The following is a 117,733-nucleotide window of genomic DNA, read 5'->3' on the forward strand; positions in this document are numbered from 1 at the left end:
AACGTATACTGCCAATTGTAATATGATGCTAATCACTACTCGTGGATGTCACGGTCCAGGGGTCAAAAGCCATGCGGAGTGATACAAAAGAATAGTCAGATCACGGTCCAAGGGTCTTAAAACCAGGAAGACAGCAGATCAAGCAAAAGGTCAAAGCAAAAGGATGGCCAGAATGAGGTCCAATGTCAGGCAGCAGTAGATCAGAGAACAGAACAACAAGGTAAATACCGTATACACCATTGAGAAAGAAGCTACAATTGGCACTAGTCTGGGGCAGAGAGCTGGCTAAATATCCAGGTAATTACCTGAACAGGAGACGCATGGATAAAACTCAACCAACACCCAAACTTCGATTGGATGGTTAAACTGTCAATCAAGACACTGACAGCTCAGCACGCATTGTTATTTTCTGTATGTTTTTCATCTGTGACTTTATTTTTTGATTATTTATTTTTGGTGTTATTTTATATTGTAATCACTGACTTGTTAATATATTTTGTTGTTACCATGGAGAGAAGAGGTCAGCCAACTATATCATAGTGAAAACCTTTGGATCTTTTGGACAAACTGGGCGAATGCCCATGACCCCCATCCCCAAGACGTGCACAGCTCTAATTTTGGTGGGATGGTTAGTCCTTGGGCATACTGCCTTAAAAAGAATGAAAATTCAGTGATAATGCAAGTCCTGCATTATCACTGCAGTTTCCAATGTTTGTCTAAATCCGTATTTGAATATAATATTTTTTTACATCCGTTTTTGTAGTGATCCAATAAAATTATGGAATCTTACTTTTTACTACATAGTAATATTGGGTAAGCATAAGAATGTGCACCCCACCAGGTACATTAGTGGTGCCCACCTTTTTGTTTGCTTCAAAAAACTATTACAATGTGTATGAAGGTTACTTTGAAAAGTGGTAAACCAATCTGAGCTGAGCCAAGAGTCTAATTTTCCCAGAACACCTTCAAATCTGTCTTCAGACCAGGATTGCGCATAGTTGTATTACGAAAGACGCAGCCAGTGAGTTGCATATCATCACTCTATTAGTGGTGGCTGAATATTAGATTTTATTTGGGTGCTAATTCCTGTGATTATTGATAGATCTTGCTAGATGTGTGCAGAGGAAACTCTAGGGATGGCATATTTGCCAAAATGCTGCCCTGTGCAATCAAGGAAGGATACTGTATTATTGATGATAGTCAATTAATTACTAGGATTTATAAATCTGATAAGAGAGACAATCTGTCATGAGCTCAGTAACTAGCGTATACAGTGGGGTGAAAAAGTGTTTGCCTTCTTCCTGATTTACTATTCTTTTACATGTTTGTCACACTTAAATGTTTCAGATATTAAAACTAATTTAAATATTAGACAAAGATAACACAAGTAATCACAAAATGCAATCTTTAAATGAAGATTTTTATTATTAAGGGAAAAAGAAATCCAAACCTACAGGGGCCTGAGTGAAAAAGTGATTGCCCCCCAAACCTAATAACTGGTTCACCACTCTTTGTGTTTACTTGGGTTATCTTTGTCTAATATTTAACCCCTTAGTGACAGAGCCAATTTGGTACTTAATGACCAGGCCAATTTTTGCAATTCTGACCACTGTCACTTTATGAGGTTATAACTCTGGAACGCTTCAACGGATCCCGCTGATTCTGAGACTGTTTTTTCGTGACATATTGTACTTCATGTTAGTGGTAACATTTCTTCGATATTACTTGCGATTATTTATGAAAAAAACGGAAATATGGCGAAAATTTTTAAAATTTTGCAATTTTCAAACTTTGTATTTTTATGCCCTTAAATCAGAGAGATATGTCATGAAAAATAGTTAATAAATAATATTTCCCACATGTCTACTTTACATCAGCACAATTTTGGAAACAAAATTTTTTTTTGTTAGGGAGTTATAAGGGTTAAAGGTTGACCAGCAATTTCTCATTTTTACAACACCATTTTTTTTTAGGGACCACATCACATTTGAAGTCATTTTGAGGGGTCTATATGATAGAAAATAATGAAGTGTGACACCATTCTAAAAACTACACCCCTCAAGGTTCTCAAAACCACATTCAAGAAGTTTATTAACCCTTTACGTGCTTCACAGGAACTGAAACAATGTGGAAGGAAAAAATGAACATTTAACTTTTTTTTGCAAACATCTTAATTCAGAACCATTTTTTTTATTTTCACAAGTGTAAAACAGAAATGTAACCATAAATTTTGTTATGCAATTTCTCCTGAATACGCCAATACCTCATATGTGGGGGTAAACCACTGTTAGGGCGCACCGCAGAACTTAGAAGTGAAGGAGCGCCGTTTGACTTTTTCAATGCAGAATTGGCTGGAATTGAGATCGGACACCATGTCACATTTAGAGAGCCCCTGATGTACCTAAACAGTGGAAACTCCCCACAAGTGACACCATTTTGGAAACTAGACCCCTTAAGGAACTTATATAGATGTGTGGTGAGCACTTTGAACCCCCAAGTGCTTCACAGAAGTTTATAACGTAGAGCCGTGAAAATAAAAAATCGCTTTTGTTTACACAAAAATGATATTTTCGCCCACAAATTCTTATTTTCACAAGGGTAACAGGAGAAATTAGACCACAAAAGTTGTTGAGCGATTTCTCCTGAATACGTCGATACCCCATATGTGAGGGTAAACCACTGTTTGGGCGCACCGCAGAGCTTGGAAGTGAAGGAGCGCCGTTTTACTTTTTCAATGTTGAATTGGCTGGAATTGAGATTGGACGCCATGTCACGTTTGGAGAGCCCCTGATGTGCCTAAACAGTGGAAACCCCCCACAAGTGACACCATTTTGGAAACTAGACCCCTTAAGGAACTTATCTAGATGTGTGGTGAGCACTTTGAACCCCCATGTGCTTCACAGAAGTTTATAACGTAGAGCCGTGAAAAAAAAAAATTGCATTTTTTCTACAAAAATGATCTTTTTGCCCACAAATTTTTATTTTCACAAGGGTAACAGGAGAAATTAGACCACTATAGTTGTTGTGCAATTTCTCCTGAGTACGTCGATACTCAATATGTGGGGGTAAACCACTGTTTGGGCGCACCGCAGAGCTTGGAAGAGAAAGAGTGCCGTTTTACTTTTTCAATGTAGAATTGGCTGGAATTGAGATCGGACGCCATGTTGCGTTTGGAGAGCCCCTGATGTGCCTAAACAGTAGAAATCCCCCACAAGTGACCCCATTTTGGAAACTAGACCCCCCATGGAACTTATCTAGATGTGTGGTGAGAACCTTGAATGCCCAAGTGCTTCACAGAAGTTTATAATGCAGAGCCGTGAAAATAAAAAATATTTTCTTTTTCCACAAAAAAGATTTTTTAGCCACCAAATTTTTATTTTTACAAGGGTAACAAGAGAAATTGGACCCCAAAAGTTGTTGTCCAATTTGTCCCGAGTATGCTGGTACCCCATATGTGGGGGTAAACCACTGTTTGGGCGCACGGCAGAGCTCGGAAGGAAGGAGCGCCGTTTTGGAATGCAGACTTTGATAGAATGGTCTGCGGGTATTATGTTGCGTTTGCAGAGCCCCTGATGTACCTAACCAGTAGAAACCCTCCACAAGTGACCCCATTTTGGAAACTAAACCCCCCAAGGAACTTATCTAGATGTGTGGTGAGAACTTTGAATGCCCAAGTGCTTCACAGAAGTTTAGAATGCAGAGTCGTGAAAATAAAAAATATTTTTTTTTCCACAAAAAAGATATTGTAGCCCCCAAGTTTTTATTTTCACAAGGGTAACAGGAGAAATTGGACTGCAATAGTTGTTGTCCAATTTATCCCGAGTACGCTGATGCGCCATATGTGGGGGTAAACCACTGTTTGGGCGCACGGCAGAGCTCGGAAGGGAAGGAGCGCCTTTTTGGAATGCAGACTTTGATAGAATGGTCTGTGGGCATTATGTTGCGATTGCAGAGCCCCTGATGTACCTAAACTGTAGTAACCCTCCACAAGTGACCCCATTTTGGAAACTAGACCCCCCAAGGGACTTATCTAGATGTGTGGTGAGAACTTTGAATGCCCAAGTGCTTCACAGAAGTTTAGAATGCAGAGTCGTGAAAATAAAAAATATTTTTTTTTTCACAAAAAAGATTTTGTAGCCCCCAAGTTTTTATTTTCACAAGGGTAACAAGAGAAATTGGACCCCAGAAGTTGTTGTCCAATTTATCCCGAGTATGCTGATGCCCCATATGTGGGGGTAACCCACTGTTTGGGCGCACGGCAGAGCTCAGAAGGGAGGGAGCACCATTTGACTTTTTGAGCGCAAAATTGGCTGTCGTGTTTGGAGACCCCCTGATGTACCTAAACAGTGGAAACCCCCCAATTCTAGCTCCAACCCTAACCCCAACACACCCCTAACCCTAATCCCAACCTCATCCATAATCCTAATCACTAACCCTAACCATAATCACAACCCTTACCCCAAAACAACCCTAATGTCAACCCTAACCATAACCCTAATCAAAACCCTAAATCCAACACACCCCTAATCCTAATCTCAACCCTAACCTCAAACCTAACCCTAATCCCAATACACCCCTAATCACAACCCTAACCTTAACCCTAATCCCAAACCTAGCCCTAATCCCAAGCGTAACCCTAATGCCAACCCTAACCCTAATACCAACCCTAATCCAAACCCTAACCCTAATCCCAGCTCTAACCCTAACTTTAGCCCCAACCCTAGCCCTAACTTTAGCCCCAACCCTAACCCTAGGGCAACTTTCACACTTGCGTCGTTTGGCATTCCGTCGCAATCCGTCGTTTTGGACAAGAAACGGATCCTGCAAATGTGCCCGCAGGATGCGTTTTTTGCCCATAGACTTGTATTGCCGACGGATCGTGACGGATGGCCACACGTCGCGTCCGTCGTGCACTGGATCAGTTGTGTTTTGGCGGAGCGTCGGCACAAAAAAAGTTCAATGAAACGTTTTTTTGTACGTCGCATCCGTCATTTCTGACCGCGCATGCGTGGCCGTAACTCCGCCCCCTCCTCCCCAGGACATAGATTGGGCAGCGGATGTGTTGAAAAACTACAGCTGCTGCCCACGTTGTGCACAATTTTTACAACGTGCGTCGGTATGTCGGGCCGAAGCATTGCGACGGCCCCGTACCGACGTAAGTGTGAAAGAAGCCTAACCCTAAGTTTAGCCCCAACCCTAACCCTAAATTTAGCCCCAACCCTAACCCTAAATTTAGCCCCAACCCTAGCCCTAACCCTAGCCCTAACCCTACCCCTAACCCTACCCCTACCCCTACCCCTAACCCTACCCCTAACCCTAACCCTACCCCTAACCCTACCCCTACCCCTAACCCTACCCCTAACCCTACCCCTAACCCTAACCCTACCCCTAACCCTACCCCTACCCCTAATTTTAGCCCCAACTGCTGTTCTCCTGCCGGCCGGCAGATGGAGACAGATGGCGGGCGCACTGGGCATGCGTCCGCCATGTTCTGCTGCCGGCGGCCAGGAGGAGCAGCAAGAGGATCCAGGGACCTAGGTGAGTATGCTAGGGTCCCCGAATCCCCCTATTTCTCTGTCCTCTGATGTGCGATCACATCAGAGGACAGAGAATTATACTTTACTTTTTTTTTTTTGCGGTAGCCGGTAAACAGTTAATTACCGGCGATCGCAAAACAGGGGTCGGTAACACCGACCCCAATCATGCTCTTTGGGGTCTCGGCTACCCCCGGCAGCCGAGACCCCAAAGATTCTTCCGGTGCCGGCCGGCGGGCGCACTGCGCATGCGCCCGCCATTTTGAAGATGGCGGCGCCCACCGGGAGACACGAGGAGCATCGGGGGAGCTAGGTGAGTATTGGGGGGCCACCTGGGACCCCTTTTCTCTGTCCTCCGATGTGCGATCACATCGGAGGACAGAGAAATTAAAAAGAGATCGCTTTTTTTTTTTTTTGCAATCGCCGGTAAACGGTTAATTACCGGCGATCGCAAATGCGGGGTGGGTTAAAAACCCCCCGAATCATGTTCTCTGGGGTCTCGGCTACCCTCGGCAGTCGAGACCCCGGAGAAAATTGGCCTCTGGGGGGCGCTATGGACTTTTTCCACAGCGCCGTCAAATTAACGGCGCTGTGGTTTAAGTACCCTTAGCGGCCGCTGTTAAAAGGCGTATCGGCGGTCGCTAAGGGGTTAAATTAGTTTGGTCTAAACATTTAAGTGTGACAAATATGAAAATGAATAGGAAATCAGAAAGGGGGCAAACACTTTTTTACATCACTGTATATGTTGCCATGCCAGTTTTTGTTGCTGACACAGGTGCCTATGTGGACATGATGGAGGAATTTACTAAATGACCTGTGTTGGTTTTCTGCAGACTTATTTTTTATATTTTTTTGCTCAGACAAGCAAAGACGCAAAAATGTATTATATATCTTATAATAAATCTGTCACATTTTACTCCAGGTTACTCTGGACTAAAGGTACCGTCACACTAAGCGACGCTGCAGCGATACCTACAACGATCTGGATCGCTGCAGCGTCGCTGTTTGGTCGCTGGAGAGCTGTCACACAGACAGCTCTCCAGCGACCAACGATGCCGGTAACCAGGGTAAACATCGGGTTACTAAGCGCAGGGCCGAGCTTAGTAACCCGATGTTTACCCTGGTTACCATTGTTAAAGTAAAAAAAACAACCACTTCATACTTACCTACCGCTGTCTGTCCCCGGCGCTGTGCTTCTCTGTACTGGCTGTGAGTGCCGGGCAGTCGGAAAGCAGAGCGGTGACGTCACCGCTCTGCTTTCCGGCCGCAGTGCTCACAGCCAGTGCAGGAAAGCACAGCGCCGGGGACAGGCAGCGGTAGGTAAGTATGTAGTGTTTGTTTTTTTTACTTTAACGATGGTAACCAGGGTAAACATCGGGTTACTAAGCGCGGCCCTGCGCTTAGTAACCCGATGTTTACCCTGGTTACCGGCATCGTTGGTCGCTGGAGAGCTGTGTGACAGCTCTCCAGCGACCAAACAGCGACGCTGCAGCGATCCGGATCGTTGTCGGTATCGCTGCAGCGTCGCTTAGTGTGACGGTACCTTTAGCTAAGCTCACCAGCATCAGGGGCTTATCTACAGCATTCTGTAATGTTGTAGATAAGCCCCCGATGTATCCTGAAAGATGAGAAAAAGAGGTTAGATTATACTCACCCAGTTGCGGTCCCGGTCCGGTTCTGGTCCGATGGGCGTCGCAGTCTGGTCCAGCGCCTCCCATCTTCTTACGATGATGTCCTCTTCTTGTATTCATGCTGCAGCTCCAGCGCAGGCATACTTTGTCTGCCCTGTTGAGGGCAGAGCAAAGTACTGCAGTGCGCAGGCGCTGGGCCTCTTTGACCTTTCCCGGCGCTTGCGCACTGCCGTACTTTGCTCTGCCCTCAACAGGGCAGACAAAGTACGCCTGCGCTGGAGCCGCAGCATGAATATAAGAAGAGGAGGTCATCGTAAGAAGATAGGAGGCCTCGGACCGCGATGCCCATCGGACAAGAACCGGACCGGGACTGCCCCTGGGTGAGTATTATCTAACTTCTTTTTCTCAGCTTTAGGATACATCAGGGGCTTATCTACGGCATTACAGAATGCTGTAGATAAGCCCCTGATACTGGTGGGCTTAGCTCACCTTCGATTTTGGGGGTGACAGGTTGTTAGGGCTAGCGGAACGCACCAAATAATAAGACTGATAGTGTACGGTGCGTTCGTAGCCTGGGGTCCACCGTGCAGAGATGGAACCTGCTGCTGAGTAATGACGGACTATATGGCGGTACTCATAAGTATACTCGCGTGGGTTAAACTTCACCCAACGTGAAGGAAGCGATCCTGTTGCGTCACAGGGTCGCGGTACCGCACATAGAAGGCGAGCAAGCAGTCAGCGAACTTAACCCCAACTAGGATTGAAGTCCGATTAGACCCTTGCTGGCACAACACCGCAACAGGGTGTGTTAGGCAACTCTTATAATTAGAGCACCGAAGTGCGAACTGTGCCGTGCTGGCAGGCACCACTAAGCACCCAGACGTGGGTCAGGAAGCGCACTACTGGCGCGTGGCGCCGCACTGGCGGTCACAGCAATAGACGCTGATACGTGTGTGACACGTTGAGTGATTTGTCGGGCGCTAGATAGCAGCCATACTCCATACGCGAACAGTCATACAATAGGGTAGGGGTATTTAATGAACGACTTGCACTCACAACAAACACACGTATTCAATTGTACACTAGCGCATGGCTGTGCGGTCATGCGCAGTTTATATAATTGCAGTACAGGAAGTGGCCACAGAAACTTTGCCCTTCCAAGACCTGCCAAGAGGACCAATGGAATGCGCTGCAGAGCCAGAGCACATGACCCTCGATCTCCAACGGGAGATCTTGCTCTGGGCATGCTCAGTGTGCACAAACAAGGACTTAGTCCCAGGAAAGTCCGCTCGCCGCTGACCAGCACTGACTTTAATGGCAGGAGCTGAAGAAGCAGCAGTAACTCTCTGTACAGAGTGAGAGCGAGCAAGACACTGGGAGCGACGTCCCTGCTGAGCAGACTCCACTGCGGCTGGAGGAGAATGGGAGACCGCAGCGGCGACGGATCGAGATTCCCCCTGTGCAGCAGAGGAAACTCGACTCCTAACATTACCCCCCCCCCCTCCTTGGGCGTCGCTACGCTCGAAGGCAGCAATGAGCTGTGGGGCCTGAATGTTTTCAGCAGGCTCCCAAGACCTGTCCTCTGGACCATAACCCTTCCAATCCACCAAATAAAACTTTTTGCCGCGTACCACCTTGCACCCCAAAATAGCGTTCACCTCATAATCGTCCGTAGACGAACCCGATGTCCCGGCAGATGACTCGGAAAACCGGGACATGTATACGGGTTTCAAGAGGGACACATGAAAGGTGTCGGTGATACCCAAGCGTGGAGGAAGAGCCAGGCGGTAGACCACAGGATTAACCTGTTTGAGAACCTTGAAGGGACCCAAGTAGCGAGGAGCAAACTTAGTGGACTCAACTCGCAGCCTGATGTTACGGGCGGAGAGCCACACCAAGTCGCCAGGGGCAAAAGTCGGAGCGGGGCGCCGATGAACATCGGCGGAGGACCTCATTCTCTCCTTGGAGGCCCGAATGACATCCTGCGTGCGATCCCAAATGTCCCGTGCCTCCACAGCCCAGTCTGCCACCCTGGGATCAGCGGAAGACACAGGCATGGGCACAGGAACACGCGGATGCTGGCCGTAATTTAAGAGGAATGGAGTCTGACCGGTAGAGTCGGCTACGGCATTGTTAAGTGCAAACTCTGCCCACGGTAGCAAGGATGCCCAGTCATCCTGTCTGGCAGAAACAAAATGTCGCAGATATGTGACCAAGGTCTGGTTGGCCCTTTCTACCAACCCATTCGTCTCGGGATGATATGCCGAAGAGAGATTTAACTCAATACTGAGTAGACGACATAGCTCCCTCCAGAATCGAGACGCAAACTGGGGACCCCGGTCACTAACAATTTTGTCTGGCATACCGTGTAAGCGAAAGATATGCTTGATAAACAAGACAGCCAACGCCCGTGCAGATGGTAGCCGTGGAAGAGGCACCAAATGCACCATTTTGGAAAAATGATCGGTGATCACCCAGATAATGGTGCAATTATGAGACTTGGGTAAGCCAACCACAAAGTCCATCCCGACCATCTCCCAGGGCCTGTCAGCCACGGGCAGAGGATAAAGCAACCCAGCTGGCCGTTGCCAAGGAGTCTTGTTCCTGGCGCAAGAGACACACGCCCGAACGTACTCCGCGACATCACGAGCCATATGCGGCCACCAGTATGTCCTCGCCAGTAACTCTGATGTCCTTTTAGTACCAAAATGTCCACCCACCCTGGACGAGTGCGCCCAAGAGAGAACCTCCGGTCGCAAACTAGATGGAACAAAAGTCTTGCCCGGGGGCACAGACTCCAGCGAAACCGGGGCCACGGTTCTCAAACTCTCGGTGGGGACAATAAGCCGAGGCTCCTCCTCCTCCTCCGCAGATGACACAACGGAGCGAGAGAGAGCGTCAGCCCGAATGTTCTTCTCCCCAGAAAGGAAATGGAGGGTGAAATGAAACCGGGAGAAGAACAAGGACCATCTGGCCTGGCGAGAATTCAACCGCTGAGCTGTCTGCATATACACCAAGTTTTTGTGATCTGTGAAGACTTGGAAGGGAAAACGTGCTCCCTCCAAGAGATGTCTCCACTCCGAGAAAGCCAACTTCATGGCTAGCAACTCCCTGTCCCCGATGGAATAATTCCTCTCTGCTGGTGCGAAGGTCTTGGAGAAAAAGAAGCAAGGATGCTTCCGACCTTGAGCATCCTTTTGGAAGAGGACTGCTCCAGCACCAACAGAAGAGGCATCCACCTCCATGATAAATGGCTTATCAACATCGGGGCGATGAAGAATGGGAGCGCTAGCGAAGTGTGACTTTATAGAGATAAAAGCCTTGGAGACCTCCTCAGACCACAATTTGGGATTCGCCCCCTTCTTGGTGAGGGCAACCAAGGGAGCTACCAAAGTTGAGAAATGCGGGATGAACTGGCGATAATAATTGATGAACCCCATAAAGCGCTGCACCGCTTTAAGAGAATGGGGTTCCTGCCAGTCCATCACAGCCTGTAGTTTGGCAGGATCCATAGCCAATCCCTGGGCTGAGATGATGTAGCCTAGGAAAGGTAAGGACTCCTGCTCAAACATACACTTCTCCAACTTGGCATAGAGGGAGTTTGCCCGTAGGAGGTCGAAGACTTTGCAAACATCTCTCCGGTGGGAGTCAATATCTGGAGAGTAGATGAGAATATCATCCAGATAGACTACGACCGAGGTGGAAAGCATATCCCGGAAGATATCGTTCACAAAGTCTTGGAAAACGGCTGGGGCATTACAGAGCCCAAAGGGCATCACCAGATATTCATAGTGCCCATCCCTGGTGTTAAAAGCCGTCTTCCATTCGTCCCCCTCACGGATGCGAATCAGGTTGTAAGCACCCCGCAGATCTAATTTAGTAAATACCCTTGCTCCCCGAAGCCTATCGAACAGTTCAGATATCAAAGGCAAAGGGTATTTATTCTTAACGGTGATGGCGTTAAGACCCCTGTAGTCTATGCATGGACGCAATTCCCCACTCTTCTTCTGCACGAAGAAGAACCCTGCCCCAGCAGGTGACACTGACTTCCAGATGAACCCTCTTGCCAGATTTTCCTGGATGTACTGTGACATTGCCTCCATCTCCGGGAGAGATAGCGGATAGACTCGACCCCGGGGAGGCTCAGCACCAGGCAAGAGGTCAATAGGACAGTCATAGGGGCGATGGGGCGGAAGGGTCTCCGCCGCCTTTTTGGAGAATACGTCTGCATACGACCAATACTGCTTGGGGAGAGAGGAAAGATCTGCGGGTACCTCAGTTGTAGCTACCTGAACGCACTCCCTCTGACACCTACCCCCACAAGATTCACCCCATCCCAGAATTCTGCCTGAGGACCACTCGATATGAGGAGAGTGGTACCGTAGCCAAGGTATTCCCAACAGGACTTCATCAATTCCCTCTGGAATGACGAGCAGGGAAATAATCTCCTGATGAGATGGCGACATGGACAGAGTAAAAGGGATGGTCTGGTGAGTTATCTGTGAGGGCAGAGTCGACCCATTCACCACTCGTACCGTTACAGGTTGAGCTAGCATAACCAGAGGTATTGCGTGGCGTTGGGCGAAGGCAGAAGACATAAAATTGCCCTCCGCCCCAGAATCCACGCAGAGCTCTACCGAGTGGGAAAATGAGCCTATAGTAATTGTCCCCTTAAAGGACAATTTAGAGGCAAACGTCGCCGTGTCTAGTGTACCTCCACCTACGACCACTAAATGCTGACGTTTCCTCGACCGCTGAGGACATCTGGAGGCTAAATGTCCAGACTGCTGGCAAACATGACAGACCCTGAGTGCACAAGCGGTCCGGGACTTAGGTCCCGCTTGTGACACTTCCCTGGCCTCATGTGACTCAGGAACCAGGACCGGAGATTCCAGAGGTTTGGCGAAAGTAGGAGCCAGCCGAAACCTCTGCCTACACTGGGCTTGCTCTAACCTCCGCTCGTTAAAACGGAGGTCAATTCGAGTGGAGACTGTTATTAACTCCTCCAGTGTGGCAGGAATCTCCCTAGTGGCCAGAGCGTCCTTTACATGGTCAGCCAAGCCCCTCCAAAATATGGGGATACGAGCTTTATCCGACCAATCCAGCTCAGATGCTAAAGTGCGGAATTGGACGGCAAAATGACTGACCAAGGACTCACCCTGAGTTAATGCCAGCAGTTGGAGCGCAGTGTCATGGGTGACTTGAGGTCCTAAAAAGACCTGTTTTAAAGTGCTCAAAAACAGAGGAGCACTCTGCACCACATGATCGCCACGCTCCCACAGCGGTGTAGCCCATTCCAACGCCCTGTCCGACAATAGAGACACAATAAATCCCACCTTAGCCCGCTCTGTGGGGAAACGTGCAGCCAGAAGCTCGAGATGAATAGAGCACTGACTCACGAATCCCCTACAAAATTTGCTATTACCAGAAAATTTTTCTGGCAGCGGGAGGCGAGAAAATGTCTGAACAGGGGTGGCAATGGACAAAGTTGCTGCAGCCACGCTGGCAGCCTGTACAGCAACTGCGGTAACATCCACAGCTGAGGTTGCGCTCTCGAGAGCCGCCAACCTACCCTCCAGCTGCTGTATATACCGCAGTGATTGCTGTTTGTCCATCATCACTAGCCAGACCCTGGCGCTAGTGTAATGTTAGGGCTAGCGGAACGCACCAAATAATAAGACCGATAGTGTACGGTGCGTTCGTAGCCCGGGATCCACCGTGCAGAGATGGAACCTGCTGCTGAGTAATGACGGACTATATGGCGGTACTCATAAGTATACTCGCGTGGGTTAAACTTCACCCAACGTGAAGGAAGCAATCCTGTTGCGTCACAGGGTCGCGGTACCGCACATAGAAGGCGAGCAGTCAGCGAACTTAACCCCAACTAGGATTGAAGTCCGATTAGACCCTTGCTGGCACAACACCGCAACAGGGTGTGTTAGGCAACTCTTATAATTAGAGCACCGAAGTGCGAACTGTGCCGTGCTGGCAGGCACCACTAAGCACCCAGACGTGGGTCAGGAAGCGCACTACTGGCGCGTGGCGCCGCACTGGCGGTCACAGCAATAGACGCTGATACGTGTGTGACACGTTGAGTGATTTGTCGGGCGCTAGATAGCAGCCATACTCCATACGCGAACAGTCATACAATAGGGTAGGGGTATTTAATGAACGACTTGCACTCACAACAAACACACGTATTCAATTGTACACTAGCGCATGGCCGTGCGGTCATGTGCAGTTTATATAATTGCAGGACAGGAAGTGGCCACAGAAACTTTGCCCTTCCAAGACCTGCCAAGAGGACCAATGGAATGCGCTGCAGAGCCAGAGCACATGACCCTCGATCTCCAACGGGAGATCTTGCTCTGGGCATGCTCAGTGTGCGCAAACAAGGACTTAGTCCCAGGGAAGTCCGCTCGCCGCTGACCAGCACTGACTTTAATGGCAGGAGCTGCAGAAGCAGCAGTAACTCTCTGTACAGAGTGAGAGCGAGCAAGACACTGGGAGCGACGTCCCTGCTGAGCAGACTCCACTGCGGCTGGAGGAGAATGGGAGACCGCAGCGGAGACGGATCGAGATTCCCCCTGTGCAGCAGAGGAATCTCGACTCCTAACACAGGTTCCCTTTAATAGGTGCAGTCAGAAATGCTGCAACTTCATTAACTCACCAAAAACTATTCATGATAGTTTTACACAACCCTATAAGGTGAGCTCATATACCTCTTTTTTGGCTTTTTAGATTTGGATAAGACATTATTGCGCTTTTTTGCATTTTATTCACTATGGTGTTTTGCAGGTTCTCTCAATTAGTAATGATCATTGGTTCACACATGCAGTTTGAAATAAAAACACAACATGTACTACCATAAAATGCAACTTTATTAATACATGTATTATATATTTATGTATATATTTCTGTTAAACTTTCTTATGATTAAAACAGCATTTCACAAATATCAGTTTTTTCAAATTTTCATCAAAACTTAATTCATTCTTTAAAAAAATTATGACACCTTGTTTCTTAAAGGGAGCCGGTCAATAGATACATTCTGCCCGATCTCCTTGCAGCGTGCATCAGACTCTGGCTCCAGGTACAGACTGGGGCTGAAATTCAGTCCTGGCATTTGAAATCATACAAGCCCATTTTGTCTCTGTCCCCAAGCACGAGATGGGTTATATCACTATTACCCTGGATGGAGTAAAGCAAGATTTACTACAAGACCAATATTTCTAATGATTCCCATCATCATCAACTTTATGCTCTGTCAAAACTTTTAACAGTATGACTGTTTTGAGAATGCCAATTCTGTTAATAATGTAGCAGATAAGAAAGCCCACGACCAGACAGGCCCTTCTGGCATTAGCCAGAATTGCCAGATGGCCAGTCCAGCTCTGTCACTTCAGCCAGTTGTTTTTCTCCAAAACGCTGAACCATGACATGGTACATCCTGATATTTCGGGCAGCATATATCAACTGTCAGGTTCCCTTTAAAGCAAAACAACATTATGAATTATATAAAAGAAACACAGCAGTAGTTCGGTAGATAGACATTTATGTCTCGGTTTCATCAGTAGTCCAAAAATACAGCAGATGTATGCACTGTAACAAGTGTGGCCAAGCTTATAACTCATAAATTACAAGTGTATCAATAGATAAAATTGTATTTTAAGTCAATTTCTTCTACACAATGTGATACATTTTAATGTTATATAATATCAATCTGCAATGGTATAGAATAGCTTTTATTGCGCAGTATTTTGGTGTACAACCCGGGCTACAATGCTAACTACTAAGCCATGATGGTCAGCACCGTGGCTCAATGATTAGCATTGTTTCCTTGCAGGGCTGGTTCCTAGTTTTGAATCCAATCAAGAACATGATCTACATGGAGTTTGTATGTGCTCCCCACGGTTGTATGGATTTTCATTGAGTAGTCCGGTTTCTTTGCACACTCTAAAAATATACTAGGAGTTTAATTGGTTTCCCATCGTGTGTGTTTGTAAAATAGAGAATGAAAAAATAAATATATTGTGATTTCCAATGTGGACATGGACTGATTGAATGGTGACAATCTCTGTAAAGCGCTGTGGAATATGGCTGTGCCATATTGAAAAAATGAAATGACAGGACTTTACAGTACTATAAGTGAGTTAGTTATTACCATTCTATTCCACTGAAATCAATGCAGAAAAAGAAGTTGTTTGGAATGTAACGCTCACATCGCAACACACGTGCTCTGTGCACATGATTTTGCTATGTGTGAGGCCTTGAGCTTATTTTCTTATTATGCTCTATTATAAATATTGTGAATTTAAGAAAAAGTATCCACATCTGCAAAGAATGTAACAGCGTGTTAATTATGACTTCTATTTAAAGTGGCATATCTTGACTTGTGTTTCGGCTGTGTCTACAGGCATAGAGATATTTCTGAATTATATACAGATTATAACAAGGACTGCTGTTCTTTAACTCAAATAATGCAATATAATGTTATAAAGATTAAGGATTTATATCACAAAAGCAAAAAGGCAACTGCTCAGGTTCACAATGAAGCTACATTTGACTGTCTCCATTTCTACAATTTACTGATCTCTCTCTCTATATGAATTTTAATTGCACTATATATATATGTATATATATATATATATATACATATATATATATATATATATATATATAAATATATACACACGTAAAGGGTGGGCCATTTATATGGATACACCTAAATAAAATGGGAATTGTTGGTGATATCAACTTCCTGTTTATGGCACATTAGTACCGTATATGGGAGGGGGAAAACTTTTCAAGATGGGCGGTGACCATGGGGGCCATTTTGAAGTCGGCCATTTTGGATCCAACTTTACTTTTTTCAGCATCTGAAACAACTGATACTGGAAGCCTGTGCTAGCATTTCTTCTGTGGTGTTGCTATCAGTGTGTCAAGAGTGGAAGAAGAGGGTTGCATTGACAATTCAACCCAATGGGCAGCACTTTGAACACATTTCAAGGACATCTGCAAGGAGTTTGTATGTTCTCTCCGTGTTTGCGTGGGTTTCCTCTGGGTATTTTGGTTTCCTCCCACATTCCGAAGACATACTGATAGGGAATCTAGATTGTTAGCCCCATCGGAGACAGCGATGATGATGTGTGCAAACTGTAAATAACTCATGAAAGAATAAAGTTATGTTAAAACCAAGCACACCATTGTTTTTCCTGTGAAATTCTCAATAATTTTATTGTGTTACATGACCCTCTTCCCATTGGAAAAAATAAAGTTGGATCCAAAATGGTTGACTTCAAAATGGCCACCATGGTCACCACCCATCTTGAAAATTTTTCCCCCTCCCATATACTAATGTGCCACAAACAGGAAGTTGATATCACCAACCATTCCCATTTTATTTAGGTGTATCCATATAAATGGCCCACCCTGTATATATAAAAACAGGAGCAGCATCAGGCAAGATAGGTGCAGAGCCTCCCTGGCAAAGACCAAGCCATTCAGATAAGAAGTAATAAATAGAGGCAACACATCAAGCAATGTGGCGAAAAAAATGGTGGTTTATTAAGCCCACAATGGTAGCATTTCGGTTCTGAGGTGTGAGAAAAGTTCATACTTCAGAGCCGACACGTTGCCACTGCGAGTTAATAAACCACCGTTGTTTTTTTTTACCTTATTGCTTTGTGTGTTGCCTCCATTCATTACTTCTTATATCTATGGAATCAGTTATATGTATGCTTTCAATTGCAAAGAGGAGACAGCATAGAAACAAAGCTACCCGAAGAATGAACATATTACTTCTCTAAATCATTTCACAATTTCTGAAGCCTTAAGTGGTTAAAAGAAGTAGCAAATGACAGAACATGCTAACAGCAATGCCATTTTTAAATTACTGTGCATTATGTTCTTATGTACAGTATGTGCATATGTAATGTGGTGTTTATGCAGGTGTATTCCAGGCAGAATCCTCTTAAAAAATGTTTTTTGCACATACCCTACGCTACGCTACGTTCTCACGAGCTTTTGGGGCTTTTTGATATTGCAGAATTTCTGCACCATTTCTGAGCCTGTTATTTAAATTTGGTTACTTTTTTATTGGGTTTTTGTCTGTGGTTTTTTCACATGTGTTTTTGATGCTGTAGTTTTTGTTTATGGTGTGTCATTCTTTAAAGAAAGTTGGCTTTTTTTTAACTTTCTGGTATTTTAATTTTACTGAACTTCATTGACATATGTAGGTGCAAATTACATGCAGTTTTGATGCTTTTCTGCAACAAAAGCGTAGCAAAAACACATGTGCGTTTCTTACTTTTGGATTTTCCGCATCTATCCGGACCTGACCTCATCTCCTTACCAAAATCCCACACTGTCTGTCTGCTATCTCGGCCTTCTTTTCTGCTCGCTTTCTCAAACTGAACATGGACAAAACAGAATTCATCATCTTTCCCCCATCTCACTCTACCCCTCCACCAGACCTATCCATCAATGTCAATGCTGCTCACTTTCCCCAGTCCCACACGCCCGGTGCCTCGGGGTGATCCTCGAGTCTGCCCTCTCTTTCAAGCCAGATATCCAAGCCTTTGCCTCCTCCTGTTGTCTCAAATTCAAAAATTTTTCCCGGTCCCGCGCATTCCTTGACCAAGACACCACAAAAACACTAGTGCACTCCCTTATCATCTCCCGTCTTGACTACTGCAACTTCCTACTCTCTGCCCTCCCCTCTAGTACTCTAACACCACTTCAATCCATCCTACACTCTGCTGCCTGACTAATCTACCTGTCTCCCCGCTATTCCCCAGCCTCTCCCCTATGCCAAGCCCTTCACTGACTTCCTATCGCTCAGCGACTCCAGTTCAAAACCCTTACTATGACATACAAAGCCACAACCTGTCTCCTCCACACATTTGTGACATGGTCTCCCGGTACTTACATACACACAAAATCCGATCCTCTCAAGATCTCCTTCTCTACTCCCCTCTAATTTCTTCTTCCCACAACTGCATCCAAGACGTCTCCCGTGCTTCCCCACTATCTGGAACTCTGTAGCACAACACATGAGACTCCCGCCTACCATGGAAACCTTCAAAAAGAACCTGAAGACTCACCTCTTCCGACAAGCCTACAGCCTGCAGTGATCCTCAACCTACTGAACCGCCGCACAACCAGCTCTACCCTCTCCTAGTGTATCCTCACCCATCCCCTGCAGACTGTGAGCTCTTGCGGGCAGAGACCTCCCTCCTTCTGTACCTGTTAGTGCTTTGTTTTTTGCTCATGTTTAATGTATTTGTCTATATTTGCCCCGTATTCACATGTAAAGCGCCATGGAATAAATGGCGTTATAAAAATGTATAATAATAATAATAATAATAAAGTCTATGGGGAAAATCTGCACAGAAAACTCAGCATAGTGGCAAGAGAAACTGACATGCTTTTTTTTTATATTACGGCCAAAAGACTGAAAGTATGAACAAGTCGTTTTTATAGTGAAATGCATATGGTCATTTTTTTGAGTGTTTCTGAGGGCTTTTTAAGTGTTTGTTTGCAGGAAAAGACATTGTGTGTACATACCATTACAGCGCTGGGGTTCTGGGTATAAATCCCGTCAGACACACCATCTGCGTGGAGCTTTCACCATGCTGGTGATGGTTTCTTCTAAGTACTCCGGTTTTCCCACCACACTTGGGAAGGTGAAAACATACTTCTAGGTTAATATTATAACTATGAAATTGGCTCTAATGCATTCTAGCTAAGAAAATTAGATTTTGTGAATGGGAAACAAAGGGGCCAAGTAAAAAAGGAGCCTTGAAGCCTTGTTGAAAAGAGGGTATGGATACAGAATGGGGGTGCTTTAATTTGAATATTTTAATGTGAAAAATTTACTCCATGCTGAATTTTACCCAGTTTTGCAAACTAAATGAAATTTGTATTATTTTGATCATTGGACAACAAAATACTGTAACAGCCTGCACAGTGTGTAAGGTGATTTATTACAAACTATGTCTGTCTGTAAAAGCACAAAATATATATCTAGAAAAACAACTAATGCAATGTAAATTGTAATACATATTACATTTTTAATTAAGTTCTCTTTAAACTTTTTACTAGACAACAGTAGATCGGTCACTCACACAGTGAGGGCTTAAAGCAGGTATTTGCTTCTCTGATGACTAGATCAATGCTCAACAATATTCAAAACAATTTACAAGCGATTTACTATCTACATATAAAAGAATTGTCATCATAGACATAAAACATTGTTATATATTTTCAGACCTGTGGCATTTCAAATTATAATGAAGTCTTTTCATCAGGTCCATAAATAAAGCGACTATATAGACTAGTCTACTGTAATTGATAAAGCTATATATTGGATCAATGGGTATAGTCTTTCACAATCTAAAATACTGCCATCACAATTGCACATTAAAATACAAAGGGAATCACATTCCTCATTTTTGATTCATCCTGTACATAGTTTCATATCTTTACTAAAAAAGTGCATTATCCAAAGATTAGAAAGAAAGTGTTGACACAGGACACTTTCTACATCAAAACAGAGCAATTTCCTTGGAGTGTGATTTTATTCCAATATTTCCATCTATTCCTATATTTTGCTTGACTTCTATATATGGGATGGACCCTCATTCATTAGCACATAACCCAAACTACACAAACTATTTGGTCCAATAAAATAAAATACACAGCGCGTTATCCCATGACTTTAGTAAGTAAGTAGTGGTGAATATAGACAACTAGATGGTGGCCCGATTCTAACGCATCGGGTATTCTAGAATATGTATGTAGTTTACAGCCACGTAGTATATAACACAGCCACGTAGTAGTAGTATATTGCCCAGCCACGTAGTATATAGCACAGACACGTAGTATATTGCCCAGCCACGTAGTATATTGCACAGCCACGTATATAGCAGCCACGTAGTATATAGAACAGAGACATAGTATATAACACTGCCCATGCAGTATATAACCCAGGCCACGTAGTAAAGAGCACAGCGATGTAGTATATTGCCCAGACACGTAATATATACCACAGCCATGTAGTATATAACACAGCCCACGCAGTATGTAACACAGCCCACGCAGTATCTAACAAAGCCCACGTAGTATATAGCAATGTGGGCACCATACCGTTAAAAAAAAGAATGAAAATAAAAAATTTATATACTCACCTTCCGTAGCCCCAGGATCCAGCCGAGGCGTTTACTGACGCTCCTCGCGACGCTCCGGTCCCAAGAGTGCATTACGGTCTCGCGAGATGATGATGTAGCGGTCTCGCGAGACCGCTACATCATCATCTCGCGAGACCGCAATGCCTGGACCGGTCACCGAAACGTTGCGAGGAGCGGGAAAGGCCTCGGCTGGATCCGGGGGCCCACGGAAGGTGAGTATATAATGATTTTTTTTTTTTAATTATTTTTAACATTAGATCTTTTTACTATTGATGCCGCATAGGCAGCATCAATAGTAAAAAGTTGTTCACACAGGGTTAATAACAGCGTTATCGGACTGCGTTACACTGCAGCATAATGCGGTCCATTAATGCTGCCATTAACCCTGTGTGAGCGCTGACTGGGGGGAGTATGGACTGCAGGCACTGACTGTGGGGAGTAAGGAGCGGCCATTTTGCCTTGGAACTGTGCCCGTCGCTGATTGGTTGTGGTCTTTTTGCCGCGACCAATCAGCGACTTGGGATTTCCGTGACAGAAAGACAAACAGACAGAAGGACAGACAAAGACGGAAGTGGACCTTAGACAATTATATAGTAGATGCACTGATCAAGCCAAATAATGAAAGCATATGCTGCCCAATTCATCATGGAATTTTTCCAGTTTTCCTTCATATTCGGGAAAATTATAGTGCAACTTATTTTTGAGACCTTTTGTGTTTTAATGTCAGTCCCGGTCAGCTCAACCAAAGTGTGCTAAGCTGGGGTGGGACAGGAAGTTACTAAGGCAGCCCATCAAATTTATCATAACTAGCATCACAAAAGTGCCGTAAAGTACTTCAGAAATGTACGTCAACCCAAGGCATACATTTATGGGGGAGTCACACGGCAGTGGAAAGATGCTCCAAATTGATTAAAGAGGGGCACTCTCCTTAATGATTTTGGCACATCATACTTGCCTCCAGTGCTGGTGCTGTTCCAGCGGTGTCCTCAATCATTCTCCCGAGGCTCACATGAGGTTGTTACATCATGCAAGACCTGTGCCCAATAAGTGCTGGCTTCACATCCCCGTATTTGGATGAATCAAACATCAACAGGAAGTCAGGGTTGTAGCTGCTCTGACTTCCTGTTGATGTTTTATTTGTTCGAGGGCGGGCCCAGTGACAACCTCCCATAAGACTTGGGGGAGCAAAGTACTGCAGTATGCAGGCGCTGGGCCTCTCTGACCTTTCCCGGCGCCTGTGCACTGCAGTACTTTGCTCTGCCCTCAACAGGGCAGACAAAGTACACCTGCGCCGGAGCCGCAGCATGAAGACAAGAAGAGGACGTCATCATAAGAAGATAGGAGGCCCTGGACCGGACCGCTTTGCCTATCGGACAAAAACCGGATCAGGACCGCCTGTGGGTGAGTATAATCTAACCTCTTTTTCTCATCTTTTAGGATACATCGGGGGCTTATCTACAGCATTCCAGAATGCTGTAGATAAGCCCCTGATGCTGGTGGGCTTAGCTCACCTTTGATTTTGGGTGTGACAGGTTCCCTTTAACTTCTCCCTATATTGCACCATCACCTTTTATCCAGAAGACGTTTAATTCAATATACCGCTGTCATTTCAAAAGCTTTTAAGTGCATTCCCTTTGTATCCTACACATAAATATAAATACTCGCACTAGTATAATACTGTGATATCCATCTATAGGCTTTTAACCACTTACAGACAAATCACTTTGGAACTTGTGCTATTTGGTTCAATAAAAATCTGAACCACTTATGTCGGACAGCATCCAGTGTGGAGCATCTTGTAAAAGAACGATATCACATAACTTGGTGTGACCTGCTTTGTTCGGCCATGTATGCTGATTAGCAGATGACCAAGCAGAAAAACGTGCGTTCTAACAATAGCCAAAAATAGCAGCAATCTTATATTAATTGTGCTCATAAAACACATACTCCATTAAGCCTACACAGCTAAGGAATTGCACTAAGTCTAAGCCCTAATATGCTTTACATAAAGAACTATACAGAAACTGTGCATGGCTAAGCTCGAAAGTGGTAAGCCTAACGACCCAATGTAATACTAATAAAATGAAAACTGACCAGTCAGATCTCAATCAGAATAATAATAATGCTAATCATACAAGTATGTATCATAAATCAATAAATATATTACATAAAAATAGAACAATAAATAGTGTACATATTGTAGATACTGTAGAGCAATAAATACATAAATATGCATTTAATTATTAGAAATACAAAAATCTTCCTCTCTACAGCTGACAATCAACTTTGCTTACAGTAGATGATCAAAGTTGGCCTGTAGCAACATCATCAATAAGATGTATTGATTTAATAAATATATATGTCTAATTAATAGAAACAGAAAAAAAATCTTTAATGGCATTCTCCATATAAAACAGATCTACAGTGCTCTGGCACAGGACCAGGAATTCAAAGAATATTGAAGGAAAGTAGTGGATCTGTATTGTCTGGAGTGTCCCTTTAATATAATTTTCCATCATTGCACAGTGGTTTTTTTTTTGCATTTAAAAAAAACACAATGTAAATAGAGAAAATAATTATCTAAATAATACTAATATGTGATCACAAAGGTCAATTTTTCTTTGACCTACCTTTGTGTGACATTATGTAAGCCTTTCAGCATAAATCCCTTACTTTTATAGGATCTTTTTAAAAGATTTACTTCCTTTGACAAAAGTAACTGCAAAGTCGATTACACCTCCGATTTGATAATACAGCCGTATCAAACAAAAACTTACATTTCGTAAGGCTTATAAATAATATTTTTTTTTTACTTAGTATCATAAACCTATACAGTATTTCTTAAAGTTTCTGAATAAAATGTTCATTCATATTTGACACTTTGTATATACATGACATTTATATCAGTTGATTAGTTTTTGTAAAACATTGCATTGCCCATTATATGGGCTTGAGTTCTTACAATGAAGAGCAGTAATTTTTCAATAAGTGTACAATGCTTAGTGCACATTTCTCAAAAAGCAGGCTCTGATCATACATTAAATCAGCAATGAATGCTAGAAGATTTCAGCTCCTGCATAATTATGATTGCAGCTCAGGAGGGCCATAATCCAAGCTGTAAACGAGGCTTAGCGAAAGATAAAATATACAATGTATTTACAAAGTGACCAAACCTTTTTTTTTTCATGTACGCTTGTAAAAAACGAGCATCAAATTATATAAATGTAAACATTCGCTGTGAGCCGTGACTTTTGACAATTAAATGATCTTTTCAACAATCTGATGCTGATATGTTAATGACATATTTGGTATTGACAATATTTGATAATTTTGACCCTTGCTACTCTCTTTGGTTTAACTAGACCGCTGCATGTGTAACGTGGTGACAGAGAAGTACCAATTGCGCATGCTGCTTATGAGGACTGGCCTTTTCTAACTTCACAGCGAAGTTTGTAGCATCACAAGCTGATGACAAACACAATTGTCAACCTATATATTATTGACCTTACTCAGATTACTAAACTATAAATTTGCCCTTGTGTTGCTAACAAAGGACAGTTTATTCTTTTGTATATTCCCATGCAAAAAAAAATATTTGCCTCCAAAAAAGCTGTATGTTCTTCCATCCAATACAAGGCATGGCTGTACCACGTTGGCGCCACAGTAATGTTAAACCTTTCCAAAATATGTTTTGTAACACTATAAGAACATAACACATCACGGTATTTAATACATTTCTAAGATATACCTTTTAATGAAACATATATGGGGCATTCTCCCCCATGTTTTCAAAGTAGTAAATGATCACCAACCTTTCGACAATGTTCTCGAGGCAGCTAATTGCCCCATCAATAAACACAAGACATCGTGTTAGGTCACTTAGTAAGTTCTGCATCTTCAATCATAGAATTATATATTCCTATAAATGAGCCTATGTGTCTATTCGCTCTAGAGGTAGAGGTGCTCCATGGATATACCAAGGTAGACATAGATTACCTATAAATGATATAGCATGTAGAAAGCACATATGATCTCCTTGATCATGATCCTGAACCTTCATGTTCTCTGGTTCCATCCTCTGGTTGCCCATGCTCGCTCTCTGTCTCAATAACCCGAATCTATCATTTCTCTATACTTCCGCATTCCTTACAGCCTGCTACACCAAGAAAAAAAAAGCCTGCAAATGTAGGGCAGCAATTCATTTATATTGTAGAGAAAACTGTGATTACTGCTAACGACCAAGCATTTTACTGCTTGAATAATTTATCCAGCATAAGCTGAACGGATCTGTTTTCTTTGCAGAAAAGGTCTGAAGCATTTTGTACAGCAGGTGCTGTCTGGAGATTGAGAGCGCTTGTAAGATTGTTCTAATGCTTGGGTTTCGACGGCTTCCTCTAGCCAAGAATCTCTTCAAAGTTTACAAGTTGTTTAATCTGTTCTGTGTGCATCGAATGTCTACGGAGAAGCATTTTCTTGCTTTTTGACTCTTTAGGGAAGAGTGGAGCAGAGGGAACAAGGGGCTTTGTCACTGGGAAAATAACATTAGATACTTTATTATGGCAACTGATGTCTGGAATAGGTGGATGGGGGTTCACATTCAATGGTGGAAGAAAGCCTGGTCTAGTTTGGCTTATGTGATCTAAAAGTAAAGCCCCAGATCCACGTCTCTCTAGAAGGGCATGGTTTCTTCTACTTAATGCTGTGACAGACACATTTTCTAGAGACTCCCTAGAACCTGACAGTAAGGATGGGGGAGAAAACATCTTCTTTTTTTCCAAAAGAGATTTACTGTCCTCTGTTGTAGCCAGACCATGATTTCTTGTGAGTTGTGAGTCAGAGCTATAATGGTTTGCACCTAAATTTCTTCTTTGAACGATACTCCTTAGGCTGGAAACAGTCATTGTGTGCACTGAATCAGGGTCTTGGTCAACAGGCATTTCTGATTTGTTTGGTGGTCCTTCAGGGTAAAGTGTTTGTGAATGTATTTCATCATATGAGAGTTTTCTTGGACCAGATGAGTCGAGTGTTTTTAGAAGATGAGCAGTATCCTTCACATCAATGCTCTGATGTCGAGTGAAATAACGCTTTGAATGTACTAAGCTATTCATTTTAAGGGAGAGCTCTTCCTCAGGGGTTATATCTTGTAGCTCCTCTTGAAGAGAAGACACTTTGTGCTGGTGGAGAAGGGATGGAGGAATCTTCAACCAAGGCTCAGAGTGCAGTCTCTGAAGAAGTGGCAACTTTACTCCAATATGCATGATATGAGTCTTTTTGGTTGGGGAACCTGGCTCAGAAGAACCTTTTAAATCATTAGAAATATCGGCCTCTTTAAAGTTAAAGAGTTCCTTTTCTGCTTCAAAAGCATTTGATATTGGTGTGGGAGAAGTCTTTAGCTCAATTTCAGAAGGAGATGTACATGGAGAAGGAGAATTATGATCAATTCCTGGAGAAGGTGGGACATTTAGATACTGCCTTGTAGTCTGTCTTCCTGATGGGGACTTATCAGTTGTAATGATTATTACTTCTTTTCCTTTGGCCTTGCAAGCATTTAGTAAAATTCTTAGCGTTTCCTTGTCCTCTGAATTGACTGCATACACAAGGGCAGAAAATCCTGTGTGGTCTTGCAAACTTGGGTCGGCACCACTCTCTAAAAGCATAGATACAACTTCTGAGCCAGAATTCTCCAAGCAAGCATGCATTAAAGCGGTTTTACCAAATTTATCTTGAATATTAGGATCTGCATTGTTTTCTAAAAGATATTTAATCATTTTAACCTTGCTAACGCTTTGGTGGTCAACATGTTTTGTTTTACAAGCAATCATCAGGGGTGTTTCTCCACGGTCATTACTTTCATTGATATATGCTCCACCTTCCAAGAGAAGTCGTGTAAGACGTAGTCTACTTTGGTATACCGCCTTAATAAGCGAGTTGCCTTCAATTGTAACATCAAGGCCTTCATCCATTGTTATTAGTATCTCTTCAGTGTCCTCAACAACTGCAGAGAGATCATAAATATAATGTTATTATACTCGGTTACAATAATTGTGCTGAGTATAGTCTCATTACATAAAATATAAAGCTTGTCACATAGCATATAAAATTCCTTAGAATATAACTTTTAAAAAAATTAAGAGCGCAAATTTAACCATTGACAGAAAAAAAAACTAATGCTCCTACAGCATCTGTTCCCCCATGGCTTTTCATTTGGTCCACCACATAAGAATGCTGTGAGCAGGTGCTAGTGAGGTCACCACCTTTACTTTCTTTGCTTTCTTGCTTGTTATCCCTGACACTGTGCTGACGTCTATTAAAGGCATTAGCATGGTCTTTAACTACTTTCCTACATGTTGACATCACAGAATCCTACTGGCTTTGCACTTGACTCTAGTATAATCCTAATAAATAAATTAAAAAATCACATCACTTTAAGATCAGTTTCACACATTCAACATCGCCCAGTCAAAGTCTGGACCATGATGACTGGAGCAGTAGCAGGTCTTCTGATCTGAACTTAACAGTTTCTTAGGATTATATTGCATGGGGATGTTGAGTTTGGGTCAGGAAACCCATGACAGGACTGCACATCTCAGTAAGTACTCGGATCGTAAATTTCGGACATGTAAAAGGGGTCTAAGGTGGATTTTATATAGTGGATTTATATCTTGCAGTACTTCTATCTATGATGAGAATGGTGGGTAAGTGATCCCCATTTCACCAGATGAGATGGGTTCAATAAACAGCCAGTTGCTCTGCTCTCAATGACTACCTGAAGTCTGGAATACATGGACATAATCAAATACTGGGTTTCTTCCCTTGAAATATCTTTTCAGACTTTTATTGTAGGTATTATAAATTGCTACCTGTTTCTTCAGTTTTGTCAACAATATGTGAAAAGCATGTTCAATTTGGTTGACATCAGTCATTGAAGAACAATTCATGACTTTAAAGGGAATCTGTCAGCAGGTTTTTGCTACCTCATCTGAGAGCAGCATGATATAGGCAACAAGACGCTGGATCCAACAATGTATTACTTAGATTACTGGGTGCAGCCACTCTGACTTAATGAGACTTTTTAGATTTAGCATCAAGCAGAGCTGAGGAAGCTAAGCCCGCCCACACCAAGCTCTCCAAGTACAAAGTCCATAGACAGTGAGCTGCCTAGCACAGGAGGGGCATGTGGGACTAGGGCTCCCGTGACAAGCTAGTCACAGCAATAATTGTAAGCAAACAAAACCTTGGAGCTTGATAAGAGAGTCATCGCTTGTGTGTGCCTTGCTTTGCTCATGTTTATTGTACTTGTCTATATTTGCCCCTTTCACATGTAAAGCTCCATGGAATAAATGGCGCTATAAAAATGTATAATAATAATAATAATAATTGCAGAAATCTGTGTTTTAACCCCTGCAGCATGCTGTCTTCAGATTACATAGCAAAAAACCTGCTGACAGATTCCCTTTAAACAGGTTTTCCTCTCTAATGATACAGTATTGAAGACCTTTCCTCAGGATAAATCAATCAGCAAGTCCAATACCAAATACCCCCACTGATTAGCTGTTAAAAACTCTGGTGGTGGTCGGCTGTAAACAGCCAATGGAGCTGAGCAGCATGGACAAGTTCACCACGTAGTGCCCGCTGTTGACAGCTGATCGAAGGAGGTTTCCATTGTGCCCCTCTCTACGATCTGGTAACTGATCACTTATAAATGTTCCTCCATTTTATTTTTGATAGGAAATCATAAGCTGCAGTGCTTAATGTCTAAAATAGTCTCTAAGTCATGTAATTCCCATATATCTATTTCAGGAAACGGTTTCTTGCGCTAACCAAATATCTTAATATTTACTAATCAATACTTCCTTTGGCTTTTAACTTGGCTGGTTATTCATTTCTTTCGCAGATTACACATAAACATGGAAGCAGGCTATAATATACATGTGCAAGATATCATATATAGTACAATCCAATATAAAACCTATATATTAGCATATGCACCCTCTGGTAAAGGAAGCAGGATTTCTGCCCATGCATCCTACTCGCTTTTCACCATCTGAATCAGCCGCCAAAAATAAATATTGTTTTCCTTGAAATTCTGTGAAATCTGCTGCCTGAATGTTTTAATAAGACAAAGTCTTGCAACTAGTGAGACACCTGCAGTAAAACAACAGTTGTTAAAGTCACGAATTAAAATTTCTTTCTTGGAATTTTCCATAGTTAAATCATAAGGCAATCATTTACCATGACAGTGCTATATGGAGGGAGGTGAGGGGGGCAGGAGAATACTCCGAACGCTCCATGTTATAAGAGCTGGCAATGTCCAAATCTCTTTACTAGTAATAAAAAGGCAGAATTACAGGTATAGAAAAGTACGATCATACTAATCTGGGAACTAACAGGAATTAGTGAGCTTGAGCATAGTGCCAGGAGCTGACCCCCATCCTCGTTTATTTGCGCGTTGTTTTAAAGGAGTTTATGAGAGTTGAAAAATGAAAAATTGGTTTTATTTCCATAAAAGGCTCCTCTGATTGGCTATGGGCTATTTGTAGTATTGGAGTTCATTGCCATGATGGGAATAACCCACAGACAGCTCTATGGAGAGTGATGTTCATTCTGGTAATAAAACAGTCCTTAATTTTAATTTTGCACAATGTCCAAATCAATAAATCTGCAATCACTCTGTGTGACTGCAGACTTATGAATCGTCCCAGTACACTGTGTGTTGCAAGGATTCGCCAGTTTCTGACCGGAGGGTATGAACTAGGGAAACATAGCAATGAGTTATAATTTGCACTAATTAAAGGGAATCTTTCAGAAGGTTTTGCTGTTTAACCCCTTTACCCCCAAGGGTGGTTTGCACGTTAATGACCGGGCCAATTTTTAAAATTCTGACCACTGTCCCTTTATGAGGTTATAACTCTAGAACGCTTCAACGGATCCTGGTGATTCTGACACAGTTTTCTTGTGACATATTGTACTTCACGATAGTGGTAAAATTTCTTTGATATTACCTGCGTTTGTTTGTGAAAAAAATAGAAATTTGGCGAAAATTTTGAAAATTTTGCAATTTTCCAACGTTGAATTTTTATGCAATTAAATCACAGAGATATGTTACACAAAATACATAATAAGTAACATGATGGAAAATAACCAAGTGTGACACCATTCTAAAAATTGCACCCCTCAAGGTGCTCAAAACCACATTCAAGAAGTTCATTAACCCTTCAGGTGTTTTACAGGAATTTTTGGAATGTTTAACCCTGCTGTTCTGTTGGTCAAAAATGACCGACTTTGAACTTCAATATTCTTTAAAATATTCAAGATGCGGCTCTGAAACCCGTGGCCGACCGACCCATCCTCATTTAAGTCAATCAACCACAAGTTTCAGAACCGCATCTTGAACACCCCAAAAAATACCAAAGTTCAAAATAGGTCTCCCCAGACCGAACAGAACAGCAGGGTTAAATAAAAATGAACATTTAACTTTTTTCACAAAAAATTTAATTCAGCTCCAATTTGTTTTATTTTACCAAGGGTAAAAGGAGACAATGGACCCCAAAAGTTGTTGTACAATTTGTCCTGAGTACGCCAATACCCCACATGTGGGGGTAAACCACAGTTTGGGCTCATGACAGAGCTCGGAAGCGAAGGAGCGCCATTTGACTTTTCAATGCAAAATAGACAGGAATTGAGATGGGACGCCATGTTGCGTTTGGAGAGCCACGGATGTGCCTAAACATTGAAACCCCCCACAAGTGACACCATTTTGGAAATTAGACCCCTATGGAACTTATCTAGAGGTGTGGTGAGCACCTTGACCCACCAAGTGCTTCACAGAAGTTTATAATGCAGAACCGTAAAAATAAAAAAATCATGTTTTTTCACAAAAATGATCTTTTCGCCCCCAATTTTTTATTTTCCCACAGGTAAGAAAAGAAATTGGACCCCAAAAAGTGTTGTACAATTTGTCCTGAGTATGCTGATACCCCATATGTGGGGGTAAACCATTGTTTGGGTGCATGGGAGAGCTCGGAAGGGAAGGAGCCCCGTTTGACTTTTCAATGCAAAATTGACAGGAATTGAGATGGGACGCCATGTTGCATTTGCAGAGCCACTGATGTGCCTAAACATTGAAACACCCCACATTTTTGAAAGTAGACCCCCTAAGGAACTTATCTAGATGTGTGGTGAGCCCTTTGACCCACCAAGTGCTTCACAGAAGTTTATAATGCAGAGCCGTAAAAATAAAACAAAAATATTTTCCCACAAAAATAATTTTTTAGCCCCCAGTTTTGAATTTTTCCGAGGGTAACAGGAGAAATTGGACCCCAAAAGTTGTTGTGCAATTTGTCCTGAGTACGCTGATACCCCAAATGTGGGGGGGAACCACAGTTTGGGTGCATGGGAGGGCTCAGAAGGGAAGGAGCGCCATTTGGAATGCAGACTTAGATGGAATTTTCTGCAGGCGTCACATTGCGTTTGCAGAGCCCCTAATGTACCTAAACAGTAGAAACCCCCAAAGTGACACCATTTTGGAAAGTAGACCCCCTAAGGAACTCATCTAGATGTGTTGTGAGAGCTTTGAACCCCCAAGTGTTTCACTACAGTTTATAACGCAGAGCCGTGCAAATAAAAAATATTTTTTTTTCCGCAAAAATTATTTTTAACCCCCAGTTTTGTATTTTTCCAAGGGTAACAGGAGAAATTGGACACTAAATGTTGTTGTCCAATTTGTCCTGAGTACACTGATACCCGATATGTGGGGGGAACCACCGTTTGAGCGCATGGCAGAGCTCGGAAGGGAAGGAGTATCATTTTGAATGCAGACTTAGATGGATTGGTCTGCAGGCGTCACATTGCGTTTGCAGAGCCCCTAATGTACCTAAACAGTAGAACCCCCCCACAAGTGACCCCATATTGGAAACTAGACCCCCCAAGGAACTTATCTAGATGTGTTGTGAGAACTTTGAACCCCCAAGTTTTTCAGTACAGTTTATAACGCAGAGCCGTGAAAATAAAAAATCCTTTTTTTTCCTCACAAAAATTATATTTTAGCCCCCAGTTTTGTATTTTCCCAAGGATAACAGGAGAAATTGGACCCCTAAAGTTGTTGTCCAATTTGTCCTGAGTACGCTGATACCCCATATGTTGGGGTAAACCCCTGTTTGGGCACACGGGAGAGCTCGGAAGAGAAGGAGTACTGTTTTACTTTTTCAACGCAGAATTGGCTGGAATGGAGATCGGATGCCATGTCGCATTTGGAGAGCCCTTGATGTGCCTAAACAGTAGAAACCCCCCAATTATAACTGAAACCCTAATCCAAACACACCCCTAACCCTAATCCCAACGGTGACCCTAACCACACCTCTAACCCAGACACACTCCTAACCCTAATCCCAACCCTATTCCCAACCGTAAATGTAATCCAAACCCTAACCCTAACTTTAGCCCCCAACCCTAACCCTAACTTTAGCCCCGACCCTAACTGTAGCCTTAACCCTAGCCCCAACCCTAACCCTAGCCCTAACCCTAGCCCTAACCCTAACCTTAGCCCTAACCCTAATGGGAAAATGGAAATAAATACATTTTTTAAATTTTTTAATTTTTCCCTATCTAAGGGGGTGATGAAGGGGGGTTTGATTTACTTTTATAGCGGGTTATTTAGCGAATTTTTTTGATTGGCAGCCGTCACATACTGAAAGACGCTTTTTATTGCAAAAAATATTTTTGGTGTTACCACATTTTGAGAGCTATAATTTTTCCATATTTGAGTCCACAGAGTCATGTGAGGTCTTGTTTTTTGCGGGACGAGTTGACGTTTTTATTGGTAACATTTTCGGGCACGTGACTTTTTTGATCGCTTTTCATTCCGATTTTTGTGAGGCAGAATGACTAAAAATCAGCTATTCATGAATTTCTTTTGGGGGAGGCGTTTATACCGTTCCGTGTTTGGTAAAATTGATAAAGCAGTTTTATTCTTCGGGTCAGTACGATTACAGCGATACCTCATTTATATCATTTTTTTATGTTTTGGTGCTTTTATACGATAAAAACTATTTTATAGAAAAAATAATTATTTTTGCATCGCTTTATTCTGAGGACTATTTTATATTTTTTCGCTGATGATGCTGTATGTCAACTTGTTTATTCCACTTTTTGTTTGGTGGTATGAGAATAAAGCGTTGTTTTTTGGCTCGTTTTTTTTTACGGTGTTCACTGAAGGGGTTAACTAGTGATATAGTTTTATAGGTGGGGTCGTTACGGAAGCGGCAGTACTAAATATGTGCACTTTTTTTTTTATTTAGAGAAAGAAATGTATTTATGGGAATATTGTTTTTCTTTTTTTACACATTGGAATATATTTTTTTTACACTATAACATTGCCCCAGGGGGGACATCATGTTATAGTGTAAGATCGCTGATCTGACACTTTGCTGTGCACTGTGTCAGATCAGCGATCTGACGTGCACTTTTCCTATGCTTCCCGCCGCCTGCTCTGAGCAGGCGCAATGAAGACACCTCCCTGCAGGACCCGGATGCTGCGGACATCTTGGATCCGGGCCTGCAAGGAGGAGGAGGAGGTAAGAGACCCTCGCAGCAACGCAATCACATCGCGTTGCTGCGGGGGTCTCAGGGAAGCCCGCAGGGAGGCCCTTCCCTGCGCGATGCTTCCCTATACCGCCGGCACACTGCGATCATGTTTGATCGCGGTGTGCCGGGGGTTAATGTGCCGGGGCGGTCCGTGACCGCTCCTGGCACATAGTGCCGGATGTCAGCTGCGATAGGCAGCTGACACCCGGCCGCGATCGGCCGCGCTCCCCTCGTGAGCGCAGCTGATCGCTATGACGTACTATCCCATCTAGGGTCAGATAGGCCCAGGTCACCTCGACGGGATAGTACGTCTAAGGTCAGAAAGGGGTTAAATACAGATCGTAATATTAAAAAGACAATGCCATTTCTTTTCTTTTAAATTCGTGTAGCACAAAAAACGGAATTAAACAATAGGTCATTTCCTGATGATACATTCCTTTTAAATCTTGTATATGATTTTTACAGTTAGGAATATACTCAAGGGTGGTGCTAACACTATGAAATGTGTATACAGTGGGGCAAAAAAGTATTTAGTCAGTCAGCAATAGTGCAAGTTCCACCACTTAAAAAGATGAGAGGCGTCTGTAATTTACATCATAGGTAGACCTCAACTATGGGAGACAAACTGAGAAAAAAAATCCAGAAAATCACATTGTCTGTTTTTTTATCATTTTTTTTTTGCATATTATGGTGGAAAATAAGTATTTGGTCAGAAACAAACAATCAAGATTTCTGGCTCTCACAGACCTGTAACTTCTTCTTTAAGAGTCTCCTCTTTCCTCCACTCATTACCTGTAGTAATGGCACTTGTTTAACCTTGTTATCAGTATAAAAAGATACCTGTGCACACCCTCAAACAGTCTGACTCCAAACTCCACTATGGTGAAGACCAAAGAGCTGTCAAAGGACACCAGAAACAAAATTGTAGCCCTGCACCAGGCTGGGAAGACTGAATCTGCAATAGCCAACCAGCTTGGAGTGAAGAAATCAACAGTGGGAGCAATAATTAGAAAATGGAAGACATACAAGACCACTGATAATCTCCCTCGATCTGGGGCTCCACGCAAAATCCCACCCCGTGGGGTCAGAATGATCACAAGAACGGTGAGCAAAAATCCCAGAACCACGCGGGGGGACCTAGTGAATGAACTGCAGAGAGCTGGGACCAATGTAACAAGGCCTACCATAAGTAACACACTACGCCACCATGGACTCAGATCCTGCAGTGCCAGACGTGTCCCACTGCTTAAGCCAGTACATGTCCGGGCCCGTCTGAAGTTTGCTAGAGAGCATTTGGATGGTCCAGAGGAGTTTTGGGAGAATGTCCTATGGTCTGATGAAACCAAACTGGAACTGTTTGGTAGAAACACAACTTGTCGTGTTTGGAGGAAAAAGAATACTGAGTTGCATCCATCAAACACCATACCTACTGTAAAGCATGGTGGTGGAAACATCATGCTTTGGGGCTGTTTCTCTACAAAGGGGCCAGGACGACTGATCCGGGTACATGAAAGAATGAATGGGGCCATGTATCGTGAGATTTTGAGTGCAAACCTCCTTCCATCAGCAAGGGCATTGAAGATGGCTGGGTCTTTCAACATGACAATGATCCAAAGCACACCGCCAGGGCAACGAAGGAGTGGCTTCGTAAGAAGCATTTCAAGGTCCTGGAGTGGCCTAGCCAGTCTCCAGATCTCAACCCTATAGAAAAACTTTGGAGGGAGTTGAAAGTCCGTGTTGCCAAGCGAAAAGCCAAAAACATCATTGCTCTAGAGGAGATCTGCATGGAGGAATGGGCCAACATACCAACAACAGTGTGTAGCAACCTTGTGAAGACTTACAGAAAACGTTTGACCTCTGTCATTGCCAACAAAGGATATATTACAAAGTATTGAGATGAAATTTTGTTTCTGACCAAATACTTATTTTCCACCATAATATGCAAATAAAATGTTAAAAAAACAGACAATGTGATTTTCTGGATTTTTTTTTCTCAGTTTGTCTCCCATAGTTGAGGTCTACCTATGATGTAAATTACAGACGCCTCTCATCTTTTTAAGTGGTGGAACTTGCACTATTGCTGACTGACTAAATACTTTTTTGCCCCACTGTATATACGCACACATATATATCTACTATATAAAGCTGAATGTGTGTATGTGTGTATGTGTGTGTGTATGTGTGTGTGTGTGTATGTCCGGGATTGGCATCTGCACCGTCGCAGCTACAGCCACAAAATTTTGCACAGTCACACGTCTGGACCCCGAGAGCGTCATAGGCTATGTTGTGAGGCGAAATTTTAACCCTGCGCGTTCCAATTCACCAAACAATTTTGCCCCTATCTACATAATGGGGAAAAAAGTGAAAGGAAAAGTGTTGGAAGCGTAGCAGCTACAGCAACAAAATTTTGCACAGTCACACGACTGGACCCTGAGAGCGTCATAGGCTACGTTGTGAGGTGAAATTTTAACCCTGCGCTTTCCAATTCACCAAACAATTTTGCCCCTATCTACATAATGGGGAAAAAAGTGAAAGGAAAAGTGTTGGAGGTGTCGCAGCTGCAGCAACAAAATTTTGCACAGTCACACGACTGGACCCTGAGAGCGTCATAGGCTACGTTGTGAGGTGAAATTTTAACCCCGCGCTTTCCAATTCACCAAACAATTTTGCCCCTATCTACATAATGGGGAAAAAAGTGAAAGGAAAAGTGTTGGAGGCGTCGCAGCTACAGAAACAAAATTTTGCACAGTCACACGTCTGGACCCTGAGAGCGTCATAGGCTATGTTGTGAGGTGAAATTTTAACTCCGCGCTTTCCAATTCACCAAACTATTTTTCCCCTATCTACATAATGGGGAAAAGGGAAAGGAAAAGTGTTGGAGGCAAATTGACAGCTGCCAGATGTGAACAAGGGGGACTTAAAGAGTGAGAGCGATGGCGCCAAAGAGTATATACCGTACAGTTGCTAAGGTGGGACCCCGACATGGGATACTCACCACACACGGGGATATGAACACACACACAAAATGCACCACACACTACCACGTGCTTGAACACATATACCACCCTCAGCACACATTTCACCACACATACACCAACCTCGCCACATAAAAGTCGAAACACAAAAGTCGCCGCTCAAAACTCACCACGCGCAAAACTCGCCACATGCAAAAAATAGGCTCACGCAAAACTCGCCACAAGTGCAAAACTCACCTCATGGAAAACTCGCCACACGCAAAACTTGCACATGCGGAAAAATTGCCACATGCACAAAATTTGCAACACATGCAAAAGTTGCCTCACACAAAACTTGCACATACTCAAAAGGCACCAGACATAAAACTCACCACGCGCAAAACTCGCCATGCGCAAAACTTGCTGCACACAACTTGCTACACTAACCTGTCACATGCAACTCGACACACAAAAAGTTGCTACACACATGTTGCCACACAAAACTCATCTCACAAAAGTCGCTACATGCATGTCGCCACACACAACTCAACACACACAACTTGACAAACGAAACTCGCCCTAAAACACACACAAGTCTGGTATTAGCCTTCAAAAATAAAAATCTGATTAATAGGCAGACAAACTACAAGAGCAACAAATGTACCATATAGGAAATACGGCAGCTGTCAGTCACATGACCTGTCTATTATGTGTATGTGTGAGCTAATATATACTGCCAGGGGGAGGGCTTCCTGTTGGCTGGGGATTTATCAGGCTGCCAATTTATCTTACAAATACTGAGGTAAAAATACTGAGCAAATAACGTGTTAACGAGGTCTAATACAGGAGATCACACAGGTATATACTATATACAGGGGAGATGACACACAGATATATACTATATACAGGAGAGATGACACACAGGTATATACTATATAAAGGAGGAGATGACATACAGGTACATACTATATACAGGAGGAGATGACATACAGGTATATACTATATACAGGAGGAGATGACATACAGGTATATGCTATATATAGAAGATGACATACAGGTATATACTATATACAGGAGGAGATGACATACAGGTATATACTATATACAGGAGATGACATACAGGTATATGCTATATATAGAAGATGACATACAGGTATATACTATATACAGGAGGAGATGACACACAGATATATACTATATACAGGAGGAGATGACATACAGGTATATACTATATATAGAAGGAGATGACATACAGGTATATACTATATATAGGAGGAGATGACATACAGGTATATACTATATATAGGAGGAGATGACATACAGGTATATACTATATATAGGAGGAGATGACATACAGGTATATACTATATACAGGGGAGATGACACACAGCAGGTATATACTATATACAGGGGAGATGACATACAGGTATATACTATATACAGGAGATGACATACAGGTGTATACTATATATAAGGGAGATGACAAACATGTATATACTGAGGTGAAAATGAGAGGTGTGAGGTGAAAATGAAAAGGTGTGAGTGCAAAATGAGAGGAGTGAGGGAAAATAGTGTAGTGATTCAAGATTCAAGATTCAAAGAAGCTTTATTGGCAGGACCAAATACACATCAGTTTTGCCAAAGCAAGTGTATAGAGGCAATAGGGATAGGGACTGAGGGGATGTTGGGTAGGAGCTGTGGGGGGAGGTGGATGGGGCAGATCCAGGTTGGGGGCTATAGTCCATGGCATAGGGGAGGTGGATGGGGCAGATCCAGGTTGGGGGCTATAGTCTATGGCATAGGGGAGGTGGATGGGGCAGGTTCAGGTTGGGGGCTATAGTCCATGGCATAGGGGAGGTGGATGGGGCAGGTCCATTGTGGGGGCTATAGTCCATGGCATAGGGGAGGTGGATGGGGCAGGTCCAGGTTGGGGGCTATAGTCCATGGCATAGGGGAGGTGGATGGGGCAGGTCCAGGTTGGGGGCTATAGTCCATGGCATCATAGTTCTCTTTCTCGCAGTCTATGACATTCGCTCACATACCGCGCTGCTATCTCCACTGCTCTCTCTTCTTCTCCCAGCAAGATATATGTTTTCTCTTCCTCCTTCATGGTGATGAAGTCTGGGAAGAGATGTGAGAGTCTCCTGAAGTGAGTGTCCCTCACTGCTGAGTATTTGGAGCAGTGTAGCAGGAAGTGGGTTTCGTCCTCTATGGCCTCCTGGTCACAGTGTTGGCACAGTCTTTCCTCCCTGGGCTTGTAGCTCTGCCTGTGTCGGCCACATTCGATGGCCAGACTGTGGGCGCTGAGTCTATATCGGCTCAGGATCTGGCGGTCTCTGGGGTCCGGGAGTTTCTCCAGATATGGGGCCAGTCTGTAGTCTCTCTGTAGGCTCCTGTACATGGTCAGTTTCTGTGAGCTGATGATATCATTCTTCCAGTCACTGACATACCTCTCCTGGCCTTCATCTGCCATCTTCCTAATTCCGGCTTTTGTCAGGTTGTTGTGATTGGTGTTCTGCTCCGGTTGGGTTTGGCTGGGCTGTTCCGGGGGTTCTGGTTTTTCTGTTTCACCTTCATGTATCAGGGCTTTATGGTGATGGGAGCTTGGATTGCTCCTATGCAGGTGAGCCCGGAATGACAGCGCCCTCTTTAGAACTGTTAGGTGTAGAGGGAATCTGCCCAGCTCGGCCCGACAAGCACTGTTGGAGGTGCTCCGATGGACCTGGAGAAGGTGCTTGCAGAATTCCAGGTGGAATATTTCTGTTGGACTGGAGTCCCACTTTGACCAGTCTGGGTAGGTGTGAGGACCCCAGACTTCGCTGCCATACAGGAGGATTGGGGCGATGATGGAGTCGAAGATTTTTAGCCAGACCCTCACTGGTGGCTTCAGATGGTAGAGTTTCCTTCGGATGGCATAGAAGGTTTTGCAGGCCTTGTCTTTCAGGGTCTCTATGGCTTGTTTGAAGTTCCCTGACCGGTGAATCTCTAGGCCCAGGTAGGTATATTTGTCCGTTCCTGTGAGGTCGCAGTTGTTGAGGATAAATGATGGGTGTTGGTCTGATCTTCTCTTTCTCCTCTGGAACACCATGGTGTTGGTTTTCTTTAGGTTGACCGGTAGGGCCCAGGTGGAGCTGAATTTCTCTAGGATTTTCAGGTTGTCCTGGAGGCCTTTCTCGGTTGGTGACAGCAGCAGCAGGTCATCTGCATACAGCAGGAATTTCACCTGAGCGTCGTGGAGGGTGAGTCCTGGTGATGAGGAGGATTCCAGGGCGGTAGCCAGCTCGTTGATGTAGATGTTGAAGAGCGTTGGGCTTAGGCTGCAGCCTTGTCTTACTCCGCGGCTCTGCTGGAAAAAAGCCGTTCTTTTGCCGCTCACACTCACGCTGCAGCTGTTCTCGGTGTAGGAACTTTTGATGACATCGTAGGTCTTTCCTCCTATTCCACTCTCCAGCAGTTTCAGGAATAAGCCCGGGTGCCACACTGAATCAAAGGCCTTTTTAAAGTCCACAAAGCAGGCGTATATCTTCCCATTCTTTGTATTGTAGACGTGTCTCTGAATGAGGCTGTGCAGAGTATAGATGTGGTCAGTGGTGCGGTGGTTCGGCATGAACCCTGCTTGGCTCTTGCTGAGGACGTTGTGCTCGGTGAGGAAGGTGAGGATCCTCTTGTTCAGGATACTGTTGAACAGTTTTCCCAGGTTGCTGCTGACGCATATGCCTCTGTAGTTGGCTGGGTCATACCTGTCCCCACTCTTGTGGATGGGTGTGATGAGGCCTTGGTTCCAGGTACGAGGGAAGTAGCCGGCACTCAGTACAATATTGAAGAGTTTAACCATTGCAGCCTGTATTTCTGGTGGGCTGTACTTCAGCATTTCTGGTAGGATTCCATCTAGGCCACCGGCTTTTCTACTTCTTATGGAGGAGAGTCTCTCGGTTACTTCCTGTAGTGTTATAGGTGTATCCACCGGGTTTTGGAAGTTTTTGATTTAGTTAGTGATCAGAAAATGACAGATGTGAGGTCGAACTGACAAGTGTTAGGCGGGAATGAGAGGAGTGAGGGAGAAAATGAGAGGTGTGAGGGAGAAAATGAGAGATGTGAGGGGGAAAATTAAAGATGTGATTGGGAAAATGAGAGGCGTGATGGGAAAATAAGAGAAGTGACGTGCTATAACTAACCACAGATATTTACTATGCCCAGGCAACGCCGGGCTCTTCAGCTAGTATATATATATATATATATATATATATATATATATATACAGGTCCTTCTCAAAAAATTAGCATATAGTGTTAAATTTCATTATTTACCATAATGTAATGATTACAATTAAACTTTCATATATTATAGATTCATTATCCACCAACTGAAATTTGTCAGGTCTTTTATTGTTTTAATACTGATGATTTTGGCATACAACTCCTGATAACCCAAAAAACCTGTCTCAATAAATTAGCATATCAAGAAAAGGTTCTCTAAACGACCTATTACCCTAATCTTCTGAATCAACTAATTAACTCTAAACACATGCAAAAGATACCTGAGGCTTTTATAAACTCCCTGCCTGGTTCATTACTCAAAACCCCCATCATGGGTAAAGGTACCGTCACACTTAGCGACGCTGCAGCGATACCGACAACGATCCGGATCGCTGCAGCGTCGCTGTTTGGTCGCTGGAGAGCTGTCACACAGACCGCTCTCCAGCGACCAACGATCCCGAGGTCCCCGGTAACCAGGGTAAACATCGGGTAATTAAGCGCAGGGCCGCGCTTAGTAACCCGCTGTTTACCCTGGTTACCAGCGTAAAAAAACAAACAGTACATACTTACATTCAGCTGTCTGTCCCTTGCCGTCTGGTTCCTGCACTGACTGCTGGCCGTAAAGTGAAAGTGAAAGCACAGCACAGCGGTGAGTCACACAGCGGTGACTCACCGCTGTGGCTGTGCTCTGCTTTCACTTTACGGCCAGCAGTCAGTGCAGGAACCAGACGGCAAGGGACAGACAGCTGAATGTAAGTATGTACTGTTTGTTTTTTTACGCTGGTAACCAGGGTAAACAGCGGGTTACTAAGCGCGGCCCTGCGCTTAGTTACCCGATGTTTACCCTGGTTACCAGTGAAGACATCGCTGAATCGGTGTCACACACGCCGATTCAGCGATGTCTACGGGGAGTCCAGCGACGAAATAAAGTTCTGGACTTTCTTCCCCGACCAGCGATCTCCCAGCAGGGGCCTGATCGCTGCTGCCTGTCACACTGGACGATATCCCTAGCGAGGACGCTGCAACGTCACGGATCGCTAGCGATATCGGCTAGTGTGACAGTACCTTAAGACTAGCGACCTGACAGATGTCAAGAAGGCCATCATTGACACCCTCAAGCAAGAGGGTAAGACCCAGAAAGAAATTTCTCAACAAATAGGCTGTTCCCAGAGTGCTGTATCAAGGCACCTCAATGGTAAGTCTGTTGGAAGGAAACAATGTGGCAGAAAACGCTGTACAACGAGAAGAGGAGACCGGACCCTGAGGAAGATTGTGGAGAAGGACCGATTCCAGACCTTGGGGAACCTGAGGAAGCAGTGGACTGAGTCTGGTGTGGAAACATCCAGAACCACCGTGCACAGGCGTGTGCAGGAAATGGGCTACAGGTGCCGAAATGGGCTATAGAGAAGCAGCACTGGACTGTTGCTAAGTGGTCCCAAGTACTTTTTTCTGATGAAAGCAAATTTTGCATGTCATTCGGAAATCAAGGTGCCAGAGTCTGGAGGAAGACTGGGGAGAAGAAAATGCCAAAATGCCTGAAGTCCAGTGTCAAGTACCCACAGTCAGTGATGGTGTGGGGTGCCATGTCAGCTGCTGGTGTTGGTCCACTGTGTTTCATCAAGGGCAGGGTCAATGCAGCAAGCTATCAGGAGATTTTGGAGCACTTCATGCTTCCATCGGCTGAAATGCTTTATGGAGATGAAGATTTCATTTTTCAGCACGACCTGGCACCTGCTCACAGTGCCAAAACCACTGGTAAATGGTTTACTGACCATGGTATTACTGTGCTCAATTGGCCTGCCAACTCTCCTGACCTGAACCCCATAGAGAATCTGTGGGATATTGTGAAGAGAAAGTTGAGAGACGCAAGACCCAACACTCTGGATGAGCTTAAGGCCGCTATTGAAGCATCCTGGGCCTCCATAACATCTCAGCAGTGTCACAGGCTGATTGCCTCCATGCCACGCCGCATTGAAGCAGTCATTTCTGCCAAAGGATTCCCAACCAAGTATTGAGTGCATAACTGAACATTATTATTTGATGGTTTTTTTGTTTGTTATTAAAAAACACTTTGTGGGCAGCACGGTGGCACAGTGGTTAGCACAGCAGCCTTGCAGCGCTGGGGTCCTAGGTTCTAATCCCACTCAGGACAACATCTGCAAAGAGTTTGTATGTTCTCTCCGTGTTTGCGTGGGTTTCCTCCGGGCACTCCGGTTTCCTCCCACATTCCAAAGACATACTGATAGGGAATCTAGATTGTGAGCCCCATCTGGGACAGTGATGATAATGTGTGCAAAATGTAAAGCGCTGCGGAATATGTTAGCGCTATATAAAAATAAAGATTATTTTATTTGATTGGATGGGTGAAATATGCTAATTTATTGAGACAGGTTTTTTGGGTTATCAGGAGTTGTATGCCAAAATCATCAGTATTAAAACAATAAAAGACGTGACAAATTTCAGTTGGTGGATAATGAATCTATAATATATGAAAGTTTAATTGTAATCATTACATTATGGTAAATAATGAAATTTAACACTATATGCTAATTTTTTGAGAAGGACCTGTATATATATATATATATATATATATATATATATATATATATATATATTATATAGAGTCATTACAGACAGAGTGGTCTATTTCAGGTGTTTATTTCTGTGAATGTTGATGATTATGGCTTACAGTCAATGAAAATCCAAAATTCATTATGTCAGTAAATTAGAATACTTTATAACTTCATAACACCAGCTTGAAAAATGATTTTAAAATCTGAAATGTTGGCCTACTGAAATGCATATTCAGTAAATGCACTCAATACTTGGTCAGGGCTCTTTTTGCATCAATTACTGCATAAACGCAGTGTGGAATGGAGGTGTTATGGAAGCCCAGGTTGCTTTGATAGCAGCCTTCAACTCGTTTGCAGTGTTGGGTTTGGTCTTTCATTTCTTCCTCTTGACAATACCCCATAGATTCTCTATGGGGTTAAGGTCAGGTGAGTTTGCTGGCCAATCAAGCATAGTAATACTGCTGTTTTTAAACCAGGCATTGGTACTTTTGGCAGTGTGGACACGTGGCAAGTCCTGCTGGAGAATGAAATTTGCATCTCCAAAAAGCTTTTTGGAAGAGGGAAGCAGGAATTGCTCTAAAAATTCCTGATAGATGGCTGCTCTGACTTTTGTCTTGATAAAACACAGTGTACCTAAACCAGCAGATGACATTGCTCCCCAAACCATTACTGACTGGAAACTTCACACTAGACCTCAAGCAGTTTGGATTGTGGCCTCTCCACTCTTCCTCCAGACGCTGGCACCTTGATTTCCAAATGAAATGCAAAATTTACTTTGATCTGAAAACACCACCTTGGACCACTGAGCAACAGTCCAGTTCTGTTTCTCCTTGGCCCAAGTAAGACACTTCTGGCGCTATTGGTCATGAGTGGCTTGACACAAGGAATGCGACACTTGTAGCCCATGTCTTGGATACATCTGTGTGTGGTGGCTCTTGAAGCAATGACTCCAGCAGCAGTCTACTCCATGTGAATCTCCCACAAATTTTTGAATGGCCTTTTCTTAACAATTCTTTCAAGGCTGCGGTTATCCCGGTTGCTCGTGCACCTTTTTCTACCACACTTTTTTTTCATTCCACTCAACTTTCTATTAATATGCTTGGATACAGCACTCTGCGAACAGCCAGCTTCTTTAGCAATGACCTTAATTATTCTAATTTCCTGAGATAAAGCCTTTTGAGTTTTCACTGGCTGTAAGGCTAGAGTCACATTGCGTTTTAGTGTGAGCGCTAACGGACAGCGTTGCACGGTGAAATTAATGCCATTCAACGCGCCCATTAGCGCTCCCATAGCCCACAATGTAACCAGCGCATTGCTAGCGCGTGTCCTTCTCGGCATGCGCTAGCGATGTGCCGGTCTTTTGCAGCGCGCCTCGGATGCTGCTTGCAGCGTCCGCGGCACGCCCGAGGTCCATTCCCCGCTCTCGCAGATTGGGGATCTGCGAGAGCGGGGACGTTCACGCGACCCCGAAATGCGGCCCCTTAAAAACATTGCGTTAGCGCAATCCGCTAGCGCTAGCGTTAAACGGATTGCCCTAACGCAATGTGACCCTAGCCTTAGCCATAATCATCAACATTAACAGAAATAAACACTTGAAATAGATCACTCAGTATGTAATTTCTCTATATAATATGAGTTTCACTTTTTGTATTGAAGAACTGAACTAAATTAACTTTTTGATGATATTTTAATTTTGTAAGAAGCACCTGTATATAGTTTGTTCTGAGCCACTATACCTGCAGATTCAGCATCATATAGAGTCTATTTTTATTACCGATTACCTCTTTCTATTCCATGCATGGAAGGCTGAGACCTTTAAAGAACCATGTATTCTATAAGATTCTGCTAGAGATGTCACGGACAGGAGCGCACAGACCACACGGGTTTATAATGCTATTTCTATCTCACTTCAAACATGTTTAAGCAGCAGGAGACACTATTAGAAGCACAGAGCCAAGTAAAGGTCCACTGAAAATTCCTTTCCTTTTGCTACTCTGGCAAAGCTGACTTCTAGTACGAGGCTTCATTAATGTTTAACCTGTTCTGCAAATGTTCTACATTTCTGCAAAAAATGAAGATTCTACGTTCTAATATCAGGCTTTACCGGCAGGAGAACACAGGTATTATAGCTATTTTATGATGTTATATTTTATAGCATCTAAGGAGCTGGTTTAAATCTAATTAGTTCATTCACATGTAAAAAACTAGAAGATTTTTATGTAGAAACATTGAAGAAAGATAAAAAGTAAAAATGGTTGCTGGACACGCTGGTTATATCATCAGTTAATATGAATGCATGCCATCATTAAATCCTGGCTGCTGACAGACATTGCCAGGAGCACTGATAATTCAGCTAATGACTAGCAAAGAGGAGCAGCATGGCAAAACCAGGGACAGTGAAGAGTATAATGCATGGGTTACCTCTTTAAATATATTCATGGTATATTCCTAGGATGTTACATCAAGGTCCAATTAATGGGTCTGACTTAGTGGCTAAAAGAACAAAGTTTAGCTAGAAAATTGCAGCAAATCTGCAAAATTCACAGTGAAATTCCGTAAGGCTAGGGCCACACAACTGTATGTTCTGTCATCCAGGAATATCGGTCCGATTATGCCAATCACACTCTGATCACACCCAAGCTATGTAATCAGACTTATAAAGGCACTGACAATAATATTCCATGTTTACAACATGTCAGCAAGAGATGGATAAGTTCTAAAAGTAATATGGTAATTTATTTCATTTATCCCCATCATACGGGAAGATTAACCACTGCTTTACACTTTGATGCCTCGTGCAGCCTGTAATTTGCACCATCTATGAGATCCTTGGTAGGAGTAGAACACACAATCACTAATTTGAAAAAAAACAAAAACAGATTCCACGACTTCTATTCTTACAGTAAGTGACGATATGTGAATGTCAGACATTTTCATACAATGATTCCATTTTTTATATGTGAATAATGAAAGGGAGGAATGAGGAGGTGCTGGAGGAGGGCAAGTAACTGTAAGGCGACGTTCCCAAGATCAGTTTTTTACACTGCACATTTTAGAAGAAAACTATTTTAGTTAATGGGTGTAGAAAATCTGCAAAATCAAAAACTCAACGCAAGCTCATGATGGGAATGTAACTTTATACTGAAATGATAAAGATACAACCTTCCAGTTATAAGATTGATAACATCATTTCTAAAGACCTATAGATAAAGACTCGTTTCCGTTAAAATTTCCTTTATAGGAAAGTAAGGGAGCCAAATTTACGGTTCTTGCACACATCCTTATAACTCGGAAGAGTGCTATCTGATTTTTTTATCAGATAACACACAGAACTATGTTGGTCAATGAGGCAGTGCAGTACGATAATTTTTTACACTAACAGAATCTGTGTGTGAATAAAATCTCAGCACGCTGCGATTTGACTCTGAAATCCCATGAGACTCACCTATTCAAGTCTATGGATGCGAGGATAAATCGGATGCCACAGTATGGCATCCGTTTTTTACAGATACATTGAAATTATGTAACACTAGATTGTGGCCCGATTCTAACGCATCGGGTATTCTAGAATATGCATGTCCCCGTAGTATATGGACAATGATGATTCCAGAATTCGCGGCAGACTGTGCCCGTCGCTGATTGGTCGAGGCAACCTTTATGACATCATCGTCGCCATGGCAACCATTATGACATCTACGTCGATACTGTGCTTGTTGCTTATTGGTCGAGGCCTGGCGGCCTCGACCAATCAGAGACGCGGGATGTCTACGTCCTTTATGACATCATCGTCGCTGTGCCCGTCGCTGATTGGTCGAGGCCTGGCGACCTCAACCAATCAGAGACGCGGGATTTCTACGTCGATACTGTGCCCGTCGCTGATTGGTCGAGGCCTGGCACTGAGACACATTAAAGGTGCCAGCCACCTCTGCAGTGGATATGGTCTTCAGCCTCTTGATAATCCAGGCTTTGGTTACAGGGTGGATTTTCGGCATGTTGTCCGAGCTTAAGTTGCAGTTCAAGTGAAGGTCTGGGGTGCTGAGTTTCTTTTTATACACACACACTAATTAATCGATCATTTACTTAGCACAAGTGAGGATGGAAACTAGGATTGGGTGCATTATATGACCAGGCGACAAAACTTTTGTCTTATCAAAATTTGACCATTCGGTGTCCATTAACTGATCAATATTTCTGCATTTATTTCAGCTTTCAAAAGAATAATTCATACAACCAATGGATGAATTTAGTGTCAGGTTATAAGCTTGTATTTACATAACATGGATAAGTGACATAACTTCTGTCAGGGAGTGTAGATTGTTCTCAGTTTTCAGCTACCCCCTGAATAGGTGATAACCGATTGGTGGAGTCCGACCCCCACTGACCACCAGAATACAGTCTCAAAAGCCCCTTTTTGGAACAGTGGTTGTTTTACTTCTTCATTAATATATTTGGGACTGCAGAAGATAGCCATGTACAGCACTTGTGGTACTACAGGCAGTTTGACGATCTCTCAATTTGCACAGGGGTTCATCCCCCATTACCAATCTAGTAATTGGACTCCATCAAACTACCAGTTATCATCTATCCAGTAGATAGCTTGAAATTGGTTATAAAGCTTTACAACTGAAATACATCTCTAAGGGAAATCTAAGAAAGTGAAGCTCGAGAAAGGTCCTCAACTTTTCCGCCACTATGGGCCATTACATTTTTCAAATTTTCTATTTTGGGATTGCTGCCTTCATTTTTGTTTATTTATCTATCTATTATCTATCTATCTTTTATCTATCTATCTATTATCTATCAATCATCTATCAATTATCTATCAATCATCTATCAATTATCTATCTATCTATTATCTATCAATCATCTATCAATTATCTATCAATCATCTATCAATTATCTATCTATCTATCATCTATCTATCTATCTATCTACAGTATCTATCTATCTATCTATCTATCTATCTATCATCTATCTATCTATCTACAGTATCTATCTATCTATCTATCTATCTATCTATCTATCTATCTATCCTTCCATCCTAATTCATTAAATAAAAGCACTTCCATTTTTTCAATGAAATATACTTTAATTGGTACATTTAGCATCAGCAGACACATCTTCCATCTGGACTGCAAATCAACAGAAAGAAGCTTCATCTGTCTTTTTGGGTTATTTGCCTAAAAACAAAGCATGTGTCTGCTTGTTCATTAGTATTAATTAATCTGCTGAATTGTTTCTAAAATACTTAATATGTGATAATAAAAACTTGAAAGGTTTGTGAACAAGTCATTAGTTTATAGTTTTTCCTCAACAACAATATTAGGAAACAATGAGCTTCCGAGCTGGAGATGATTGCAGATTACAGTTTCAACATTTCATCATTAGCATATACATGAAAAAACGAAAAGCGATTCCTAACAAGATTTTGCTGGAGATTACAAAGTCTTAGACAAAATATATGTACGATGTTGATCTCTCAAAAAACATTTCAATCTTATTAATACAAGTTTATAACAATATTTCAGTTTGTGGTAAATCACTAAATTGCTCTCCTGAGGACCAGAGGTGTTCACAGTTTGCAGACTGTAAATTGGTAAGTGAGGGAGCGGCTACAGGCTGCTCGAAAACAAGACAAACGCTGCCTCGGTCAGTCCACAGCTTAGGTTAAACTATATAGTAATTCCACAGAGTAATGTAAATGCTACAGTTAATTAAGTCAAATAATAATGTTGCATTCAAGATGGTGTTCTAAAAAGCCAGTTTCACGTGTCTGAAAGCCCCGTTCTCAGGTAGAATGGGGGTCCCAAGGACAGAGGATAGGATATCATCTTGGGAATAACAGTTTGATGGACAAAGCACAGAAATAATGCAACTGAGTAATGCTAGCAAAAGACAAGGTATTGATAGCTCACCAGTAAGCTACGGGACAGCTAGGCACGCTGAGCAATATAGATAAAGAAAATCTGACATCAGAAAATTATTATTATTTATTGTTATAGCGCCATTTATTCCATGGCGCTTTACATTACCTAAAGTACGAATCAATTTTTTTATTAAACATATTTTTTAAAAGGACCCTGTCACCCCCAAAATGCCTATTCAACTAACTATAAAGTGATATTGGGAGCTTCACCGCTATGAAAAGCATATTTGCGCTGTACCTTTTACTAGTAGAGGCTTGTGAGAATAACTTTTAATCCATATGCATATGAGGGGCTGCGGTGTGCACCCGTTGTGTGGCCATGAGCTGGGTGCACCGCTATGCCCCTTTAGAGTTTTGGGAATTGTCCTAGCTTATGATGGACAGTGCTCACTCCCTACAGCGAACACAGAGGCGACACAGCAAGTATCCGTGCAGCATCGTATGCACTCACACAATGGATTGAAAGAGAAATTGAATTGTTGTGGACTTCAAAAACACCCTGCAAGTCAGTTTATGCAGCTTAAAAAAAGCCCAGAGGGAATGAGATTTCTATAAATCCCATTCATTTTTGAAAATCTGCAAAGTCAAAAACTCACTAAAAACTTAACCTGACACTTTCTGTTCAGTGGAGATCACTTTTAAGTCATCTTATTACCATCTGCTATGAGTAAACTTAATTTTTCTGTTGACTAACTTCTTTGAGGGATTGTTTTTTCGCATCTGACTCTGGGGTACATATAAATGTTTTTTTTATAGCAGGTGCAGTGACCAAAAAATGTTAAGTCTGGCTTTTTTATGTTTTTCTCTACCATATTTACCATAGGGGGTTATTTTTATACTTTAATTTGGACTCTTACAGATGTGATAATACTGAAAATGTTTATTTAATTTCCTTATTTTTAAAGAGTGAGAAGGATTGAAGGATATTTTTATATGTTTTATTCTAATAGATTTTTTTTGTTTTATTTATCCCCTTAAGGGACTTGCAATCGTTTGATCACTTGTTCTATATACTGCAATACAAGTAGACTTACAATGGCATCTAATTTCTTATACAGCAGCTCTTAAGCCCGCTTCAAACATGCAGATCCGATGGAGGACGTATTATTAAACCCTACGTTGGGAAAGGTTTAGAATGACGCAAGTCAATGTCTATATCCATCTGAATGTTTCGCCAAGGAGCAGGTGCCTACATAGAAATCAAAGGGCCCCATTGCATGAGTCCATATTGGGCCCCTCAAAAAAAATAAAGAAAATTCTGTGGAGTAGGCCACAATTTTTAAACACAGGGAAAGGGACATGTATTGAGCAAATACTGTTCTCACCCACTACATTACCCCTTTCATAGCCCCCATGCAATATTATGCGCCCCCATATGCCCTTACACACAGTATGATAGTCCCAAATCCCCACCAAACAGTATGATAGTCCAACATAGTATGAGGGTCCCATAGCCCCCAAACAGTATGATGGTTGCACAGCCCTCCAACAATATGATGGTCCCCACAGCCACCACACGGTTGTAACAACTCTGCTGGCATCGCAGCATGGCCTCACATCTCTCACACTATCTTACCCACTGCTCCAGGCCATGATGTGCTTTCTCTTTATTGCCAGCTCCATGTTCTGTGTCTCTGCTCTCTGCATGCCTCATGGCTATGTGTGTAGGGGGCCGGCGCCTGAGCTCTCTGGTTCTTATAGGAATCAGGTGCATCTGTCTAATCAGTTCCTGACCAATTATCAAGAGGCCTCCTGTATATAGTGCAGCTCCACCCTGTGCTCTGGGCCTGTGCAATGTGTTAGCTCAGTTAGTGTTCAGCTGCTGAGTTTGCCTGGCCTTGCTCTGACTTACTCCCTCTCTGGAGGCTTTTCTCTGGGCTATTGCCTTGATCTTGTAGCCCACCCTCCAGGAGGCAGAATATCCTGGTCCCTGTGTCTTTGTCCCTGTGTCTTGTTCCATTGCCTTGTCTGTACTTTGTCTTTTCTCGGTCTCCTTGTCTGTGGCTTCCTTCCCTGCTTTGTCTTTCCTTGTGTTCTCAGTCTGCTTACACTCCGCACTCTTGTGGCTCTGCACTCAGACCTTGCCTCGCACTCTCTGGCTTTGCTCTGTGGCTCCGCTCTTTGCGGTTCTATCTGGCTCTGCTCTTTGCGGTTCTATCTGGCTCCGCCTCCTGTGTTTCTGCACTTGGCTCCGTCTCTGCTCTTGGCTCCGCCTCCAGCATCTCCGCTCTTGGCTCCGCCTCCAGCATCTCCGCTCTTGGCTCCGCCTCCAGCGTCTCTGCTCTTGGCTCCGCCTCCAGCGTCTCCGCTCTTGGCTTCGCCTCCAGCATCTCCGCTCTTGGCTCCGCCTCCAGCATCTCCGCTCTTGGCTCCGCCTCCAGCATCTCCGCTCTTGGCTCCGCCTCCAGCGTCTCCGCCTCCAGCGTCTCTGCTCTTGGCTCCGCCTCCAGCGTCTCCGCTCTTGGCTCCGCCTCCAGCGTCTCCGCCCTTGGCTCTGCCTCTTGCGGCTCCGCCCTTGGCCCTGCCTTCTCCTTCTCTTCGCTTAGTTCCACCTTCTACTCGTACTCAGCCTCCTGCATTTCTGTTCTTGGTTCTAGCTCTTGTGCTTTCGCTCTGCATCCGCTCTTGCGGTCTTTCTCTACTTGTTACTTAGTCCTCCTGTCTGAACAGGTTCCAACCTGTTTCACATACCTGCCTGCAGACCGGTCCCTACCGGTTCTTCCTATGTTCCAGCCGTACCCGCATGCCTACCAGAGAGCCAGCCGTGTCCGCCTGCCCGCCAGTGTCTCTGTTGTACCCATCTGCCTGCCTGTGTCCCAGCCGTGCCCGCCTGTCAGCCAGAGTGCCAGCCGTGCCCGCTCCGTTCCTTAGTGGGATCAGCAGCCACAGCCAGACATCACCCTGGAGTGGCACCTGGTAGCTTCCTATTGCACATGTCTGACCTCACCATCAGAGGCTCCAGCGAACACCTAGGAAGCTACTTAGTTACGCCCCTTCCAGGGAAGTTTGGTCTGTGGTCCAGTGGGGCCACACCCCCGTATGCCCACGCCAACCAGTCTGGGCGCGTGCGTGACAACGGTATTATGGTCCCACAGCCACCACCATGATGGCTCCACACAATATCATGCCCCCGCAACATGATACGCACAGCTCCCCAAACAGAATGATGCCCCCACAGTAAATTCATGCTGCATTGGCAGTCAGAACTCCGATGCCTGGCAAAATGGTGGCAAAAAAGATGACAGCTCCTTGTTCCATCATTTTATCTAATGGTATCTGCATCCTGGGAATATAAATACTGTTGAAATCGAAATGCCAGTTGGAAGGCCCAGCTCACTGGCCCATAGCAGCCACATGGTCTGCCTCTATGGGAGGTAAACTCCTACAGGGGAGGGCTAGATTACCAAGATCACCTTCTCAGTAATAGTCATAAAATATAAAATGTGGAAATGACTAAATGAGTTAAAATCTATTATTACCTACTATAAAATTAAGTAGTCATATCTTTTAACTAAAAACTTTCTGGTTCCGATTTTTTTTTAACCCCTTCCCGACCCATGACGCCACGTAGGCGTCATGAAAGTCGGTGCCAATCCGACCCATGACGCCTATGTGGCGTCATGGAAAGATCGCGTCCCTGCAGGCCGGGTGAAAGGGTTAACTCCCATTTCACCCGATCTGCAGGGACAGGGGGAGTGGTAGTTTAGCCCAGGGGGGGTGGCTTCACCCCCTCGTGGCTACGATCGCTCTGATTGGCTGTTGAAAGTGAAACTGCCAATCAGAGCGATTTGTAATATTTCACCTATTATAACTGGTGAAATATTACAATCCAGCCATGGCCGATGCTGAAATATCATCGGCCATGGCTGGAAATACTAATGTGCCCCCACTCCACCCCGCCGATCGCCCCCCCAGCCCCCCGATCTGGCCGGTACACTGCTCCGGCTCCCCCTCCATCCAGTGCTCCGCTCCCCCCCGTGCTCTTGTCCGCTCCCCCCGTGCTCCAATCACTCCCCCGTGCTCCAATCACCCCCCCTGCACTCCGATCCACCCCCCCCCGGTGCTCCGTTCCAGCCCCCCCGTGCTCCGTTCCACGCCCCCCGTGCTCCGTTCCACCCCTCCCGCGCTCCGATTCCCCCCCGTGATCCGATCCCTCCCCCCCCGCGGTCCCCCCCACCCCATCATACTTACCGATCCAGCCGGGGTCCCGTCCATCTTCTCCCTGGGCGCCGCCATCTTCCAAAATGGCGGGCGCATGCCGGCCGGCAGATTCGTTCCAAAGTGCATTTTGATCACTGAGATAGATTATATCTCAGTGATCAAAATAAAAAAAATAATAAATGACCCCCCCCCTTTGTCACCCCCATAGGTAGGGACAATAAAAAAATAAAGAAAAATTTTTTTTCCCACTAATGTTAGAATAGGGGTAGGGTTAGGGGTAGGGTTAGGGTTAGGGGTAGGGGTAGGGTTAGGGGTAGGGTTAGGGGTAGGGTTAGGGCTAGGGTTAGGGCTAGGGGTAGGGTTAGGGCTAGGGTTAGGGCTAGGGTTAGGGCTAGGGTTAGGGCTAGGGGTAGGGGTAGGGTTAGGGTTACGGCTAGGGTTAGGGTTTCGGTATGTGCACACGTATTCTGGTCCTCTGCGGATTTTTCCGCTGCGGATTTGATAAATCCGCAGTGCTAAACCGCTGCGGATTTATGGCGGATTTACCGCGTTTTTTTCTGCGCATTTCACTGCGGTTTTACAACTGCGATTTTCTATTGGAGCAGTTGTAAAACCGCTGCGGAATCCGCACAAAGAAGTGACATGCTGCGGAATGTACCAAAGGAAGATGAACAGCGCTCCAGCCGGGTGTCGTGGTATCAAAAAGGAAACTTTATTGGTCCATGTAAAAGCAACGTTTCGACCAGTATCCTGGTCTTTTTCAAGCATGAATGCTGCGGAATGTAAACCACTGCATTTCCGTGCAGTTTTTCCGCAGCATGTGTACAGCGATTTTTGTTTCCCGTAGGTTTACATTGAACTGTAAACTCATGGGAAACTGCTGCGGATCCGCAGCGTTTTCTGCAGCGTGTGCACATACCTTTAGAATTAGGCTACGTGCACACGGTGCGGATTTGGCTGCGGATTCGCAGCAGTATTCCATCAGGTTTACAGTACCATGTAAACATATGAAAAATCAAATCCGCTGTGCCCATGGTGCGGAAAATACCGCGCGGAAACGCTGCGTTGTATTTTCCGCAGCATGTCAATTCTTTGTGCGGATTCCGCAGCGTTTTACACCTGTTCCTCAATAGGAATCCGCAGGTGAAATCCGCACAAAAAACACTGGAAATCCGCGGAAAATCCGCAGGTAAAACGCAGTGCCTTTTACCCGCGGATTTTTCAAAAATGGTGCGGAAATATCTCACACGAATCCGCAACGTGGGCACATAGCCTTAGGGTTAGGGTTGGAATTAGGGTTGTGGTTAGGGGTGTGATTAGGGTTATGGCTACAGTTGGGATTAGGGTTAGGGGTGTGGGGGGGTTAGTGTTGGAGTTAGAATTGAGGGGTTACCACTGTTTAGGCACATCAGGGGTCTCCAAACGCAACATGGCGCCACCATTGATTCCAGCCAATCTCGTATTCAAAAAGTCAAATGGTGCTCCCTCACTTCCGAGCCCTGACGTGTGCCCAAACAGTGGTTTACCCCCACATATGGGGTACCAGCATACTCAGGACAAACTGCGCAACAATTACTGGGGTCCAATTTCTCCTGTTACCCTTGTGAATCTAAAAAAATGCTTGCTAAAACATAATTTTTGAGGAAAGAAAAATGATTTTTTATTTTCACGGCTCTGCGTTGTAAACGTCTGTGAAGCACTTGGGGGTTCAAAGTGCTCACCACATATCTAGATAAGTTCCTTGGGGGGTCTAGTTTCTAAAATGGGGTCACTTGTGGGGGTTTCTACTGTTTAGGCACACCAGGGGCTCTGCAAACGCAACGTGACACCCGCAGACCATTCCATCAAAGTCTGCATTTCAAAAGTCACTACTTCAATTCCGAGCCCCGACGTGTGCCCAAACAGTGGTTTACCCCCACTCATGGGGTATCAGCGTACTCAGGAGAAACTGGACAACAACTTTTGGGGTCCAATTTCTCCTGTAACCCTTGGGAAAATAAAAAATTCTGGGCTAAATAATTATTTTTGAGGAAAGAAAACGTATTTATTATTTTCACGGCTCTGCATTATAAACTTCTATGAAGCACTTGGGGGTTCAAAGTGCTCACCACACAGCTAGATAAGTTCCTTTCGGGGTCTAGTTTCCAAAATGGGGTCACTTGTGGGGGGTTTCTACTGTTTAGGCACATCAGGGGCTCTGCAAACGCAACGTGACGCCCGCAGAGCATTCCATCAAAGTCTGCATTTCAAAACGTCACTACTTCAATTCCAAGCCCCGGCATGTGCCCAAACATTAGTTTACCCCTACATATGGGGTATCACCGTACTCAGGAGAAACTGGACAACAAATATTGGGGTCAAATTTCTCCTGTTACCCTTGGGAAAATTAAAAAATTCTGGGCTAAATAATTATTTTTGAGGAAAGAAAACGTATTTATTATTTTCACGGCTCTGCATTATAAACTTCTATGAAGCGCTTGGGGGTTCAAAGTGCTCACCACACATCTAGATAAGTTCCTTTGGGGGTCTAGTTTCCAAAATGGGGTCACTTGTGGGGGGTTTCTACTGTTAAGCCACATCAGGGGCTCTGCAAACGCAACGTGACGCCCACAGAGCATTCCATCAAAGTCTGCATTTCAAAACGTCACTACTTCACTTCCGAGCCCCGGCATGTGCCCAAACAGTGATTTACCCCCACATATGGGTTATCAGCGTACTCAGGGGTCAAATTTCTCCTGTTACCCTTGGGAAAATAAAAAATTGCAGGCTAAAAGATCATTTTTGAGAAAATAATTATTTTTTTTTTTTCATGGCTCTGCGTTATAAACTTCTGTGAAGCACTTGGGGGTTCAAAGTCCTCACCACACATCTAGATTAGTTCCTTTGGGGGTCTAGTTTCCAAAATGGTGTCATTTGTGGGGGATCTCCAATGTTTAGGCACACAGGGGCTCTCCAAACGTGACATGGTGTCCGCTAATGATTGGAGCTAATTTTCCATTTAAAAAGCCAAATGGCGTGCCATCCCTTCCGAGCCCTGCCGTGCGCCCAAACAGTGGTTTACCCCCACATATGGGGTATCAGCGTACTCAGGACAAACTGGACAACAATATTTGGGGTCTAATTTCTCCTATTATCCTTGGCAAAATAGGAAATTCCAGGCTAAAAATCATTTTTGAGGAAAGAAAAATTATTTTTTATTTTCATGGCTCTGCGTTATAAACTTCTGTGAAGCACCTGGGGGTTTAAAGTGCTCAATATGCATCTAGATAAGTTCCTTGGGGGGTCTAGTTTCCAAAATGGGGTCACTTGTGGGGGAGCTCCAATGTTTAGGCACACAGGGGCTCTCCAAACGCGACATGGTGTCCGCTAACAATTGGAGCTAATTTTCCATTCAAAAAGTCAAATGGCGCGCCTTCCCTTCCGAGCCCTGCCGAGTGCCCAAACAGTGGTTTACCCCCACATATGAGGTATCGTCGTACTCGGGAGAAATTGCCCAAAAAATTTTATGATCCATTTTATCCTACTGCCCATGTGAAAATGAAAAAATTGAGGCGAAAATAATTTTTTTGTGAAAAAAAAGTACTTTTTCATTTTTACAGATCAATTTGTGAAGCACCTGAGGGTTTAAAGTGCTCACTAGGCATCTAAATAAGTTCCTTGGGGGGTCTAGTTTCCAAAATGGGGTCACTTGTGGGGGAGCGCCAATGTTTAGGCACACAGGAGCTATCCAAACGCGACATGGTGTCCGCTAACGATGGAAATAATTTTTCATTCAAAACGTCAAATGGCGCTCCTTCCCTTCCGAGCCTTACCATGTGCCCAAACAGTGGTTTACCCCCACATGTGAGGTATTGGTGTACTCAGGAGAAATTGCCCAACACATTTTAGGATCCATTTTATCCTATTGCCCATGTGAAAATGAAAAAAATTGAGGCTAAAAGAATTATTTTGTGAAAAAAAAGTACTTTTTCATTTTTACGGATCAATTTGTGAAGCACCTGGGGGTTCAAAGTGCTCACTATGCATCTAGATAAGTTCCTTGGGGCGTCTAGTTTCCAAAATGGGGTCACTTGTGGGGGAGCTCCAATTTTTAGGCACACGGGGGCTCTCCAAACGTGACATGGTGTCCGCTAAAGAGTGGCGCCAATTTTTGATTCAAAAAGTTAAATGGCGCTCCTTCCCTTCCAAGCCCTGCCGTGCGCCCAAACAGTGGTTTACCCCCACATATGAGGTATCAGCGTACTCAGGACAAATTGGACAACAACTTTCGTGGTTCATTTTCTCCTTTTACCATTGGGAAAATAAAAAAATTGTTGCTAAAAGATAATTTTTGTGACTAAAAAGTTAAATGTTCATTTTTTCCTTCCATGTTGCTTCTGCTGCTGTGAAGCACCTGAAGGGTTAATAAACTTCTTGAATGTGGTTTTGAGTACCTTGAGGGGTGCAGTTTTTAGAATGGTGTCACTTTTGGGTATTTTCAGCCATATAGACCCCTCAAACTGACTTCAAATGTGAGGTGGTCCCTAAAAAAATGGTTTTGTAAATTTCATTGTAAAAATGACAAATCGCTGGTCAAATTTTAACCCTTATAACTTCCTAACAAAAAAAAATTTTGTTTCCAAAATTGTGCTGATGTAAAGTAAACATGTGGGAAATGTTATTTATTAACTATTTTGTGTCACATATCTCTCTGGTTTAACAGAATAAAAATTCAAAATGTGAAAATTGCAAAATTTTCAAAATTTTCGCCAAATTTCCGTTTTTATCACAAATAAACGCAGAATTTATTGACCTAAATTTACCACTAACATGAAGCCCAATATGTCACGAAAAAACAATCTCAGAACCGCTAGGATCCGTTGAAGCGTTCCTGAGTTATTACCTCATAAAGGGACACTGGTCAGAATTGCAAAAAACGGCAAGGTCTTTAAGGTCAAAATAGGCTGGGTCATGAAGGGGTTAAAAGAAAGATCATTCGTTTTGTGACTTCAAATATTATTTTTACTATCCTCTGTACTTTCTACTATCTAAGAAGTGATCACAGAAGCCTTTCTGCAAATCTCAGAATTCATTAAAATCCTCTGAATAACATTTGAAAGAAACAAAAATAAATTCCCTGTTGTGATGGAAAAATATATTTGGATGAAGATAGAAATCAAGTCCGGTAACATATAATGAAGTCAGTACATTCAGGATCCATTATTCTTTCTTAGAAGAATCTTGCTGGATCTTGCCTATGTGTTCCCCCTAAGTACCACTCATTTGTATTCCACAGGTGCAAATAAATTTCCAGCTTAGACACCCAAGCGGAGCTGTAAATTAGCTACCAGAAAATAAAGCCACAAATCAAAGTGCAATGTGTTTTATAATTTGTTCTTGGTGATAATATCTTTCAAACACAACAGAGAGAAATAAAACGTAAGACGTAAAATAATATTGTGGATGGATGAAGCAATGCACTGTAGTTCAAGAAAATGTAACCCTTGTCCTTTTTTCTTACATGTGACACAACACTTGACTCTAGCGAAAGCAATTGGAGCTAGTTCTGATTGCTGATGTTTAATGACTCAGATGCAGCTGTCAATCTGATTGCTGTTTATAGGGTTGTCCGGCATTAAACTAAAAGTCTGAAGTCACTCTATGTGACTGTAGACTTGTGAATCCTCACATCCCGTGCACCACACACTGCTAGGATTTTCTTTGCCGGTATCGGCAGCGAGCAGTCATGTGACCGCAAATATGCGATTTGCACACTTCCAGCCACATTTCGACTAGACTGTGTCTGACCTCACTCAATACATTTACATTGATCCAGGTTAAATAGTGTCTAAAATCTAAAAGGCATGTGACCGCATGTATATCAGCACAAGAGAGCACTCACAGAGCGTGGTGGGCGCAATGTGAAGATTCACAAATCTGCAGTAACATTGAGTGACTTCAGACTTTTAGTTTAAAACTGGACAGCCTATTTAAGGGGCAGTAAAGTGGTGCTGAAGGTTTGCCATGGCAGACAGGAGCCAAACGTAGATCCCTGCCTCCACTATTTTGGTACTCCTTCATATGAGATTATTAAAGAGAACTAATTTGTTTTAAAATGATCCACCAGGCTTAACTAAGTTATGATTTCTTGTAATATTACCCTTTTTTGCTTCGTTCTCTCCAAAACACCATGCGGCAGTGCTGTTTGAATACCCAGTTCATGCTCCTTTAGAAGCTCCTTTCAACTACTGCTAAGCAAGATTAATATATTCGGCATATTCTCACCATATTCAAACGGTTCCTGTTGTGAATTCTGTGGCTGAATTCACTCCTGTGGTCACAGTGGTACTGCAGCTTCTGAGCTTCCTCCCTCAGATGTTCTGGTGAACTCGTTGGCTGCTTTGTTATTTAACTCCACCTGATTCTGTCTTCCTTGCTCCTTGTCAATGTTCCAGTGTTGGACCTGAGCTTCTGGATCTTTCCTGTGGCCTGTTGCTCTGCTTAGATAAGTGCTTCTTTGCTTTTGTTGCTACTTTTTCTGTCCAGCTTGTCTATTCATTTTTGCTGGAAGCTCTGAGACGCAAAGGGTGCACCGCCGTGCCGTTAGTTCGGCACGGTGGGTCTTTTTGCCCCCTTTGCGTGGTTTTTTGCTTTAGGGTTTTTTGTAGACTGCAAAGTTCTCTTTGCTATCCTCGCTCTATCTAGAATATCGGGCCTCACTTTGCTGAATCTATTTCATCCCTACGTTTGTCTTTTCATCTTGCTAACAGTCATTATATGTGGGGGGCTGCCTTTTCCTTTGGGGTATTTCTCTGAGGCAAGTCAGGCTTGTTTTTCTATCTTCAGGCTAGTCAGCTCCTCAGGCTGTGCCGAGTTGCATAGGTAGTGACAGGCGCAATCCACAGCTGCCTTTAGTTGTGTTTAGGATAGGTTCAGGTTTTGCGGTCTACAGAGATTCCACATCTCAGAGCTCGTTCTATTGTTTTTGGGTTATTGTCAGATCACTGTATGTGCTCTGATTGCTGGCACACTGTGTCACTGGATTGCCTACATAACAGGTTCCCTGAAAAATGCCCACAGGAAAATTGCCCACATGAAAAATGCCCAGGGGAAAATTGCCCACACAGAAAATTGCCCAGATGGAAAATTGCCCAGATGGAAAATTGCCCACACGGAAAATTGCCCACACGGAAAATTGCCCACACAGAAATTTGCCCACATGGAAAATTGCCCACATGGAAAATTGCTCACATGGAAAATTGCTAATTGCAGCATCACAAAGTTTTAGATCTATGATATTTGAGGTGAAAGGTGAGGATGTTCACATGATGTATGACATAGAACACAAAAGTGCAAGGCGAATCTACTAAGACACAACGTATAGTATGCATAAATAAATTCAGACAGACATACTGTAGATAGTAAGATGAATAAATATATGGAAATACATAACAGGAAAGAGAAAATGAGACTGATAATGTGGGGAACATCGGGGTATGAAAATAGTGTGATAAGACAAATTAATGTCCTCACAGTGTGCACAGTCACGTAGACTGACTGCAGACTTACAGTAGCACACCTATCAAAATTTGTATCCTCTTAATATATTGCAATCATCACATTATATAGCACTTACAATTGCTCATTTTGCCTTTTTACCCAGCTAATTCTTCTGTTTTCCATTAGGTCTATGACAAACAATATATTAGCCCCCACAGCCCCAACACACAGTATCATGGCCCCTAGAGCCCATCCTGCTGACGGCTTCACATTCCACCATTGTGTTTAACTGTATCTGCATTCTTGGGTTGCAGATACTTCTGAAATTGTGATTAGACTCATGTTCATTAATTTTGGCCAATTCACTACCTGCCCTACTGGTAAGCAAACTATTCTGTGGCTGTTAGCACAATGCATTCGTCTATATTATTATTATTACTTAAACTGTGGATCCTGGGCTCCCTTTGCCAGATTTAGGGTGATAGATATAACTCACAGTGTGACCAGGTGAAGCTGGCTGAAAACAGGGTGACTACCTGTAAAAGTGGGTGAGTTAACATGTCTAAGCACAATTGCTTTGCGTTGTTCAGATGCAAAGTTCTGAAATGTCACAAAAGAAAGCTTTGGAGTGGATGTAGTTCCAGGATTCATAACTATTATATGATTATAGCAATTATATACTTGTCAGTAGTTTACAATAATTTCAAGGTACAGTAAGCTGCTGACCCTGCACACCTGAGGCAATACTCTGCAGTACTGTATCATAGGAAACCCTATTTCCTCATCATGCTATGATTAAGAAAACTTTTTAATAGGCTTGATAAAATATAAACTTAATAGACCTATAAAACATACATTATCTTAATGGTAAAAACATGGAATGTGGTATGCAGTAGACAATCAGTAAGAAAACTTGAACATTTCCAACCATAATTATATAACAACTAGCTATTGAACCCGTTCTACGCCTGGGTGGTGAGCATTTATATTGGTCTCCATCCTGGTATGTGCTGCTCCATCCTGCGTCCCCATCCTGTCATGTGCTGCTCCATCCTGCGCCCCCATTCTGTCATGTGCTGCTCCATCCTGCATCCCCGTTCTGTCATGTGCTGCTCCCATCCTGCGCCCCCGTTCTGTCATGTGCTGCTCCCATCCTGCGCCTCCATTCTGTCATTTGCTGCTCCCATCCTGTCATGTGCTGCTCCCATCCTGCGCCCCCGTTCTGTCATGTGCTGCTCCCATCCTGCGCCTCCATTCTGTCATTTGCTGCTCCCATCCTGTCATGTGCTGCTCCCATCCTGCGCCCCCGTTCTGTCATGTGCTGCTCCCATCCTGCGCCCCCGTTCTGTCATGTGCTGCTCCCATCCTGCGCCCCCGTTCTGTCATGTGCTGCTCTCATCCTGCGCCCCCGTTCTGTCATTTGCTGCTCCCATCCTGTCATGTGCTGCTCCCATCCTGCGCCCCCGTTCTGCCATGTGCTGCTGCCATCCTGCACCCCCGTTCTGTCATGTGCTGCTCCCATCCTGCGCCCCCGTTCTGTCATGTGCTGCTCCCATCCTGCGGCACCGTTCTTTAATTTGCTGCTCCCATCCATATGCCCCATACGCTGCTCCATAAGATGCTCCATAGTATATGCCCCGTATCAGGTGGCGTAAGTAACAAATAGCTGTGGCATGAAGTGCCACAGCCTCATGCCACAGCAATTTGTTACTTGCGCCAACTGATTCCTTTCTGCCGCCATTTTCTTGGTCCTCCTGCTGGCGGAATCGGCGCCTGCGCAGTCCGCGCTTTCCGGCGCCATTTTCTTGAAGACACACCTGCAGTGTGTCTTCAAGAAAATGGCGCCGGCAGTGTGTCTTCAAGAAAATGGCGCCGGAAAGCGCGGACTGCGCAGGCGCCGATTCCGGCAGCAGGACCAAGAAAATGGCGGCGGAAAGGAATCAGGTGGCGTAAATAACAAATTGCTGTGGCATGAAGTGCCACAGCTTCATACCACAGCAATTTGTTACTTACGCCATTCCTTTCCGCCCATTTTCTTCGTCCTCCTGCTGCCGGAATCGGCGCCTGCGCAGTCCGCGCTTTCCGGCGCCATTTTCTTGAAGACACACCTGCAGTGTGTCTTCAAGAATATGGCGCCGGCAGTGTGTCTTCAAGAAAATGGCGCCGGAAAGTGCGGACTGCGCAGGCGCCGATTCCGGCAGCAGGACCAAGAAAATGGCGGCGGAAAGGAATCAGGTGGCGTAAATAACAAATTGCTGTGGCATGAAGTGCCACAGCTTCATGCCACAGCAATTTGTTACTTACGCCATTCCTTTCCGCCCATTTTCTTCGTCCTCCTGCTGCCGGAATCGGCACCTGCGCAGTCCGCGCTTTCCGGCGCCATTTTCTTGAAGACACACCTGCAGTGTGTCTTCAAGAAAATGGCGCCGGCAGTGTGTCTTCAAGAAAATGGCACCGGAAAGCGCGGACTGCGCAGGCGCCGATTCCGGCAGCAGGACCAAGAAAATGGCGGCGGAAAGGAATCAGGTGGCGTAAATAACAAATTGCTGTGGCATGAAGTGTCACAGCTTCATGCCACAGCAATTTGTTACTTACGCCATTCCTTTCCGCCCATTTTCTTCGTCCTCCTGCTGCCGGAATCGGCGCCTGCGCAGTCCGCGCTTTCCGGCGCCATTTTCTTGAAGACACACTTGCAGTGGAGCCGGAGTGTCTTCAAGAAAATGGCACCGGAAAGCGCGGACTGCGCAGGCGCCGATTCCGGCAGCAGGAATCGGCGCCTGTGCAGTCCGCGCTTTCCGGCGCCATTTTCTTGAAGACAAACCTGCAGTGGAGCCGGAGTGTGTCTTCAAGAAAATGGCGCCGGAAAGCGCGGACTGTGCAGGCGCCGATTCCTGCTGCCGGAATCAGCGCCTGCGCAGTCCGCGCTTTCCGGTGCCATTTTCTTGAAGACACACCTGCAGTGGAGCCGGAGTGTGTCTTCAAGAAAATGGCGCCGGAAAGCGCAGACTGCGCAGGCGCCGATTCCGGCAGCAGGAATCGGCGCCATTTTCTTGAAGACACACTCCGGCTCCCCTGCCTATGACTGGTCAGAGGGCGGCGCCGGCGCGCATTAAGCGCGTCATCGCGCCCTCTGAACTGTCACAGCAGAGGAGCCGGGAGACGGAGTCGCACGCAGCGCTGGAACGGGGAAAGGTGAATATACTTACCCTCCTGGCGGTCCCTGACTCTCCGGTGGAGATCGCGGTATGCGTTCAGTGCTTACGCATACCGCGATCTCCTGGGAGCGTTACTCTGTGGGGGCCAGACTGCGCCAGCGCTTGCGCCTGCGCAGTCTATAAAGGCTTCGGACAGAGTGAAGCTCTCAGCGTTATATTATAGATAGGCAATAATGTCACCGAACGTGAAAACGTTTTTGAAGGTGATATATCATCCTCTCAACCCCAGAAAACAAGCGTTAAAAGTTGCTAAATGTATTGCATGATATATTTCATGACTTTTTTTTTACTTCTTGTGTTGACCATGGCACTTTTTTCAAACAAAGTGTTGGGGGACTTGACAAAAGAGGGTGAAGTCTATCACTATATGACAAATTTACTATACTGTACACCAGAAAACCTAAACAATGTAGGTGAAACCTACGCCTGACATTGACAGCCCAAAGATGTGATACATTTATTAAGGGGCATATGGATCACCCCCATGCTGCCGTGGGGTATTCGGTACCAGGTCCTGCGGTTCACAGGGGAATGTCACGGTGGCTGACCCAGTCCGTGGCCCTGGGACGTCCGTGTAAAAGGGAAAGGTCTTTAAAGTGACAGAGTTTATGTGCGTGACGCCACCTGTGGTATTCGGTCAGGGTGATTGACGCTGCTTTAAGGGGTCCGTTGGGGTGATGTTATGGCAGCTAGATGGTATACCTTCCCACAGGTGAAGTATATCCCCAGGACTTCCCGGTCTGTAGATGGTGGTATGGTGAGAGGTGCAGAGAAGAACGAGAACACAAGGTTGCATTCTTTTTACCTTTACTGAAGACTTCAACGTCCACAGTCCAGAGCACCAGACCACAGGGCAGGCAGAGTCCGGCCGGTTTGGAGGCAAGTCCAGAGTCCCTTGTCCAGGTGGAAATCAATAGCCTTCCTTTGCGCTGTAGTGGTGTAGTCCCTTACTGCCTATGGCTTCACATAAGGGTCTCACAGATGTGGTGTCTCTCTCTCTGTCCCCCGTAGTCAGATAGGACAAAACCCGTATGACTGGTGGCTTGAGGCTGTTTATAGGGTCTCTATCATGCCCCAGCCTCTAAGGGGTGCCACCGTGCCTCCTGGGTATAGGTGCGGACAGGTAACCTGGAATTAGCTGTCCTGCCGGTCTCTGGAGCAATATACAAAAAAGGTTGCACTCTATCGTGCCAAAATGTGTATAATAAGATATACATGAAATATGAATAGCAAAATGGCTTTTGAACATTAGGAAAATATTTGAGAGACGCTTTGCACAGAATTTGATCAAATAGTGTGAGCCCATCAACCATCATCAAGGTGGTCTCATTAAACTGATGGGTCCCTGGCCTCCCTGTCCAAATGTGAACACTTACCGAAGGCCAATGTCTGTATGCCTAGGTGAATGTGGACACCCCTGTCAGCAAAAGCCTACATATGGGTTGGCCGGAACCAAGTGTGATTAGATGTAATTAAAAACCACATGGTGATGGCAGGAGTGCTCAGTCAGTAAGCTAACATAGAAATGACAGAAAAAAGACTGGCACATACCAAACTAGTGTGAATAGGTGCATACCAGGAGCAGCTACCTCCATACACCATATACAAAAAAGGTTGCACTCTATCGTGCCAAAGCATGTCTAATATGAAATACATGAAATATGAATAGCAAAATGGCTTTTGAACATTAGGAAAATACAGACATTGGCCTTTGGTAAGTGTTCACATTTGGACAGGGAGGCCAGGGACACATAAATTTAATGAGACCACCTTGACGATGGTTGATGGGCTCACACTATTTGATCAAGTTCTGTGCAAAGTGTCTCTCAAATATTTTCCTAATGTTCAAAAGCCATTTTGCTATTCATATTTCATGTATTTCATATTAGACATGCTTTGGCAGGATAGAGTGCAACCTTTTTTGTATATTGTGTATGGAGGTAGCTGCTCCTGGTATGCACCTATTCACACTAGTTTGGATGTGCCAGTCTTTTTTCTGTCAGGTCTCTGGAGCAAAGCATAAAGGTCCTTACTCCCTCGGTGTTCCGGCTACCGGGCTTCTGCGCCTGAGAAGGAGGCAGCCTGTGTAGAGCTGGTCCCCTTCTGGTATCCTCTCCTTTGCTCTGACTTCCTTCACGCTCGCTGCAATACAGTTCTGCCTTCTGAATGTCTCTTTCTGGGAGCTGCAGCCCTGAGGGCATGCACAGCTCCTTGGACCCTCTGTCCACCTCAGACTACTGTCTGGAACTCACTTACTTTCCCTACCATCTACCAGTTATATATATATATATAGAGAGAGAGAGAGAGAGAGAGAGAGAGTGACCTAGTAAATGGGAGCAAAAGCTCCCCCTGGTGGTATGGAGTGTGAAATGTGTTGCATTTTTGTGATACCTGGATGCAGTTATCCTTCTTTGCCTCCAAATGTAGCATCACTCTCCCCGAGAGGAAAGCAATACCACTGTGACGACCAGGACCCTGGGGCGCCACACATACGCCATCATACTCCATTCAAGGAATCTCTGAAGAACTCAGAATGACAACGAGCCATGAAAGTTGGAGGACCCGGAGACTAGCCTTACAATATGTGGGAATAGTACCACATAAATAAAAAAAATCATGTGCATTAATTAGAATGTTTTGTGATAATCAAAAGTTTTTTATGCCATTTCACAGAGCTTTTATATGCGGTGTTCCTGTTTCCATAGTTTCAGGATGATGGCTTGAGATATGACGTATAAATATATGTGTGTAAGTTTGGGAAAAACACAAAAAGGAGAAAAGAGAAAAGGAATATGATACCTTTTTCAAAAAGTCAGAGGTTTTATAGTATATGTTGTATGCAGTACAGTTCCATGCTGATAAATTTGGAGCAGAAGATGATTAAAGGGAACCTGTCATCTAACTCATGTTGTCCAAACCACGGCCAACAAGAATCGGACATTGTCTGCACTATTACAGCCATGTATGTTTTACTCTGCAGCGCTATGGTATTTCAGAGGGAAATCACTTGTAAAAGATTGCCAGGGACTATGTGACTTGGATTACTAATCCAAGAAACTGTTCCCCAGCTTTGCTCCTATCGACTAACAGCATTCACCCTGTGTGTGCATAGGGAGATAATTAGTATATTATATTCTCTATAGCAATTATGATCTGACTAGTTTGACTAGATTATTGATCTGACTAGTTTGACTCCTTTGCCTCAGACATGCTCCTCCAGCCAGCAGATACTCTGTGAACACAACCCAAGGCTCACTGTAAGTCCAGAACTCTATTTATACCCTGGGTTAGAAAGTTAAAGCATAATTCCTGTTGAATAAATGGAGTGGCTAGCGCCAAGTCTGAGCCGACAAACTCAGACAGACTTTACAATTACTAGGTGGCCACTGGCTGTTTTGCCAGGGTAAAACAGTGCAGGGAATGTAGAGCTGCATCCTCTCCAATCTTAGGATAAAGGAAGTTTCAGAGGTTAGAGCTTCAATGGATATTGTGTTATGGATATCCTAATCATACATCATCATCTTATGGGATTAAAAAAATATTTAAATAGTTAAATTGAATAGCATTATTAGCCAAAAAAATCATCATTAGTCAAAAACATGAAAGGATATGAATGATATTACTGTAATGTGGAGCATGTATTACAATTTTAATACTGACTTTATACTAGTATTTAATATCTAAAGATGAACACTGTAAATGGGAAGCTGTTTCTATAGCAACTTGTCTATTTTAGTATATTGTGTTATACTACTTTGGGTCCTGAAATGAGGCCTGATCCGCACACTATATTTATTATGTTCACTAAGGCACATTGCCACCTGTTTCATATCCCTACTACAGACTACAACTAATCTTGGTAAAATGGATTGTCTACAACTGGACAACGCATTTGGATGCCCCCAGTGTACTAAATAAAAGTAGAAAAAAAACAATTTGCCTCCCAGACTAGCACCACTTTTGCTCACCAAGCTCAGTGTCCATCGGTGATTTCATGACAATATTTAAGTCAGGGGAGATGGCATTGACATGACACAAACAATTACACAGGATCGCAGCGGAACACAGCACTTGCAGCAGAAGTCCAAGAGGTACGGTAAGTATGATTTCCCCTCATTTTATTAAACATACTGGGGCAATCAAAAGGAGTTGCATAATTGCACAAAAATAAAGGAATGCTTTGCAATATTTAAAAAAATATTTGTGACAAACAAAATAATTAATAAATTAAACATATCCACCAGAAGTACATCTAAATACATGGACATATGCAATAGATCTAATTAAAGGAAGAGCTTCCTGATTATCCTGCCTAAAGGGTCTCTAGCTTTATATTACCTCCAAGATGTTGTGCTTATTAAATTGATATGGCACTTACAAAACCGTATACTATCCAAAGCGAACTTAAATCTGCTTAGCCGCAAGAAGAGAACCATAAAATAAAAGTATATACAAATTTTTATTTATATTTAACATATAAAACCACAAGACCAAACAATATCACTAGAGCAGAGTGTCCGGGAGGATGAGGGGGTCACACCTATGCATAATATATCACTGTTGCATTAATTGTCCATATAAACCTACCTTCAGCCCTATATGGTGGTATAATATGGTGCTATAGTATAACCCCAGATTATCAACACTGTCTCTCACTATAGATAAATACAGGTAAAGGTAAATCATACTGAATCCCCCCTGTCTACAGATAAGGAAATCCTGCCATAATGGAATTAAGTATATACCGTAGGTAACATACGAAAATACTATTAATACCTTTAGGGAATGGTCACCAAGGCAGGCCGAAAAGTGCAAAGTGCGAGCCGATCAGTCCTCCTGTTATGGCCGGCAATCAGGCAACACAGCGTGCAGTAATCAGCGCACATACAGAGATCTGGCAAAAACCCAAAACAATAGGACGAGCTCTGAGACGTGGAATCTCTGTAGACTGCAGTACCTGAACTGTCCTCACACAACTGGAAGCAGCAGTGGATTGCGCCTATCACTACCTATGCAACTCGGCACTGCCTGAGGAGCTGACTAGCCTGAAGATAGAAATACAAGCCTGACTTACCTCAGAGAAATACCCCAAAGGAATAGGCAGCCCCCACATATAATGACTGTTAGCAAGATGAAAAGACAAACGTAGGAATGAAATAGATTCAGCAAAGTGAGGCCCGATATTCTAGACAGAGCGAGGATAGCAAAGAGAACTATGCAGTCTACAAAAAACCCTAAAACGAAAACCACGCAAAGGGGCAAAAAAGACCCACCGTGCCGAACTAACAGCACGGCGGTGCACCCCTTTGCTTCTCAGAGCTTCCAGCAAAAGATAATAACAAGCTGGACAGAAAAAACAGAAAACAAACTAGAAGCACTTATCTAGCAGAGCAGCAGGCCCAAGGAAAGATGCAGTAGCTCAGATCCAACACTGGAACATTGACAAGGAGCAAGGAAGACAGACTCAGGTGGAGCTAAATAGCAAGGCAGCCAACGAGCTCACCAAAACACCTGAGGGAGGACGCCCAGAGACTGCAATACCACTTGTGACCACAGAATTCACAACAGTACCCCCCCCTTGAGGAGGGGTCACCGAACCCTCACCAGAACCCCCAGGCCGACCAGGATGAGCCACATGAAAGGCACGAACAAGATCTGGGGCATGGACATCAGAGGCAAAAACCCAGGAATTATCTTCCTGAGCATAACCCTTCCATTTGACCAGATACTGGAGTTTCCGTCTAGAGACACGAGAATCCAAAATCTTCTCCACAATATACTCCAATTCCCCCTCCACCAAAACAGGGGCAGGAGGCTCCACAGATGGAACCATAGGTGCCACGTATCTCCTCAACAACGACCTATGGAATACATTATGTATGGAAAAGGAGTCTGGGAGGGTCAGACGAAAAGACACCGGATTGAGAATCTCAGAAATCCTATACGGACCAATAAAACGAGGTTTAAATTTAGGAGAGGAAACCTTCATAGGTATATGACGAGAAGATAACCAAACCAGATCCCCAACACGAAGTCGGGGTCCCACACGGCGTCTGCGATTAGCGAAAAGCTGAGCCTTCTCCTGGGACAAGGTCAAATTGTCCACTACCTGAGTCCAGATCTGCTGCAACCTGTCCACCACATAATCCACACCAGGACAGTCCGAAGACTCAACCTGTCCTGAAGAGAAACGAGGATGGAACCCAGAATTGCAGAAAAATGGAGAGACCAAGGTAGCCGAGCTGGCCCGATTATTAAGGGCGAACTCAGCCAACGGCAAAAATGACACCCAATCATCCTGGTCAGCGGAAACAAAACATCTCAGATATGTTTCCAAGGTCTGATTGGTTCGTTCGGTCTGGCCATTAGTCTGAGGATGGAAGGCCGAGGAAAAAGATAGGTCAATGCCCATCCTACCACAAAAGGCTCGCCAGAACCTTGAGACAAACTGGGAACCTCTGTCAGAAACAATATTCTCAGGAATGCCATGCAAACGAACCACATGCTGGAAGAACAAAGGCACCAAATCAGAGGAGGAAGGCAATTTAACCAAGGGCACCAGATGGACCATTTTAGAAAAGCGATCACAGACCACCCAAATGACAGACATCTTTTGAGAAACGGGAAGGTCAGAAATGAAATCCATCGAAATATGTGTCCAAGGCCTCTTCGGGACCGGCAAGGGCAAAAGCAACCCACTGGCACGTGAACAGCAGGGCTTAGCCCTAGCACAAATTCCACAGGACTGCACAAAAGCACGCACATCCCGCGACAGAGACGGCCACCAAAAGGATCTAGCAACCAACTCCCTGGTACCAAAGATTCCTGGATGACCGGCCAGCACCGAACAATGAAGTTCAGAGATAACTTTACTAGTCCACCTATCAGGGACGAACAGTTTCTCGGCCGGACAACGATCAGGTTTATTAGCCTGAAATTTCTGCAACACTCTCCGCAAATCAGGGGAGATGGCAGACACAATGACTCCTTCCTTGAGGATACTCGCCGGCTCAGATAACCCCGGAGAGTCGGGCACAAAACTCCTAGACAGAGCATCCGCCTTCACATTTTTAGAGCCCGGAAGGTATGAAATCAAAAAATCAAAACGAGCAAAAAATAACGACCAACGGGCCTGTCTAGGATTCAAGCGCTTGGCAGACTCAAGATAAGTAAGGTTCTTATGATCAGTCAAAACCACCACGCGATGCTTAGCACCCTCAAGCCAATGACGCCACTCCTCGAATGCCCACTTCATGGCCAGCAACTCTCGGTTGCCCACATCATAATTACGCTCAGCAGCAGAAAATTTCCTGGAAAAGAAAGCACATGGTTTGAACACTGAGCAACCAGAACCTCTCTGTGACAAAACCGCCCCTGCACCAATCTCAGAAGCATCAACCTCGACCTGGAACGGAAGAGAAACATCAGGTTGACACAACACAGGGGCACAGCAAAAACGACGCTTCAACTCCTGAAAAGCTTCCACGGCAGCAGAAGACCAATTAACCAAATCAGCACCCTTCTTGGTCAAATCGGTCAATGGTCTGGCAATGCTAGAAAAATTACAGATGAAGCGACGATAAAAATTAGCAAAGCCCAGGAATTTCTGCAAACTTTTTAGAGATGTCGGCTGAGTCCAATCCTGGATGGCCTGAACCTTAACCGGATCCATCTCGATAGTAGAAGGGGAAAAGATGAACCCCAAAAATGAAACTTTCTGCACACCGAAGAGACACTTTGATCCCTTCACAAACAAGGAATTAGCACGCAGTACCTGGAAAACCATTCTGACTTGCTTTACATGAGACTCCCAATCATCTGAGAAGATCAAAATGTCATCCAAGTAAACAATCAAGAATTTATCCAGATACTCACGAAAAATGTCATGCATAAAAGACTGAAAAACAGATGGAGCATTGGCAAGTCCGAACGGCATCACCAGATACTCAAAATGACCCTCGGGCGTATTAAATGCCGTTTTCCATTCATCTCCCTGCCTGATTCTCACCAGATTATACGCACCACGAAGATCAATCTTAGTAAACCAACTAGCCCCCTTAATCCGAGCAAACAAGTCAGAAATCAATGGCAAGGGATACTGAAACTTAACAGTGATCTTATTAAGAAGGCGGTAATCAATACACGGTCTTAGCGAACCATCCTTCTTGGCTACAAAAAAGAACCCTGCTCCCAATGGTGACGACGATGGGCGAATATGTCCCTTCTCCAGGGACTCCTTCACATAACTGCGCATAGCGGTGTGTTCAGGTACGGACAAATTAAATAAACGACCCTTAGGGAATTTACTACCAGGAATCAAATCGATAGCACAATCACAATTCCTATGCGGAGGAAGGGCATCAGACTTGGACTCTTCAAATACATCCTGAAAGTCCGACAAGAACTCTGGGATGTCAGAAGGAATGGATGACGAAATAGACAAAAATGGAACATCACCATGTACTCCCTGACAACCCCAGCTGGTTACCGACATAGAGTTCCAATCCAATACTGGATTATGGGTTTGTAGCCATGGCAACCCCAACACGACCACATCATGCAAATTATGCAGTACCAAAAAGCGAATAACTTCCTGATGTGCAGGAGCCATGCACATGGTCAGCTGGGCCCAGTACTGAGGCTTATTCTTGGCCAGAGGTGTAGCATCAATTCCTCTCAACGGAATAGGACACCGCAAAGGCTCCAAGAAAAATCCACAACGTTTAGCATAATCCAAATCCATCAGATTCAGGGCAGCGCCTGAATCCACAAACGCCATGACAGAATATGATGACAAAGAGCACATTAAGGTAATGGACAAAAGGAATTTGGACTGTACAGTACCAATAACGGCAGAGCTATCGAACCGCCTAGTGCGTTTAGGACAATTAGAAATAGCATGAGTAGAATCACCACAATAGAAACACAGTCTGTTCAGACGTCTGTGTTCGTGCCGTTCTACTTTAGTCATAGTCCTGTTGCACTGCATAGGCTCAGGCTTACTCTCAGACAATACCGCCAGATGGTGCACAGATTTACGCTCGCGCAAGCGACGACCGATCTGAATGGCCAAGGACATAGACTCATTCAAACCAGCAGGCATAGGAAATCCCACCATTACATCCTTAAGAGCTTCAGAGAGACCCTTTCTGAACAAAGCCGCTAGTGCAGATTCATTCCACAGAGTGAGTACTGACCATTTTCTAAATTTCTGACAATATAGTTCTACATCATCCTGACCCTGGCATAAAGCCAGCAGATTTTTCTCAGCTTGATCCACTGAATTAGGCTCATCGTAAAGCAATCCCAGCGCCTGGAAAAATGCATCAATATTACTCAATGCAGAATCTCCTGGTGCAAGAGAAAACGCCCAGTCCTGTGGGTCGCCGCGCAAAAAAGAAATAATAATCAAAACCTGTTGAATAGGATTACCAGAAGAATGAGGTTTCAAGGCCAAAAATAGCTTACAATTATTTCTGAAGCTCAGGAACTTAGTTCTGTCACCAAAAAACAAATCAGGAATCGGAATTCTTGGTTCTAGCATCGATTTCTGATCAATAGTATCTTGAATCTTTTGTACATTTACAACGAGATTATCCATTGAGGAGCACAGAGCCTGAATATCCATGTCCACAGCTGTGTCCTGAAGCACTCTAATGTCTAGGGGAAAAAAAAGACTGAAGACAGAGCTAAGAAAAAAAAATGATGTCAGGATTTCTTTTTTCCCTCTATTGGAAATCATTGAATTGGCTCCTTGTACTGTTATGGCCGGCAATCAGGCAACACAGCGTGCAGTAATCAGCGCACATACAGAGATCTGGCAAAAACCCAAAACAATAGGACGAGCTCTGAGACGTGGAATCTCTGTAGACTGCAGTACCTGAACTGTCCTCACACAACTGGAAGCAGCAGTGGATTGCGCCTATCACTACCTATGCAACTCGGCACTGCCTGAGGAGCTGACTAGCCTGAAGATAGAAATACAAGCCTGACTTACCTCAGAGAAATACCCCAAAGGAATAGGCAGCCCCCACATATAATGACTGTTAGCAAGATGAAAAGACAAACGTAGGAATGAAATAGATTCAGCAAAGTGAGGCCCGATATTCTAGACAGAGCGAGGATAGCAAAGAGAACTATGCAGTCTACAAAAAACCCTAAAACGAAAACCACGCAAAGGGGCAAAAAAGACCCACCGTGCCGAACTAACAGCACGGCGGTGCACCCCTTTGCTTCTCAGAGCTTCCAGCAAAAGATAATAACAAGCTGGACAGAAAAAACAGAAAACAAACTAGAAGCACTTATCTAGCAGAGCAGCAGGCCCAAGGAAAGATGCAGTAGCTCAGATCCAACACTGGAACATTGACAAGGAGCAAGGAAGACAGACTCAGGTGGAGCTAAATAGCAAGGCAGCCAACGAGCTCACCAAAACACCTGAGGGAGGACGCCCAGAGACTGCAATACCACTTGTGACCACAGAATTCACAACATCCTCCCCCATGCGCCCCGACGCGCGTTTTGCTCAGAGCTTCTTCCGGGGGCGTGTTCCAGTGAGGAGGATATGGCTTCTTATATGATGCGCGGCCAATGAAAATGCTGTGCGTCAGAGGAGGGGCAGTGGGTGTTAGTGCGCTCACTGTAACGCTAGGTGGAACGCACGTGTAACCAGAACCGAGCACTCTCAGAAATGTTAGGGGCTAGGACATACTACGCATGCGCACTGCATGGAAAGCACATCTGACCAGTACGATTCTTACTTCTAAGTGGGTCTCCAAGTATTGTAAGTGCCAACCTATATATAAAAAGATGCGCCGTGATAGAAAAAACAAGTTTAAGTGAATAAACTCACTTCAGGAAGTGCTCAATATTAAATATACCTGTAAATATTAATATATAAATAGTAATCTAAGAAAAGTGAAGAAAACTATATATTACAATTAATATGAAATAAAGTGCGAAAGTGCCGGTATGAATTATACTTTTTTATTATTATTCCTAACAATATAAGGTGCAATGTGCCAAGTACAAACTAAAAACATAATTATTCCACCTGAAAAATCCCACCTATAAAGGGTCTATCCTATCTTAACAAAAAATATACAGATTCAGGGTATGCGCACACGTTCAGGAATTTTTGCGTGTTTTTTTGCGATAAAAACGCTATAAAAATGCATAAAAACATATACATATGCATCCTATCATTTAGAATGCATTCCGCATTTTTCGTGCACATGATGTGTTTTTTCCGCAAAAAAAACGCATTGCGGAAAAATAAGCATCATGTTCATTATTTTTGCGGATTTTATGTGGATTTCCCATTATATTATGGCATTTGGAGTGTCTGGAAAAAAACGCAAAAAATCCGCTTAAAATCTGCAAAAAAAACGCGCAAAATACGCGCAAAAAACGTGAAAAATACGCATGCAGAATTCCTGTGGAAAACCACAGGTTTATCTCAGGAAAATTCTGCATGCATTCCGGACGTGTGCACATACCCTCAATGTTCTCATGAACACCCAAAAACTCTACTGATCCCCACCTATTAAATTTATACAATACATTAATCCCATGCTAATTAAAGAATCCCATAAATGCTTGAATATAATCAATCCATTGATAAATACATATATCTATTGCACAATCCCAGATCCAAATATTCAAAACATCCCATGTTTAATATGGCGTTACCATTCTCATCTATTACACCCTCCCCGAGATAACATTTAATACACATATATTCAGTTCCTCTATTTAGAAAAAAACAAAGTGAGAAACACCATCCTAAATAGGAGAAAGGTTCAGCCTTCAATAGTCCATGGGGATCCCGACTTGTGTCCATGGACTTAGTAGAGGTGTATCAGAAGAAGACGCAGTTGTGTCCATAAACTTAATTAGTAGAGGAATACCAGGACAAAACGCAGGTGGCCAATAGTACCATTCACACAACCCCACTAGAAGCCATCTAATAAATAGAATAAAAATATTAATAACATATATAAAATGAAACAACTAAAGAACATTGCTAACAAAATTAAAAGTCAGCCTCCTCACAGTTAAAAGAATGCCCCTACTATTGAAACAGTCTTAAAGAAATGCTGAAAATCCCAAACTTTCATTTAGACGTTGAGGGCTCATTTGCTTTCTAATTGTGCCAGAGCCCGACCCAGGTCACCACCCCTTGTCCCTAAATCCACCTGGTCTATACCCCTAATCATTAAATCCCTACTCAGGCAACAGTGATATTTGTTAAAATGCCTTGGTAGAGATTTTAAGGCATTGATGTCTTCATTAGTCTTAGCTTTTTCTATATCTCTGACTTGCTCATGGGTTCTTATTCTCAATTCCCTAGTAGTTAGACCAATGTAACTTTTTCCGCAGGTACACTGTGCCTGATAAATGACACCCTTTAAGGTACAATTCAGATATTTACGAATGTCATAAATCCGAGTGCCATCATGATTAGTAAACGTGGTGGCCTTGATATGGTTCAAACAACCCTTACATAAGCCACACGGGAATTCCTTATCTGTAGACAGGGGGGATTCAGTATGATTTACCTTTACCTGTATTTTTCTACAGTGAGAGACAGTATTGATAATCTCGGATTATACTATAGCACCATATTATACCACCATATAGGGCTGATAGGTTTATATGGACAATTAATGCAACAGTGATATATTATGCAAAGGTGTGACCCCCTCATCCTCCCGGACACTCTGTTCTTGTGATATTGTTTGGTCTTGTGGTTTTATATGTTAAATATAAATAAAGATTTGTATATACTTTTATTTTATGGTTCTCTCATTGCAGCTAAGCAGATTTAAGTCCCCTTTGGATAGTATCGGGTCTCTACCATCTCTGGTAATGTTTACAAAACACCTCACTAACCACAATGGAAACAGAAGGAGAGGGAGGAGGGATATGAAGCTGCAGTTTATCTTTCATTGTTTCATTGAAGAGAGGAGAGGGAATCCAAAGTGATGAGACAGAGTGCACCCACTTAGGAGGCATAGAGACAGAACGTGTCCTATCCATTTGCAAAAAAAAAAAAACATTTCTGGCTGCACTACATTATCTTTACACATGCTTGTTCACTCATGAAGGAGTTACCTTGGAAAATAAAATTATAACTTATCTTTGTGACAAACATCTTAAATTTTATACTTTTGGGCTTAATGACATTGGGAGAGATTCCCCAAATTTAATACACCAACATGTTGACACAAATTGTTCCAAAAAACTACATACCTAATGCAATATTTATGTGTTTTAGACAATTTTTGCAAGATAATGTTAGAAAAATGATTGTGGAGTAAAAGGCACCAAAATGGGTGACATTGCACCAAAATTTTGGTGAAAACATCGGTATGGAATAATCCTAACATAGCTAGCAAGATTTTCCAAATTTATCATAAAGTATGGGCCAGTTTTATACATTTAATGAGTCTTTGGTTAGTTGGTCTGGGTTTAAGGCTAAGTTCACACAAGAGTGTTTAAAAAAACTTCATATTCAATGCATGTGAAATACTTTATTCTTACAGCAGCAATTATTAATAACCTACAAGGATAAATGGAGTTTCCTATGTTAGGCTTCTTTCACATTTCCGTCGGGACTGTCCCGTCCTGCTGCGTCGCCGAGACGTAGCGACAGACGTTAACAAAATAGTGTGTGACGGGTGCACTGGGCACGTCTTTCTGACGGTCCCATCGAGGCTATGTGCACCTGTTGTGTATGAGTCTTCACAGCGGTTTTCCGCTGCGAAAACGCATACACAACACAAACCAGGTTAAAAATAATCAAAAAGATAAAAAATATCAATACTTCTCACGAGATTTCGCAATGTAATACTAGGAATGCTAGCTGCCGGGATCATCGGTAACGCTGCACGGGACACCAGTAGGTGAGAATATTGCGATTTTTTATATTTTTTAAATTATTTTCACATTGCATTGATGCATAGACGGCATCAATAGTAAAAAGAGAAAGAGAGCGCGCGAGAGAGAATTTCCCTGACAGGAAATTCTTCCACGCATGCTTAGTTTGAAAAGACGGGACCCATCGCTGGATTCCTGCTTTTCACAGGCAGCGACGCATTCTGCGCCCATAGGCTTCCATTGTAGCCAGTGACGGGCAGCGGAGGATGCGTCGCTGACAGATTTTCCAACGTGCAGAAAAAACGTTCCTCTGAACGTTTTCTCTACCTGACGGACCATTTTTTTACGCAGGATCCAATGCACGACGGATGAAACGTGTGGCCATCCGTCACAATCCGTCGCTAATACAAGTCTATGAGAAAATGCAGGATCCTGCTAATTTTTTTGCAGTATCCTGCATTCTCAAAAATCGACATATCTCGACGGGAGCTAAAAGACGGAAGTGTGAAAGAGGCCTTAAAGAATTGCAATGCTGCAATTTTTTCCTGTGCAGTCTCTCAGCAAAAAAAAAACCCATGCACACCTGCGCTGCTCCACTAAGTAACATTGATCTGAGTGCTGTACTTGGCCTGAGATTGACAACGTTTAAAGGGTTTCTCAGTTTTTTTCACAAAATTAGGGCCAAAGCCAACAAGAAAGCATTATAAGGATTGTTTCAACCTATTAAATTGGTAAAATTGCAAAGGACTTGTAAAAACCAGCAACTTATAAGCTGTTTGCAGGCAGGCATTAGGGGCAGGCAAACTAGGCATTTTCCTAGGGCCCCAAGCCCCAGGGGCCCCCAGCCAGTGGAAGCTATGGGGCCCCTGAGGCTGGGAGGCCCGATGCCAGCACTAGCTCTGCGCCCACCCACACCCTTCCGCATTGTGCATTCAACTGTATCAGTATCATAGCTGCTGATACAGTTGAAAGCAATGATGGAGGACAGAGCATCAAGTGACACTCCCTCTCCCATCATTCCCCCTCTGCTTCTGATGCAGCGGGTGCTGCTAATAACACCAGGCTGTGCCGTGGAGCTGCTGAATAGATGCGCTGCAGAGAACGGAGCAGTGGGAGAACGAGGAGAGGTGAGGATTGCATTTATTTATTTTTAAATCAGTGAGTACAGTGAGTACGTGGTGACCATAATACTGGAGGACTATGGGGCTGCATTATACTATATGGGGGCTGCATTATACTCTATGGGGGATGCATTATACTAAATGGGGGCTGCATTATACTGTATAGGGTTGCATTTTACTAAATGGGGCTGTATTATACTATATGGGGCTGCATTATACTCTATGGGGGCTGCATTATACTGAATGGGGGCTGCATTATACTGAATGGGGGCTGCATTATACTGTATGGGGTTGCATTTTACTAAATGGGGCTGCATTATACTATATGAGGCTGAATTATATTGTATGGGGGCTGCATTATACTGTAGTGTATAGTGTGGAGGCTTATTATAGCACTATTTTCTATGGAACTTAAAAGATTGATCCCTCCATATTATGAATGTTCATTTAACTTTTCAACCTATGCATACTTTTTGAGTTACCTATTACTATTTATTAATATACCAATTACTGGAGTTGCTGCACCTTTCACATTTTTTGGTCCAGCTGTTTGTCAAATTTTTAACATAACATAATAAAGATATTGTTTTTATCATTTTTCTAGTATTTGGCTTTTGGGCACTTTTCGTTATATGATTTATGCATTTTGTAGTGCATGGCCCCACTAGCAGTCCTATTCACTTTAGTACATACAGTATATACCCAACATCATGCATTTTTAATGTACTTGTACAAATTGTTCACTTTTGCTTATACTCTATTGAGGACTATGGGGGGTGCATTATACTATATGCAAGACTGTGGGGTGCATTGTATTATATGGAATACTGTGGGGAGTGCATTATACTAATGGAGGACTATGGGGAGTGCATTACACTATATGGACTATGGGATGCATTAAACTATATTGAGAGGACAAAAGGGGGTGTACTATAGTATATGGAGGACTATGGAGAGTGCATTATACTATGTGGAGTGCTATGGGGTGCATTATACTAAATGAGAAAAATGCTGTCTTTTCATTGAATGATTGGATTGTTTATGCCGGAACAAAAATCATTATTCTCTGCAGCACTTTGCCCAGTGGAAACTGCAAATATGCTGCTGATAACATGATATTGTTTGGGAACAGATCGATCTACTAGTGATTGTTCTGTGGCCATCATTGTTCCTCAGCAGGTGTAATGAAGATGGGAAACAAGCGTCAAACGACTTACATATTGTCGATGATGATTGTTTAACGGCCTGAACTCAGCACATGTAAATAGAACACAAAAAATAAAAACAAGAAAAAAAACAAACAAATTATAAGTGATGAATTAGGGCCTTACTGTTTACCGATTTTGTACAGTAGGGAAAAAAAGTATTTAGTCAGCCACCAATTGTGCAATTTCCTCCCACTTAAAAAGATGAGAGAGGCCTGTAATTGACATCATAGGTAGAGCACAACTAGGAGGGTAACAATGAGAAAACATCACTGCTCTAGAGGAGATCTGCATGGAGGAATGGGCCAACATACCACCAACAATGTGTGCCAACCTTGTGAAGACTTACAGAAAGCGCTTAACCTCTGTCATTGCCAACAAAGGATATATTACAAAGTATTGAGATGAACTTTTGTTAATTACCAAATACTTATTTTCCACCATCATTTGCAAAATAAATCTTGTGAAATCAGACAAGGTGATTTTCTGAATTTGTTTTCTCACTTTGACTCTCATAGTTGAGGTCTACCTATGATGTCAATTACAGGCCTCTCATCTTTATAAGTGGGAGAACTTGCACAATTGGTGGCTGACTAAATACTTTTTTTCCTCACTGTATAACCATGCATCCTAAATCCTAAGACCGAGGTGGTCTTTTTGCAAGGAGGTTCCATGTACAATACTGAAATTTGGGTAATTACAATAATACAATATTTTATGCCTTTTTGCAGCAATTACATTTGTGTTATTTACTGGCTCCTAAATACTGTGTTATTAGAGTAACTATATGTAGTGTAAGAGAAGATTCTTCTCTGCGATGTTCTTTTTTAATATGGGTCCCTCTGGCTCAGTTGGAATTGGCATATTTTTTAATAAAACAAAATAAATGACTTTCTTCCAGCCGGGTTTTAATTTCATAGTTATTGCTGGCGTTTTTCAGCTGTTGTAGAAGACGGTGTACCTATCCCAACAAAATCACGCAGCCATTAGATCATATAGTACATAACACATACACGGCACGCAGTGTGGTACATATCCAGTATAACTAGATCGCCGGAGGTCAGTGCGATCAGAAGCAACTAGTTATAATAATCACATAGACCAGACTGGGAACAGACAATGCTACTGTCTGCAGATGACCCCATATTAATATAGCATTAATCCTGGATCCTGCAGTTTGTAAGTCACAATCATGGAATCATGTGCTTCATAATCCACCCTTGTACACCCTGGTCACATCTTCATCGCAAATACTATTATGTAAATGATGCAGCTCCATTGTCTGTGATGCCACTTTATATCTATATCCTAAATGTTGTGCCCAAGTGTAGGCCAAATAGCAGCGTCAACACAGAATTGCCCATAGCAGGGACATTAGTACGGTAACTCTTATTACCGTACTTTACATTACATTATAGGGCGAGTTTTTCCAAAATAATGCCCATCCAAATGGCCCAGGGATCTTTTATTTCTCCAGTCTCTACAGTCAGAGATCAGAACTGGAGATCACAGGGCAGTGGAAAGGATCACAAATGTTAGGTCCCGAGGAATCCAGAACTGTACATAAGATATAACAGCAGCAGCAAACAAGAGCCAGAAATGTAACACAAGCACATGGAGGATCCAAGATCACAGGTAGAATAATGTAAAAAGGGGAACAAAGCTGCAACATCCTGACGAGAAGTCCGGAATCTGGAAATGAAGGAAAACTCTCCGCTTACCATTGACCCCAATGTGGTCGCTGCTACTTTAACTTCTTGGGAGAAATGCAACATTGTCTCACTGACTTGTGGACACTGTGCCAACCAGTGCCTCATGCCAATATTGGCCCGTGTGGCCCCATAATAAAGTTAGCCTAGTGTCGTTATAGCACAGGCATCCACAGTGCACTTACCTCTTCCATGCTGATGGGACTGATCATTGACTGGGGGGAAGTTACAGCACATGTGAGGAGCAAACTAGGTACCCACACATAACTTACTTTTTCTGAAGCCAATTGGCATTGTAGAGTGTTTCTGCCTGATAGATGAGATTTTCTGCCAGGGCAGAAGCACATCCCACTGAATCCAGAGTTGTGTATATAGATAGATAGATAGATAGATAGATAGATAGATAGATAGATAGATAGATAGATAGATAGATAGATAGATAGATATTGCATTTCATAGTGGTAATATAATGTATGATGGTATACCCAACTATATAGAATAACATAGTTGCCACAAATATGAGATGTAAAGTACCAGAACTCCTATTGTATATCTGCATACAGGTATGTAAAATGAAGTATACATTGTCCATAGTAAACTATCACTAGATAGTAATCATGTATAGAATAATATATATTACCATATGTAGAAGCATATCTCCAGTGTAGCCCCATACAGTACAGATTACATAACAGTAAATAATCACACCATAATGGTGATACACAGTATAATTATACATGACTATATTAATATTATGCTAAATAGCCATATGCAGTATGTTATTTAAACTGATAGAGTGGATATATGTTTTTATATATATATATATATATATATATATATATATATATATATATATATATATATATATATGTATAGATATATATATATATATATATCTATACATATATATATATATAAATAATTATATACGTGAATAATATACAGTACAGACCAAAAGTTTGGACACACCTTCTCATTTAAAGATGTTTCTATATTTTTATGACTATGAAAATTGTGCATTCACACTGAAGTCATCAAAATTATGAATGAATACATGTGGAATTATATACTTAACAAAAAAGTGTGAAACAACTGAAATTATGTCTTATATTCTAGGTTCTTCAAAGTAGCCACTTTTTGCTTTGATGACTGCTTTGCACACTCTTGGCATTCTCTTGACAAGCTTCAAGAGGTAGTCACCGGGAATGGTTTTCACTTCACAGGTGTGCCCTGTCAGGTTTAATAAGTGGGATTTCTTGCCTTATAAATGGGGTTGGGACCATCAGTTGTGTTGTGAAGAAGTCTGGTGGATACACAGCTGATAGTCCTACTGAATAGACTGTTAGAATTTGTATTATGGCAAGAAAAAAGCAGCTAAGTAAAGAAAAATGAGTGGCCATCATTACTTTAAGAAATGAAGGTCAGTCTGTCCGAAAAATTGGGAAAACTTTGAATGTGTCCCCAAGTGCAGTGGCAAAAACCATCAAGCGCTACAAAGAAACTGGCTCACATGAGGACCGCCCCAGGAAAGGAAGACCAAGAGTCACCTCTGCTTCTGAGGATAAGTTTATCCGAGTCACCAGCCTCAGAAATCGCAGGTTAACAGCAGCTCAGATTAGAGACCAGGTCAATGCCACACAGAGTTCTAGCAGCAGACACATCTCTACAACAACTGTTAAGAGGAGACTTTGTGCAGCAGGCCTTCATGGTAAAATAGCTGCTAGGAAACCATTGCTAAGGACAGGCAACAAGCAGAAGAGACTTGTTTGGGCTAAAGAACACAAGGAATGGACATTAGACCAGTGGAAATCTGTGTTTTGGTCTGATGAGTCCAAATTTGAGATCTTTGGTTCCAACCACCATGTCTTTGTTTGACGCAGAAAAGGTTAACAGATGGACTCTACATGCCTGGTTCCCACCGTGAAGCATGGAGGAGGAGGTATGATGGTGTCAGGGTGCTTAGCTGGTGACACTGTTGGGGATTTATTCAAAATTGAAGGCATACTGAACCAGCATGGCTACCACAACATCTCGCAGCGGCATGCTATTCCTTCCGGTTTTCATTTAGTTGGACCATAATTTATTTTTCAACAGGACAATGACCCCAAACACACCTCCAGGCTGTGTAAGGGCTGTTTGACCAAGAAGGAGAGTGATGGGGTGCTACACCAGATGACCTGGCCTCCACAGTCACCAGACCTGAACCCAATCAAGATGGCTTGGGGTGAGCTGGACCGCAGAGTGAAGGCAAAAGGGCCGACAAGTGCTAAGCATCTCTGGGAACTCCTTCAAGATTGTTGGAAGACCATTCCCGGTAACTACCTCTTGAAGCTTGTCAAGAGAATGCCAAGAGTGTGCAAAGCAGTCATCAAAGCAAAAAGTGGCTACTTTGAAGAACCTAGAATATAAGACATAATTTCAGTTGTTTCACACTTTTTTGTTAAGTATATAATTCCACATGTATTCATTCATAATTTTGATGACTTCAGTGTGAATGCACAATTTTCATAGTCATAAAAATATAGAAACATCTTTAAATGAGAAGGTGTGTCCAAACTTTTGGTCTGTACTGTATATTATTCACGTATATAATTATTTATATAATTCTATATATTATTCATGTATACATATATATATATATATATATATATATATATATAAATAATTATATACGTGAATAATATACAGTACAGACCAAAAGTTTGGACACACCTTCTCATTTAAAGATGTTTCTATATTTTTATGACTATGAAAATTGTGCATTCACACTGAAGTCATCAAAATTATGAATGAATACATGTGGAATTATATACTTAACAAAAAAGTGTGAAACAACTGAAATTATGTCTTATATTCTAGGTTCTTCAAAGTAACATAGTAACATAGTAACATAGTTAGTAAGGCCGAAAAAAGACATTTGTCCATCCAGTTCAGCCTATATTCCATCATAATAAATCCCCAGATCTACGTCCTTCTACAGAACCTAATAATTGTATGATCCAATATTGTTCTGCTCCAGGAAGACATCCAGGCCTCTCTTGAACCCCTCGACTGAGTTCGCCATCACCACCTCCTCAGGCAAGCAATTCCAGATTCTCACTGCCCTAACAGTAAAGAATCCTCTTCTATGTTGGTGGAAAAACCTTCTCTCCTCCAGACGCAAAGAATGCCCCCTTGTGCCCATCACCTTCCTTGGTATAAACAGATCCTCAGCGAGATATTTGTATTGTCCCCTTATATACTTATACATGGTTATTAGATCGCCCCTCAGTCGTCTTTTTTCTAGACTAAATAATCCTAATTTCGCTAATCTATCTGGGTATTGTAGTTCTCCCATCCCCTTTATTAATTTTGTTGCCCTCCTTTGTACTCTCTCTAGTTCCATTATATCCTTCATGAGCACCGGTGCCCAAAACTGGACACAGTACTCCATGTGCGGTCTAACTAGGGATTTGTACAGAGGCAGTATAATGCTCTCATCATGTGTATTATTATTATTATTATTATTATACATTTTTATAGCGCCATTTATTCCATGGCGCTTTACATGTGAATACGGGGCAAATATAGACAAATACATTAAACATGAGCAGATAACAAGGCACACGAGTACATAAGGAGGGAGGACCCTGCCCGCGAGGGCTCACAGTCTGCAGGGGGTGGGTGAGGATACACTAGGAGAGGGTAGGGCAGGTTGCGCGGCTGTTCAGTAGGTTGAGGATCACTGCAGGCTGTAGGCTTGTCGGAAGAGGTGGGTCTTCAGGTTCTTTTTGAAGGTTTCTATGTTAGGCGAGAGTCTGATGTGTTGGGGTAGAGAGTTCCAGAGTATGGGGGAAGCACGGGAGAAGTCTTGGATGCGGTTATGGGAAGAAGAGATGAGAGGGGAGTAGAGAAGGAGGTCTTGGGAGGATCGGAGGTCGCGTGTAGGTAGGTACCGGGAGACCATGTCACAGATGTATGGAGGAGACAGGTTGTGGATGGCTTTGTATGTCAGTGTGAGGGTTTTGAACTGGAGTCTCTGGGCGATAGGAAGCCAGTGAAGGGCTTGACACAGGGGAGAGGCTGGGGAATAGCGGGGGGACAGGTGGATTAGTCGGGCAGCAGAGTGTAGGATGGATTGGAGTGGTGCCAGAGTGTATCCAGACCTCTTTTAATGCACCCCATGATCCTGTTTGCCTTGGCAGCTGCTGCCTGGCACTGGCTGCTCCAGGTAAGTTTATCATTAACTAGGATCCCCAAGTCCTTCTCCCTGTCAGATTTACCCAGTGGTTTCCCATTCAGTGTGTAATGGTGATATTGATTCCTTCTTCCCATGTGTATAACCTTACATTTATCATTGTTAAACCTCATCTGCCACCTTTCAGCCCAAGTTTCCAACTTATCCAGATCCATCTGTAGCAGAATACTATCTTCTCTTGTATTAACTGCTTTACATAGTTTTGTATCATCTGCAAATATCGATATTTTACTGTGTAAACCTTCTACCAGATCATTAATGAATATGTTGAAGAGAACAGCTCCCAATACTGACCCCTGCGGTACCCCACTGGTCACAGCGACCCAGTTAGAGACTATACCATTTATAACCACCCTCTGCTTTCTATCACTAAGCCAGTTACTAACCCATTTACACACATTTTCCCCCAGACCAAGCATTCTCATTTTGTGTACCAACCTCTTGTGCGGCACGGTATCAAACGCTTTGGAAAAATCGAGATATACCACGTCCAATGACTCACCGTGGTCCAGCCTATAGCTTACCTCTTCATAAAAACTGATTAGATTGGTTTGACAGGAGCGATTTCTCATAAACCCATGCTGATATGGAGTTAAACAGTTATTCTCATTGAGATAATCCAGAATAACATCCCTCAGAAACCCTTCAAATATTTTACCAACAATAGAGGTTAGACTTACTGGCCTATAATTTCCAGGTTCACTTTTAGAGCCCTTTTTGAATATTGGCACCACATTTGCTATGCGCCAGTCCTGCGGAACAGATCCTGTCGCTATAGAGTCCCTAAAAATAAGAAATAATGGTTTATCTATTACATTACTTAGTTCCCTTAGTACTCGTGGGTGTATGCCATCCGGACCCGGAGATTTATCTATTTTAATCTTATTTAGCCGATTTCGCACCTCTTCTTGGGTTAGATTGGTGACCCTTAATATAGGGTTTTCATTGTTTCTTGGGATTTCACCTAGCATTTCATTTTCCACCGTGAATACCGTGGAGAAGAAGGTGTTTAATATGTTAGCTTTTTCCTCGTCATCTACAACCATTCTTTCCTCACTATTTTTTAAGGGGCCTACATTTTCAGTTTTTATACTTTTACTATTGATATAGTTGAAGAACAGTTTGGGATTAGTTTTACTCTCCTTAGCAATGTGCTTCTCTGTTTCCTTTTTGGCAGCTTTAATTAGTTTTTTAGATAAAGTATTTTTCTCCCTATAGTTTTTTAGAGCTTCAATGGTGCCATCCTGCTTTAGTAGTGCAAATGCTTTCTTTTTACTGTTAATTGCCTGTCTTACTTCTTTGTTTAGCCACATTGGGTTTTTCCTATTTCTAGTCCTTTTATTCCCACAAGGTATAAACCGCTTACACTGCCTATTTAGGATGTTCTTAAACATTTCCCATTTATTATCTGTATTCTTATTTCTGATGATATTGTCCCAGTCTACCAGATTAAGGGCATCTCTAAGCTGGTCAAACTTTGCCTTCCTAAAGTTCAGTGTTTTTGTGACTCCCTGACAAGTGCCCCTAGTGAAAGACAGGTGAAACTGTACAATATTGTGGTCGCTATTTCCTAGATGCCCAACCACCTGCAGATTTGTTATTCTGTCAGGTCTATTAGATAGTATTAGGTCTAAAAGTGCTGCTCCTCTGGTTGGATTCTGCACCAATTGTGAAAGATAATTTTTCTTGGTTATTAGCAGAAACCTGTTGCCTTTATGGGTTTCACAGGTTTCACTTTCCCAGTTAATATCCGGGTAGTTAAAGTCCCCCATAACCAGGACCTCATTATGGGTTGCAGCTTCATCTATCTGCTTTAGAAGTAGACTTTCCATGGTTTCTGTTATATTTGGGGGTTTGTAACAGACCCCAATGAGAATTTTGTTACCATTTTTCCCTCCATGAATTTCGACCCATATGGACTCGACATCCTCATTTCCTTCGCTAATATCCTCCCTTAAAGTGGACTTTAGACAAGACTTTACATAGAGACAAACCCCTCCTCCTCTCCGATTTTTACGATCCTTTCTAAACAGACTGTAACCCTGTAAGTTAACTGCCCAGTCATAGCTTTCATCTAACCATGTCTCGGTTATTCCCACTATGTCAAAGTTACCTGTAGATATTTCTGCTTCTAGTTCTTCCATCTTGTTTGTCAGGCTTCTGGCGTTTGCGAGCATGCAGTTTAGAGGATTTTGTTTTGTTCCAATCTCCTCGCTGTGGATTGCTTTAGAAATGTTCTTACCTCCCATCTGAGTATGTTTTCCTGGGTCTTCTTTGTTCAAGTCTAATGTTTTTCTTCCCGTCCCCTCTTCTTCTAGTTTAACGCCCTCCTGATGAGTGTAGCGAGTCTTCTGGCGAATGTGTGTTTCCCACTTTTTGCTTTGATGACTGCTTTGCACACTCTTGGCATTCTCTTGACAAGCTTCAAGAGGTAGTCACCGGGAATGGTCTTCCAACAATCTTGAAGGAGTTCCCAGAGATGCTTAGCACTTGTCGGCCCTTTTGCCTTCACTCTGCGGTCCAGCCCACCCCAAGCCATCTTGATTGGGTTCAGGTCTGGTGACTGTGGAGGCCAGGTCATCTGGTGTAGCACCCCATCACTCTCCTTCTTGGTCAAATAGCCCTTACACAGCCTGGAGGTGTGTTTGGGGTCATTGTCCTGTTGAAAAATAAATTATGGTCCAACTAAATGAAAACCGGAAGGAATAGCATGCCGCTGCAAGATGCTGTGGTAGCCATGCTGGTTCAGTATGCCTTCAATTTTGAATAAATCCCCAACAGTGTCACCAGCTAAGTACCCTGACACCATCATACCTCCTCCTCCATGCTTCACGGTGGGAACCAGGCATGTAGAGTCCATCTGTTAACCTTTTCTGCGTCAAACAAAGACATGGTGGTTGGAACCAAAGATCTCAAATTTGGACTCATCAGACCAAAACACAGATTTCCACTGGTCTAATGTCCATTCCTTGTGTTCTTTAGCCCAAACAAGTCTCTTCTGCTTGTTGCCTGTCCTTAGCAGTGGTTTCCTAGCAGCTATTTTACCATGAAGGCCTGCTGCACAAAGTCTCCTCTTAACAGTTGTTGTAGAGATGTGTCTGCTGCTAGAACTCTGTGTGGCATTGACCTGGTCTCTAATCTGAGCTGCTGTTAACCTGCGATTTCTGAGACTGGTGACTCGGATAAACTTATCCTCAGAAGCAGAGGTGACTCTTGGTCTTCCTTTCCTGGGGCGGTCCTCATGTGAGCCAGTTTCTTTGTAGCGCTTGATGGTTTTTGCCACTGCACTTGGGGACACATTCAACGTTTTCCCAATTTTTCGGACAGACTGACCTTCATTTCTTAAAGTAATGATGGCCACTCATTTTTCTTTACTTAGAATTTGTATTATGGCAAGAAAAAAGCAGCTAACAGTCTATTCAGTAGGACTATCAGCTGTGTATCCACCAGACTTCTTCACAACACAACTGATGGTCCCAACCCCATTTATAAGGCAAGAAATCCCACTTATTAAACCTGACAGGGCACACCTGTGAAGTGAAAACCATTCCCGGTGACTACCTCTTGAAGCTCATCAAGAGAATCCCAAGAGTGTGCAAAGCAGTCATCAAAGCAAAAGGTGGCTACTTTGAAGAACCTAGAATATAAGACATATTTTCAGTTGTTTCACACTTTTTGTTAAGTATATAATTCCACATGTGTTAATTCATAGTTTTGATGCCTTCAGTGTGAATGTACAATTTTCATAGTCATAAAAATACAGAAAAATCTTTAAATGAGAAGGTGTGTCCAAACTTTTGGTCTGTACTGTATATTTACGTAAGTAAATATATAAGTAAATTATGGTTACCGTATATACTCGAGTATAAGCTGAGATTTTCAGCCCATTTTTTTGGGCTGAAAGTCCCCCTCGGCTTATACTCGAGTCATACCCAGAGGTCAGCAGGGGATGGGGAGCGGGGGCTGTATAATTATACTTACCTACTCCTGGTGCGGTCCCTGCACGTCTTTTCCTCGGCACTGACAGCTTCTTTCTGTACTGAGCGGTAACATGGTACCGCTTATTACTGTAATGAGCGGTAACGGTGACCGCTCAGTACAGGAAGAAGCTGCTGGCGCCAGGGAACAGACGTGCAGGGACCGCACCAGGAGCAGGTGAGTATAACGGGAAGGGGAGCGCTGCGCTGCGCGTTATTCACCTGCTCCTGGTTCCGGCGCCGCTCCGTCTTCAGCTGTGACGCTCAGGTCAGAGGGCGCGGTGACGTGGTTAGTGCGCACCCCCTGCCTGAACGTCAGTGCAGGAGATGCTGAAAATGGAGCAGAGCCGGAAGGAGGAGCAGGTGAATATTGAAAGTGCCGGGGGCCTGAGCGACGGAGAGGTGAGTATGTGATTTTTTTTATTTTTTTTATCGCAGCAACAGCAAATGTGGCAAGTGTCTGTATGGAGCATCTATGGGGCCATAACGTTTGTGCAGCACTCTATGGGGCAAGTGTCTGTCATAACGTTTATGCATAACTATATGGGGCAAGTGTCTGTATGGGGCCATGATCAACGTTTGTGCAGCACTATATGGGGCAAATATCTTTATGGAGCATCTTATGGGGCCATTTGTGCAGCATTATATTGGGCAAATGTATCTAAGAAGCATCTTATGGGGCCATTATTAACCTTTATGCAGGATTATATGGGGCATATTTTAATATGGAGCATCTTATGGGGCCATCATAAACTTTATGGAGCATTATATGGGGCTCTTGATTCAATATGGATATTCAAAAACACTTAACCTACTGATGTCTCAATTAATTTTACTTTTATTGCTATCTATTTTTACTTTTGACATTTACCGGTAGCTGCTGCATTTCCCACCCTAGGCTTATACTCAGGTCATTAAGTTTCCCAGTTTTTTGTGGCAAAATTAGCGGGGTCGGCTTATACTCGGGTCGGCTTATACTCGAGTATATACGGTATATATATATATATATATATATATATATATATAAATAAATATATACTTGAATAATAGATATATGTACATAAATATATACATAAATAATATAAATATAAATATATAAATATATATATATATATATATATACACACACACACACACACACAGAGTATGTACATTGTTTATGTACATGGATATGGATGCATACACTATACCTATAGATCTGACCCATGGATCTTATAATGACTATGCACTGAAATCTCTATGAAGAATAAGCAGCTTTGTGACTCTGGGCACAGGATACATTGGAGCTGCAGGTGTCCCTGGGCATTTTGGAGTTGGCACATGAGGTGGTGCTGTACTGACATACAGGGCAGAGTAGAGAATGGAAATGTCACATTTTATACCAGGTGAGGCAGAGTAAAAGTTACTGATGACAAAGCAGCACTGTCCCACACAGAGTAGTATCTTACTGAGAAAGTGCCCAGTGCCCATGAGTGTGCCCACTGTAGCCAGGAGATCTAAGGAAGGAGAGACTTTACCTGCTGCTGTCAGATGTCAATCACAGAAGTAGCAGGAGCTGTGCAGCACCTGAGGCAGAAGTAGCGCCGGTCCCCGGGATCGGTGGCAGCGGCGGGCAGGTTACTGGCACAGGGTTACCCTCTCCCTCTCCATTGCAGTGGTGAGTGGCTCCGAGCCCGAGCGTTTCTCTGCAGCCCAGCGCCGCCTCCGCTTCCACCTCCGCCTCTGCAAGTCTGAGCGGAGGAACCTGCTGCTGCAGCAACTCGCAAGTGGCAAAGCAGGCAAGCAGCAGGCTGCCAGGGAAATCTCCCGTCCTCCTCCTCCTGGGGATGCAACAGGGATCTGGGGGCGGCACAGGCAGAGGAGGGAGACTCTCGCCCCCATTCTTCACACAGGGACAAGTTGCAGTCTTATTCGAGGGGGCATGGAGCAAGGAGTGGGCCAATATGTCTCTTCACTCCCCTGAATGCTGCGTGTGCCCTGGAACTGATTGCCAGTGTGTATGCCAGGGGGTGAGATGTGGGCTGCCACACAATATCCCCCATACTATGATTCTTAATCAGAGCTGATCAATATGAATTTATTAGGAAAATATATTGGTAATGTCTTACATTGGTATATCAGTATCATGTAACTGTGACCTACTGTGCCCACCAGTGTCATGTAACTGTGACCTACTGTACCCACCAGTGTCATGTAACTGTGACCTACTGTACCCACCAGTGTCATGTAACTGTGACCTACTGTACCCACCAGTGTCATGTAACTGTGACCTACTGTGCCCACCAGTGTCATGTAACTGTGACCTACTGTACCCACCAGTGTCATGTAACTGTGACCTACTGTACCCACCAGTGTCATGTAACTGTGACCTACTGTACCCACCAGTGTCATGTAACTGTGACCTACTGTACCCACAAGTGTCATGTAACTTTGACCTACTGTACCCACCAGTGTCATGTAACTGTGACCTACTGTACCCACCAGTGTCATGTAACTGTGACCTACTGTGCCCACCAGTGTCATGTAACTGTGACCTACTGTACCCACCAGTGTCATGTAACTGTGACCTACTGTACCCACCAGTGTCATGTAACTGTGACCTACTGTACCCACCAGTGTCATGTAACTGTGACCTACTGTACCCACCAGTGTCATGTAACTGTGACCTACTGTACCCACCAGTGTCATGTAACTGTGACCTACTGTGCCCACCAGTGTCATGTAACTGTGACCTACTGTACCCACCAGTGTCATGTAACTGTGACCTACTGTACCCACCAGTGTCATGTAACTGTGACCTACTGTACCCACCAGTGTCATGTAACTGTGACCTACTGTACCCACCAGTGTCATGTAACTGTGACCTACTGTACCCACCAGTGTCATGTAACTGTGACCTACTGTGCCCACCAGTGTCATGTAACTGTGACCTACTGTACCCACCAGTGTCATGTAACTGTGACCTACTGTACCCACCAGTGGTATGATGCCCCCCTATCTGTAGGTAGCATGGTATCAGGGGCGGACATACCATTGGTGTAACGTGTGCAGCCACACGGGGCGCTAGAGGTAAGGGCACCTCCAAAGCAGGTGGAATTGTGCATTATGATGAGCTATTGGGTCCTATAGTGTTCATGCACAGGGGCCCTTTTCTGTCTGCATGGTATAGGTGGTACGGGACATGAATATTATCTTACAAATACAGCCGCTATACAAAGCAGCCCACGTTTCGAGCCCTACTCAGTGATCATCTGCAGACCTTCCTGCGCCCACTGCTCAGTGACTGACAACCATCTCTGTATAGAAGCCTGTCAATCTCCGACCGGTAGGGGGAGGAAATTCTTCAGCTCATTCACTCAGCGAGCTGATTTGCATGGCATTAGTGATGAGCAATCCCCGCATGTCTTGCGACTGTCTAATGAGGGGAATAATGCCGCCGCGGGGACTCCATCACATTACTGGAGCACGCCCAAGATTTTCGGATAACACCCGAGCATGCTAACACGATATCCGAGCACGCTCGCTCATCACTACATGGCACTCATTCATTTTTTTATCTTTTATGATTATTGTGCAAAGTTTTCTAAAAAATATTTATTTGCAGATAGGTTACAGGAACTTCTGTTATTGACATTATGCTCCTTATATGTAACTAGATGGCAGCCCGATTCTAAAGAATCGGGAGTCTAGAATCCATATATACTTTATTTATTCAAATGTAAGAATAATACAATTAATAAATAATAGTAAAAAAGAACAAAAATAATAGGCAGTATATGGAGAAAACACCAAACAAAAGTTCAAAATTGGTGTGAAAATGTCACTGAACCACTTCACAACTAAATATATATAGTTTTGGTAAATGGTATTATCATTTTTTTGACGAAATTCGGCAGGAGCTTGAAGAGCAACGTCACTGGGCCCGCCTCCACGCAGTAGAAACTTGCTGTGAGGTAAAAATTCAAAAATCACACCAAAATGGCGGGCGGAGTGTGTCACAGTACGGCACGTTTCTGATTGGTCGCTCGCAGCAGGCGGCAACCAATCAGACACTGGACACTGTTGACGTCACTTATCTCCGGACATTAGCTCCGGACATTAGCTCCGGACATTAGCTCCGGACATTAGCTCCGGACATTAGCTCCGGACAAAGCCACGGAAGTTGGCACAAATTGCAGGAAGTAGTATTCTAGGCAATTATATATTAGATTGGGGAGTTAATGGGAAGCACATGGATTCATGCAAGATCCATTCAGATGAATGTGACTATAAGGCAAGTGTCACACGAGCGTATATTGTCTTATCCGAGAGAATCAGATCGCTTAGGGCTTGCTTTCACTTGCGAGGAACACGTCCGTATCTCGCATGTGGAAACGAAGCTCTGGCGCCGGCACTCCAGAGCGGAGCGTGCAACTCCATGTACTGCTATGCGGCCGCACGCTCCGCTCTGGAGTGCCGGCGCCAGAGCTTCGTTTCCACATGCGAGACACGGACGTGTTTCTCGCAAGTGAAAACAAGCCCTTATGGTAATGACATTCCGATCAAACTCTGATCCGAGGATAAGCTTGGGCTAAAATGAAGCCAGGAGGCAAAAAAGCCGTGCACTACCGAATGGAGATAATAAGAAGAACCCTTTAACTCTTAAACTAGAATGAACATGAATGAGTGAGGCACATATATAGAGCCAAGTACAGGACTAATCCCATCCAATCCAGTGGGACCAGGAAATTCTTTATCAAGCATGCAGTAAGAAAGACTTTCCTGATCTAACAAGTCAGAATTTGAGCTTATATTTGTCTCTTAACCCCTTCAAGACCCAGCCTATTTTGACCTTAAAGACCTTGCCGTTTTTTGCAATTCTGACCAGTGTCCCTTTATGAGGTAATAACTCAGGAACGCTTCAACGGATCCTAGCGGTTCTGAGATTGTTTTTTCGTGACATATTGGGCTTCATGTTAGTGGTAAATTTAGGTCAATAAATTCTGCATTTATTTGTGATAAACACGGAAATTTGGCGAAAATTTTGAAAATTTCGCAATTTTCACATTTTGAATTTTTATTCTGTTAAACCAGAGAGATATGTGACACAAAATAGTTAATAAATAACATTTCCCACATGTTTACTTTACATCAGCACAATTTTGGAAACAAAATTTTTTTTTGTTAGGAAGTTATAAGGGTTACAATTTGACCAGCGATTTGTCATTTTTACAACGAAATTTACAAAACCATTTTTTTTAGGGACCACCTCACATTTGAAGTCAGTTTGAGGGGTCTATATGGCTGAAAATACCCAAAAGTGACACCATTCTAAAAACTGCACCCCTCAAGGTACTCAAAACCACATTCAAGAAGTTTATTAACCCTTCAGGTGCTTCACAGCAGCAGAAGCAACATGGAAGGAAAAAATGAACATTTAACTTTTTAGTCACAAAAATTATCTTTTAGCAACAATTTTTTTATTTTTCCAATGGTAAAAGGAGAAACTGAACCACGAAAGTTGTTGTCCAATTTGTCCTGAGTACGCTGATACCTCATATGTGGGGGTAAACCACTGTTTGGGCGCACGGCAGGGCTTGGAAGGGAAGGAGCGCCATTTGACTTTTTGAATCAAAAATTGGCTCCACTCTTTAGCGGACACCATGTCACGTTTGGAGAGCCCCCGTGTGCCTAAAAATTGGAGCTCCCCCACAAGTGACCCCATTTTGGAAACTAGACGCCCCAAGGAACTTATCTAGATGCATAGTGAGCACTTTGAACCCCCAGGTGCTTCACAAATTGATCCGTAAAAATGAAAAAGTACTTTTTTTTCACAAAAAAATTCTTTTAGCCTCAATTTTTTCATTTTCACATGGGCAACAGGATAAAATGGATCCTAAAATGTGTTGGGCAATTTCTCCTGAGTACACCAATACCTCACATGTGGGGGTAAACCACTGTTTGGGCACATGGTAAGGCTCGGAAGGGAAGGAGCGCCATTTGACTTTTTGAATGAAAAATTATTTCCATCGTTAGCGGACACCATGTCGCGTTTGGATAGCTCCTGTGTGCCTAAACATTGGCGCTCCCCCACAAGTGACCCCATTTTGGAAACTAGACCCCCCAAGGAACTTATTTAGATGCCTAGTGAGCACTTTAAACCCTCAGGTGCTTCACAAATTGATCTGTAAAAATGAAAAAGTACTTTTTTTTCACAAAAAAATTATTTTCGCCTCAATTTTTTCATTTTCACATGGGCAGTAGGATAAAATGGATCATAAAATTTGTTGGGCAATTTCTCCCGAGTACGCCGATACCTCATATGTGGGGGTAAACCACTGTTTGGGCACACGGCAGGGCTCGGAAGGGAAGGCGCGCCATTTGACTTTTTGAATGGAAAATTAGCTCCAATTGTTAGCGGACACCATGTCGCGTTTGGAGAGCCCCCTGTGTGCCTAAACATTGGAGCTCCCCCACAAGTGACCCCATTTTGGAAACTAGACCCCCCAAGGAACTTATCTAGATGCATATTGAGCACTTTAAACCCCCAGGTGCTTCACAGAAGTTTATAACGCAGAGCCATGAAAATAAAAAATAATTTTTCTTTCCTCAAAAATGATTTTTTAGCCTGGAATTTCCTATTTTGCCAAAGATAATGGGAGAAATTGGACCCCAAATATTGTTGTCCAGTTTGTCCTGAGTACGCTGATACCCCATATGTGGGGGTAAACCACTGTTTGGGCGCACGGCAGGGCTCGGAAGGGATGGCACGCCATTTGGCTTTTTAAATGGAAAATTAGCTCCAATCATTAGCGGACACCATGTCACGTTTGGAGAGCCCCTGTGTGCTTAAACATTGGAGATTCCCCAGAAATGACACCATTTTGGAAACTAGACCCCCAAAGGAACTAATCTAGATGTGTGGTGAGGACTTTGAACCCCCAAGTGCTTCACAGAAGTTTATAACGCAGAGCCATGAAAAAAAAAAAAAAAATTATTTTCTCAAAAATGATCTTTTAGCCTGCAATTTTTTATTTTCCCAAGGGTAACAGGAGAAATTTGACCCCAAAAGTTGTTGTCCAGTTTCTCCTGAGTACGCTGATACCCCATATGTGGGGGTAAATCACTGTTTGGGCACATGCCGGGGCTCGGAAGTGAAGTAGTGACGTTTTGAAATGCAGACTTTGATGGAATGCTCTGTGGGCGTCACGTTGCGTTTGCAGAGCCCCTGATGTGGCTTAACAGTAGAAACCCCCCACAAGTGACCCCATTTTGGAAACTAGACCCCCAAAGGAACTTATCTAGATGTGTGGTGAGCACTTTGAACCCCCAAGTGCTTCATAGAAGTTTATAATGCAGAGCCGTGAAAATAATAAATACGTTTTCTTTCCTCAAAAATAATTATTTAGCCCAGAATTTTTTAATTTTCCCAAGGGTAACAGGAGAAATTTGACCCCAAAAGTTGTTGTCCAGTTTCTCCTGAGTACGGTGATACCCCATATGTGGGGGTAAACTACTGTTTGGGCACATGCCGGGGCTTGGAATTGAAGTAGTGACGTTTTGAAATGCAGACTTTGATGGAATGCTCTGCGGGCGTCACGTTGCGTTTGCAGAGCCCCTGATGTGCCTAAACAGTAGAAACCCCCCACAAGTGACCCCATTTTGGAAACTAGACCCTGAAAGGAACTTATCTAGATGTGTGGTGAGCACTTTGAACCCCCAAGTGCTTCATAGAAGTTTATAATGCAGAGCCGTGAAAATAATAAATACGTTTTCTTTCCTCAAAAATAATTATTTAGCCCAGAATTTTTTATTTTCCCAAGGGTTACAGGAGAAATTGGACCCCAAAAGTTGTTGTCCAGTTTCTCCTGAGTACGCTGATACCCCATATGTGGGGGTAAACCACTGTTTGGGCACACGTCGGGGCTCAGAAGGGAAGTAGTGACTTTTGAAATGCAGACTTTGATGGAATGGTCTGCGGGTGTCACGTTGCGTTTGCAGAGCCCCTGGTGTGCCTAAACAGTAGAGACCCCCCACAAGTGACCCCATTTTAGAAACTAGACCCCCCAAGGAACTTATCTAGATATGTGGTGAGCACTTTGAACCCCCAAGTGCTTCACAGACGTTTACAACGCAGAGCCGTGAAAATAAAAAATCATTTTTCTTTCCTCAAAAATTATGTTTTAGCAAGCATTTTTTTAGATTCACAAGGGTAACAGGAGAAATTGGACCCCAGTAATTGTTGCGCAGTTTGTCCTGAGTATGCTGGTACCCCATATGTGGGGGTAAACCACTGTTTGGGCACACGTCAGGGCTCGGAAGTGAGGGAGCACCATTTGACTTTTTGAATACGAGATTGGCTGGAATCAATGGTGGCGCCATGTTGCGTTTGGAGACCCCTGATGTGCCTAAACAGTGGTAACCCCTCAATTCTACCTCCAACACTAACCCCAACACACCCCTAACCCTAATCCCAACTGTAGCCATAACCCTAAACACAACCCTAACTGCAACACACCCCTAACCACAACCCTAACCCCAACACACCCCTAACCATAACCACAACCCTAATTCCAACCCTAACCCTAAGGCTATGTGCCCACGTTGCGGATTCGTGTGAGATATTTTCGCACCATTTTTGAAAAATCCGCGGGTAAAAGGCACTGCGTTTTACCTGCGGATTTTCCGCGGATTTCCAGTGTTTTTTGTGCGGATTTCACCTGCGGATTCCTATTGAGGAACAGGTGTAAAACGCTGCGGAATCCGCACAAAGAATTGACATGCTGCGGAAAATACAACGCAGCGTTCCCGCGCGGTATTTTCCGCACCATGGGCACAGCGGATTTGGTTTCCATATGTTTACATGGTACTGTAAACCTGATGGAACACTGCTGCGAATCCGCAGCCAAATCCGCACCGTGTGCACATAGCCTAATTCTAAAGGTATGTGCACACGCTGCGGATCCGCAGCAGTTTCCCATGAGTGTACAGTTCAATGTAAACCTACGGGAAACAAAAATCGCTGTACACATGCTGCGGAAAAACTGCACGGAAACGCAGCGGTTTACATTCCGCAGCATGTCACTTCTTTGTGCGGATTCCGCAGCGGTTTTACAACTGCTCCAATAGAAAATCGCAATTGTAAAACCGCAGTGAAATGCGCAGAAAAAAACGCGGTAAATCCGCCATAAATCCGCAGCGGTTTAGCACTGCGGATTTATCAAATCCGCAGCGGAAAAATCCGCAGAGGACCAGAATACGTGTGCACATTCCTAACCCTAACCCTAGCCCTAACCCTAACCCTACCCCTAACCCTACCCCTAACCCTACCCCTAACCCTAACCCTACCCCTACCCCTAGCCCTAACCTTAACCCTAACCCTAACCCTACCCCTAACCCTACCCCTAACCCTAACCCTATTCTAACATTAGTGGAAAAAAAAAAAATTCTTTATTTTTTTATTGTCCCTACCTATGGGGGTGACAAAGGGGGGGGGGGGTCATTTATTATTTTTTTTATTTTGATCACTGAGATAGATTATATCTCAGTGATCAAAATGCACTTTGGAACGAATCTGCCGGCCGGCAGATTCGGCGGGCGCACTGCGCATGCGCCCGCCATTTTGGAAGATGGCGGCGCCCGGGAGAAGACGGACGGGACCACGGCTGGATCAGTAAGTATGATAGGGTGGGGGGGGACCACGGGGGGGGGATCGGAGCACGGGGGGGGGAATCGGAGCGCGGGAGGGGTGGAACGGAGCGCGGGGGGCGTGGAACGGAGCACGGGGGGGCTGGAATGGAGCACGGGGGGGTGGAACGGAGCACGGGGGGGTGGATCGGAGTGCAGGGGGGGTGATTGGAGCACGGGGGGGTGATTGGAGCACGGGGGGAGCGGACACGAGCACGGGGGGGAGCGGAGCACTGGACGGAGGGGAGCCGGAGCAGTGTACCGGCCAGATCGGGGGGGTGGGGGGGCGATCGGAGGGGTGGGGTGGGGGCACACTAGTATTTCCAGCCATGGCCGATGATATTTCAGCATCGGCCATGGCTGGATTGTAATATTTCACCCGTTATAATGGGTGAAATATTACAAATCGCTCTGATTGGCAGTTTCACTTTCAACAGCCAATCAGAGCGATCATAGCCACGAGGGGGTGAAGCCACCCCCCCTGGGCTAAACTACCACTCCCCCTGTCCCTGCAGATCGGGTGAAATGGGAGTTAACCCTTTCACCCGATCTGCAGGGACGCGATCTTTCCATGACGCCGCATAGGCGTCATGGGTCGGAATGGCACCGACTTTCATGACGCCTACGTGGCGTCAAAGGTCGGGAAGGGGTTAAAGGGAACCTGTTGTGTTCCCAAACACTATTAACGTGCAGATGTAGGCATAATCAGCAAGGTGACAGCGATTCAATGATGTCCCTTGCCTTACTGAGGGCACGGTTACTAAGAGAAAATGAACTTTCTGCCTCCTGGGAGGCTCCTGCTTTCAATCATAGAGGTGTTCTGGAGCAGCTTCAGCCACCGCTCAGTACACAGTGATTGATTGACAGCTGCTCTGCATAGATGCTCTGCAGAACTGGCTGTGAAAGTGCCAGGGCGAGTGGCATACCACTAATAAGGGCAGACGCTATGGGCCCGGCATCACACTTCCAGCTGTGTCAGTCTCCAGAATGCCAATACAGTTGAAAGCAATGTTGGAACAGGGAGCCATCAGCTCCACCCTCCATCATTCTGTTATGTGCATCTGTCTCTGTCTCAGCGCAGCATGCGGTGCATCTGACGTCTCAGCGCAGCATGCGCTATGACTTCATTATATCTCACCCACTGTGCAGAGCTTCAGACCACATGCTGCAGAGATCAGACCAGCAGCAGAACAAGGAAAGGTGAGCATTTTTGTTTATGCAGTTTGCAGGGCTATGTGGGGGCCATTATACAGTTTGCAGGGCTATGTGGGGGCCATTATACAGTTTGCAGGGCTATGTGGGGGCCATTATACAGTTTGCAGGGCTATGTGGGGGCCATTATACAGTTTGCAGGGCTATGTGGGGCCATTATGCATTTTGCAGGGCTATGTGTGGGCCATTATACAGTTTGCAGGGCTATGTGGGGGCCATTATACAGTTTGCAGGGCTATGTGGGGGCCATTATACAGTTTGCAGGGCTATGTTGGGGCCATTATACAGTTTGCAGGGCTATGTGGGGGCCATTATACAGTTTGCAGGGCTATGTGGGGGCCATTATACAGTTTGCAGGGCTATGTGGGGGGCATTATACAGTTTGCAGGGCTATGTGGGGGCCTTTATGCAGTTTGCAGGGCTATGTGGGGGTCATTATACAGTTTGCAGGGCTATGTGGGGGCCATTATGCAGTTTGCAGGGCTATGTGGGGGCCATTATACAGTTTGCAGGGCTATGTCGGGGCCATTATACAGTTTGCAGGGCTATGATTGGCCATTATACAGTTTTCAGGGCTATGTGGGGGCCATTATACAGTTTTCAGGGCTATGTGGGGGCCCTTTTACAGTTTGCAGGGCTATGTGAGGGCAATTTTACTATTTGGATGGTTTTGTGGGTACCATTACACTGTTTGGAGGGCTATGTGGAGACAATTATACTGTTTGGTTGGCTAGTGGGGGCCATTATACAATGTGAAGGGTTGTGTTGGGGCTATCATATTGTATGGAGGGCTGAGTCAGGTCCATTATACTGTGTTGGGGTCACTGTGGGGGTATCATACTTTGCTTGGGGGAGGTTGTACAGTAGGGTCATGATACTGTGCGTGTGTAGAGTACCGTGTAGGAATTAACTGTGGGGTATCGTACTGTGTTCAGGAGGCACTTTTGTTGGCATCATGCTTTATGGAGGCCATGAAAAGGATATCTTAATGTGTGGAAACACTAAGATACTTCTATAGAAGGGAAATTACTTTGGAAGAGCTGTGGAATTATGAGATATGCTCTTCTGTAATCCTGCTGAATATGATTTTTTTGTACAAGGGCCCAATTAGCACTTCAGCTATGGGGCCCCATGATTTATGCATACGCTCCTGGCCAGGGCGTACTTACAGCCTCCACTCACGGTGTATGGAGCGGTGACTGTAGCCACACCGGCACACCTCTATGACTGAAAGCTGGGCGTTCCCATGAGGAATAAAGTTCATTTTCTCCTGGGCTCACACCATGTCTTAGTCACCATTCAGCACACCATCTGGGAGACTTCCATCTGAATGCTATATTTTGGGTAGTAGACTGCGTTTGTGTCTGGTGGAAAGGAAGTCTGGGTTTCCTAGTCTGGGACAAATACCGTTTTTCAGGTATTGTTTTAGCATTGTGGATTATGGGGTGTTTTTCAACACAAAATTTCTGCTCAGATACTTCACGAAGAAACATAATTTTTTAAGGCAAAACTATTTCTACGACACAGCTTCCAATGAATCAGGACAATTGTATTTCTGATTAATGCAAAAATCAAAATCGGCCAGAAAAACTACAAATTCTTAGCTCAATTCACCAGACTAGGAAAATATGTTTCCAAATTTGTTCCTAATTATGGTATATATAACATTTGCATCCAAGTTTCTGGGTATCACACATGTAACTGTTATCATTATGAGTTTGTATTGCTTTATTGTGTGCTTTGTCTCTGGCCAGCGATACAGCCATCTAATTACATCCTGATAAATGCTACTTAGCTAAACTGAACACGATTGGAGAGCGAGATGGATCCAAGCAATTAGTTCTCACTGATCAATGAATTCCCTAATCATGATCTCAAGCCGGGCTGAAAATGAAGATGTGATCGTGCTTCCTTCAGCAAAAATACATATGGAATGGTCAAAACTATGGCGGTCTGATGGCAAATATTAGCAAAGGATGCGTAGAAAAGAAATAGAAAATGAGATATTAAATTACCCCTAAACATACAATACTTTAAAAGCAGGGGTGGGGACATTTTTTATTTCTGCTCAATGCCATTTGGAAAATAATTTCCGGGCCATACAAAATAGTCAACTTAAAAATGTATCCTGATTAGAGATGAGCGGTGTTCGAGTCGAACTGTTTGCCGATTTCAAAATCCAGCTGTTTTGGGCGGTGTTCGAGTCATTTGACGAACCCGAACAATTTGCTTAAAATTCGGCTGTTCGTTCACCAAAAGCTTCGCTTGATCTGCACATTAAAACTGTTTATCATTGTTAATAGACTGTTTCAGTGTATAGTGGGCAAGGGGGTAGGGGCGGCGGGGGATAGATCTGTGCTGAAATAACGCCGATAGCCTTTTTTTTTCATTCCCGCATTTACAGTGGGGCGGTGCAGTCTCTCAGCCTATCAGCAGTGCACACACACAGCATGTGATGCACACAAGCAAGGGCATGTGTCATTGGCTGTGTATGTCACATGTCCTCCTTGCCCTATAAGAACCAGCCATTTGCCCCGTCGCCACCATTTCCTCACTGCTGCAGCTTAGTGTTAGACGACACCGCTGCTGCTGTGGGCGCTATACAGACTAACAGTGTTTTTTTGGAGCGAATTGTCAGAGAGATAGGTTTAGGGAGTCGGGAGGAGTCGGGACTAGTTGTAATATCAGCCCTATTCAGGGTAGGTTACAGCAGTTCATAGCACTGTTTGCCAGGCAGGTCTGTGCCAGTGCTGTGCATGTGTTTGTCACAGCATTTGGTGTAATCTAGCTCAGCCAATCCTTTTGGGCTAGTAGCATTGTCTGATAGTCATCTAAGTAGTCCGCCTATGAAGCTAGCTACACCGCCTGTGTATCTCAATTTTTACTGCATCTAATCAAGTTAATAGTTGAGGGCCTAGGAGCAGCGTCTGCACGTCAGCAGAGTAGCCCGCCTGTGAAACAAACTATACCACCTGTGTATCTCAATTTTCACTGCATCTAATCCAGTTATTAGTTTAGGGCCTAGGAGCAGTGTCTGCACGTCAGCAGAGTAGCCCGCCTGTGAAAATAACTACACTGCCTGTGTATCTCAATTTTCACTGCATCTAATCCAGTTAATAGTTTAGGGCCTAGGAGCAGTGTCTGCAAGTCAGCAGAGTAGCCCGCCTGTGAAACAAACTATACCACCTGTGTATCTCAATTTTCACTGCATCTAATCCAGTTAATAGTTGAGGGCCTAGGAGCAGTGTCTGCACGTCACCAGAGTAGCCCGCCTGTGAAACTAACTACACCGCCTGTGTATCTTAATTTTTACTGCATCTAATCCAGTTAATAGTTTAGGGCCTAGGAGCAGTGTCTGCATGTCAGCAGAGTAGCCCGCCTGTGAAACAAAATATACCGCCTGTGTATCTCAGTTTTTACTGCATCTAATCCAGTTATTAGTTTTGGGCCTAGGAGCAGTGTCTGCACATTAGCAGAGTAGCCCGCCTGTGAAACTAACTACACCGCCTGTGTATCTCTATATTCACTGCATCTAATCCAGTTAATAGTTTAGGGCCTAGGAGCAGTGTCTGCACGTCAGCAGAGAAGCTCGCCTGTGAAATTAACTACACCGCCTGTGTATCTCTATTTTCACTGCATCTAATCCAGTTAATGGTTTTGGGCCTAGGAGCAGTGTCTGCACGTCAGCAGAGTAGCCCGCCTGTGAAACTAACTACACTGCCTGTGTATCTCTATTTTTACTGCATGTAATCCAGTTAATAGTTTAGGGCCTAGGAGCAGTGTCTGCACGTCAGCAGAGTGGCCCGCCTGTGAAACAAAGTATACCGCCTGTGTATCTCAATTTTCACTGCATCTAATCCAGTTATTAGTTTTGGGCCTAGGAGCAGTGTCTGCACGTCAGCAGAGTAGCCCGCCTGTGAAACTAACTACACTGCCTGTGTATCTCAATTTTCACTGCATCTAATCCAGTTAATAGTTTAGGGCATAGGAGCAGTGTCTGCACGTCAGCAAAGTAGCCCACCTGTGAAACTAACTACACCGCCTGTGTATCTCTATTTTTACTGCATCTAATCCAGTTAATAAGTTTAGGCCTAGGAGCAGTGTCTGCACATCAGCAGAGTAGCCCGCCTGTGAAACTAACTACACCGCCTGTGTATCTCAATTTTCACTGCATCTAATCCAGTTAATAGTTTAGGGCCTAGGAGCAGTGTCTGCATGTCAGCACAGTAGCCCGCCTGTGAAACTACACCGCCTGTGTATCTCAATTTTCACTGCATCTAATCCAGTTAATAGTTTAGGGCCTAGGAGCAGTGTCTGCATGTCAGCACAGTAGCCCGCCTGTGAAACTACACCGCCTGTGTATCTCTATTTTCACTGCATCTAATCCAGTTAATAGTTTAGGGCCTAGGAGCAGTGTCTGCATGTCAGCAGAGTAGCCCGCCTGTGAAACAAACTATACCGCCTGTGTATCTCAATTTTCACTGCATCTAATCCAGTTATTAGTTTTGGGCCTAGGAGCAGTGTCTGCATGTCAGCAGAGTAGCCCGCCTGTGAAACTACACCGCCTGTGTATCTCTATTTTCACTGCATCTAATCCAGTTAATAGTTTAGGGCCTAGGAACAGTGTCTGCACGTCGGCAGAGTAGCCCGCCTGTGAAACAAACTATACCGCCTGTGTATCTCAATTTTCACTGCATCTAATCCAGTTAATAGTTTAGGGCCTAGGAGCAGTGTCTGCACATCAGCAGAGTAGCCCGTCTGTGAAACAAACTATACCGCTTGTGTATCTCAATTTTCACTGCATCCAATCCAGTTATTAGTTTTGGGCCTAGGAGCAGTGTCTGCATGTCAGCAGAGTAGCCCGCCTGTGAAACTACACCGCCTGTGTATCTCTATTTTCACTGCATCTAATCCAGTTAATAGTTTAGGGCCTAGGAACAGTGTCTGCACGTCGGCAGAGTAGCCCGCCTGTGAAATAAACTATACCGCCTGTATATCTCAATTTTCACTGCATCTAATGCAGTTAATAGTTTAGGGCCTAGGAGCAGTGTCTGCATGTCAGCAGAGTAGCCCGCCTGTGAAACAAACTATACCGCCTGTGTATCTCAATTTTCACTGCATCTAATCCAGTTATTAGTTTTGGGCCTAGTACTACAGTTTGGCCAATCAGATTTGCTCGGTTTTCATCAATGGGTTGTTGTGCCAACAACTACAGATACAGAGTTGCCAATTAGTTAAGCACTAAAATGAGTGGCAAAAGGCCTGCTGCTGGTGGAAAGGGGAATAGGCGTGTTGGAAAGGGAAAAAAAGGTTGTGTCCGTGGGGTAGGTGGTAAAGCAACAGTAACATCTGCAGAAGAAAGACCATCTACCAGCCAAAGTAAGATGTCTACTTCTTTTCGTGGACAATCTGATATGATCCCTTTCTTACGACCATCGCTACAAGCATCGCCAAAAATTCCAGATGAGGCACAAAAACAGCAGGTGCTTGAACGGATATCAAGTGCTCGATCACATGGGCTCTCCTACTGGTCAACTTCAACATCACAACTACTCCAGTCTTCAGAGTTGTCACCCCAATCACACTTGCTTCCTCACAGCTCCCAAGTCTCCAGCTGCCCGTCTGAGCATGGGGTAACACACATGGTTGAGTCTGTAAAGCTGTTTACGCATACTATAGCCTGGGAATCAGAGGTCTGCTCCAGAGCTTCTGTGAATCTAGACGAGGAAATGATCTGCACTGATGCCCAGAATCTTTGTGAGTCGGATCCAGGCCCAGATGAAGAAGGTTCTGAGCATAATGTAGACCCTCGTTCCCAAACTGTAACTCCTGTTGGTGGAGACAATGAGGAAGATGGTGATGAGACTCAGATACCTGATTGGAACGAAAACTTGACTTTTCGGTCGGGGCAGGAAGAGGTTGGCTCTGAGGACAACGGGTGTGAGAACACACAGGATGATGATGACGAGGTTGTAGACCCCACTTACTGTCAACCCCCAGTCTGCCAGTCCATGAGGTCAGCAGAGGATGTGGAGGAGGATGCTAGAGACGAGTCTGACGATGAGGTAACGGTGTGCCTTCCTGGACAGAGATGGAGTACTGGAAGCACGTCAACAACTGCATCCTCAACCCCAACTGTGCCTCAGACCAGAAGTCGTGGTGGCTCTTCAGGTCACACGGGCTCTAAGCCTTGCATAGCCTGGGCATTTTTTGACATCGCAAAGGATGACCCAACTCATGTTGTCTGTAAGATTTGTCAACAAAATCACAGTAGAGGCCAAAAAATCACTAGCTTGAGTACTTCATGCTTGAACCGTCACATAGATATGAGGCATAAGTTGCAGTGGGAAGCTCACTGTGCTACAATGCGACCTAGTGGGCCGGGTCAACCACCGTCTGCCCCATCAAGTGCATCCGCGTCCTCTTCATCCTCTGTGACTGTGGGGACAGCAGTCGCACAAGGTTTTGGATGCAGACCTTCCACCTCTTTACTCACAACAGCCAGTGTGATTGGCAGGTCGTCAGGACATTTGCAAGTGGAAACACCTGCTGGTGTTGAGCTCTCTCCGACATCGGCACCACATTTTGATCAAGGCAACATAACATCTCCGCCTGCACCTTCCTCACAGACCAGCAGTTTGCCGGGGACACCCTACTCAACTCCGTCTAAGCACGGCAACCAGCCCTCAGTCCCTCAGATGTGGACAAGTAAAAGACCATTTCCTCCTAGCCATGACAAAGCTAAGAGGTTGAATTTCTCCATCGGCAAGCTGTTGTCTACAGAAATTCTGCCTTTCCGCCTGGTGGACACAGAGGATTTTCGAGACCTTATGTCCGTCGCAGTGCCCCAGTACCAGATGCCCAGTCGCCACTACTTCTCAAAGAAAGCTGTGCCTGCACTACACCAGCATGTCGCACACAACATCACTGCTTCCTTCAGAAACTCTGTGTGACAGGGTGCATTTCACCACAGACACTTGGACAAGTAGACATGGACAGGGGCGTTACATGTCGGTGACTGGGCACTGGGTAACTACGGCGACATCAGGAGAAGGGGCTGCTGTCCAAGTCTTGCTGTCGCCATGAGTTGCTCGTCGATCCTCTGTATCTAGAAGTTCCTCCACTGCTTCTGCCTCCTCAACCTCCTCTCGGTCCTCCACCTGCACCCAAGGCCTGTCTGGTAATGCCACCTGCGTTGTAACTGCGCAGAAGGAATCTTGCACACTTCCTCACTATGCTGTCACCAGGGCTCAACGGCATCAGGCAGTGTTTACATTGAAATGTCTGGGAAATGTGAGTCACACAGCTGAGGAGTTGTGGTCAGCTCAGGAGACCGAGTTCCATCAATGGTTGTCTCCACTCAACCTGCAGCCAGGAAAGGCTGTGTGCGACAATGCTGCAAACCTGGGTGTGGCCCTTCGCCAGGGCAATGTCACACACATGCCTTGTATGGCTCACGTTTTGAACCTGGTAGTCCAGCAATTTTTATCCCACTATCCTGGACTAGATGGGCTTCTGCAGAGGGCACGGTCGCTGTGTGCTCACTTCCGCCGTTCGCATCCCGCAGCTCGACGGCTTGTATCTCTACAGAAGTCGTTGGGCCTGCCAGTTCACTAGCTGAAATGCGATGTGCCCACATGATGGAATTCAACTCTGCACATGTTGCAGCGACTGTGGCAGCACCGACGAGCCCTGGTGCAATACGTTATAACGTATAGCCTGGGCCAATGAGATCAAGAGGTGGGGCAAATCACGCTGCAGGAGTGGTCTCAGATCAGGGACCTATGCACCCTTCTGCACAGTTTTGAAATAGCGACGAAGATGTTTAGTGCTGACGATGCCATTATCAGCATGACCATTCCGGTGATTTACATGCTGGAGCACACCTTACACAGTGTTCGGAGTCAGCTGGTGGCACAAGAGGAGAGGAGGAGGAACAGGAGGAGTCGTATGCGGAAGGGATCATATCTCCAAGGTCAAGAAGGTTGGCAGCACCAAGGTGGCTAGCATTGGAGGCTGGGGGAGAGGGATTACCGAGGGTGCATGGTAGCAGCCAAACTGTTGAGGAAGGTGCAGGAGGCGAGGAAGAAGTGGAGGATGAACTGGCTCTGGGCATGGAAGACTCATCAGATGAGGGAGACCTTGATCAAATTTCTGTTGTGCGAGGTTGGGGGGAGAGGGCTGACGAAGAAAGCATGATTCTCACCTCGCCACCACCAAGACAACAAGGACTTGGTCTTCCTGGATGCGCAAGACACATGAGTGCCTTCTTGCTACACTACCTGAAACATGACCCTCGGATTGTCAGAATCCGAAGTAATGCCGACTACTGGGTTGCCACACTCTTGGTTCCCGGTTAAAAAGCAAATTTGGTGAAATAATTCCTGCCATAGAAAAGGATTCACGCATGCAGGAGTATCAGCAGAGACTGTTACAGAATCTAACATCTGCTTTTCCACAAAACACCAGTGGTGCACATAGTGAATCTCTGCGTTCTAACTTGCCAACCGTGGGACTATCGAGTCATCACTCAAATCGTAACAGGAACATCGTATCTGGTGGTAACAGCAATTTTTTCCAATCATTTCAAGATCTTTTTAGACCATCCTTTGCAAGGCCACAGGAGACAAGAAGTCTGACGCACAGTCAACGCCTAGAGAGTCTGCTGCAAATCATCTTTTAACTTCCATCTTTTAAATTACATCTTTTTAATTATGATTCTGAATTAGACTGAATTCTAGAATGCATTTGGCTACTCATCACTACTACAATATTATCATCATCTGCACCATCTAATCGAGCTGTTCTCCTCTTCCCACAGGTATGCACTGACTTTACCCAGCTCTCCCTGGCTCCAGAATATCTCTGTATACTGCATTGATTTTCCATGGTATGCACTGACTTTACCCAGCTCTCCCTGGCTCCAGAATATCTCTGTATACTGCATTGATTTTCCATGGTATGCACTGACTTTACCCAGCTCTCCCTGGCTCCAGAATATCTCTGTATACTGCATTGATTTTCCATGGTATGCACTGACTTTACCCAGCTCTCCCTGGCTCCAGAATATCTCTGTATACTGCATTGATTTTCCATGGTATGCACTGACTTTACCCAGCTCTCCCTGGCTCCAGAATATCTCTGTATACTGCATTGATTTTCCATGGTATGCACTGACTTTACCCAGCTCTCCCTGGCTCCAGAATATCTCTGTATACTGCATTGATTTTCCATGGTATGCACTGACTTTACCCAGCTCTCCCTGGCTCCAGAATATCTCTGTATACTGCATTGATTTTCCATGGTATGCACTGACTTTACCCAGCTCTCCCTGGCTCCAGAATATCTCTGTATACTGCATTGATTTTCCATGGTATGCACTGACTTTACCCAGCTCTCCCTGGCTCCAGAATATCTCTGTATACTGCATTGATTTTCCATGGTATGCACTGACTTTACCCAGCTCTCCCTGGCTCCAGAATGTCTCTGTATATTGCACTGGCTTTTCTATGCTTCCCCAGGATCTGAGTGTCTTGGTGCAGCACATATAATCCTTTTAGTATGCTTTCTTACCTATCAGCTTGTTTTCCATGACCTGTTTTGATGTATCTCATTGTGTGATCCTGGCATCTCTTTGAGTGGTCAGTCTTACCCCTCCCTCACTTTATGACCTTTGCTTAACTCTCTACATCTGGTCTCCCATACCCAGCCACCCCCTCATTCACACCTGATTGCCCTTAACTGGGGATATATTCACATGCAGGAGTCTGCTATAGACTCAGTCTGCTGCAAATCATCTTTTAACTTCCATCTTTTAAATTACATCTTTTTAATTATGATTCTGAATTAGACTGAATTCGACTGGAATTGACTGGAAGGTAACAGAACACCGACCACTACAATGTTTCGGTTTCTTTTCTCTTTCACCCCCATACTACTTTCCTTCTTACATTCTCCTGCAATCACTCCTCCTAGTAAGGAACTAGTCATTTCTTCCTCCATACTCCCCAGCCATCTCACCTTCTCCTCAGAACTGTTCCTCCACATACAATCCTTTTTCTCCAGACACACACGGCCACATCATGTCCTATCCTGCTCCCACCTTCTAATGATCTGTCTGTTACTCCTCATTGCTGGTGACATATCCCCAAATCCCGGCCCTCCCCAATTCATCCCCACACTCGTTTCTAACCCCCTGACACGATCCTCCGCACGTTTTCCCAACCACGACAACCTCATACCCATTCATCCAGCCCCCACTCCCCCGCTCCCCCTACTTGGAGCACTATGGAACGCACGCTCCATCTGCAACAAACTGCCATTTATCCATGACCTCTTCATCACCAACAAACTCTCCTTCCTCGGCCTCACTGAAACCTGGCTCACCCCCTCTGACTCGGCCTCTCCAGCTGCGCTCTCCTATGGCGGATTCCACCTCTCTCACACCCCTCGCCCCAGCAACAAACGCGGTGGAGGAGTTGGCTTGCTCCTGTCCGACACCTGCTCCTTTACTCCAATCCCGCTACCACCCTCCTCTACTCTTCCCTCGTTTGAGGTGCACTCTGTCCGCATCTATTCCCCCTCCAACCTCCAGCTGGCTGTCATCTACCGCCCCCCAGAACTAGCCATCTCCACCTTTCTCGACCACTTCACCACCTGGCTACTTCATTTCCTCTCTGTTGACATCCCCACTATCATCATGGGTGATTTCAATGTCCCCATTGACACTTTCACCTCAGCTACCTCTAAACTTTTATCACTGACTGCCTCCTTTGGCCTCACTCAATGGTCCTCTGAGGCCACTCACAAAGATGGCCACACGCTGGACCTCATCTTCACCCGCCTCTGCTCCCTTACTAACCTCACTAACACACCCCTCCCCCTGTCTGACCACAACCTACTGACATTCTCGTCCCTCTCCTCTCCTAGTGTGCAACCCCCACTCCACAAACTCACTCACCCTCGCAGAAATCTCAAACATCTCAACTTACAATCACTCTCTGAGTCCCTTCTCCCTCTCACAGACATAGCTTCCCTTCATGACACAGATGCTGCTGCCACTTTTTATAACACCACAATAACAACAACACTCGATTCGGCCGCCCCACTCATTCATAGTAAAACTCGTACAATTAACAGGCAGCCCTGGCTGACCAGCCTGACCAAAGAATTGAGACGGGCTTCCAGGATTGCTGAGCGGAGATGGAAGCGATCCCACGCTGCCGACCACTTCACTGCATACAAGCAGTCCCTCGCCAGCTTCAAGTCTGCGCTCACTGCCGCAAAACAAACTTACTTCTCATCCCTCATATCCTCCCTGTCCCACAACCCTAAACAGCTTTTCAACACTTTCAATTCTCTACTCCGTCCCCCCGCACCTCCTCCCTCCCCCCTCATTTCTGCTGATGACTTCGCCTCTTTCTTTAAACAGAAGATCGATACGATCAGAGAAAGCTTTGGCCCACAGCGCCCACTGCCCCTCTTAGCTGCTCAACCCTGCTCCTCCAAAACCAGCTTCTCCACCATGACAGAAGATCAGCTCTCCACCCTCCTGTCAAGATCACACCTCACCACCTGCACGCTTGACCCGCTCCCATCCTACCTCATCCCTAACCTTTCCACGGTCTTCATCCCAACCCTAAAGCACCTCTTCAACCTCTCACTCACAACAGGTGTCTTTCCCTCATCCTTCAAGCATGCCAAGATCACACCCATCCTCAAAAAGCCCTCCCTCGACCCATCCTCTGTGTCTAGCTATCGCCCAATATCTCTTCTCCCTTATGCCTCCAAATTGCTGGAGCAACACGTCCATCTTGAACTGTCCTCCCACTTCTCCTCCTGCTCCCTCTTTGATCGGTTACAATCAGGCTTCCGTTCCCATCACTCAACTGAAACTGCCCTAACTAAAGTCACCAATGACCTACTAACTGCCAGGAGCAAGCGACACTACTCTGTCCTCCTTCTCCTGGACTTGTCTTCTGCCTTTGACACTGTAGATCACTCCCTTTTGCTACAAATCCTCTCATCCCTTGGCATCACAGACTTGGCTCTTTCCTGGATCTCGTCATATCTGACAGACCGAACATTCAGTGTCTCCCTCCCCCACACCCTCGGGGTGATCCTCGACTCTGCCCTCTCTTTCAAGCCACATATCCAAGCCCTTGCCTCCTCCTGTCGTCTCAAACTCAAAAATATTTCCCGGATCCGTGCTTTCCTTGACCGCAACACTGCAAAAACGCTAGTGCATGCCCTTATCATCTCCCGCCTCGACTACTGCAACCTCCTACTCTCTGGACTCCCCTCTAGCACTCTGGCACCACTCCAATCCATCCTACACTCTGCTGCCCGACTAATCCACCTGTCCCCCCGCTATTCCCCAGCCTCTCCCCTGTGTCAAGCCCTTCACTGGCTTCCTATCGCCCAGAGACTCCAGTTCAAAACCCTCACACTGACATACAAAGCCATCCACAACCTGTCTCCTCCATACATCTGTGACATGGTCTCCCGGTACCTACCTACACGCGACCTCCGATCCTCCCAAGACCTCCTTCTCTACTCCCCTCTCATCTCTTCTTCCCATAACCGCATCCAAGACTTCTCCCGTGCTTCCCCCATACTCTGGAACTCTCTACCCCAACACATCAGACTTGCGCCTACCATAGAAACCTTCAAAAAGAACCTGAAGACTCATCTCTTCCGACAAGCCTACAGCCTGCAGTGATCCTCAACCTACTGAACAGCCGTACAGCCAGCTCTTCCCTCTCCTAGTGTATCCTCACCCACCCCCTGCAGACTGTGAGCCCTCGCGGGCAGGGTCCTCCCTCCTTATGTACTCGTGTGCCTTGTTATCTGCTCATGTTTAATGTATTTGTCTATATTTGCCCCGTATTCACATGTAAAGCGCCATGGAATAAATGGCGCTATAAAAATGTATAATAATAATAATAATAATAGAGAGGATGGTACAAGAGTATCTCCAAGTTAACATTGATGCCATGACTGTGGAGCTGGACCCTTGTTCATTTTGGGCTTCCAATCTTGAAAAATGGCCTGAGCTCGCCACTCACGCCTTGGAGATCTTATTGTGCCCCGCAGCCAGCGTTCTCTCTGAACGTGTGTTCAGCGCTGCTGGTGGTGTGCTGACAGATAAGCTCACGCGGCTGTCCAGTGACAATGTAGACAGACTAACGTTCATCAAGATGAACAAATCCTGGATCCGCAAGGACTTTTCTACCCCTGTGTCATCTTGGGGAGACTAAAAGCTTGATGATTTTTGAAAATCACGTTACCAACCATTTTAAAAAAACTCGAAATTGATGCCACTTAAGTGGTGTCTGTGGCCAATTTTTTGGATAAAATGGAGACTCTTTTATTTAGTCCCTTTGCTGAGTTTTACATGACGCTGCCATCGTCAATTCCAGGTGGGTGGGGTCGTCTGCAGAGTTGTTTCCTCACACTATGGCCTGGGATTCAGAGGTCTGCTCCAAAGCTTCAGTGTCTGCTAGTCAGCAGAGTAGCCCAGCCACCCACCGCTTGTTTACCTAAGTACTATTTTTAACAGCATCTGGCCCAGGAAATCCTTTTGGGCCTAGTAGAATTTGGTGCTACTCAGCAGCGTACTTCACCCATGAACTAAGCTACACCGCCTGTTTACCTAACTACTATTTTTTAATGGCATCTAGCCCAGGAAATCCTTTTGGGCCTAGTAGAATTTGGTGCTACTCTGGTGTTGGTGAGGCGGCAGCTCGGGTGGTTGGTGAAGCGGCAGCTCGGGTGGTTGGAGCGGCGGCAGGTCTGACAGTGGCGATGCGGCAGCTCGGGTGGTTGGTGATGTGGCAGCAGCTCTGGTGGTTGGTGAGGCGGCAGCTTGGGTGGTTGGTGAAGCGGCAGCTCTGGTGGTTGGAGCGGCATCAGCTTTGGCGGTGGCGACGCGGCAGCTCGGGTCGTTGGTGACGTGGCAGCAGCTTGGGTGGTTGGTGACGTGGCAGCTCGGGTGGTTGGTGTAGCGGTAGAATGGTTATTGCAGGCTGTAGGCTTTTCTGAAGAGATGGGTTTTCAGGTTCCATCTGAAGGATCCGAGGGTGGTGGATAATCGGACGTGTTGAGGCATGGAATTCTAGAGGATGGGGGGATATTCGGGAGAAATCTTGGAGGCGGTTGTGTGAGGAACGAATAATTGTGGAGGAGAGTAGAAGGTCTTGGGAGGATCGAAGATTACGTGAAGAAAGAGAGTGGGAGATTAGTTCAGAGATATAGGGAGGGGACAGATTGTGGATGGCTTTGTAGATCAGTGTTAGTAGTTTCAACTGGATTCATTGGGGAATTGGGAGCCAGTGGAGGGATTTGCAGAGGGGTGAAGCAGGGGAGTAATGAGGAGAGAGGTGGATTAGCCGAGCAGCAGAGTTGAGGACAGACTGGAGTGGTGCAAGGGAGTTAACGGGGAGGCCACAGAGCAGGATGTTGCAGTAATCGAGGCGGGAGATGATGAGGGCATGCACAAGAGTTTTAGTATATTGTGGGCTGAGGAAGGGATGGATTCTGGCAATATTTTTGAGTTGGAGGCAACAGGAGGTGCCAAGAGTTTGGACGTGCGGTTTGAAGGACAGGGCAGAATCGAGAGTTACCCCGAAGCAGCGGATTTCAGGTGCGGGAGAGAGCTTGATGCCATTTACCATAATAGATAGCTCAGGTAGGGGGGATATGCGAGATGGGGAAAGATGATGAGTTCCGTTTTGTCTACATTGAGTTTTAGGAGGCGAGAGTTGAAGAAGGAGGATATGGCTGACAGACACTCCGGGATTCTGGACAGAAGAGAGGCGACATCTGAGCCAGAGAAGTAGATCTGAGTGTCGTCCACATTAAGGTGGTACTAGAAGCCATTGGACTTTATGAGTTGTCCTAGGCCAAGGGTATAGATGGAAAAAAGTAGAGGCCCTAGGACAGAGCCTTGAGGGACTCCAACAGAGAGGGGGCGGGGTGAGAAGGTAATGTGAGAGTGGGAAACGCTAAACGTGCGGTTGGAAAGGTATGAGGCAATCCAGGACAGGGCAAGGCCTTTGATGCCGAGGGAAGAGAGAATCTGTAGCAGTAGGCAGTGGTCGACTATGTCGAAAGCAAAGGACAGGTCGAGAAGGAGGAGGATGGAGAACTGCCTGTTAGCTTTAGCTGTGAGTAAGTCATTAGTAATTTTGGTCAGAGCAGTTTCGGTGGAGTGGTGGGGGCGGAAGCCAGATTGGAGGTTGTCAAGGAGAGAGTTAGATGAGAGGTGGGAGGAAAGTTGACCATGGACATGCTGCTCAAGGAGTTTGGAAGCAAACGGGAGCAGTGATATGGGCCGATAGCTGGGCATATCAGTTGGGTCAAGGTTAGCTTTTTTGAGGATGGGTGTGATGGTGGCATGTTTGAAGGCAGAGGGGAAAGTACCAGAAGATAGCGATAGGTTGAAGAGATGGGTTAGGGCTGGAATGAGTGTGTTAGTGAGGTTGGGGAGCAGGTGGGAAGGGATGGGGTCAAGAGTACAGGTGGTGAGGTGTGATTTGGAAAGGCAGCGAGTAAGTTCTCCTTCAGTGATGTTTGAGAGGGAAGTTATTGGGGAAAGGCAGAGGTCTGGTATATGGAATGGTTGAGGTGGTGGAACAGTAAAGGTTTGCCTTGTTTGGTATATGCATATCTCAAATTGTGTGCTTTACATTTCTAATTTGATAATATTATTCTCATTACACCTACTAAAAGTTGGGATAGGATCTTGGAGATCAGAATACCATGTTTGGCTGCGCCACGGTGGACTGAGCGCCTGTACTTGGTTTGAACAGTCATTCTGTGCTGACAAACTCCCTTTAAGGTGACTGGTCACCATTTAACACTATGTCATTTTTAGCACTGATCAATTTAATAAAATATCTTTACAGAGGAACTGTTTCCATGTTAAAAGTGGACAGTTTCCCTGAGTATTCTATCTATCCATTTATTCCAATATAAATATGTCAGAAACGGAGATGCACAAGATTATGAGATTACGCAGCGCTAGATTCAGGAGAACAGTGTCATTTACACCAGCTAAAACATTTATGGCAAGTGGTAGGTCCACTTTAAAAGGATTGAAGCCCCAAGCCCCACACACACCCACTCATCTGGAAGACCTTCATTTTATTAATATTTTTGACATTTAGAATTTGGTACAGGCAAGAGAAGGTATAGCAGATCAGAGCCTTCTAAATCATGAGATATAGAGCAAATATATCATATATGAGAGCATCAAAATACATGAGAGCAACAGAGAATAAAGCAAGTATCATATTTTCCTTAAAGGGAAATGTGGCACCCCAGGAGTCCAGTGGCCACAGTGGCATTGCCTCCCTCACAGGGGTTGATGACATGCCTGGAAGCAAGGAGGGTTTCCCTGACTAGATAACACTTACATCCAACATCCTTCCTACTCCAGACCAGAAGGTAGAGCTCTAAGGCTACGTTCACATTAGCGGTTTGCGGGGCTGTGTCGGGCGCAGCCGCGGCGACGCATGCGTCATGCGCCCCTATATTTAACATGGGGGCACATGGACATGCGTTGTCTTGCCTTTTGTGACGCATGCGTCTTTTTTGGCGCAAGCGTCAGGGCGCAGAGGACGCAGCAAGTTGCATTTTTTTGCGTCCAAAATCATGCCAAAAAAGGACGCATGCATCACAAAATGATGCGTTTTGCATGCGTTCTTGTTTGCGTTGTGCGTTGCGTCGCCGACGCAGCATCGCACAACGCAAATGTGAACGTAGCCTAACACCTGATTTCAGGGGAGCTTCCTTATATAATTTCTGGCCTGGAGGCAGAGTTAGTGAGTCTGGAGGGAGACAGAAAGGAGAGAGGAAGTCTAGGAAGAACCTGAGGGATTTGAGCTGTGACTGAGCTCACTCCAGGACTGAGTGCCAAAGGCCGGACACCGGAGTCCGTAATTGTGTAGGAACTGCAGGCCCAGCAACTAAATTCGGAGGGCAGGGCACTGCAGGTCTCCTGGACCATCAGAACACCTAAAGGCACAGCAGCAGATGAGAGCCCGGAGCCACCACAAAGGAGTGACACCTGTAAAAGGCTCAAGCTGCCTGCCATACAGGCAAGTACTACTGACCAATAAGGAACAGGGAACTGAGCATAGCTTTAGGCAGCAAGGACCTCAGAGGACAGCGCAGTAAGGTGGCCTCGAAATCCATCTGGCTAGCGGATCCTAAGTTGCTTCCA

General features: G+C 44.3%; 1 protein-coding gene across 1 annotated transcript; it reads right to left on the reverse strand.

Annotated features, from left to right (window-relative positions):
- Positions 1-23,166: 23,166 nt before the first annotated feature.
- On the reverse strand, positions 23,167-91,399 carry ANKRD34B (ankyrin repeat domain 34B). The gene is made up of 2 exons (XM_069745376.1): positions 91,146-91,399; positions 23,167-26,350 (listed from the first exon to the last, which is right to left on the reverse strand). Exon 2 carries the CDS (start codon positions 26,316-26,318, stop codon positions 24,750-24,752), a length of 1,569 nt encoding a protein of 522 aa, XP_069601477.1. The 5' UTR covers positions 26,319-26,350; positions 91,146-91,399; the 3' UTR covers positions 23,167-24,749.
- Between the last annotated feature and the right edge of the window lie 26,334 nt (positions 91,400-117,733).

This window comes from Ranitomeya imitator, chromosome 1 (assembly GCF_032444005.1).
Source record: "Ranitomeya imitator isolate aRanImi1 chromosome 1, aRanImi1.pri, whole genome shotgun sequence".
Taxonomy (NCBI): Eukaryota; Metazoa; Chordata; class Amphibia; order Anura; family Dendrobatidae; genus Ranitomeya; species Ranitomeya imitator.

Excerpts from the sequence above, each read along its gene's own strand:
- ANKRD34B (XM_069745376.1), bottom strand. The coding sequence starts at position 26,318 with ATGGATGAAGGCCTTGATGTTACAATTGAAGGCAACTCGCTTATTAAG.